This window comes from Phyllobates terribilis, unplaced genomic scaffold (assembly GCF_046119375.1).
Source record: "Phyllobates terribilis strain yellow unplaced genomic scaffold, ASM4611937v1 Scaffold_3__8_contigs__length_932513732, whole genome shotgun sequence".
Classification (NCBI taxonomy): Eukaryota; Metazoa; Chordata; class Amphibia; order Anura; family Dendrobatidae; genus Phyllobates; species Phyllobates terribilis.
Genome location: NW_027362763.1, coordinates 28,628,372 through 28,767,950, shown reverse-complemented (window position 1 = coordinate 28,767,950; position 139,579 = coordinate 28,628,372). Strand labels below are relative to the sequence as shown.

At 48.2% G+C, this 139,579-nt stretch overlaps 2 protein-coding genes across 2 annotated transcripts; one reads left to right on the top strand and one right to left on the bottom strand.

Annotated features, from left to right (window-relative positions):
* Window positions 1–45,069: 45,069 nt before the first annotated feature.
* On the top strand, window positions 45,070–93,072 carry LOC141258738 (fucolectin-like). The gene is made up of 5 exons (XM_073673793.1): window positions 45,070–45,085; window positions 61,994–62,052; window positions 76,277–76,345; window positions 91,318–91,618; window positions 92,826–93,072. Exons 2-5 carry the CDS (start codon window positions 61,995–61,997, stop codon window positions 92,971–92,973), a joined length of 576 nt encoding a protein of 191 aa, XP_073529894.1. The 5' UTR covers window positions 45,070–45,085; window position 61,994; the 3' UTR covers window positions 92,974–93,072.
* A 26,957-nt stretch (window positions 93,073–120,029) lies between these two features.
* LOC141258736 (fucolectin-like) lies at window positions 120,030–137,847 on the bottom strand. The gene is made up of 4 exons (XM_073673791.1): window positions 137,699–137,847; window positions 135,464–135,536; window positions 121,062–121,347; window positions 120,030–120,456 (listed from the first exon to the last, which is right to left on the bottom strand). Exons 2-4 carry the CDS (start codon window positions 135,519–135,521, stop codon window positions 120,291–120,293), a joined length of 510 nt encoding a protein of 169 aa, XP_073529892.1. The 5' UTR covers window positions 135,522–135,536; window positions 137,699–137,847; the 3' UTR covers window positions 120,030–120,290.
* Between the last annotated feature and the right edge of the window lie 1,732 nt (window positions 137,848–139,579).

The window sequence follows — 139,579 nt, the reverse complement described above, 5'->3', positions numbered from 1 at the left end:
TCTGGTCATGGTGTGACAGTATTTTTCCCATGTGCGTGTTATTATTTGTTACTATATTGTGGCAATATGTGATCTGGTTACAGTATGGCGGTATTTGTCCCTTGTATGTGGTATTATTCGGTCACTATGCGGTGCTGATATGTGGTCGGGCCATGGTGTGACAGTATTTGTTCCCTGTACTGTATGTGGTATTATTTGGTCACTATGTGGTGGTATTATGTGATCTAGCCATGGTGTGGAGGTGTTTATCCCTTGTATGGGGTATTATTTGGTCACTATGTGGTGGTAATATGTGGTCCAGTCATGATGTGGCGGTATTTGTCCCTTGTATGCGGTATTATTTGGTCACTATGTGGTGGTAATATGTGGTCTGGTCATGGTGTGGTGGTATTTATCCCTTGTATGTGGTATTATTTGGTCAATATATGATGGTAATATGTGGTCTGGTCATGGTGTGATGATATTTGTTCCATATACAGTACAGACCAAAAGTTGGGACACATCTTCTCATTTAAAGATTTTTCTGTATTTTGATGACTATGAAAATTGTACATTCACACTGAAGGCATCAAAACTATGAATTATCACATGTGGAATTATATACTTAACAAAAAAGTGTGAAACAACTGAAAATATGTCTGATATTCTAGGTTCTTCAAAGTAGCCTCCTTTTGCTTTGATGACTGCTTTGCACACTCTTGGCATTCTCTTGATGAGATTCAAGAGGTAGTCACCGGAAATGGTCTTCCAACAATCTTGAAGGAGTTCCCAGAGATGCTTAGCACTTGTTGGCCCTTTTGCCTTCACTCTGCGGCCCAGCTCACCCCAAACCATCTCGATTGGGTTCAGGTCTGGTGACTGTGGAGTCCAGGTCATCTGGCGTAGCCCCCCATCACTCTCCTTCTTGGTCAAATAGCCCTTACACAGCCTGGAGGTGTGTTTGGGGTCAATGTCCTGTTGAAAAATAAATGATGGTCCAACTAAACGCAAACCGGATGGAATAGCATGCCGCTGCAAGATGCTGTGGTAGCCATGCTGGTTCAGTATGCCTTCAATTTTGAATAAATCCCCAACAGTGTCACCAGTAAAGCCCCCCACACCATCACACCTCCTCCTCCATGCTTCACGGTGGGAACCAGGCATGTAGAGTCCATCCATTCACCGTTTCTGCGTCGCACAAAGACACGGTGGTTGGAACCAAAGATCTCAAATTTGGACTCATCAGACCAAAGCACAGATTTCCACTGGTCTCAAGTCCATTCCTTGTGTTCTTTAGCCCAAACAAGTCTCTTCTGCTTGTTGCCTGTCCTTAGCGGTGGTTTCCTAGCAGCTATTTTACCATGAAGGCCTGCTGCACAAAGCCTCCTCTTAACAGTTGTTGTAGAGATGTGTCTGCTGCTAGAACTCTGTGTGGCATTGACCTGGTCTCTAATATGAGCTGCTGTTAACCTGCGATTTCTGAGGCTGGTGACTCGGATAAACTTATCCTCAGAAGCAGAGGTGACTCTTGGTCTTCCTTTCCTGGGGCGGTCCTCATGTGAGCCAGTTTCTTTGTAGTGCTTGATGGTTTTTGCAACTGCACTTGGGGACACTTTCAAAGTTTTCCCAATTTTTCACACTGACTGACCTTCATTTCTTAAAGTAATGATGGCCACTCGTTTTTCTTTACTTAGCTGCTTTTTTCTTGCCATAATACAAATTCTAACAGTCTATTCAGTAGGACTATCAGTTGTGTATCCACCAGACTTCTGCACAACACAACTGATGGTCCCAACCCCATTTATAAGGCAAGAAATCCCACTAATTAAACCTGACAAGGCACACCTGTGAAGTGAAAACCATTTCCGGTGACTACCTCTTGAAGCTCATCAAGAGAATGCCAAGAGTGTGCAAAGCAGTCATCAAAGCAAAAGGTGGCTACTTTGAAGAACCTAGAATATAAGACATATTTTCAGTTGTTTCACACTTTTTTGTTAAGTATATAATTCCACATGTGTTAGTTCATAGTTTTGATGCCTTCAGTGTGAATGTACAATTTTCATAGTCATGAAAATACAAAAAAAATCTTTAAATGAGAATGTGTGTGTCCAAACTTTTGGTCTGTTCTGTATGTGGTATTATTCGGTCGCTATGTGATGGTAGTATGTGGTCTGGTCATAGCGTGATGGTATTTTTCCCCTGTACTGTATGTGGTAATATTCGGTCACTATGTGGTGATAATATGTAGTCTGGTCATGATGTGGTGGTATTTATTACTTATACATAGTATTATTCGGTCACTCTGTGGTGGTAATATTTGGTCTTTCCAGGATGTGACGGTATTTATCCCTTGTATGTGGTATTATTGGTCATTTTAAACTATGTATGTGCACATTCCCTTAAAGAAAAATAAATAAAAACATACCTAAAAAGAGTATTGGGTAATATAAGAAATAAGAAATGTTTAATAGGTTAGAGTAGGGTAGAGCCCGGCCAGAAGAGTCTACCTTGTCCTGGTGGCGGCTTAAAAAATCTTTTGGCCAAAACAAAAGCTGCAGCTATGTATGTGATATAGGAACTATTAATGTGTGATTGGTGAGGACGGGGTGCAGAAGTGGAGACTGACAATCATGACTGCAGAGGATGATGTTTCTAATAAATGGACTATTGTGCTCTCAATATGACTCCTCAGCTCACTATCGCCCTCTTCTGCCTGCTGAGTGGAATTACTGCTCAGACCCGTGAGTAAATGACTTATTTGTTTTTCAAAATTAAAAAAAAAAAATCTTATGATCTCTTTTCACAAACAGCACCACTCTGATTTATAGGCTGTGTCTGGTATTGCAGTTCTGCCCCAATTATCCGAATAACGGACACAATCCATTTATTCCTCTAATCCTGGACAACCCCTTTAACGTCTGATCAATCCTTATTGAGAAGCGGCGGGTAGAATATTTTTGAGCTGCTGCTCAGCAATGTAAGACATGACCAGCAGGTGGCGGCACGACATTCTCCGCAGATGAATCCGGCACATGTTGGCTGCTGCTTCCCTGTAAGTACGGGGGGGCTACCACAGGGTTGTGGGGTCTCCTTCTGATGTTTTTAATATATTACAATCCGGGAATAGTTTCCAGCCAGGAGTGTTTTCTACACATTGACAGCAAGCAGAGATCTTGAGAATGGTGAAGAATCGAAAAACCAAGTAAAACCGAGACCTGCAGATACATCTTACAATTGTGATATTTTCTTGTTTTGGAGCATTGTATAGCCCACGGCCGGGTGCCATCACAGGCAGGACTGGCCTTACGTTGGGCAGTGCCCTTTGCAGGATCTTCGGCTGGCATTGTCCCATACCGTGTATGACCATACAGCGCACATATGGCCATATGGTGTCTAATTACAGCATGGTGCCCAAATAATAGTGCCATAAGGTGACACAATAGCAAGCCGCGGGTCCTAGGTGCCCAATCACCTGAGTAGTGGCAGCGCTGATCGCAAGCATCCTAAAGAAAGTCAAATTATAGGGAGGGAAGAAGCGATAAGAGCCCAGGAGGCCTCCACCCGCCCATCACTTTGTAGACCCTCCAGGAGCAGGTAATAGAAGAGAGGACTTCTTTCTCTTGTGACCTTGGGAGCAAATCTCTCCACACTGCTAACCAGAGGGAGTCCAACCATCATGGTCATTTCCATCAGAAGAGAGATAAGGGGTGGCCTGACGCATGGGATTAGTTGGTGATGTATAACTGGGATTGGTCAGTGATGTACAGTTGGGATTGGTCAGTGATGCACAGTTGGGATTGGTCAGTGATGCACAGTTGGGATTGGTCAGTGGTGATCAGATGGGATTGGTCGGTGGTGTACAGTTGGGATTACTCAGTGGTGAACAGATGGGATAGGTCGGTGGTGTACAGTTGGGATTGGTCAGTGGTGTACAGATGGGATTGGTCAGTGGTGAACAGATGGGATTGGTCGGTGGTGCACAGTTGGGATTGGTCAGTGATGTACAGTTGGGATTACTCAGTGGTGAACAGATGGGATTGGTCAGTGGTGTACAGTTGGGATTGGTCAGTGGTGTACAGTTGGGATTGGTCGGTGGTGTACAATTGGGATTGGTCGGTGGTGCACAGTTGGGATTGGTCAGTGATGTACAGTTGGGATTACTCAGTGGTGAACAAATGGGATTGGTCAGTGATGTACAGTTGAGATTATTCAATGATGAACAGATGGGATTGTTGAGTCGTGTGTAGTTGGGATTAGTCAGTGGTGCACAGTTGGGATTGGTCAGTGGTGAACAGATGAGATTGGTCAGTGGTGTACAGTTGGGATTGGTCAGTGGTGAACAGTTGGGATTATTCAGTGATGAACAGATGTGATTGGTCAGTCGTGTGTAGTTATGATTGGTCAATGGTGCACAGTTGGGATTGGTTGGTGGTGCACAATTGGGATTGATCAGTGGTGCACAGTTGAGATTGGTCAGTGGTGCACAGTTGAGATTGGTCAGTGGTGCATAGTTGAGATTGGTCAGTGGTGCATAGTTGGGATTGGATTGTGATGCACAGCTGGGATTAGTTAGCAATGCACAGTTAAGATTGGTTGGTGGTGCACAATTGGGATTGGTCAGTGGTGCACAGTTGGGATAGGTCAGTAGTGCACAGTTGGGATTGGTCAGCGGTGCATAATTGGGATTGGTTAGTGATATACAGTTGGGATTACTCAGTGGTGAACAGATGGGATTGGTCGGTGGTGCACAGTTGGAATTACACAGTGGTGAACAGATGTGATTGGTCGGTGGTGCACAGTTGGGATTGGTCAGTGATGTACAGTTGGGATTATTCAGTGATGAACAGATGGGATTGGTCAGTCGTGTGTAGTTAGGATTGGTCGGTGGTGCACAGTTGGGATTGGTCAGTGGTGCACAGTTGGGATTACTCAGTGGTGAACAGATGGGATTGGTCAGTGGTGTACCGTTGGGATTGGTCAGTGATGTACAGTTGGGATTATTCAGTGATGAACAGATGGGATTGGTCAGTCGTGTGTAGTTAGGATTGGTCAGTGGTGCACAGTTGGGATTGGTTGGTGGTGCATAGTTGGGATTGGTTAGCGATGCACAGTTAAGATTGGTTGGTGGTGCACAATTGGGATTGGTTAGTGGTGCACAGTTGGGATAGGTCAGTAGTGCACAGTTGGGATTGGTCAGCGGTGCAAAATTGGGATTGGTTAGTGATATACAGTTGGGATTACTCAGTGGTGAACAGATGGGATTGGTCGGTGGTGCACAGTTGGAATTACACAGTGGTGAACAGATGTGATTGGTCGGTGGTGCACAGTTGGGATTGGTCAGTGATGTACAGTTGGGATTATTCAGTGATGAACAGATGGGATTGGTCAGTCGTGTGTAGTTAGGATTGGTCGGTGGTGCACAGTTGGGATTGGTCAGTGGTGCACAGTTGGGATTACTCAGTGGTGAACAGATGGGATTGGTCAGTGGTGTACCGTTGGGATTGGTCAGTGATGTACAGTTGGGATTATTCAGTGATGAACAGATGGGATTGGTCAGTCGTGTGTAGTTAGGATTGGTCAGTGGTGCACAGTTGGGATTGGTTGGTGGTGCATAGTTGGGATTGGTTAGCGATGCACAGTTAAGATTGGTTGGTGGTGCACAATTGGGATTGGTTAGTGGTGCACAGTTGGGATAGGTCAGTAGTGCACAGTTGGGATTGGTCAGCGGTGCATAATTGGGATTGGTTAGTGATATACAGTTGGGATTCCTCAGTGGTGAACAGAAGGAATTTGTCGGTGATGCACAGTTGGGATCAGTTATCGGTGTCCAGTTAGGATGGATTGGTCAGTGATGTACAGTTGAGATTGGTCAGTGATGTACAGTTGAGATTGGTCAGTGGTGTACAGTTGAGATTAGTCAGTGGTGTACAGTTGGGATTGGTCAATGGTGAACAGATGGGATTTGTCTGAGGTGTATAGTTGGGATCAGTTATCAGTGTCCAGTTAGGATTGGTCAGGGATGTACAGTTGGGATTAATCAGTGGTGCACATTTGGGATTGGTCAGGGATGTAGAGTTGGGATTACTCAGTGGTGCACAGTTGGGATTGGTCAGGGATGTAGAGTTGGGATTGGTCTGTGGTGCACAGTTGAGATTGGTCAGTGATGTACAGTTGAGATTGGTCAGTGGTGTACAGTTGAGATTCGTCAATGGTGTACAGTTGGGATTGGTCAATGGTGAACAGATGGAATTTGTCGGTGGTGTATAGTTGGGATCAGTTATCGGTGTCCAGTTAGGATTGGTCAGGGATGTACAGTTGGGATTACTCAGTAGTGCACAGTTGGGATTGGTCAGGGATGTACAGTTTGGATTACTAAGTGGTGCACAGTTCGGATTGGTCAGGGATTGTACAGTTGAGATTGGTCAGTGATGTACAGTTGAGATTGGTCAGTGGTGTACAGTTGAGATTGGTCAGTGGTGTACAGTTGGGATTCGTCAGGGATGTACAGTTGGGATTACTCAGTGGTGCACAGTTGGGATTGGTCAGGGATGTACAGTTGGGATTACTCAGTGGTGCACAGTTGGGATTGGTCAGGGATGTACAGTTGGGATTACTCAGTGGTGCACAGTTGGGATTGGTCAGGGATGTAGAGTTGGGATTGGTCTGTGGTGCACAGTTGGGATTTGTAATGATCTGGGCCTGGATTGGAGTCTTATTATTGCAACCACTAGGGAATCACAGGCAAGTAGCGGAGTCAGTGGAGAGCGAGAAGTTGGTAAACTGGAATAGCCTTATGGTATGGAGGAGAAACAGGTGAGAGAGCTAGACTAAAGGCTGAGAGCTCAATAATCTCGCAAGGAAGGAAGTGCAAGACCGTATTTAAATAGGGTGTCAAATCAGGACACACAGGGTGGAGCTAATCAGGAACGACTCATGTACTAGTAGTTGAATTAGAAAGGAGGTGTCCAGAGAGCTGAATAGCTCAAAAGGAAGAGACGCTGCCAGGTGCACAGGTGTCACGCAATGTGAGGGAAAGAGTAAGTGCCCAATGACGAATGGGGGAGGAAGCCCAAACACTAGGGAAAGGGGAGTGGAGACCCCTAAGCATAACTGACAACACCCTGACTCCCCCTAACGTCCCTAAATAGGTTCCGCACCTATCGCCGAGCTGGAAACCTAATCCCTGACTGCCCCTAACGATAGGCCCTAGGTAGGGAGAGGACGGGGTGAGCACTAGTCAGCCCCCACTGCAACTAAAGACAAACAGGTAAACAAACAAGGGAAACACTTAGCTTGAGAAGACACCAGAGAGAACACGCCAACTATCCTCCAAGGGAACTCCAAGAGGACACTAGCCGACTACTAGTACTTCAAGCCTGGACAGAGGAACATAGAGCTATCACTGGTGACTCTCTGGAGAGATTGAAGGTATTTATACATCCAGCATGGGTGTGTCAATTAGCAGCAGAAGATGGAAGTCACTGCTAGATCCTAGAGGGAGAAGGATACCACTACACTACAGAGATGAAAAGATCAAGAAGGTGCCAGCAGAGCCAAGCGCAATGACCTTCTACAAATGGATCCAGAACGACTGTCTGTCACACCTAACAGGTATCCCTAGGTTCCTGACAGTATTGGTCATTGGTGCACAGTTGGGATTAGTCGTTGAGTGATGTACATTTTGGATTATTTAGTGGTGTACAGTTAGGGTTGGTGGCAAACAATTGGGAATGATTGGTGATGTACAGTTATGATTGGTCAGTGGTGTAATTGGCCAATTTATGCAGTAAGTACCTTCATTTTTTCTGGAGTAATTATTTCTATACCAATACTGCAGTTCCATTTTTCAATTTTTCATGTTTACATCATATAGCATTCACTTATTTTCTATGGCAGTAATGCAGTTCAAATTTTCTAAATTCATTATTTTGATCATTTCAGAGTGCAGCTATTTTTTCTTAGATTTATTGACCTGGTGATCCAAGCTTGCACCTGTTCAAACTAGTTTGGATGTGGCAGTCAGTATTTTCTGTTAGTGGTGCACAGTTTGGATTGGTCGGTGAAGCACAGTTGGGATTGGTTGGTGGTGCACAGTTTGGATTGGTCGATGGTGCACAGTTGGGATTGGTTGGTGGTGCACAGTTTGGATTGGTCGGTGGTGCACAGTTGGGATTGGTTGGTGGTGCACAGTTTGGATTGGTCGGTGGTGCACAGTTGGGATTGGTCGGAGGTGCGCAGTTTGGATTGGTCGGTGGTGCACGGTTAGGATTGGTGAGGAGTGCACAGTTGGAACTGGTCGCTGGTGAAGGGTTGGGATTAGTCGTTGGCGCGCAGTTTGGATTACTCAATGGTTTACAATTGGGATTGGTCAGTGTTGCAAGGTTGTGGTTGGTTTGTGCATAATTTGGAATGGTCAGTGGTTCACAGATCTGATCACTTTCTGTACATTTGGGATTGATATTTTGATGGTCACTATAAGAGCAATATGGGGTAACATTGAGTAACAAAATAGCAATTCTAGTCTAAAAATAAATGAGTTATCAGGTGAACTTTTATCTGAATGTCTGATTTTCTCTGTTTTTGTGGTCAACAGTTAAATATGTTGCCCTTCGAGGCCGAGCCACACAGTCATCCCTCTACTACAGCATTGATTATGGCTACCTCTTCAACGCTGTTAATGTCATTGATGGAAACTTAAACTCGTTCTATAAGTATGGATCTTGTTCTAGCACTAACCTTGAGGATTCTCCCTGGTGGAGAGTGGACTTACTGGATCCTCATAAGATCTCTTATATCGCAATCACTAGCAGAGGAGACTGCTGTGGAGATCGGCTCAATGGTGGTCTTATTCTTGTTGGAAACTCAGAAGACAACAATGGAAATAATAACCCAAGGTGAATGTTTTTAGGTTTAGAGAACTGCAAGTAAAAATGTGGTTTTCACTTTTCTCAGAACTGATGTCATTGAGGAGTGGAGCAATTCTAGTCCTAGGGTGGAGAAGTTCCACATGTAGAATGCAATGGTTTCCTTCCTCAGTTTGCTAGAGAAACGTGAAAATTAACATGACATATTTCAAGAGTTTGGCCTTGAAAATCCATATTGTTTTGGTGTGTACATTTTGGACCTGACAACCAATGTGCTATTTAGAGAGATTGTTTCGATTCATAAACCTCTTATTTCTGTACCAGTGACCGATCTTTGGCTTAAAACTAAAGGAACTTGTCCAGCAAGAGGGTGAAAAGAAGACCCAAGTGTTACTTAATCCTAATAAAATCGTAGTTCAAGGGTAAGTTGTAAAAAGTTGTAAAGTTCTTAATCTTATCATCCCTGGGTAAGTTATTTTTTTGTTTTGGACACCGTCCCAGCTATTCTCAACATTTACAACAACTAAGAGAGGTTTTATATTGACTCTGTGACCCGAAATCTGTCCAAGAATGGATCTTAGGGCATGCAATGGTGGAAAGGTGGATGAGAATGTCTTGGACATCTCACTTTGTAGGACAGAGCTCTTAGACAGGACACCCAAGAAATACTCTCCACAACTAATTTCCACCATCAAAAATTTGGTGCACGCACAATATGTTTATTATCTACACCAAAGTCCTTGAGATCATTGTTACCACCAGTAATAATTTGGAGTGCACTAAAGGTGAGCCCTTGCAAACCTCAGCCGGGACACTTCTGATAACCCTTGTACAACTGGTACATGAAGGGTCATGGTTGTAGGATTGGAACTTGTTGTTTTTGGAGTTTTTGAGGTCTTTGGTTTTATTCCTATTTTAGTTGCGTTGAGATTAATGCCATATCCAACGGTGCCACCCAAACCTTCCAATGCTACGTGAACATCATTTTACCAGGAAAACATCAGTATCTTCAACTCTGTGAAGTCCAGGGCTTTGGAGTTCCATTACAAGAGATGGGCAAATCGCTTTAATTCAAATTGAATTCACCTCAAATTTTACAAAAAATTTAATTTGTCAGAATCCAAATTTATTGTGATTTGAGTAACTTGAATCCAGTATAACGGTGACTGTCAGTTTGCAGAATTCAGAAGGGTTGGGACGGGTTTGAAAACGATGACAATAATAATACACCTACTGCCCTCACCTGTTTTCCTAGTCTGGTCATCTTCTTTGGACTGGTCATTGGTGTGATCTCCCTCTTCAGTGAGCTATCTCTGGCATCTTCCAGCATCTCTGCTAATTCCTTAGAATACTAGAACACAAAGTCATGACATAGTAGCCTAGTCAGTGCAGGTAACAGAGAAGATGGTAGCCTCCAGAAGATATCAAAGATGGCCAAGTGAAGAGTCTACCAGTGACAAGACCTAAGCACATGACTAGAACTAACATTACAAATTGATGTACCATGTACTGATGGTGCATCTAATTCTGAATCATGTACTGATGGTGGTCCTAGTGATGTATTCCTGTACTGATGGTGGTTTTTGTGATGTATTCCTGTACTGATGAGGGTTTTGATGCTGTGTTTCTGTACTGATGGGGGTTATATAAATGTATTTCTGTACTTCTTGTGGTTATAATGGCGAATTTCTGTGCTGCTGGTGGTTCTGATGATGAATTTCTGTACTGTTCGTGATTCTGGTGATGTATTTCTGTACCGATAAGGGTTGTTATGCTAATTTCTGGACTGATAGGGGTTCTAGTGATGTACTCTGTACTGCTGGTGGTATTGGTGATGGATTCTTATTCTGATATTAGTTCTGATCCTGTATATGTATAACAATTCATAACTTGCAAGATTACTTGATACATGGTGTGGCAAGACGACTCGCTCGGCTGCTTCTGGAAGTAGACTCAGGAACCCGGCTTTTCTCTGCAGGCTTTATTAAATGGCATAAAGCTCTGCACTCCAGCAAAATAAGCACTGCCTTACTGGCAAAACGACAAAACAAAAGAGTAAATGATAGCAGAGTCCATATAAGTATGGAATTCGCCCACACAGCTTGTAGTTCCAGCCTTCAGCCCTGTCCTGAGATGAAGCTCTCCCAGCCTGGAGACTTTGCCTCTCCAAAACCACAAGACAGAAAAAAAACAGGACTGAACATTTAAACCTTGCTCTGCCACACCCTGAGGTGGAAGTATGGGGAATGACTTCCCTCCCATCTCTATGTCATTCCCATAAAACCACACACTTTAAAAGAGTTATCCCCCAGCATATAACATGCTGGCAGAAAGTTTATTGGTTTCAGTTCCCAAAGGCTAGCAACCTGTGTGACACATACCTCCCCTCATATATCATACCAGTGACTCTGTCACATATTCTCCCCCTCTGTCCAAAGCCGGGGGTTTGGGCACCTTCCGATACCAGACAGGGAATTCTAGAAAGGGCATCAGCGTTACCGTGGAACTTCCCGGGCCTATGCTCTAAGTGAAGCTTGAAGTCCTGAAGAGCTAGGAACCATCTATCCCTTTTATCCCTCAACCATCTCAATGGGGCATGGTCTGACACCAACTTCAACTTCCAGCCTAGTAGATAGTATCTTAGTTTATCTATGGCCCACTTTGTGGCTAAACACTCCTTTTCTACTATTGCAGATTTTTCTCACAGGACGAAAGCTTCCAGCTCAGATAGAGAATGGGATGTTTTTCCCCATTTATCTCTTGAGAGAGTACGGCTCCTAGACCAAGCTCTGAAGCGTCTGTGTGGACCGGACCACACACTTTTTCTTAAAGTCTGGTGCATCCAGGACCTGCTGTTTACACAGTGCTGATTTCAACAGTTGAAATATGGTCTCTGTTTCCTCTATCCACTTCACCATGTTTGACCTGGTGCCTTTTAGGAGATCAGCCAGTGACGCGGCCATCATGGCAAAATTTGGGATAAACCGCCGGTAATATCCTACCATTCTAAGGAACTCTCTTACTTGCTTCTTGGAGAGCAGTTGCGGCCAGGTCTGGATTGCCTCCACTTTATTGACTTGCGGCTTTATTTCACCTCTCCCGACAACATAGTCCAAGTACTTGGCCTCCTCTTTTCCAACGGCACATGTCAGGGAGATATTGTCAGGCAGATATTAAGAAAATATTAACCATTTCTCCTACCCGAAGCCCCCCTCACTCCTCCCTTGTCCATCTTATGTCACAAGACCAGAACTGACACTCCACACAGCTGTCTGTATGCAAATAACAGTGAAAGAAGCTCAATAGCCTACTCTACTTAATATATGAATGCATTTCCTCTTAACACAGACCTGGGATAGATTGACACCTTCCAGCATAGGGGCGGAGATGGAAGGAAAGAGGAAATGGCTCGTTTAGTCTTACAGAGAGTTTAACAAAAATGTCCAGACACTTCGGAGCTGAAAACAAAATATGGAATAACTAAAGTTCCATACATCCGAAAATGATAGGACCTATATTTTTAGTGGCAGGGACAGCCAAGGAGCGATATGCTTATTTTTCCATAGCTGTAAACCCCTCCGTGGAGATGTAGCGCAAGAGCACCAGAATAAAGGGTCACAAATATGCAATACGTGGTCTCTAAATGAAAGTAAAATCACAACGGAAAAAATGGCGTCGTTTGCAAGCTTCTGGGATCAACGAGCAATAAGCTATATGAGAAGTTAGCGTTTTTAATAAAAACATGAAGGGCGGAGCCGAGCCCACATGGTGTCATCACAGGGGTGTGTGGGCAGATCTCCCCTTTCGGCATAAAATATCCAACGTAAGATTGATCTATACTTATTTGCCGGGGGGGTATAGATACTATAAGCAACGGGTCACGTTCGATAACGTTCAAATCAAATCGGGGAGCCTCTCCTCCACCTATGCTGATTCGTCCCTGTGAACCGTATAGAGTAAGTTTCTTCTTTAATCCTGATTATTTTGTGCAACTGCTTAGGTATTGTATGTCTCCTTTGTAAAATCTTGTATATTTTTCTTAAACACTGCCTCCCTTTTGGTTTAATTTAAAATGTAATAGTTCTGTTTCTTTTGTTCTGTAATCGCTCCCTCCCCCAAAGCCATATACGCTAATAAGATGCAGGCATCTGGCTAGACCTGTATTATATTTCAAACTTGGCCGTGGTGGCAGCAAATAATATTAATAATTGGGCTATCGTGAAGCTGACAGTGACCGTACGGAGGGCGTAAACACATATTCCATGCATTGGAATCCAGAGGTGTGACACCATACGCTCACTGGTCGCTTGCCGATACCTACGTAGAGAGTAGTGGGGACCGTGTGCTTGTGAATCCCTGATGAAATCGTGACAGAGTGGCGGCAACGGCGAGATATTGCGTGATCTCCCGGTGTTGTCACTGTGGAATATCTGACAGCGCATTTTTTTGGATTTATTGTAAATCCCGCCTTCCTTGGAGCATCCAGAACGGCGTGTAGTTTAGGTAGATGACTAGCCAAGTCTGGGCTAAACACTACAATGTCGTCAAGGTAGGCTGCGGCATACTTCTTATGTGGGGCTAGGATACGATCTATAGCCTTCTGGAAGGTGGCTGGAACCCTCTGTGGTCCGAACGGCATCCGAGTGTATTGAAAGCACCCATAAGGTGTCGAGATAGCCATCTTCTCCTTGGCCGTCTGGGACATGGGGATCTGCCAGTAGCCCTTCGTCAGGTGAAGAGTGGTGATGTACCTTGCCGGTCCAAGCTTCTCGATGAGTTCTTTAATGCAGGGCATCGGGTAAGCGTCACACTTGGACACCTCATGCAGCCGGTGGTAGTCATTATAAAACTTCCACTCTCCATTGGGTTTTGGCACAAGGACAATTGGGCTCGACCACCCACTCTTTGACTCCTCTATCACCCCGAGGTCTAGCATCCTCTTCACCTCGTCAAAGATCACCTTCTGGCGTGCCTCCGGAATCCAGTACGGCTTCAAATTCACTCTTACATGTGGCTCTGTTAGCCCCGGCAACTCTGAGAACAGCTCCAGATTCCGCTGTAGTAGTTCTCGACACTGTTGCTTCTGGGCCGGCGATAGAGTTTCCACTATAGTGACCTCCTTCACCTTGCCTTCGGGAGCGACTCTCAAGCAAGGAGTTTCCACAGGTTCCCGGTCCTGCCACGGCTTGAGCAAGTTCACATGGTATATTTGGTGGGGCTTTCTTTGGCCAGGCTGGTGGACTTTACAATTAACCTTGCTGACTTTCTCTACCACCTTGTACGGACCTTGCTATTTTTCCAGGAACTTGCTCTCAACTGTAGGGATTAGCACCAAAACACGATCGGTTATAGACCCTTGGCTGAGCTTCCTGCACCTGGAGGAGATGCGTTTTCACGATCAGCATCACTTTCGCTATTCTTTCCTGCATCTGGGCGACATATTCAATGATGCTCCGGTGTGGCGTAACCTCCGCTTCCCAGGTCTCCTTAGCGATGTCCAGGAGCCCTCGTGGATTTCGTCCATACAGGGGCTCAAATGGAGAAAAACTGGTAGAGGCTTGTGGAACCTCCCTTACCGAGAAGTGCAGGAAGGGCAGCAGTTAGTCCCAGTCCCGTCCATCCTTCTCTACGATTTTCTTGATCATCACTTTCCGGGTCTTCGGATGGTAAACGGAGGTTTGTAGCGGGATAATCTGGAGGACCTTGCAGAGCTCCTTCATTACCTTGCTCGTGAACTTGGTCCAGAAGGACTTCCTTCGGCACACCGGTCCTGGAAATATATGGACAAGTTCCCTGGCTATGCATTTACTCGATACGCTTCTTAGCGGAACCGTTTCTGGATATCGGGTTGCATAGTCCATAATCACCAAAATGTATTGGTGGCCTCGGGCTGATTTGACTAAGGGCCCTACTAGGTCCATAGCAATCCTCTTAAAGGGGATCTCTATCACCGGTAGTGGAACTAAGGGACTATGGAAATGGGAAGAGGGAGCGGTTATTTGGCAGGTGGGGCAGGACCTACAATAGTTCAGAATTTCTCGGTAGCACCCTGGCCAATAAAACCTTCTTAATATCCTCTCCTGCATTTTCTCGACCCCTAGATGTCCCCCTAGAACATGTGAGTGGGCCATATCTAGTACCCTGCGTCTGTATGGCCACGGTACTAACAGCTGTTTCACTATCTTACCGCCACTTAGTTTGGCCACCCAATATAATAACTCCCCCTGCACTGCAAAGTGGGGGAACCTGGTGTCGGCTCCCGGTTCTTGGGAAACCCCATTACACACAGTAACCTGGTCAAACACCCCCCTTTAAGGTCAGGTCCCGAACTTGAGCAGTCCCAAAGTTCTCTCTGGACACATCTAACTAAGGAAGGTCGGCCTCCTCGGTCACCATCTCGTCCTCATCACCGGTTAGAACGCACAGTGGTAACTCATCCACTTGAGACTTCATTGGGGGTTCTTCTCCAGGGACCTGGCTCTTGCCCCCGCTACTTAGTCTGGTTCCCTTCCCCCACAAGTCCCAAAAAAAGAAAAATCACGGCCCAGTATGACAGGATATATCAGGTCCTTAACCACCCTGACCTCATGGGACTGAGCACCACAGTCTGTTCCCACTGTCACTGTGGCCACGGTGTAGTCTTTGGAGTCCACATGGATGCACCGGACACCCACAGTTTTGGAAGGGAGCAACTGATGGAGAAGGGTAGCTCTGATTAAGGTCACCAGACTCCCAGAGTCCAACAGTCCAAGCACCTTTACTCCATTGATGGACACGGCAAACGCCTGCGGCCCCTCGCCAGTCAACACTGCAGGCTGGATACGTATAATAGGAACACTGTCTCCCAAGGCTTCAGTCCATGGGCTCAGGGGAAATATGACACCGGGCGGCTACGTGTCCAGGGTTGTGACCCCGCCAACAGACTATATCCTTAACAACAGTCCTTGCGGTGGAAGTGGAATGCCCTCTAGTGGTGTCTCTAAACCCCTTCTGTGGTGAACCCGCCCCCCTTTTGGGTATCCCAGTACGGAGCGGTGACTATATCCGGTTTCCCAAGGGAATTCTCAACCACCTGGTGCCTCTATATCAGGCGAATGAAGTAATTTGCGTTCTGGGGATCGCACTGGGCAACCCAAGTTTGTACCGATTTTGGAAGGGAGTGCATAACCTATCAATCACCACCCGCTCGACCATCTGAGCTGGAGTAGAGGACTCTGGCTGCAACCACTGCTGAACAAGATGCAGCAGGTCAAACATCTGCAAGTGAGGGGATTTTTTCCCCAGCATGTGCCCAGTGGTGGACTCGTTGGGCTCTCACTGCCATATTTACTCCTAGGTGTGCCAAGATCCCTGTCTTTAGTTTGGCATAATCCTTGGCATCCTGCAGTGCCAAGTCGTAATATGCCTTTTGGGGTTCTGGTGGAAGTCTCCCCCGATCCGCCACCCTCTCAAAGACTGTCAGAAATGCTTGTACATCATCCCAGGGGTCATCTTCTGCATGGCCCATCTTCCGGACGTGGGAGTCATCAGTCGACCCTGGGGGTGGGGAGGAGTGGCCTCTCTGCTGCGAACCTCCCCCGCTAGAAGTTCCATCTGCCTTTGTTGCTGCTGAATCTGCTGCAACTAGAGTTTATTAGTCTCTTGCTTCATCTGTTGTTGCTCCCGGTGCTGTTGTTGCAGGCTCTGCTGGGTCTGTAATTGCTGCTGGTGCTGCTGTTGTTGGCTCTGCAGCAGGTGTTTAATGAGCTCCTCCATACTGCCGGACTTCTCTGGCTGGCTGCTGGACTTCTCTGGCTGGCTGGCTTCCTTCACCCAGGACATCCACAGGTCTCTGTGGCAGGTACACGTGTTCCTGGAGCCCTGCACGCACTCTCACACCAACTGTGGCAAGACGACTCGCTCGGCCGCTTCCGGAAGTAGACCCAGGAACCCGGGTTTTCTCTGCAGGCTTTATTAAATGGCATAAAGCTCTGCAAAATAAACACGGCCTTACTGGCAAAATGACAAAATAAAAGAATAAACAATAGCAGAGTCCATATGAGTACGGGATTCACTCACACGGCTTGTAGTCCCAACCTTCACCTTCCAAAACCACAAAACAGAAAAAAAAAACAGGACTGAACATTTAAACCTCGCTCAGCCACACCCTGAGGTGTAGGTATGGGGAATGACTTCCCTCCCATCTCTATGTCATTCCCATAAAACCACACCCTTTAAAAGAGTTAACCCCAAGCATATAACATGATAGCGGAAAGTTTATTGGTTTCAGTTCACACAGGCTAGCACCCTGCGTGACACATACCTACCCTCATATATCATACCAGTGACTCTGTCTCAATGGCTATGTTAATAAAGTGTTGTGCCATCTGACAAGTTAAGGGTTACTATGTTTTTATTTATGTTAGGAGCATTGAAAGGGTGGTAGAAGTTTATGATCAGTCTGCAGTCATTCTATGTGACTGCAGATTTCTGAAATCTCACAGCACACTCTGCACACTGTCAGGATTCTCTGGTGCCAGTTTTGAGAGTAGGAAGTCACAAAACCACAAGCATGCGATTTGCAAACATCGGTCACGTGCCGACTAGACATGCGTGGCCCCGCTCAACACGTGGTCGACAGGTCTGGATGTGGCTAGAAGCATACAAATTGCATTCTTGTGCTGACATGACCGTCCGTCCACTCTTGCCAGCGGAAGGGAAAATCCTAAAAGTGTGCAGTGCAGAATTCAGAAGACTGCGGTCACATACTGAAACCGCTTGGAGGAGAGAGGGGGGTCGCCAAACTGAATTCCTGCCACGGGTGCTGGAAAACCTAGATACACCTGTGCTCAGGCAATATCCGTGAAGAAAGTGTATAAATCTGACGGACAATGTGCTCTGGTGTTTGCTGCTCGTTGGGTAGCAGAACGATGCTGAAAGCTGAAGGAATGAAATGTTACACAACAAAGCTGAAAGTTTTGATGCTTTATATGGAGAAAGTTTGTTTTGATTGTCAGACAAATGATCTGAATCAGGAAATGGACACATTAAAGGTTTTTGATCACAAAGCTGCTGCAATGCTTGTGAGCAAACAGCTAATTGTGACAGAGAATAAAGAGCTGAAAATGGAGAATTCGCAGCTCAGAGGAAGGCAGAGACTGCTATATAAGTGTCACCTAGGATGATTACTTAATATCAAACAAACCAGACAGACAGCTCAGTGCTGGGTGAAGAAAATGGTCCCAGCTTTATTAATCATTATTATGTAAACAACCAACGATTTTAACCCGTATTCCTTATGAGCCGATAGACCCCCACATGCCTGTCACTGAAAATACAGTGAGCATCTATACTCAAGGGTCAACATTATCCGCCACGGGAGAAGGCCAAAAATCCTCTTCGGCCCTCCGACCACCTCCGCCCAACAAAACCAAAGCCTTTTCAACTCCTTTTTCTATGACTGCTAGCAATATATTGTTACCGATCTAGTTCAAGTAGACCCCAATAAATCCTTATTGTCACCTTCTAGCATGCGGTGCCTGAATCGCCACCCCTCCGTTTGAGGGTATAAAACGAGACACCCTCATATTAAGCAGTCTCCACGCCCTCTCCAATGCCACCTAGTCCCGAGTCCCTTGCCAGACCTGCTGCGCTACCACCTCCGACCACACTAAAATACACCTCTGCCGAAACAAACTCTTAAGCCTAGAACAATCTGCCTTTATTAAGTCTATCAGTTCCGCCAGTTTTACCTTACCCAAATCATTGCCGCCCGCATGCATGAACTAGATCATTGGGTTCTTGCCAACCTTAGCTATTGATTCAAGCTGACCTAAAATATGAAACCAGCGCAGACCTCTATGGCCTTCACAATGAACAAGACCGTCCGATAGACCTAAATTCAGTCCTGCGGGACGCACACTCTCGCCCGCCTCCCGGCCCAGTATAGAAACGAATGTCCAATGATCGACACCTGAGGCGTTGCCATTTCTGAAACGAAAAATCACACAACACATGACTAAGCAACCAGCTTATTATTCACAACAATTCTGGTCTTACGTATGTATGGAAACAGGCGGATATCCACCTACCCAGCCTCTTAATATCTTCCTCAGCCATACCCAACGCATTAGCTTCCATAGCTGCCCCTATCCAAAAGGAGTGTGTCCCGAACTGCTTCTTATCTGCACCCACGTGTCTCAAACATGCCTTACTTATAGCCTTGAACTGGTATTATATCAAATACGCACCAGATTAGTGAACTAGAAACTGTCTGCACTCTGGCCTCCTAGACATGTATTTGCTGACAACTTGAATTGGGCAGAATGGACCACTTAAGGCGTTAATTGTAAGCCAGGACCCTCTACTTTTTTTTATCTGTTTTTGACCTACGGACGCATACCTGCAGGCACCCATTCTGTATAAAAACAATGCTTGACCCCAAGCTGCCAGAAGCCCGTGTGCTTGCAGCCACTAGTTCGCCGACGCGTAATGCTGCAAAAAAGGCCAATGAAAAGGCTGCTGTAAAAAGGCATGACTCGAATGAACTATGCGTAACAACCTCTAAAGTGCTGAGAGTCCACGTTAACAAGACAAACGACACTGGACGCCTCGCATCCCGTGACTTCCTCTCCTTTTTACAACCTTTGACGATCTGTCGCACCATAAACTCTTTTGTTATATCCTTAAAACCCCAAAGTTTCAACATGAAGGCCACGTCCTTTAATCTCTTCTGAACACTAGCACCAGACAAGTCCTTAGCTGTCCAAATAATCAACACTGATATCATCACTTCTAAATGAACCTGATCATTCGCAGAAAAGCTGACCCCGGCCGCCTTCGACCACTCGCTCCATGCTGCCATATTACTTTGCCATGTCAATTCTGCCACTGAAGCTTGAACTAATCTCACCAACCAGATTCTACGATGGTCCATAAGTTGTCGGGGCATCTCAGTCCTGCTCGCTCTGCCATTAGATGAAGCTCTCTGAAAAGATCGATCTGTGAACGAGACAAAGCAACCGCCACTTTATCCTACTAATATTATAAATGCGAAAGTTTGTGAGTATGTATGTTTGTTACTCTTTCACGAAAAAACTACTGGACGGATTTGCATGAAACTTTACAGTAATATAGATTATACATCGGAATAACATATAGGCTACAATTTGTAATGATTTTATGTAATTTTGGTCGTAATATAACGATACATGTCAATTAAGTCGGAAAAAAATCTGGCCTCTGAGAGCTCTCTTATATACGCACATACACAGGTGATATTTAAATGGCTGATTTACAGCAGTCAGAAGAGATTGATAATACAATCATTTGCCCATAGTGGATCATTGTATAGTGAGGTCACAGTTGCCGCCTGTCCACAGTCAGAATACAGGGGTGATCATATACCGTGGCCAGGTACAAGTGTGGCACAGGGGGTTCACACACGACCCCCAGGGACTGACATTTCCTAGAAACGTTGGCAGCTGTCAGTCATGAGCTCACCCTGATACATTACACTCTGGAAACAGCTGAAGGGAGAAGGATCATTTATGACATTTTCTCAGACTTAAAAAAAAAAAAAAAAAAAAAAAAGCCCAGAAAACAGCCCATATGTCAGGAACAGGTTACTAGGGAACTACACGTCCCAGCACGGCCTGCCCGCGCCCACAGCCCGGGGGCAGTGTGAGGCTTCCCCCTGCAGGTTGCCCGGGCGCACCGGGCCGTCATTGTCCTCACACAGGGGGTCCGCGCCGCCATTGTCCATCCACATAACACCGTATAATAAAACATGCGCTCACCTGCGCCAGATGCTGCAGCCGGGAAAGTTCCGAGCGCCTCACCTGGGCGGAGAGGAAGTGACTCACACACGGGGAGGGGCAGTAACCTGAGCGCGGCTCCATGGAGGATGCACACACTGCAGCCTGACAGCACCGGCAGCAGCGCTACACAAATGGCGTCCTCCCCTCCTGTGTGCAGCACAGGCAGCCTGACAGCACCGGCAGCAGCGCTACACAAATGGCGTCCTCCCCTCCTGTGTGCAGCACAGGCAGCCTGACAGCACCGGCAGCAGCGCTACACAAATGGCGTCCTCCCCTCCTGTGTGCAGCACAGGCAGCCTGACAGCACCGGCAGCAGCGCTACACAAATGGCATCCTCCCCTCCTGAGTGCAGCACAGGCAGCCTGACAGCACCGGCAGCAGCGCTACACAAATGGCGGCCTCCCCTCCTGTGTGCAGCACAGGCAGCCTGACAGCACCGGCAGCAGCGCTACACAAATGGCGTCCTCCCCTCCTGTGTGCAGCACAGGCAGCCTGACAGCACCGGCAGCAGCGCTACACAAATGGCGTCCTCCCCTCCTGTGTGCAGCACAGGCAGCCTGACAGCACCGGCAGCAGCGCTACACAAATGGCGTCCTCCCCTCCTGTGTGCAGCACAGGCAGCCTGACAGCACCGGCAGCAGCGCTACACAAATGGCGTCCTCCCCTCCTGAGTGCAGCACAGGCAGCCTGACAGCACCGGCAGCAGCGCTACACAAATGGCGTCCTCCCCTCCTGTGTGCAGCACAGGCAGCCTGACAGCACCAGCAGCAGCGCTACACAAATGGCGTCCTCCCCTCCTGTGTGCAGCACAGGCAGCCTGACAGAAACGGCAGCAGCGCTACACAAATGGCGTCCTCCCCTCCTGAGTGCAGCACAGGCAGCCTGACAGCACCGGCAGCAGCGCTACACAAATGGCGTCCTCCCCTCCTGAGTGCAGCACAGGCAGCCTGACAGCATCGGCAGCAGCGCTACACAAATGGCGTCCTCCCCTCCTGTGTGCAGCACAGGCAGCCTGACAGCACCGGCAGCAGCGCTACACAAATGGCATCCTCCCCTCCTGTGTGCAGCACAGGCAGCCTGACAGCACCGGCAGCAGCGCTACACAAATGGCATCCTCCCCTCCTGAGTGCAGCACAGGCAGCCTGACAGCACCGGCAGCAGCGCTACACAAATGGCATCCTCCCCTCCTGAGTGCAGCACAGGCAGCCTGACAGCACCGGCAGCAGCGCTACACAAATGGCGGCCTCCCCTCCTGTGTGCAGCACAGGCAGCCTGACAGCACCGGCAGCAGCGCTACACAAACGGCGTCCTCCCCTCCTGTGTGCAGCACAGGCAGCCTGACAGCACCGGCAGCAGCGCTACACAAATGGCGTCCTCCCCTCCTGTGTGCAGCACAGGCAGCCTGACAGCACCGGCAGCAGCGCTACACAAATGGCGTCCTCCCCTCCTGTGTGCAGCACAGGCAGCCTGACAGCACCGGCAGCAGCGCTACACAAATGGCGTCCTCCCCTCCTGAGTGCAGCACAGGCAGCCTGACAGCACCGGCAGCAGCGCTACACAAATGGCGTCCTCCCCTCCTGTGTGCAGCACAGGCAGCCTGACAGCACCGGCAGCAGCGCTACACAAATGGCATCCTCCCCTCCTGTGTGCAGCACAGGCAGCCTGACAGCACCGGCAGCAGCGCTACACAAATGGCATCCTCCCCTCCTGAGTGCAGCACAGGCAGCCTGACAGCACCGGCAGCAGCGCTACACAAATGGCGGCCTCCCCTCCTGTGTGCAGCACAGGCAGCCTGACAGCACCGGCAGCAGCGCTACACAAACGGCGTCCTCCCCTCCTGTGTGCAGCACAGGCAGCCTGACAGCACCGGCAGCAGCGCTACACAAATGGCGTCCTCCCCTCCTGTGTGCAGCACAGGCAGCCTGACAGCACCGGCAGCAGCGCTACACAAATGGCGTCCTCCCCTCCTGTGTGCAGCACAGGCAGCCTGACAGCACCGGCAGCAGCGCTACACAAATGGCGTCCTCCCCTCCTGTGTGCAGCACAGGCAGCCTGACAGCACCGGCAGCAGCGCTACACAAATGGCGTCCTCCCCTCCTGTGTGCAGCACAGGCAGCCTGACAGCACCGGCAGCAGCGCTACACAAATGGCATCCTCCCCTCCTGAGTGCAGCACAGGCAGCCTGACAGCACCGGCAGCAGCGCTACACAAATGGCGGCCTCCCCTCCTGTGTGCAGCACAGGCAGCCTGACAGCACCGGCAGCAGCGCTACACAAATGGCGTCCTCCCCTCCTGTGTGCAGCACAGGCAGCCTGACAGCACCGGCAGCAGCGCTACACAAATGGCGACCTCCCCTCCTGTGTGCAGCACAGGCAGCCTGACAGCACCGGCAGCAGCGCTACACAAATGGCGGCCTCCCTTCCTGTGTGCAGCACAGGCAGCCTGACAGCACCGGCAGCAGCGCTACACAAATGGCGTCCTCCCTTCCTGTGTGCAGCACAGGCAGCCTGACAGCACCGGCAGCAGCGCTACACAAATGGCGTCCTCCCCTCCTGTGTGCAGCACAGGCATCCTGACAGCACCGGCAGCAGCGCTACACAAATGGCATCCTCCCCTCCTGAGTGCAGCACAGGCAGCCTGACAGCACCGGCAGCAGCGCTACACAAATGGCGGCCTCCCCTCCTGTGTGCAGCACAGGCAGCCTGACAGCACCGGCAGCAGCGCTACACAAATGGCGTCCTCCCCTCCTGTGTGCAGCACAGGCAGCCTGACAGCACCGGCAGCAGCGCTACACAAATGGCGACCTCCCCTCCTGTGTGCAGCACAGGCAGCCTGACAGCACCGGCAGCAGCGCTACACAAATGGCGGCCTCCCTTCCTGTGTGCAGCACAGGCAGCCTGACAGCACCGGCAGCAGCGCTACACAAATGGCGTCCTCCCTTCCTGTGTGCAGCACAGGCAGCCTGACAGCACCGGCAGCAGCGCTACACAAATGGCGTCCTCCCCTCCTGTGTGCAGCACAGGCATCCTGACAGCACCGGCAGCAGCGCTACACAAATGGCGTCCTCCCCTCCTGTGTGCAGCACAGGCAGCCTGACAGCACCGGCAGCAGCGCTACACAAATGGCGTCCTCCCCTCCTGTGTGCAGCACAGGCAGCCTGACAGCATCGGCAGCAGCGCTACACAAATGGCGTCCTCCCCTCCTGAGTGCAGCACAGGCAGCCTGACAGCACCGGCAGCAGCGCTAAACAAATGGCGTCCTCCCCTCCTGTGTGCAGCACAGGCAGCCTGACAGCACCGGCAGCAGCGCTACACAAATGGCGTCCTCCCCTCCTGTGTGCAGCACAGGCAGCCTGACAGCACCGGCAGCAGCGCTACACAAATGGCGTCCTCCCCTCCTGAGTGCAGCACAGGCAGCCTGACAGCACCGGCAGCAGCGCTACACAAATGGCGTCCTCCCCTCCTGAGTGCAGCACAGGCAGCCTGACAGCACCGGCAGCAGCGCTACACAAATGGCGTCCTCCCCTCCTGTGTGCAGCACAGGCAGCCTGACAGCACCGGCAGCAGCGCTACACAAATGGCATCCTCCCCTCCTGTGTGCAGCACAGGCAGCCTGACAGCACCGGCAGCAGCGCTACACAAATGGCATCCTCCCCTCCTGAGTGCAGCACAGGCAGCCTGACAGCACCGGCAGCAGCGCTACACAAATGGCATCCTCCCCTCCTGAGTGCAGCACAGGCAGCCTGACAGCACCGGCAGCAGCGCTACACAAATGGCGGCCTCCCCTCCTGTGTGCAGCACAGGCAGCCTGACAGCACCGGCAGCAGCGCTACACAAATGGCGTCCTCCCATCCTGTGTGCAGCACAGGCAGCCTGACAGCACCGGCAGCAGCGCTACACAAATGGCGTCCTCCCCTCCTGTGTGCAGCACAGGCAGCCTGACAGCACCGGCAGCAGCGCTACACAAATGGCATCCTCCCCTCCTGAGTGCAGCACAGGCAGCCTGACAGCACCGGCAGCAGCGCTACACAAATGGCGGCCTCCCCTCCTGTGTGCAGCACAGGCAGCCTGACAGCACCGGCAGCAGCGCTACACAAATGGCGGCCTCCCCTCCTGTGTGCAGCACAGGCAGCCTGACAGCACCGGCAGCAGCGCTACACAAATGGCGTCCTCCCCTCCTGTGTGCAGCACAAGCAGCCTGACAGCACCGGCAGCAGCGCTACACAAATGGCGTCCTCCCCTCCTGTGTGCAGCACAGGCAGCCTGATAGCACCGGCAGCAGCGCTACACAAATGGCGTCCTCCCCTCCTGTGTGCAGCACAGGCAGCCTGACAGCACCGGCAGCAGCGCTACACAAATGGCATTCTCCCCTCCTGTGTGCAGCACAGGCAGCCTGACAGCACCGGCAGCAGCGCTACACAAATGGCGTCCTCCCCTCCTGTGTGCAGCACAGGCAGCCTGACAGCACCGGCAGCAGCGCTACACAAATGGCATTCTCCCCTCCTGTGTGCAGCACAGGCAGCCTGACAGCACCGGCAGCAGCGCTACACAAATGGCGTCCTCCCCTCCTGTGTGCAGCACAGGCAGCCTGACAGCACCGGCAGCAGCGCTACACAAATGGCGTCCTCCCCTCCTGTGTGCAGCACAGGCAGCCTGACAGCACCGGCAGCAGCGCTACACAAATGGCATTCTCCCCTCCTGTGTGCAGCACAGGCAGCCTGACAGCACCGGCAGCAGCGCTACACAAATGGCGTCCTCCCCTCCTGTGTGCAGCACAGGCAGCCTGACAGCACCGGCAGCAGCGCTACACAAATGGCGTCCTCCCCTCCTGTGTGCAGCACAGGCAGCCTGACAGCACCGGCAGCAGCGCTACACAAATGGCATTCTCCCCTCCTGTGTGCAGCACAGGCAGCCTGACAGCACCGGCAGCAGCGCTACACAAATGGCGTCCTCCCCTCCTGTGTGCAGCACAGGCAGCCTGACAGCACCGGCAGCAGCGCTACACAAATGGCGTCCTCCCCTCCTGTGTGCAGCACAGGCAGTCTGACAGCACCGGCAGCAGCGCTACACAAATGGCGTCCTCCCCTCCTGTGTGCAGCACAGGCAGCCTGACAGCACCGGCAGCAGCGCTACACAAATGGCGTCCTCCCCTCCTGTGTGCAGCACAGGCAGCCTGACAGCACCAGCAGCAGCGCTACACAAATGGCGGCCTCCCTTCCTGTGTGCAGCACAGGCAGCCTGACAGCACCGGCATCAGCGCTACACAAATGGCGTCCTCCCTTCCTGTGTGCAGCACAGGCAGCCTGACAGCACCGGCAGCAGCGCTACACAAATGGCGTCCTCCCCTCCTGTGTGCAGCACAGGCAGCCTGACAGCACCGGCAGCAGCGCTACACAAATGGCGTCCTCCCCTCCTGTGTGCAGCACAGGCAGCCTGACAGCACCGGCAGCAGCGCTACACAAATGGCGTCCTCCCCTCCTGTGTGCAGCACAGGCAGCCTGACAGCACCGGCAGCAGCGCTACACAAATGGTGTCCTCCCCTCCTGAGTGCAGCACAGGCAGCCTGACAGCACCGGCAGCAGCGCTACACAAATGGCGTCCTCCCCTCCTGTGTGCAGCACAGGCAGCCTGACAGCACCGGCAGCAGCGCTACACAAATGGCGTCCTCCCCTCCTGTGTGCAGCACAGGCAGCCTGACAGCACCGGCAGCAGCGCTACACAAATGGCGTCCTCCCCTCCTGAGTGCAGCACAGGCAGCCTGACAGCACCGGCAGCAGCGCTACACAAATGGCGTCCTCCCCTCCTGAGTGCAGCACAGGCAGCCTGACAGCACCGGCAGCAGCGCTACACAAATGGCGTCCTCCCCTCCTGTGTGCAGCACAGGCAGCCTGACAGCACCGGCAGCAGCGCTACACAAATGGCGGCCTCCCCTCCTGTGTGCAGCACAGGCAGCCTGACAGCACCGGCAGCAGCGCTACACAAATGGCGTCCTCCCATCCTGTGTGCAGCACAGGCAGCCTGACAGCACCGGCAGCAGCGCTACACAAATGGCGTCCTCCCCTCCTGTGTGCAGCACAGGCAGCCTGACAGCACCGGCAGCAGCGCTACACAAATGGCATTCTCCCCTCCTGTGTGCAGCACAGGCAGCCTGACAGCACCGGCAGCAGCGCTACACAAATGGCGTCCTCCCCTCCTGTGTGCAGCACAGGTAGCCTGACAGCACCGGCAGCAGCGCTACACAAATGGCGTCCTCCCCTCCTGTGTGCAGCACAGGCAGTCTGACAGCACCGGCAGCAGCGCTACACAAACGGCGTCCTCCCCTCCTGTGTGCAGCACAGGCAGCCTGACAGCACCGGCAGCAGCGCTACACAAATGGCGTCCTCCCCTCCTGTGTGCAGCACAGGCAGCCTGACAGCACCAGCAGCAGCGCTACACAAATGGCGGCCTCCCTTCCTGTGTGCAGCACAGGCAGCCTGACAGCACCGGCAGCAGCGCTACACAAATGGCGTCCTCCCTTCCTGTGTGCAGCACAGGCAGCCTGACAGCACTGGCAGCAGCGCTACACAAATGGCGTCCTCCCCTCCTGTGTGCAGCACAGGCAGCCTGACAGCACCGGCAGCAGCGCTACACAAATGGCGTCCTCCCCTCCTGTGTGCAGCACAGGCAGCCTGACAGCACCGGCAGCAGCGCTACACAAATGGCGTCCTCCCCTCCTGTGTGCAGCACAGGCAGCCTGACAGCACCGGCAGCAGCGCTACACAAATGGCGTCCTCCCCTCCTGAGTGCAGCACAGGCAGCCTGACAGCACCGGCAGCAGCGCTACACAAATGGCGTCCTCCCCTCCTGTGTGCAGCACAGGCAGCCTGACAGCACCGGCAGCAGCGCTACACAAATGGCGTCCTCCCCTCCTGTGTGCAGCACAGGCAGCCTGACAGCATCGGCAGCAGCGCTACACAAATGGCGTCCTCCCCTCCTGAGTGCAGCACAGGCAGCCTGACAGCACCGGCAGCAGCGCTACACAAATGGCGTCCTCCCCTCCTGAGTGCAGCACAGGCAGCCTGACAGCACCGGCAGCAGCGCTACACAAATGGCGTCCTCCCCTCCTGTGTGCAGCACAGGCAGCCTGACAGCACCGGCAGCAGCGCTACACAAATGGCATCCTCCCCTCCTGTGTGCAGCACAGGCAGCCTGACAGCACCGGCAGCAGCGCTACACAAATGGCATCCTCCCCTCCTGAGTGCAGCACAGGCAGCCTGACAGCACCGGCAGCAGCGCTACACAAATGGCATCCTCCCCTCCTGAGTGCAGCACAGGCAGCCTGACAGCACCGGCAGCAGCGCTACACAAATGGCGGCCTCCCCTTCTGTGTGCAGCACAGGCAGCCTGACAGCACCGGCAGCAGCGCTACACAAATGGCGTCCTCCCATCCTGTGTGCAGCACAGGCAGCCTGACAGCACCGGCAGCAGCGCTACACAAATGGCGTCCTCCCCTCCTGTGTGCAGCACAGGCAGCCTGACAGCACCGGCAGCAGCGCTACACAAATGGCATCCTCCCCTCCTGAGTGCAGCACAGGCAGCCTGACAGCACCGGCAGCAGCGCTACGCAAATGGCGGCCTCCCCTCCTGTGTGCAGCACAGGCAGCCTGACAGCACCGGCAGCAGCGCTACACAAATGGCGGCCTCCCCTCCTGTGTGCAGCACAGGCAGCCTGACAGCACCGGCAGCAGCGCTACACAAATGGCGTCCTCCCCTCCTGTGTGCAGCACAGGCAGCCTGACAGCACCGGCAGCAGCGCTACACAAATGGCATCCTCCCCTCCTGAGTGCAGCACAGGCAGCCTGACAGCACCGGCAGCAGCGCTACGCAAATGGCGGCCTCCCCTCCTGTGTGCAGCACAGGCAGCCTGACAGCACCGGCAGCAGCGCTACACAAATGGCGGCCTCCCCTCCTGTGTGCAGCACAGGCAGCCTGACAGCACCGGCAGCAGCGCTACACAAATGGCGTCCTCCCCTCCTGTGTGCAGCACAGGCAGCCTGACAGCACCGGCAGCAGCGCTACACAAATGGCGTCCTCCCCTCCTGTGTGCAGCACAGGCAGCCTGACAGCACCGGCAGCAGCGCTACACAAATGGCGTCCTCCCCTCCTGTGTGCAGCACAGGCAGCCTGACAGCACCGGCAGCAGCGCTACACAAATGGCGTCCTCCCCTCCTGTGTGCAGCACAGGCAGCCTGACAGCACCGGCAGCAGCGCTACACAAATGGCATCCTCCCCTCCTGAGTGCAGCACAGGCAGCCTGACAGCACCGGCAGCAGCGCTACACAAATGGCGGCCTCCCCTCCTGTGTGCAGCACAGGCAGCCTGACAGCACCGGCAGCAGCGCTACACAAATGGCATCCTCCCCTCCTGAGTGCAGCACAGGCAGCCTGACAGCACCGGCAGCAGCGCTACACAAATGGCGTCCTCCCCTCCTGTGTGCAGCGCAGCATGTCACCCACAGCACCAGCAGGCTGCTCTCAGCTCCCACAGAGCACTGGGAATGGTTGCTATGGGCAGGGTCGGACTGGGGTGTCTGGGGCCCACAGGGAGAACAGACTCTAGGGGCCCACCTCCAGCAAGATGCAAATATCTGTTATCCGCTCTCCCTGTTATAGTGGAGCATTGACTGGCGGCTCCTGCACATCTACTGGGCGACACTAACTGGGATGTACAATTACGGTAGTTTGCATTAAAGGGCTTCTTTGGTTAAAACAAGTTATCACCGATCCATGGGATCCACAGGATCGGTGATCACTTATTGATTGTTTGGGTCCGAACATTGGAAAACGCACCTATCGGAAGAATGGGGAAGTTTCATCCCTGACAGAACACTTATCCCCATTTTAAAATGCCGCGGCAGGTGGGACGTCTGACCGCAGCTCCATTCATTCTCTTGGGGGCTTCCAAAAAAGAGCAGCGCTCACAGCCCCTGAGGGAATGACTGGATGAGTGGTCGCATCTCACATGGCGCTCCAGTCTAATGGGGAGAAAAGCTCCACACTCTGCCGGTGTGTGCAAGCAGTCAGACCCCCACCAATCAATATCATCACTGATCCTGTGGAGAGGTGATTACTTGTTTTCACCAGAGAACCCCTGTAAGTGCATCTCTGCCGCTCTGGTCCAAGTATTTAATCTCTAAGGTCACGGCCCTACTATCAGTATTTGGTCAGTATTCGGTCAGTATTGTTTCTCAGCAGCGAGAGCCAAAACCAGGTGAGGAACAATCAGAGAAAAGGTCTAATAGAAACAAGTCACCAATTCTGCATTTATCACCCACTCCTGGTTTTGGCAGCGACTCCTGAGAAAAAATACTGACCAAATACTAATGGTGAGGCTGTGGCCTAATGGAAAAAAATATTTTCCTAGTTAATATCAGCAAGAACAAAATGACCGCCATACACAACACAGTTCACTATATCAACACCAATAATACCACATACAAAAGGGACAAATATCGCCACACCATGACTAGATCACATATTACCACCACATAGTGACCGAATAATACCACATACAAGGAACAAATACGGCCACACCATGACCAGACCACATATTACCACCCCAAAGTGACCAAATACTACAATACTGATCATGAATACAAACCACAATACTAACAACACTGTTATTACCACCAGCGACATTATACACAGGAGCTCTGTATATAGTGTCAGTGTACAGGTAATACAGGGATCACCAGTGACATTATACACAGGAGCTCTGTATATAGTGTCAGTGTACAGGTAATACAGTGATCACCAGTGACATTATACACAGGAGCTCTGTACATAGTGTATAGTGTACAGGTAATACAGTGATCACCAGTGACATTATACACAGGAGCTCTGTATATAGTGCACAGGTAATACAGTGATCACCAGTGACATTATACACAGGAGCTCTGTATATAGTGTACTGTTAATACAGTGGTCACCAGTGACATTATACACAGGAGCTCTGTATATAGTGTACAGATAATACAGTGGTCACCAGTGACATTATACACAGGAGCTCTGTATATAGTGTACAGGTAATACAGTGGTCACCAGTGACATTGTACACAGGAGCTCTGTATATAGTGTATAGTGTACAGGTAATACAGGGATCACCAGTGACATTATACACAGGAGCTCTGTATATAGTGTCAGTGTACAGGTAATACAGTGATCACCAGTGACATTATACACTGGAGCTCTGTATATAGTGTACAGGTAATACAGTGGTCACCAGTGACATACACAGAAGCTCTGTATATAGTGTATACATAATACAGTGATCACCAGTGACATACACAGGAGTTCTATATATACTATATACACACGTGGTCAGAATTGTTGGTACCCCTCGTTTAATGAAAGAAAAACCCACAATGGTCACAGAAATAACTTGAATCTGACAAAAGTAATAATAAATTAAAAATCTATGAAAATGAACAAATGAACGTCAGACATTGCTTTTCTGCTTCCACTGAATTTAAAAAAAAATTAAACTCATTACATAGGCCTGGACAGAAATGATGGTACCCCTGAAAATAATGTGACAAAAGGGACATGTTAAATCAAGTTGTGTCCACTAATTAGCATCACAGGTGTCTACAATCTTGTAATCAGTCAGTGGGCTTGTATATAGGGCTACAGATACTCACTGTGTTGTTTGGTGACATGGTGTGTACCACACTCAACATGGACCAGAGGAAGCAAAGGAAAGAGTTGTTTCAGGAGATTAGAAAGAAAATTATAGAAAAGTATGTTAAAAGGTAAAGGTTATAGGACCATCTCCAAGCAGCTTGATGTTCCTGTGACTACAGGTGCACATATTATTCAGAAATGTAAGATCCATGGGACTGTAGCCAACCTCCCTGGATGTGGCCGCAGGAGAAAAATTGATGACAAATCAAAGAGACGGATAATATGAATGGTAACAAAAGAGTCCAGGAAAACTTCTAAAGAGATTAAAGATGAACTTCAAGTTCAAGGAACATCAGTGTCAGATCGTACTATCCACCGTTGTTTAATCCAAAGTGAACTTCATGTAAGACGACCAAGGAGAACACCATTGTTGAAAAAAAAAATAATAAAAAAGCCAGACTGGAATTTGCCAAACTACATGTTGACAAGCCACAAAGCTTCTGGGAGAATGTACTATGGACAGATGAGACAAAAATGGAAGTTTTTGGCAAGGCACATCAGCTCTATGTTCACAGATGGAAAAATGAAGCATATCAAGAAAAGAACACTGTCCCTACTGTGAAACATGGTGGAGGCTCTGTTATGTTCTGGGGCTGGTCTGCTGCATCTGGTACAGGGTGTCTTGAATCTGTGCAGAGTACAATGAAATCTCAAGACTATCAAGGGATTCTAGAGAGAAATGTGCTGCCCAGTGTCAGAAAGCTTGGTCACAGTCGCAGGTCATGGGTCTTGCAACAGGATAATGACCCAAAACACACAGCTAAAAACACCCAAGAATGGCTAAGAGGAAAACATTAAATTGTATTGAGCATCTCTGGAAAGAGCTGAAACATGCCTTCTGTAAAAGGCAACCTCCAAACACGAGACAATTGGAGCAGTTTGCTCATGAGGAGTCGGCCAAAATACCTGTGGAGAGGTGCAGAAGTCTCATTGACAGTTACAGGAATCGTGTGATTGCAGTGATTGCCTCAAAAGGTTCAACAAAATATTAAGTTAAGAAGAACCATCATTTCTGTCCAGGCCGATTTCATGAGGTTAATTTTTTTTAAATTCTGTGGAAGCAGAAAAGCAATGTCTGACTTTCATTTGTTCATTTTCAAAAATTTGTAATTTATCAGATTCAAGTTATTTCTGTGACCATTGTGGGTTTTTCTTTCATTAAACGAGGGGCACCAACAATTTTGACCACGTGTGTAGTGTAAGTGTACATGTAATACACTGACTCACCAGTGATGTCTCTAGGTGAAGTCCTTCATCTTCGCTTTTCTTCTTCATCTGGCACAGACGGCCATCACTTCTTCCAGCCAGGAATCGTCTCTGCAGAAAATAACACACAGTTATCAATAACTGATCTCTTCTAGAGAATATTCCCACCCCCACCCCCCGACTTCTACACTACACCAGTTGAAGAAAAAAAGCAACATAGTGCCGTCCTGCACAGTAACAGGACCTCTCTTTTGTCCCATCCCATGGAAAACAATTTCCTAAAAAGTAAATTATATTACAGAAGTAATAATGTAATAATAATAATTGGAATCTAAAGTAATAATGTTCCCCACTGGTCACCATAAACTAATAAAGTATGTTCCTCAATCTGGCTCCCAAACAGTAATTAAGTCCCTTGTCTAGCCAGGCACCCCCATATGTCCCTTCTGGCCACCATTTGTCTAGTGTGACCCCTCCATATATTTATCCTAGCACACGTGTATCGAGCCTGCCCCCTCCCATATACCCATCCTAGCCCCCTCATGTGGCTTGTCTGCCCCCCCCACATATCCATCCTTGCCTCCATGTTTCCAGCCTGCACCCCCATATATCCCACCCATATATCCTCCATGTGTCCAGCCTGCCCTCTACATATCCATCCTGGCCTCCATGTGTCCAGCCTCCCCCCTCATATATCCATACTGCCCTTACCCCCTGCATATATCCATCCTGATATCTCCCATATATCCAGCGTGCCCCTCCATATATTTATGCTAGCCCATGTGTATCGAGCCCGCCCCCCCCACATATTCATCCTAGCCCCCCATGTGTCCAGCTTGTCCCCCCCCATATATCCATCCTGGCCTCCATGTGTTCAGCCTGCCTCCCCATATATCCATCCTGGCCTCCATGCGTCCAGCCTGCCCCCCCCCATATATCCTTCCTGGCCTCCATGAGTCCAGCCTGCCCCCCCATATATCCATCCTGCCCCCAATATATCCATCCTGGCCTCCATGTGTCCAGCCTGCCCACTCCCCTTTGCCTGGGTCCAGCCATGGTCCCCCCTTGTGTGTCCAGCCAGGGCTCCCCCTTGTGTTTCCAGCCAGGGCTCCTCCTTGTGTGTCCAGCCAGGGCTCCCCCCCATTGTGTGTCCAGCCAGGGCTCCCCCCCTTGTGTGTCCATCCAGGGCCCCTCCCCCTTGTGTGTCCATCCGGGCCCCCCCTTGCGTGTCCAGCAAGGGTTCCCCCTTGCGTGTCCAGCCAGGGTTCCCCCCTTGTGTATCCAGCCAGGGTTACCCCCTTGTGTGTCCCACCAGGGTTCCCCCCATGTGTGTCCCACCAGGGTTCCCCCTTGTGTGTCCAGCCAGGGTTCCCCCTTGTGTGTCCAGCCAGGGTTCCCCCCTTGTGTGTCCAGCCAGGCTACCCCCTTGTGTGTCCAGCCAGGCTACCCCCTTGTGTGTCCAGCCAGGCTACCCTCTTGTGTGTCTGTCCAGCTGGGCCCCCCCTTGTGTGTCCAGCTGGGCTCCCCTTGTGTGTCCAGCCAGGGTTGCCCCTTGTGTGTCCAGCCAGGGTTCCCCCCGTGTGTCCAGCCAGGCTACCCCCTTGTGTGTCTAGCCAGGGTTCCCCCCTTGTGTGTCCAGCCAGGGTTCCCCCCTTGTGTGTCCAGCTAGGGTTCCCCCCTTGTGTGTCCAGCCAGGGTTCCCCCCTTGTGTGTCCAGCCAGGGTTCCCCCCTTGTGTGTCCAGTCAGCTACCCCCTTGTGTGTCCATCCAGGCTACCCCCTTGTGTGTCCAGCCAGGCTACCCCCTTGTGTGTCCAGCCAGGCTACCCCCTTGTGTGTCCAGCCAGGCTACCCCCTTGTGTGTCTGTCCAGCTGGGCCCCCCCTTGTGTGTCCAGCTGGGCTCCCCTTGTGTGTCCAGCCAGGGTTGCCCCTTGTGTGTCCAGCCAGGGTTCCCCCCGTGTGTCCAGCCAGGCTACCCCCTTGTGTGTCTAGCCAGGGTTCCCCCCTTGTGTGTCCAGCCAGGGTTCCCCCCTTGTGTGTCCAGCTAGGGTTCCCCCCTTGTGTGTCCAGCCAGGGTTCCCCCCTTGTGTGTCCAGTCAGCTACCCCCTTGTGTGTCCATCCAGGCTACCCCCTTGTGTGTCCAGCCAGGCTACCCCCTTGTGTGTCCAGCCAGGCTACCCCCTTGTGTGTCTGTCCAGCCAGGCTACCCCCTTGTGTGTCTGTCCAGCCAGGCTACCCCCTTGTGTGTCTGTCCAGCTGGGCCCCCCCTTGTGTGTCCAGCTGGGCCCCCCCTTGTGTGTCCAGCTGGGCCCCCCCTTGTGTGTCCAGTTGGGCCCCCCCTTGTGTGTCCAGCTGGGCCCCCCCTTGTGTGTCCAGCCAGTGTTCCCCCTTGTGTGTACAGCCAGGGCCCCACCTTGTGTGTCCAGTCGGCTCCCCCCTTGTGTGTCCAGCTGGGCCTCCCCTTGTGTGTCCAGCCAGGGTTCCCCCCTTGTGTGTCCATCCAGGACCACCGCTTTTGTGTCCAGTTGGCTCCCCACTTGTGTGTCCAACCAGCCTACCCCCTTGTGTGTCCAGCTGGGCTCCCCTTGTGTGTCCAGCCAGGGTTGCCCCTTGTGTGTCCAGCCAGGGTTCCCCCCCTGTGTGTCTAGCCAGGCTACCCCCTTGTGTGTCTGTCCAGCTGGGCCCCCCCTTGTGTGTCCAGCTGGGTCCCCCCTTGTGTGTCCAGCTGGGCCCCCCCTTGTGTGTCCAGCTGGGCCCCCCCTTGTGTGTCCAGCTGGGCCCCCCCTTGTGCGTCCAGCTGGGCCCCCCCTTGTGTGTCCAGCTGGGCCCCCCCTTGTGTGTCCAGCTGGGCCCCTCCTTGTGTGTCCAGCTGGGCCCCCCCTTGTGTGTCCAGCTGGGCCCCCCCTTGTGTGTCCAGCTGGCCCCCGCCTTGTGTGTCCAGCCAGTGGGTCCAGACCATTACACACACACACACACACACACACCTCTTACCTTCCTGCGCTCCCGTGCGGTGTCCTCCTTCTCCTGAGTTGCGCGCCTCCTTCACAGCAGGCGCATGACGATGACGTCATACACCAGCCGGCGAAGGGAGACACGCAGCTTCAGCTGATTCACTGGGACGTGCGCCGCGGTGGTTCAGGTAATGAACGCTGCGTGCGCGCGTCCCTGCATACACTGTGCCTGCGCTTTTAAAGGGCCTGTGCCCCTTAAAACCGCAGGATTTTTTTTTGTTCTCTTCTCCCCCCTCTACTCTGCAGCAGGGGGCGGGGCCCACCGGGAAATTTCCCGGTATCCCGCCAGCCCAGACCGACCCTGGCTATGGGTAACCGCGCCACAGCTGCTCCTCATAGACCAGTCATATACAACTGATATCGTCTGTACAGCGATCGTAATATAACTAATTAGATTGTTTTAGTATTTTGTTTGAACTTTACTAAGTACCTATTTTGTAATTAGTACTTATAAAAATGCCGCGAAAGCGTAAGTCTAACATTTCGCAAAGCTCTAATAAAGACCAAGCTATGAAAATAATTAGACGTGATGAGACGTCTCAACAAGCCGAGCAACGAAGGCTTGAGCAGGCCGTGCGTTGTGCGGCACATAGAGCTGCAGAGACTCCAGAACAATCCCAAGCTCGACGTGAACGGAATGCGGAGTTTTTGGCGTCTCAACGGGCTGCTGAAACTCAAGAACAGTCCCAAGCCCGACGTGAACAGCATGCGGAGTATCTGGCGTCTCAATGGGCTGCTGAAACTCAAGAACAGTCCCAAGCCCGACGTGAACAGCATGCGGAGTATCTGGCGTCTCAACGGGCTGCTGTAACTCCAGAACAGTCCCAAGCCCGACGTGAACAGCATGCGGAGTATCTGGCGTCTCAACGGGCTGCTGTAACTCCAGAACAGTCCCAAGCCCGACGTGAACAGCATGCGGAGTATCTGGCGTCTCAACGGGCTGCTGAAACTCAAGAACAGTCCCAAGCCCGACATGAACAGCATGCGGAGTATCTGGCGTCTCAACGGGCTGCTGAAACTCAAGAACAGTCCCAAGCCCGACGTGAACAGCATGCGGAGTATCTGGTGTCTCAACGGGCTGCTGTAACTCCAGAACAGTCCCAAGCTCGACGTGAACAGCATGCGGAGTATCTGGCGTCTCAACGGGCTGCTGAAACTCAAGAACAGTCCCAAGCCCGACGTGAACAGCATGCGGAGTATCTGGCGTCTCAACGGGCTGCTGAAACTCAAGAACAGTCCCAAGCCCGACGTGAACAGCATGCGGAGTATCTGGTGTCTCAACGGGCTGCTGAAACTCAAGAACAGTCCCAAGCTCGATGTGAACAGCATGCGGAGTATCTGGCGTCTCAACGGGCTGCTGAAACTCCAGAACAGTCCCAAGCTCGACGTGAACAGCATGCGGAGTATCTGACGTCTCAACGGGCTGCTGAAACTCAAGAACAGTCCCAAGCTCGACGTCAGCAGCAAGCGACTTACATGGCGTCCCAAAGAGCCACTGAAACTTATGAAATGGCCGAATCTCGCAGACGCACTGTTGCTGAAAGGGCAGCACAGCGACGTCAAACATTTACAAGAAATACATGGATATTGTTTAATAAAGCTGCATTTGAGTATGACGAGACTCTTGATTATGAAACTCACAAGCTTATAAAAATAGAAGCAATGACCATAGATTGCAAATATTGCGGAGCTCTTAAGTGGAAAGAGGAAGCAGCAGGTATGTGTTGTTTGGGCGGGAAAGTAGCTCTTCCTTATATAGACGAGCCAGTTCAACCTTTAAAAGAGCTTTTCTCTAATGAAACGGATGAATCTCGCCTTTTTCTAAATAATATAAGAAAATACAACATGTGCTTTCATGTGACGTCTTTTGGAGCAGATCAAATTGTCTCAATGCCAGGGTTTTGCCCGACCTTTACAATACAAGGACAAGTATACCACCGTATCGGTTCTTTAATTCCTACGTCCATTTCGCAACCACAATTTTTACAAGTTTATTTCATAGGTGACGAAGAAGAACAAATCAACAGGCGTACTGAGTGCATGCAAAGCGTAGATAGAAACATAGCTAAAAAATTACAACGAGTACTTCATGACCACAACATTTTGGTGCATGAATTTAAAACGGCTAGAGACAGAATGATCAATGACGATCATTTCAAAGTAGTGATTCACCCAGACCGTGTACCACGTGGTCAACATGAGAGACGATTCAATGCCCCTACTACAAATGAAATAGCTGCTGTAATAGTTAGTAGTGAGCAAACTATGTCTCGGAACATCGTTGTGCAGCCGCGCGATGGCATGCTCACTAGGGTTCTCGATACACATAGATTCTATGAAGCTCTCGAGTACCCAATAATTTTTTGGAAAGGACAAGAGGGGTACAGCATTGATATTCCTCAGATAAATCCAATTACCAAACAAGCAATGCCAAGCAAAAAGGTGTCCTGCAAAGACTTTTATGCCTTTCACTTGATGGTCCGTCGCAGCGATTTTAATTTGATGCTTAAGTGTTAGGCTCCTACTTCATCAGTTTCTGGTCGACATGTATGTAAAGATGGAAAGTGAGCGCTTAAGGTTCATTTCTTTAAATCAAAAAAAAACTGCGCGCAGAAAATTATATTCACTTGCAAGATGCAATAAGAAATGATGCGGATTTGGATCCAAATAACTTAGGTCAGATGGTGATTCTCCCGTCATCATTTGTAAATTGCCCGAGATACCTACACGAATACACACAAGATGCGTTCACATACGTACGTAATTATGGGAGGCCTGATTTATTTATTACAATGACTTGAAACCCCGCTTGGCCAGAAATCACCAAAGAGCTTATGGCTGGTCAAAATTCAACGGACAGACATGACTTAACAGCCCGAGTATTTAGAATAAAAGTACACAAGTTGGTAGCTCTACTTACAAAAGGTAACATATTTGGTGATATGCAATGCTTCATGTACTCGATCGAGTGGCAAAAGCGAGGTTTGCCTCATGTGCACTTACTGCTGTGGTTAAAGGAAAAATTGCATCCGAACCAAATTGACGAAATCATATGTGCTGAGATACCAAACCCAGAAACCGATCAAAAGCTCTATGATACAGTGACAAAGAATATGATTCACGGGCCATGTGGTACATTCAATTCTTCATCGCCATGCATGAAGGAAGGAAAATGTACCAAAAATTATCCGAGGAAGCTTTTAAAAGATACTCAAACCAATGACAAAGGTTATCCTTTGTACAGGCGCAGAGCACCAGAGAATGGTGGACGCACGACGATTATAAAAACCCGTAGAGGAACACAGGAAATATTGGTGGACAATAGCTGGGTGGTCCCATATTCTCCACTCTTATCAAAAAATTTTAATTCTCATTTAAATGTAGAGTTCTGTAATACGGTACAGGCGATAAAATATATTTGTAAATATATTAATAAGGGTAGCGACCAGGCTATGTTTAACATCCGCCAGCAAGGGAATGTTAACATTGACCCAAGAGATGAGGTGCAGACCTTTAGAACCGGCCGATATGTTAGTAGTAACGAAGCAGCGTGGCGGATCTTAGGTCTGCCTCTGCACGAGAGACCCCCAACCGTCACTCATCTCGCGATTCATTTACCCAATGGCGAGAGGGTTTACTTTACGGAAAATAATTTTAGAGAGAGATTAGAAGCAACAGGCAATGGTACTCACCAGCCAAGGTTTCAAGAAAAAATGCACACCAGGACACGGCCGGCCCCCTTTTGTTAGGAGGAGGTAACACAGGTGCAGAATGCTAATGAACAATCGCCCTCACTCACTCTCACTGGAGGGGCGACTACCCAGCATTAAAACTGCACACAGATGAAACTTGCAGTAGGGTGCAATTCACACACTCGCGGCACTGTGCCTAGCCAGCATCCTATTACACGCCCCTACTATTCGACTAGGCGGGATGCCCGGCACCCTATCCGTGCATCGCAGAGTTGTGAAGCCCCCACTCACAAGGTCACCATTACTGGGCCTGGCCGTGCCCTGGCAGATAAAAAAAGTGCAAAAAATATCATATGAGGTATTAGTTGATATTTTGGCCAAAATACGTAAGCTCGCAACCCATCGTCAAGGGTCCTCACGGTTTTGCGAGTCCCTACTCTAATATTAAAAACAGACAGCAAAACCGTGAGGACCCTTGACGATGGGTTGCGAGCTTACGTATTTTGGCCAAAATATCAACTAATACCTCATATGATATTTTTTGCACTTTTTTTATCTGCCAGGGCACGGCCAGGCCCAGTAATGGTGACCTTGTGAGTGGGGGCTTCACAACTCTGCGATGCACGGATAGGGTGCCGGGCATCCCGCCTAGTCGAATAGTAGGGGCGTGTAATAGGATGCTGGCTAGGCACAGTGCCGCGAGTGTGTGAATTGCACCCTACTGCAAGTTTCATCTGTGTGCAGTTTTAATGCTGGGTAGTCGCCCCTCCAGTGAGAGTGAGTGAGGGCGATTGTTCATTAGCATTCTGCACCTGTGTTACCTCCTCCTAACAAAAGGGGGCCGGCCGTGTCCTGGTGTGCATTTTTTCTTGAAACCTTGGCTGGTGAGTACCATTGCCTGTTGCTATTTTCTAAAAATTCTGTCTATTGTTCTGGCTATGCTGTCTGTTTTTAGAGATTAGAAGCACCACCTAAAACTACACTAACTGCATTTTTCCTGTTGTGCCAAAGTGATACGTTTGCAAAAACATTACTTTACATTGACGTGCCTCACTACTATACTTGGAATGTGGCACGGAAGCAATGGAAACGTCGTTTACAAGGAACACCTGTTGATGGCTGGCCAGGTGTGAAGGCAGGAGACGCTCTAGGTCGCATTTACACGGTGCACGTTAGCAATTTTGAATGTTATTGCTTGCGTATGCTGCTGAATGTAATAAGGGGTCCAACCAACTTCTTGGAGTTAAAAACATTTGAAGGTCAAGAACTTGCAACTTTTCGGCAGGTGTGTGAGAAGATGGGGTTGTTGGAAGATGATAACCACTGGGATACCACCTTAGAAGAGGCTGTGCTATGTCACTCCCCGGCGCAAATAAGAGAGCTGTTTGCCATATTGATATGCACTTGCGGTTTATCTAATCCTCTACAACTCTGGCACAAGTATAAAACTGCGTTATCAGAGGATATCATGCTCAGATTTGAAAGAATGGATCACGTTAACGATGATCTCTGTTTCAATGAGGCGTTGGGGCTTATCGAGGACAAAATATTAATAATTTCTGGAAAGAAATTGTCCGATTTTGGTCTACCCTCACCGCGGCGTAGAGGAGAGCTGTCGAACGAGTTGATAAAAGAGCTAAGCTATGATACCAACCAGTTAGACGCTCACGTTTGCAAAACTGAGCCACGTTTGCTACTTGATCAAAGAGAGATTTATCACAAAATAGTAGGACGAGTTGAGAATGGTGAAGGCGGACTTTTTTTCCTTGATGCCCCGGGTGGTACAGGAAAAACTTTCTTGCTTAATTTGCTTTTAGCAAAAATTCGTAGCGGTCATAACGTTGCATTAGCTGTGGCTTCCTCTGGAATTGCTGCAACATTGCTAAGCGGTGGACGGACGGCACATTCAGTCTTTAAATTAATCTGGTGAACGAAGAAACCCCATCGTGTAATATCAGCAAGAGCAGCGCCCGTGGCCTCCTGTTGCAACAGTGCAAACTAATCGTGTGGGACGAGTGCACAATGTCACACAAACGCGCCATCGAAGCTCTTGATCGTTGTCTACAAGACTTACACAGTAAACAAACAATAATGGGTGGTGTGGTTGTTTTATTGGCTGGGGACTTTAGGCAAACTTTGCCTGTCATTGAGCGAGGCACTGCAGCAGACGAAATTAACGCATGTCTGAAATCCTCATATTTATGGACCAATGTTGAAAAGCTGCACCTCACCACCAACATGCGTGTCCAGTTATTCAGTGATCTAGAGTCGGGCGCGTACGCTGAGAAACTGCTCGAGATCGGTGAAGGTCGAATCGAAACTGACGAAGAAGGTATGGTTCTATTCACTAACCAATTTTGTCATGTTGTGGATTCGGAAGACGCACTTATTGCTCAAGTTTTTCCAAATTTGCAACAAAACATCCACGATGAAACTTGGCTATGTGAAAGAACTATACTAGCACCAAGAAATGAAACAGTTGCGAAAATCAATAAAATTATCTTGGACCAAGTAACCAGCGATGCAACAACCTACAACTCCATCGACACAGTCATGTCATCTGAAGACTGTACGAGCTACCCCGTGGAGTTTCTTAACTCTTTGGAGCTATCCGGGGTCCCATCTCATAAGCTCGAATTAAAGGTCGGTATACCCGTTTTGTTAATGCGCAACTTGGACGCCCCGAGATTATGTAATGGCACTAGATTGCGAGTCACTGAACTAAGCAGGCACATTGTAAAGGCCACAATTTTAACTGGAGAAGCTAAGGGTGAAAATATTCTTATACCGCGCATCCCAATAATACCCAATAACTTACCCTTTCATTTCAAACGTTTGCAGTTCCCACTTAAAGTTGCATTTTCAATGACCATCAATAAATCGCAAGGGCAAACTTTGAAGGTAGCGGGGATACATTTAGGCGCGCCCTGTTTTTCCCACGGTCAGCTATACGTAGCTTGCTCACGTGTTTCTAAATCGCAAAATCTACATATTTTCGCTGAACGAAAGAAATCAAATAACATAGTTTACAGGAGAATATTGCAGTAAAAACACATAGATAAATTACCTGCAGATGTCCATTATTCCAATTACATACTAATTCTTTACTAACACGAACAATACTAAACGCAAGTAACTTCAGTCCGTCCTGTTTATTAATCAGTGTTTAGTAATCCGTTTGTGATGAAATTTGATATGGATAATTTCAAGCCTGGGGAAGGACATAGGGCTACTTTTTATAAACACAACATACAGGCGAAGATTATATAAAACTGTAAACCTGATTGACTGGCACACCTAGCGGTCAACGCACAGCCGAAACCACTGAACTTAGCATCTTGAAATTTGCAGATAGGTTCTATTATAGCTTAAATGAGCACTAAGAAAGGAATTTTGATAATTCCACCCTCAAGAGTTTCCCTCTTCATATTATAGGGCTTCAAAGATTGTATGGAATCCGTCAGTTTTGAAGTTAGACATCTGAAATTTTGGATGTACGAGTAACTAAATAAGATTATTTTTTTTTACTATTAAGATTATTTTTTTTTACTATTAAAATGATCTGTCACGAAACTTAATGTGGCAGACCAAATTCCACGCGAGCGAAGCCGCGGGTAAAAGCTAGTTGTCTATACTTGTTACGTGTCTAGCTCTGAACCACACATTACGCTGGAGGCACTGAAGCACAAAATGTCTGAGGACTGCTTGCACTGGGAGCGAATAAGATGATAGAGAATTGACCATGTTGACGACTGCTAGGTTGTCTGATCAAAATCGGATTCGTCTGTTCGTCAGAGATTCTCCACAAATTTCAAACACAACCACAATGGGAAACAACTCTAACAGGATCGAATCCATCAGAACTTTAGAAGTGTACCAAGCGGGTGGCCATTTGGCCCTGCACCACTGCAAACCAAATATCACGCCGAAACCCCGCTGATCGGACGCATCAGTGAACAAGCGCAACTCAGCATTTGACACTTCGGCTTCTTGACAAATTAACCTGCCATCAAAAGAGTGCAGGAACTCCTGCCGAGCTAACAAGTCCTCCCTAATTGCTCTGGAAATTCTCACGAAATGCTCGGACCTCGCAACGCCGCGAGTTGCCAATAACAGGCGTCTAGAAAAACTTGCCCCACCGGAATTATCCTAGAAGCAAAGACTAGCAGACCCAAGAGGGACTGTACCTGTTTTAGCGTGACTTTCCTCGCCCCTATGAATTGATCAATAAGTGACGCTAACTTTGCTAACTTTTCTTTTGGGAAACGAAAAACCGTGTCTAATTCGATACCCGATAAAAGGAAAGTTGTGTAGCCGGACCTTTGTTTTTTTCATCCGCAATCGACACTCCTATCTGCAACATCAAGCGGCGGAACACATGCAGCATGTAAGCGCACGTGTCGTCGTTCTCCGGGCCAATAAAGAGAAAATCGTCTAAGCAGTGTACAACCGATGGGATGCCCGACTCGAACAGTACCATCTGTGATGGTGTGATATGGTATGTGGGTATCATTTTGTCTCTATTTATATTTTACTGATTTTCATAGTGTTCTCTTGTTGCTCTGCGTCCCTCTAATGTTGACTTCTCTTGTAAGTTGAGTTGATATTTGATAATTGATGAATAGCTGTTATTTATCATCTGATATCAGCTCCCACAGCTTATTGTACTGTTATCTTGCACAGGGTCAGTGAATAATGCTAATATGCTAATGACATATTGAACCAGCTTGTTGATTTTGTAAAGCAATGGAAGGACCAACAATGGGACCTCCCATATCACAGCCAGGAGAGACACTGGTCAGATGCTGTGTGGGACAATGACGTGAGGACAGCATGTCAGAGAGAATGGGAGAAACCTGGATGACTTTGGAAATACTTCTGGAAGGAATATATATGGAGAAGTAATGGACTATTTTATCCTCTGTCTTCTGGATTGTTGGACTCTCATTTCCCAGGACATTTATCCCGTTACTGGACTGCATTCATGTTTCTGGACTATTTTATCCTCTGTCTGCTGGATTGTTGGACTTTCATCTCTTGGGACATTTATCCCGTTACTGGACTGCATTCATGTTTCTGGACTATTTTATCCTCTGTGTGGTGGATTGTATATGGACCTTTCAGTATTGCCTATAATAAAGGTCTTGGGATTGTTCACTTTTCTCTTGCTCTGTTGATTGTGTGATGCTGGAGAAGGACCCCGTGACACCATCCATTCCAAAAAGGACGAAAAGACCTCAAAATAGTAGCAAGAAATTGAGCATCCCATGGGAAGACACATATCTACGAAGTACCTATTGTCCGAACTACAACCCAAAAGGTGATGATAACACGACGAATGAACGGGCAACAAGCGAAAGACCGATTCTATGTCAGATTTTGCTAACTGTGCCCCTTTACCGTAACGCCTTACTACTGCACCGCCACGTCAAGGGAGGTTGTAGTGCGGCGGTGTTCACACAGTGCAGTAATGAGGCAGTGACCCAAGGAAAGTCCAACGTCTTTATTCAGCAAAACTCACACTTCAAAGCAAAAGCTGTCCTCCGGATCGCAGCCGGGATATCCACACAGTTTGTATAACCCTGTTGCCGTGGGAGACAGCCACGCCGTGTCACTCAGGGGGCATCAGATGCGATGCCTTCACAGGCCTGTGTTCAGCCTCACACAAACTTGCAGAGCTTTCCTGATATGCTGCCAGCTATCCAAACACTGACACACCCAAACCTTCACTGCAGGCTTTTAAAGGGAATCTGGTTGACGGCATTGCCGTGGAGTACCACTGGTCCCAAGAGTTCTTCTAGTGACTGACGGCAGGTATGTGGTAGGTAGCGCCTTCTCCATTCTTCATTTAAAAGGCTCTCTTGGGCTCCTGTGTCCCACAGTGCTTTAACCAGGAGTCCATCTTGCTGGCACTGTATAAAGCACCCTTCACCGATTAGGCTGATGATCTTTATTGACTGAGGAGTCCTCCTCCCAGGAGAACATTGTTTGACCTCCGCCCTGGGCATTAAGTAACTGATGCCCCTGTCTCACTTGCAGCTGTTATACACGGGAACACGCTTGGGGATAGTACTGACGCAGCCGTTTTACCTCACGCGCCTTTATGGGGTTTGGTGAGTTTTGGATTTGCTTCTGGGGCCTCCTCCGTGTCGCAGTTACCAGTCGCCCCGCACTGGCATCCTCCTGTCTTTTAACCCAAACGACCGTGATCCTTTGCATTCCTTGGCATAATGTCCTTCCTCACCACATCTTAGACAGTGGACACACACTGTACTCTGATTTGATGAACTGCACGCTTCACAAGACGAGTATCTTCTGTTTTGGAGCCCACTCCTGGGTCTGAGGGATACTGGTTCTGGCCTGGAACGAATCAACTCACCTCAATCAACTCGGCTCGTGGTTCTCCTATTACTTCATCCCAGTCAGCGCTGGCGGTCCTCTCTTTTGTTGGTGATTTAAGGTTCTCTCTCAGAGGTGGCACTGGAGGGTCTCCATGATGATCTTCAGACTGGCCACCGGGGGTCTCCAACTTCATCTGACTCATTTTGGTGATTTTAGAAGCAGAGCCTTTCTTTAACTTCTGTTCGCTCTCTGACTCCAAACTAGTGGCCTCATTCATTTTTTTCAATTACGACTTCGTCCAGAATGCCAGGGTCTTCTAGTTACTGCTTCAACTGCAACTTGATGTCTTTGCTGATTAATCCCGTGCCCAATGATCTCAAGAACTTCTTCTGGACAAGTCCAGCATCAAACTTCTCTTCCGCTTCTACATCTCTGGATGCAAACAACAGTCTATCCTTCAGTTCAGTTGCTCTGAACAAGAAACTTTGGGGTGATTCATTATTTTTCTGTGAGAGGTTAATGAGTCGGTGGAACAATTCTGAAGTACTCTCTTCTTTATAGTGCCCTTTTAAAATCATCTTCAGCTGTTGCAAGGTCAATTGACTTTTCATTTCTAGCATACTACGGAGGTTCAGTCCTGGGCTGATCGCTTTCACCACCCCCTCAATGATCTCATCTGACTGGTAGCCTTTCTGTAAGCCTGCACCGATCTGATGCAACAAGTTCCTATAAGACAGTGTCTCTTTCTGTTCACACTATCCAATCTGTCCCAGGATCTTGTATTGTTTCCTTATGGTGATTTGTGGAGTTAGAGAGGACTTTCTCCTTGATTTATCTAACCCGAGCAGGTTAAAGGTTCTGTCTGAGTCTATCACCCATTCAGAGGTTTTGGTCGATTCCTGCAGGGCCGTTGTTAGGGCTTTGAATTGTTCTTTCAATTCCTGTAGTTCAGTCTGTGGACGGAGATTCCCACTTTTGGTAATTGGTGCCGCCCCTCCATCTTCCAACTTCAACATTGTTAGAGGAATGTCCCCATGACGTCTTCAGCTTCTTTCTCCCCCAGCTCATCCATTTTTGCATTAATGGCAGCTAACAGTTGCCTGCGGTTGTGTGCTTTGGAAATCTTTTCTACTGACATCTTTATATGTTCTGCTACTGTTCTCAATTCTTCACAGGTTAACTAAAGAAGCAGCTCACTAATTCTGTCCATTTGTATTTCCACATCCATTGCTGCTAGTGAGTTTTTCTTTAGGGCTGGTCCCCTTTAACTGGTGTAGCAGAGTTGAGTTGAGGTGCTGTGCTGCTGTGTTTTTCCAGACACTTTTCCTCTTCTCCGACTGCACGCTAATTCCTGCTCAGGATTCCCCGTACGGGCCACGAATGCTACATGCACGCCGCTAGGTTCAGATAGGGGCGAGACAGGTTACATGAATTCTTTGGAATCCTGGGGGAACCGTTACTCAGGGTGACCATAGACCTTGTGCTGCAGCTACTCTCAGGCACACAGGGGTATTGTCCATCAGGCAGAGATACGTACTTTGTTTCACTTGCTGACCAGACACACTTGACAAGAGTCCTCATAAACAGTAGAACAGTAGCATTTAATAAGGAGCTGCACAGCCAGTGCAGGTTAAGTCTTATGAGCAACAGGCTCCAGTGACAAACAGTACAGTTTCCTTAGCAGCACAGCAGTTCACAGTCTTCCCAGTAGTACAGAACAGCACAGTTCTACTGCAAAGGCACATTAATGAACACAGCATTCTTTACAGCACAGTGAGATGGAGGAGGGGGGAGGGTTTGCTGAGGGAGATGATCCCTGTGACACCATTTCTTCCAGTCCTTATCTTTCTGCCTGACAATACTCTGCTAGTTCAGGAACTCTACCTGACCTGTGCTCAGCTTCACTCCTGACTTGAATCCTTTTCACTTGCAGGGGCGCTTCTGTGAGATACAGAACACACACACCACCTTTCTCTTCGGCTCAAGCCAGACAGTAAACAACTTCCCCACAATCCCACTGGGGCTCTGCTAAAACACTCCTCTTCTCCTGTGACTGTGTTAACCCCTCTAGTTGCTGGATGCTTCTGGAACCCAACACTTCCTGTCTCATGTGCTTGTGTTACTTCTAATAGTTGCTGAATGCTTTTAAAGCAACAGCACTACTTTTGCATGTCACACAAAGGCAGCAGAACGGCACTGGGGAGTGAACTGCTTACCTCGTCACTAATCTGGTGGATCATTCTAAATCAGATGCAAATCTACAGAACCTTTTATAAAGTGCAGACCAGTCACATGTGAATGTCTTAGTCATATTGAAAAGTGTTGTGGATGTTCTGATGCATCATTTCCGGAAGTACACACCTACTGGAGGTGGAAAATCAGATGTAGTAGTCTGCACCTGGATTTCTGCCTCCAGTTGGGGCACACAGCTGCAAACGATGCACATCAGAGCGCATGTTTGCTCTGTCGGCAGCATTATAGTCTATGGCCCCATTGGCGTAGTAGACTGCGTCTTCCAAAAATGATGCACAACAGAGTAAATGTTCGATCTACGGCACCATTACAGTCTATGGCCCCGTCGGCACCCTTATAGTTTATGGCCCCATCGCACATAAGTCACGACCCACGAATGTAGAGAAAGGCGCAATGTGCAAGCGCCCTTACACGTGTAATAAACCAGGACACATTTCTAGGTATTGTTTTACTTCAAAAAGTGAAAAAAGTGAAGTATGGGACTTAAATCAACAGCAAAATGATGGTCCCAAAATGGCAAGAAGAGAGAAAGAAAATTCTTTCTCAAGGTGGGGATTTAGACATTGGCAAAGTAGCCATAGGAGCTGGGCCGGCATCAGTGCTGGGGCCCTGAGCAAGCAAAGGGGGCCCGTCGGGTACACCAGCACGCAATGGGGCCCTGAGTCTCAGGGAAGCCCGATGCCAGCACCTACAAGGGGCCCTCCCGCTTCCTCAGGGCCTCAGCACTTGCAATGCTTACATCTCCCTTCCTGCGCAGCTCCGGCGTCTTCCGCGTCCTGTGATGTTTCAGGACAGAGGGCGCGATGACGTCACTACAGAGAGTCCTCTGTTCTGAGAAGTGCACAGAGCCAGAAGCAGCTTGTAGCATCGGCGTCTCTGCCCCCTGACAGGCAGAGACGCCGTCCCCCTTACCGCCGCGCTCCTGGCCCAGCGTCTTGCGGCTCTCTTGCTGCCAGCACGCGCAGCTTCCCGGGCACTGCGCTTAGGGCGCGCGCGTGCTCCCTCCCTCTTAAAGGGGCCGCGCGCGCCGTCCTAAGGAGTCCCCGGCCAATGGCCGGAGGACTTCCCATATAAAAGGCACCTCCTCCAAAATGGAGGTGCCCGTGCAAGGTTGTAGCTCTGTGTTCTAACTCTGCTTCAGCCCTCAGGTCCCGCTGCTAGTCTGACTACCAGTCCAGCCCGCTCCTGACTACCAGTCCAGTCCGCCAGCCTGACTACCAGTTCAGTCCGCCAGCCTGACTACCAATCCAGTCCGCCAGCCTGACTACCAGTCCAGTCCGCCAGCCTGACTACCAGTCCAGTCCGCCAGCCTGACTACCAGTCCTGCCCGACAGTCTGCTTATGGTCCAAACCTGCCAGTTTGTCTATGGGCCAGGCTTGCCTGCCCAGAGAACGTACCAGTTACCTGCCGTGCCTACCAGCCAGCCTACCTGGAGGCTCCTGCCAGTTACCCGTGGTGTCTGCCAGTCCGTCTACCCGGATCACCCGTCAGCCTGCCAACCGTGCTCATCTGCTGTAACGGTCAGTCCCTGCCTTCTGACCCGTGGGAGTCACCTGCTCTCATACAAGGACTGGTCCAAAGTAGCACCTGGTCCTTCTGCTTGGTCCTTCCCTGGTTCACGGAGTCAATTGAGCCGCCGTGCGACCTTGGTCAGTCCGAGTTGATACCTAGTTACGCCCCTCTGGTCCCTCCTTGCACCGCAGCACAGAGGTTCCACCACCCGGATCCATAACAAAGCTGAAGAGACAAGACCTGTAGGCTGCCAGCAAGAAGAGGTGAATATTTGATTTTTTTTAAGTATGGAGCAATATATGGGGCCCGTACTGTATGGAGCATTATATGTGGGCCATTCTGCATGGAGAATTATATGGGCCCCATTATTCTGTATGGAGCTACATACTGTATAAGGTCCATACTGCATGGAGCAATATATGAGACCCATAATGTATGAAGCATTATATGGGGTCCATTCTGTATGGAGCATTATATCGGGCCCATTATAGTGTATGGAGCAATATATGGGACCCATTATTCTGTATGGAGGACTATGTGGGGCTCATTATACTGTATGGAGGACTATGTGGGGTCCATTATACTGTATGGCGGACTATGTGGGGTCTATTATTCTGTATGGAGGACTATGTGGGACCATTATTCTGTATGGAGGGCTATGTGGGGCCCATTATTCTGTATGGAGCATTGTATGGGTCCATTATTCTGTATGGAGCATTATATGGGGCCCATTATTCTGTATAGAGCATTATATAGGTTCCACTATTCTGTATTGAGCATTATATGGTTCCACTATTCTGTATGGAGCATTATATGGGGCCAATTATTCTGTATGGAGCATTATATGGGGCCCATTATTCTGTATGGAGCATTATATGGGGTTCATTATACTGTATGGAGTAATATATGGGATCTATGTGGGGCCCATTATACTGTATGGAGGACTATGTGGGACCATTATACTGTATGGAGGACTATGTGGGGCCATTATTCTGTATGGAGGACTATGTGGGGCCCATTATACTGTATGGAGGACTATGTGGGGTCCATTATACTGTATGGAGGACTATATGGGGCGATTATACTGTATGGAGGACTATGTGGTGCCCATTATTCTGTATGGAGGTCTATGTGGGGCACATTATTCTGTATGGAGGACTATGTGGGACCATTATACTGTATGGAGGATTATGTGCGACCCATTATACTGTATGAGGCACTATGTGGGGCCCATTATACTGTATGGAGGACTATGTGGGGCCATTAAAGTGTATAGAGGACTTTTTATGGCCCATTATACTGTATGGAGGACTATGAGGGGCCATTATAGTGTATGGAGGACTATGTGTGGCCCATTATACTGTATGGAGGACTATGTGGGGCCATTATACTGTATGGAGGACTATGTGGGGCCCATTATTCTGTATGGAGGACTATGTGGGGCCATTATTCTGTATGGATGACTATGTGGGGCCCATTATACTGTATGGAGGACTATGTGGGGCCCATTATACTGTATGGAGGACTATGTGGGGCCATTATACTGTATGGAGGACTATTTATCGCCCATTATTCTGTATGGAGGACTATGTGGGACCCATTATTCTGTATGGATGACTATGTGGGGCCCATTATACTGTATGGAGGACTATGTGGGGCCCATTATACTGTATGGAGGACTATGTGGGGCCATTATACTGTATGGAGGACTATTTATCGCCCATTATTCTGTATGGAGCACTATGTGGGGCCCATTATACTGTATGGAGGACTATGTGGTGCCCATTATACTGTATGGGGGACTATGTGGGGCCCATTATTCTGTATGGAGGACTATGTGGGGTCCATTATACTGTATGGAGGACTATGTGGGGCCCATTATACTGTATGGAGGACTATGTGGGGCCATTATACTGTATGGAGGACTATTTATCGCCCATTATTCTGTATGGAGGATTATGTGGGGCACATTATACTGTATGGAGGACTATGTGGTGCCCATTATTCTGTATGGAGGACTTTGTAGGCCCCATTATACTGTATGGAGGACTATGTGGTGCCCATTATACTGTATGTAGGACTATGTGGGGCCATTATACTGTATGGAGGACTATTTATGGCCCATTATACTGTATGGAGGACTATGTGGAGCCCATTATTCTGTATGGAGGACTATGTGGGGCCATTATACTCTATGGAGGATTATGTGGGGCCAATTATACTGTATGGGGGACTATGTGGGGCCATAATACTGTATGGATGACTATATGGGGCTCATTATACTGTATAGAGGACTATGTGGGGCCCATTATACTATATGAAGGACTATGTGGGGCCAATTATACTGTATGTAGGACTATGTGGGACCATTATACTGTATGGAGGACTTTTTATGGCCCACTATACTGTATGGAGGACTATGTGAGGCCAATTATACTGTATGGAGGACTATGTGGGGCCACTATACTATATGGAGGACTATGTGGGGCTATTTTTCTGTATGGAGGACTATGTGGGGCCCATTATACTGTATGGAGGACTAGGTGGGGCCCATTATACTGTATGGAGGACTATGTGGGGCCATTATACTGTATGGAGGACTATTTATCGCCCATTATTCTGTATGGAGCACTTTGTGGGGCCCATTATTCTGTATGGAGGACTATGTGGGGCCCATTATACTGTATGGAGGACTATGTGGGGCCATTATACTGTATGGAGGACTTTTTATGGCCCACTATACTGTATGGAGGACTATGTGAGGCCAATTATACTGTATGGAGGACTATGTGGGGCCACTATACTATATGGAGGACTATGTGGGCCCATTTTTCTGTATGGAGGACTATGTGGGGCCCATTATACTGTATGGAGGACTAGGTGGGGCCCATTATACTGTATGGAGGACTATGTGGGGCCATTATACTGTATGGAGCACTATTTATCGCCCATTATTCTGTATGGAGCACTATGTGGGGCCCATTATTCTGAATGGAGGACTATGTGGGGCCCATTATACTGTATGGAGGACTATGTGGTGCCCATTATACTGTATGGGGGACTATGTGGGGCCCATTATTCTGTATGGAGGACTATGTGGGGCCCATTATACTGTATGGAGGACTATGTGGGGCCCATTATACTGTATGGAGGACTATGTGGGGCCATTATACTGTATGGAGGACTATTTATCGCCCATTATTCTGTATGGAGCACTATGTGGGGCCATTTTTCTGTATGGAGGACTATGTGGGGCCCATTATACTGTATGGAGGACTATGTGGTGCCCATTATACTGTATGGGGGACTATGTGGGGCCCATTATTCTGTATGGAGGACTTTGTGGAGCCAATTATACTGTATAGAGGACTATATGGGGCCCATTATACTGCATGGATGACTATGTGAGGCCATTATTCTGTATGGAGGACTATGTGGGGACATTATTCTGTATGGAGGACTATGCGGGGCCCATTATTCTGTATGGAGGACTATGTGGGGACATTATTCTGTATGGAGGACTATCTGGGGCCCATAATACTGTACGGAGGACTATGTGGGGACATTATACTGTATGTAGGACTTCATGGGGCTCATAATACTGTATGGAGGACTATACTGTCCGGTCTGCACTGTGCACTGCGAGGATTCGCCGGTTTCTGAGGTATTTTAGGATTTACAATAGATATCACTCATGTAATGGAAGAACTAAGTGAAATCTTTGCATTGTACTATATATATATTTCTCTGCAGTATCTCTGCATCATGAATCGTGGTATGTGTTAAAGGGGCCACTGAGACTCTTTCTCCCGGGGGCCAACACAAAGCCATAGGAGACATTACTTCTATTTCAGGAGCTTAAAGCTCAAAAGGAAAGAGAAGAGAAATCTCCCCATGAACCTCTTATTAGAACGTCTTTTATTGGTTTATTAATTAATGTTGTCCAGGTTTTGCCTTCCAGAAAAGAAATGGAGACTCATGGAGAACACTGACTGTGCGGGTTAACTTTATTTTTCTTTGCAGGATATAATTTAGATATTAGAGGACCTTCCAATAAATAAGTATTTTAAGGAGAAGCCTCTAAATTTAGTTATGTACAGTCAGGTGGACTAAATTCTAAACTGATTTTGTTTTGTCTGTGTTGCTTGATGCCTGTGTCTCACATTCTGAAAAGTCTACAAAATCTCCTCCCGAAATGGCTGAATGACGGCTGGGGGCTGATGTTAATATTCTGGGAACGAGTCAATAGCATTAAAGGTTCCCAGGCTATTAATATCAGCTCACAGCTGTTTGCTTAGCCTTTACTGGTTATTATAGGAGAGACCCCCCCAAAAATGACGTGGGGTCCCCCTATATTTACTAACCAGCTAAGGCTAAACAGACAGCTGTGGGCTGATATTAATAGCCTAGGAAGGGGCCATGGTTATTGGCCCCCTACCAGACTAAAAACATCAGCTCTCAGCCCTCCCAGAAGTGGTGCCAATTCTCTCACTTAGCCTCTCTCTTCCAACTTGCCATGTGGCGGTGGAAAGTGGGATAATATTTGTGGGCTTGATGTCAGCTTTGTATTGGCAGCTGACATCAATCCCTGGGGTTAGTAATGGAGAGGTGTCTATAAGACGCCCCCCTTACTAACCCCATAGATTTAAAAAAATAAAAACACCCAGAATAAAGTCTGTTAATTGAAATAAATGACACGGACATCTATATTGAAATAGAAATAAAAAAGCATTACACTCACCTTTACACGTAATCCACTGAAGCCCATGTCCCCTGTAAAAAAATTAAAAATAAAAAACCACCATAATACTTTCCTGTCCGCCGTGAAGATAATCCATACTGTCCCACGATGATCCGCATGACTTGAAGAGCAATCACATCAGCAGTCACTTATGTGACTGCTCTCCCCGACAGACGGCTAACACTGACACAGGACCGTAAATCGCTTCTGCAGTGTGTAGCGGTGCCGTGAGAAAGGTCACCAGAGTTCATAGCTGATGAACCCGGTCACCTCACTTAAGGCACCAGTGAGGGAGCAAAGCCAGGGATTCCCAGGACAGGTGAGTAGCAGAAGTAATACAAATACAGCACCAGAACCAAGCACATATCTTAAATACAGCACCATGACAATGATCAGAACATAAATATAGTACCAGAACTCAGATCACTAATGCAAAGAAACATTCCAACAGCATCATCATAAAGGACACCCAATATGTTCTGCTGCAGCAGTCCAACCACCCATGATCCCCTACAGACGTCATGTCACCTATTTAGGAATTAAAAGTGGATAACATGAGTGTATTATTGTAGAAACACAGGCTTATTAGGTGTAATGTAAGTTATAGGAAATTCTAATACAGATATTTCCTTCTGTATAATCCATTCTATACGTTTTGTATTTTGCAGGATGAACTTGTCAGCCTGTAAAGTAACGTCTGGATTTTTGAAGGCCATTTATGTCAAAATATCAGTTATGTCTCATTCTCCTGTGCGGTCAACACCGTAACTTATTTCATCTCCTTATTGCACAAAGGTCTTCATAAGTATTTTTGAAATAATTGTGAAAGGAACTTCCCTGTTTTTATCTGCCCAGTGTGTATATAAGGCTCCTGTAATATCACGTCACCTGGTAAGTGATCCCACCATAAGTCTAGGTAGACGATACATAATAACCTGTTGTGTCTCCTTCCGTTTGGCTTCACATCGGCTCTTCCATTGGTTCAGGTGAGAAGCACTTTTTCCCCTTTTCTCATTGATGTTTGTTAAGGGCAGTTAATATTTGTTACTTGCTTATTCCTCTGCACCGCACCAATGTCTCAAGTAGAGACTGTCAGGGGACATCGGCAGCAGAACTGTGCAGAGGAACAGCGGGGTCCAGTAGGTGAATGTTTTTTTTTAAATTTAAACCAACATTGTCTAATTGATCATAGACAATTTAGTATTGGACAACCCCTTTACTTGGAACTGGTAATATTAAACAGTGGCCGCTCTCTCTCCTGTAGAGTGTAAGCTCTTATGATCAGTGGGGTCCTCTCTCTCCTGTAGAGTGTAAGCTCTTATGATCAGTGGGGTCCTCTCTATCTCCTGTAGAGTGTAAGGTCTTATGGTTAGTGGGGTCCTCTCTCTCCTGTAGAGTGTAAGCTCTTATGATCAGTGGGGTCCTCTCTATCTCCTGTAGAGTGTAAGCTCTTATGGTCAGTGGGGTCCTCTCTCTCCTGTAGAGTGTAAGCTCTTATGGTCAGCGGGTTCCTCTCTCTCCTGTAGAGTGTAAGCTCTTATGATCAGTGGGGTCCTCTCTATCTCCTGTAGAGTGTAAGGTCTTATGGTTAGTGGGGTCCTCTCTCTCCTGTAGAGTGTAAGCTCTTATGGTCAGCAGGGTCCTATCTCTCCTGTAGAGTGTAAGCTCTTATGGTCAGCGGGTTCCTCTCTCTCCTGTAGAGTGTAAGCTCTTATGATCAGTGGGGTCCTCTCTATCTCCTGTAGAGTGTAAGGTCTTATGATCAGTGGGTTCCTTTCTCCCCTGTAGAGTGTAAGCTCTTATGGTCAGCGGGGTCCTCTCTCTCTCCTGTACAGTGTAAGCTCTTATGATCAGTGGGGTCCTCTCTATCTCCTGTAGAGTGTAAGGTCTTATGGTTAGTGGGGTCCTCTCTCTCCTGTAGAGTGTAAGCTCTTATAGTCAGCAGGGTCCTATCTCTCCTGTAGAGTGTAAGCTCTTATGGTCAGCGGGTTCCTCTCTCTCCTGTAGAGTGTAAGCTCTTATGATCAGTGGGGTCCTCTCTATCTCCTGTAGAGTGTAAGGTCTTATGGTTAGTGGGGTCCTCTCTCTCCTGTAGAGTGTAAGCTCTTATGGTCAGCAGGGTCCTATCTCTCCTGTAGAGTGTTAGCTCTTATGGTCAGCGGGTTCCTCTCTCTCCTGTAGAGTGTAAGCTCTTATGATCAGTGGGGTCCTCTCTATCTCCTGTAGAGTGTAAGCTCTTATGGTCAGCGGGTTCCTCTCTCCCCTGTAGAGTGTAAGCTCTTATGGTCAGCGGGGTCCTCTCTCTCTCCTGTAAAGTGTAAGCTCTTATGGTCAGTGGGGTCCTCTCTCTCTCCTGTAGAGTGTAAACTCTTATGGTCAGTGGGGTCCTCTCTCTCTCCTGTAGAGTGTAAGCTCTTATGGTCAGCCGGTTCCTCTCTCCCCTGTAGAGTGTAAGCTCTTATGGTCAGTGGGGTCCTCTCCCCTGTAGAGTGTAAGCTCTTATGGTCAGTGGGGTCCTCTCTCCTGTAGAGTGTAATCTCTTATGGTCAGTGGGGTCCTCTCTCTCTCCTGTAGAGTGTAATCTCTTATGGTCAGTGGGGTCCTCTCTCCCCTGTAGAGTGTAAGCTCTTATGGTCAGCGGGGTCCTCTCTCTCTCCTGTAAAGTGTAAGCTCTTATGGTCAGCGAGGTCCTCTCTCTCTCCTGTAGAGTGTAAACTCTTATGGTCAGTGGGGTCCTCTCTCTCTCCTGTAGAGTGTAAGCTCTTATGGTCAGCCGGTTCCTCTCTCCCCCGTAGAGTGTAAGCTCTTATGGTCAGTGGGGTCCTCTCCCCTGTAGAGTGTAAGCTCTTATGGTCAGTGGGGTCCTCTCTCCTGTAGAGTGTAATCTCTTATGGTCAGTGGGGTCCTCTCTCTCTCCTGTAGAGTGTAATCTCTTATGGTCAGTGGGGTCCTCTCTCCCCTGTAGAGTGTAAGCTCTTATGGTCAGCGGGGTCCTCTCTCTCTCCTGTAGAGTGTAAGCTCTTATGGTCAGTGGGGTCCTCTCTCTCTCCTGTAGAGTGTAATCTCTTATGGTCAGTGGGGTCCTCTCTCTCCTGTAGAGTGTAAGCTCTTATGGTCAGCGGGGTCCTCTCTCTCTCCTGTAGAGTGTAAGCTCTTATGGTCAGTGGGGTCCTCTCTCTCTCCTGTAGAGTGTAATCTCTTATGGTCAGTGGGGTCCTCTCTCTCCTGTAGAGTGTAAGCTCTTATGGTCAGCGGGGTCCTCTCTCTCTCCTCTAGAGTGTAAGCTCTTATGGTCAGCTGGGTCCTCTCTCTCTCTCTCCTCTCCTTGAGATTTGAATGAATTCATTCACCGTAAATCGAATTTTGGGTAAAAATTCAATTGGCAAATTTGAATCTGCAATGATCCGCTCATCTCTACTGGAGAGCCGTATTAACCAGAGAGGCGTTTTGGATCTTCAGTCAGATCCACTTTCATTTGGATGAAATCTATTTAGGGATATGATACATTATTATTGTTGCGGCTAAAGGTTTTTAAGTTGAGATGTTTTTTTTATGTGACTTGATTTTATCAACCTCAGTTGATTTGCTGTGTTTGACTTATCTACCAATTAACCATGTATTTTAAACCACTCCTTCACCTTTCTTATATCACTCACAAAACTTTTCAGCAGTTCGAGCCAAGCTGTGATCACTATTTAATTGTGTGCCAGATGATGGAAATTCCAACAGCAACAATAGATATGAGGATTAGTGATGAGCGAGCACTAAAATGCTCGGGTGCTCGTTGCTCGGGGCGAGCACATTGGAATACTCGGGCTCTCGACCCGAGCAACGAGCCCAATGTAAGTCTATGGGAAACTCGAGCATTTTTCAGGCTGCCCCCCCAGTGGTCTGCAGAGAGCCTAAAAATTACCCAAATCGATGGGAACAGTGCTCAAATGACATGGGAACAGCATGGGGAAGACCCCTGGGAGCATCTCTGACTCCCAGGTCACTGCTGTTAACAACGTTGTCAGAGTATTACGCCACTTTTACGGACTCACAATAAAACATACAAAAACAAAACCAAAATGGATTTTCCTGGGAAATATGTTAAGGAACATCCTTTCCATGACATGTACAATGTATATAAAGCAAAATAAATAACCAAAAACAAAAGTACTCCTCCACACCTTGGGCTATGTTCACACGTAGCATTTTTGATGTGTTTTTGCACTTTTGCATTGCTTTCAACAAAGACAAATGCATTCACCAGGAAATGTCATTTTAACATTTTACAACCTTATCTGACCATGTGCTGTGTGAGATATCATCAGACACATTCATACAGTGCTGAAAAGACATGGGAACAGCATGGGGAAGACCCCTGGAAGCATCTCTGACACCCAGCTCACTGCCTAAAAGTGTGCCCATCATAAGTGATCCTTGGCGCATGTGAAGATGCCTCCCGCCATGCACCTGTCGTTGCAGACTTGCAACACTCACTGTCCACGTCCTTGTCCCAGTGCAGCGTTCAGTTGTCCCTACCCCATTCCTTGGAATGTAAGCGCAAGTATGCAGGCAGCCACCGACCCACCCACAGGCTGCAATACTATACTGCCAAATTTTTGACAGCTGCTTGCACTTGAAATGTGGCCTTTTAGGCTCGTGGAGGCGGAAGCTTTCCATAACCTCATGCCGGCGGCGGCCGGGTGTCCATACTCGGTCCCCAGCCGCCACTGTTTCTCCCTGTGACGCCTCCGCCTTCCACAAGCACAGGTCCCACAACCTTACCCGTGCCCTCCCCAGTGCACTTACTGGGAAGGACCGCCTAACCACAAACACATGGACAGGTGAATGTGACCAGGGACGGTACGGAGCCAGTCCACAGCTTTTTTTGCTGAGAGTTGTATTTAGCTCGGTGAAAGGACTGGCATAGAGGGAAACTGTATCTACTCCGGCTGTCATTTCTCTGTCTCCAGGTTCCGCCCATTGTCACACACGACCATGCCTGGTTGTATGTTCAGCGGTGAGAGCCACAGATCAGGCTGCTGTGTTACAGCTTTCAACAACTCTGCAGCGCTGGGCGATTTGTCAATTAAGCATTAAGCATGCTATCTTCAGCACAGCCTGTTGCCGCTTGGCCAAGGTAATGCTGCAGTGCTGTCAGCTTTTGACTGATGTGGTCATTTCGGAGATGGAGGAGGAGGTGCATGAGCTGAACAATGTGATTACATTGAAGTTAAATTGGTGACGCTGCTTTTTATACTAAAAAAAGATCCTATTGTTTTGTTTTTTTTACGTTATTTTTTAAGACAAATGCATTCACCGGGAAATGTCATTTTAACATTTTACAACCTTGTCTGGCCATGCGGTGTGTGACACATCATCAGACACATCCTGTTTTATTTATGATGGAGGGACTCTGAAACTCATAAAGCCTATTTTTCTAGGGACATCAGATGGCCCTTACTATTCTTAAAAGGCCAGCATTAGGCCCTAGCTATTGTTAGAGAGCCATCAGCCGGCTATGCTTTGTTGTTCCCGTTATTAACAAGTGGGTCTCCTATATTGGTAATGCCCATGCTGTGACTGCAAGGGCTGCCAAAATTTTGGAAAAACCCCACTAAGAATTTAAAGACACACAGAGCAGGGCCACAGTAACGACAAATTCCCATTAGAAAGGAGAGAGTGTCCCATTGTGTTTGCCTATGCAGTGAATGCAAGGGCTGCCAAAAATTTGGAGGCACTTCAATGACCCTTGGAAGAGACGTGGAGGAGGGCCTCATAAAAAAATGTTCCCATTAGAAAGGAGCGGGCCTCCTATACTTGTAATGCCCATGCAGTATGGGCTGACAAACATTTACCCCTGGGGGGTATACATGAACATACTGTATAAAAATTTTTTTTTACGGGCATCATAAAAACCCTTTAAAAAAATTATGTGGGTGTTGCATCACGGACCACGGTCACCCTGGTGATATGGTGGTGGAGAATGAGGATGAGGAGAAGGAGGAGGACAAGAGCAAATAGCTAAAATAAGGAAGGGTATACCCATGTGTGGGTGTGAATAGGTGCATGGGAATACACCTCCCAAGAAAAGACACTGGATTTGAGTTTATGTTACGCTGCTATCATTCGGTGGTGTTGAGAAGTCTGGCCCAATCCAGTCCTTGTTCATTTTTAAGAGTCAGCCTGTCAGCATTTTCAGTTGACAGGCAGATGCGCTTATCAGTTATAATTCCACCAGCGGCACTAAAAACCCGCTCTGATAAAACGCTGGCGGCAGGGCAGGCCAGGACCTCCAAGGCATAAGAGCCAGTTCATTCCACGAATCCAGCTTGGATACCCAATAAATATAAGGCACAGTGGAATCATGGAGGACGTTGGTACGGTCGGCAAGGTACTCCCTCAGCATCTTCCCAAACTTTGCACTCCTTGTGAGAGTACCCCGCGCCTCAGGGCCTGTGCGATGGGAGGGTCTGAGAAAACTCTCCCAGAACATTGACAGTGTTTTTCTGCCTCTGCTGGATTGGAGTTGTGTCTCTCTCGCCTGTACGCCTTGGTTGGGCAACGAACTGTGACCTCTGCCACCAGCGTGTTCAGATGGGAATTTTTTTAATAGTTCCGCAACAAGGGTCTTCTGGTACAGCCACATTTTTGTAGACCTGTCCACCTCAGGAATAAGAGATAGAAAGTTCTCCTTGTAGCGCGGGTCTAGAAGTGTACACGACACATTTAGTGGGCACCGCTCAATGATTGGCTATAAAAAAATTGTTTGTTTTTAACAAAGGGGTGCTACAGTAAACCCACGCTGAGAATCAATTGGTATACAGAAGAGAAAAGGGAATAGGGCAAACAAAGATCATGCACTCCCAAATGTAATGCAAAATATCAAAAAGTTTTTATTAATAATACATCAACAATACAAAAAACAGCCAAGTTTTTTTTTTAAAAAAAACACTTAAAACAGAACCTGTGTAGAAAATTTTCAGATACAAGAGGTATGGGAAAATAACCCAGCAATGCAGAAAACCCCTAAACTTTGTAGGTACTGTGAAAAGTCAAGTATTTATTGAGTCCAGATAGAAAACAATACCTTAGGTCACTGACCACTGGATCAATATATTAATAAACAATCAATATTTGCGGTAAAAAACGTGACCTTGGCAGATGAAAGCATTATATGTAGGATCAATGCATATAGTTACCTACAAAGTGAGTGGACCCAACGCGTGTCGCTGCTCACCGGGTGCATGATATATAAGCTACATGGTTGCAATGTCCACGTATCTCACTCATCCTCTGGCGCTCCATAGACTTCCATAACTGCTGTTGGTCCCCACCTCGACCCCTTGTTCTAAACCTGAATTGACTGTAGGTCCTTCCTACAGGAAATATTTGGCCGTTGGTCCTTGTCCTTTGTCCATTGTGCTTTTGTGATTCCTGGTTCTCACCTTGACTCTTTTGGTTGTTTCGCCTATATACATAGTCCTCAGGGACTGCCGTAGTCAGGGAACCATTAGTAAGGGGATATATTTTATCAGTATAAGTATGTGCATATGAATTTCTAGGCGTTGATTGAGAGTTTAGAAATCATTTTGTAGAAGTTTATGCTAAAAGGCAGGAAGTTCATTGGGGGAGGTCGATGGACTTGGAGTTCTTCACCACACCCCCAACGCACTTTCAGACTCATTAGCCTTTACTTTCAGAACTTGATTTTTCAGCACTGGAGCAACACGTTTGGGTCATGCAGGTATCGATTAACTTGTATTTCAGAGACATACACGGACCTGTGTAGTAACTTGATGACAGATTCCCTTTCACAGGCTTTAATGTGCTTCATATATAAATGTGAGAGGCCTATTTACCAGAATTATTTGATGATTTTCAGGATGAAGCTTCTTTTCCTCATTGTCCTCGCCTGGATGGTGTCTGACGGAGCTTCTACAGGTTCAGTACACTTCTTTCTTTACACTTTATAACAATGGATGATGTGATTACATACTGGCAACTCCATGAATAAGGGAAGAGTTTTCTAACTTCCGGAGACGCAGGCAAATCTCACAGCGCACGCACTGCACACTTTTAGGATTCTCCCTTGCACAAGTATGAGATTTGTATACTTCTGGCCACATTCCGACTAGACGTGTCCTGCCTCGCTCAATTAATTTTCATAGAGTGAGACCATGTTAGTCTAGTCGGCAAGTGACCATATGTATGCACATCACCGGCACGAGAGAATCCTGACAGCGTCCGCACCCTGTGAGAATTCAGAAGTCTGCAGTCACATAGAATGACTGCAGACTCATCAGTGCTCCGATAATGCTCCTAACGGAAATAAAAACAAGAAAATTAGTATCACAAAAAAAAAATTTACATCCAGGTACCTGATAGAAGACGTTGTCTCTGGACTCGTTCTCTTTCTTTTCTTCTTCATCTTGTCCAGACGCCATGATGACTTTTCTCATCCGCAGCTCGACTCTGCAGACTTCCATCTTCTCCGGTCTTCTGCAGCACATCCCGACAAGATGCCCTGAAAGATAGCAGTGTCATTATAATGCTCCTGAATATAAATATCTTCCCTATGCTGAGCCCCTGAATAAATAATTGCCCCTCACTATATTCCCTGCACAAAATATCACCCCCATACAGTCCCCCTTATAGTACATGCCCTCCACATTGCCCTCTCCTTTCCATATTGGGCCCCTCTTCACACTGTCCTCTCACACTGGATCCCCCCAATAGGGCCCAGTCTCTGTACTGTGCCCCCTCATCACACTCCTCCTCTTTGGTACACTGTCCCCCCATGCTATCCCCCACACTACCCAGTCTCTATTCTGTGCCCACTCACACTTTTCTTCCCACATACTATCTCCTCATACTATTCCCCTCAATAGTCTCCTCACATATTTACCCTCTCGCTTTCTATACTGCCTCCTCACACATCACCCGACTCCCCATACTGTGTCTGCACACATCCCATCACCCTCACTCCCCATACTATATCACCATACATTTTCCCCTTGCTCCTAATACTATGCCCACACCCATACCCCTACTCACCATACTATGTCTGCACCAATCCCCCCATACAAGTCTCCCATCTCACCCATTGCTCCTCATATTGTGTCTTCAAATTTCTCCCGCTCCCCATATTGTGTCTGCACCTGTCCCTTCTTTGCTCCCCAAACTTGTATCCTCAAATCATCCCCCGTTACACTAAATCTCCCCCACCACAGTAAATACACCCCCACAAACGCAGTACATACCGACCCCAAGCAGCAAATACCCCTCCACACATGCAGTAAATACACCCCCAAAGCAGTGAATACCCCCCCTGCAGTAAATACACCCCAGGCAGTAAATACACCCCTGCAGTTCTTATATCCCCCCTGCTTGAAATACACCCCCTGCAGAGAATACACACCCCCTGCAGAGAATACACCCCCTGCATTAAATACACCCCCCTGAAGTGAATACCCCCCTGCATTAAATACACCCTCCCTGCGGTGAATACACCCTCTGCATTAAATACACCCCCTTGCAGTAAATAAACCCCCCTGCAGTAATTATACCCCCATCTTCGATGTCTTCAGTTCTTTAGCAAACAACACTTACCACTATTCGCACCATGACAGCCAGCTCAGAGAACTGACGACTTTCAGTCCGGGGGCGGCAGAATGCATCTGTGGAGCCCAGGGCATGGGGACTACTCGGCGCCCGGGCCTTGATGCCTGGTCTTGGGGGATGTCGCGGTGGTCAGCTCCCGGGCCTGTACCCTGGGGTCTCTCTTAAAAAAGGGGTGGAAATAGATATGTCAAAGTTCGTGACGCCACCTGTGGTGTTTGTTGAGGATCACCAGCACTGCAGCAGTCCACTGAGGCCGGTGTTGTGGCAGCTTAGATGGTATCGCTCCCCACAGGTGGAGCAGGGTCTCAGGGCAGCGTAGGAGGGGAGATGCAGGACAAAGGGGACCCAGCCGGGTCAGAGCAAGAAGAGGAAGCACACACGAAAGTCACTTCTGTACCTTTACTGGTGTTAGTTCAGGCACATCCCGGAGCACTGTAGGGTGAGGGGTGCACGTCCGGATTCTCCCCAGTGAGCAGGTATAAGGCCTCCTGTTTCTTGCCTCTCTGTAGTAAGTTTCTGACGTGCCTGGAGCTAGGCCTAACTTGGTTTCTGTCCTGCACCAGCTGATCTTGTGGTACGGCCTTCTCTTGGAGAGCACTCTCCCTGCTTGCGGGGCCTGCGTGACTCCACTCCTGGCTCTGTTACGTATCAGTTCTTGGGTGATCCTGGGGACCTGAAGTCTTCCAGGAGCTCCGGTTGTCTCTACAGGGGATATAGGGCCCTGTAGACTCGGACCCAGCGTCCGGTAGATGCTTTCTGAGGTGAGCTGGTAAAGCTCCTCTGCCCCCAATGCTACTCACTCCTCTAGCCTTCAGCCTACTCGGGGCCCTCGCTAGGCTATACACACTGGCAGTTAGCTGGCTGCCTCTTCTGACGCTTTCTGAGCGTCGGCCACGCTCCTAGCTCACTAACCTGAGCTCTGTAGACTCACTGTGAACTGTCCTGGAGCAGACTGAGCTCCACTGCAGACTGACCTGTTTCTGTGTCTCACTCTTCAGGAACTGAACTAGACTGTTCTCTGTTCTGTCTCAACTCACTTCCTGAGGAGAACTGAACTGAGTTCTGTTCTGCTCTGTTCTCTAGCAGACTAACAGACTGACTGCCTAACTCCACCCTCCATATTTATATCCCTATCCGAGCTCCCTCTGGTGGTCTGAGGTAGGGTGGAGGTGTGTGTATGCTCTGAGGGCCTCTTGTGAAGAAATCCTTTAATGTACCACTCTAGGATCTGTGGCACCATTGCGCAGGGCGCCACACATCCGCCGGGGAAGACAGGGATGAGGAGGAGATGTAGGGCGGTGCAGTGCTGTGGAAAGGACGGGTAGGTGGTAGACAGAGATGAGGAGGAGATATAGGGGGGTGCAGCACTGTGGAGAGGATGGGTAATGTGGTAGACAGTGATGAGGAGGAGATATAGGGCGGTGCAGCACTGTGGAGAGGATGAATAGGGAGGTAGACAGAGATGAGGAGGAGATGTAGAGTGGTGCAGCACTGTGGAGAGGATAGGTAGGGTGGTAGACAGATATGAGGAGGAGATGTAGGTGGTGCAGCACTGTGGAGAGGACTGGTAGGTGGTAGACAGAGATGAGGAGTTGATGTAGGGAGGTGCAGCACTGTGGAGAGGACGGGTAGGGTGGTAGACAGAGATGAGGAGGAGATGTAGGGCGGTGCAGCACTGTGGAGAGGACGGGTAGGGTGGTAGACAGAGATGAGGTGGAGATGTAGGTGGTGCAGCACTATGGAGAGGACGGGAAGGGTGGTAAACAGAGATGAGGAGTTGATGTAGGGCGGTTCAGCACTGTGGAAAGTACGGGTAGGGTCGTAGACAGAGATGAGGAGGAGATGTAGGGGGATGCAGCAATGTGGAGAGGATGGGTAATGTGGTAGACAGTGATGAGGAGGAGATGTAGGGGGGTGCAGCACTGTGGAGAGGATGGGTAGGATGGTAGACAGAGATAAGGAGGAGATGTAGGGTGGTGCAGCACTGTGTAGAGGACAGGTAGGGTGGTAGACAGAGATGAGGGAGGAGATGTATTGAAGTGCAGCATTGTGGAGAGGATGGGTAGGGTGGTAAACAGAGATGAGAAGTAGATGTAGGGAGGTGCAGCTCTGTGGAGAGGACAAGTAGGGTGGTAGACAGAGATGAGGAGGAGATGTAGGTGGTCCATCATTGTGGAGAGGACGGGTAGGGAGGTAGACAGAGATGAGGAGGAGATGTAGGGTGGTGCAGCACTGTGGAGAGGACGTGTAGGGTGGTAGACAGAGATGAGGAGTTGATGTAGGGAGGTGCAGCACTGTGGAGAGGACAGGTAGGGTGGTAGACAGAGATGAGGGAGGAGATGTAGGGGGATGCAGCACTGTGGACAGGATGGGTAACGTGGTAGACAGTGATGAGAAGGAGATGTAGGGGGGTGCAGCACTGTGGAGAGGATGGGTAGGATAGTAGACAGAGATAAGGAGGAGATGTAGGGGGGTGCAGCACTGTGGAGAGGACAGGTAGGGTGGTAGACAGAGATGAGGGAGGAGATGTATTGAAGTGCAGCATTGTGGAGAGGATGGGTAGGGTGGTAGACAGAGATGAGGAGGAGATGTAGGTGGTGCAGCACTGTGGAGAGGACGGGTAGGGTGGTAGACAGAGATGAGGAGGAGATGTAGGGCGGTGCAGCACTGTGAAGAGGACGGGTAGGGTGGTAGACAGAGATGAGGAGGAGATGTAGGTGGTGCAGCACTGTGGAGAGGACGGGTAGGGTGGTAGACAGAGATGAGGAGGAGATGTAGGGCGGTGCAGCACTGTGAAGAGGACGGATAGGGTGGTCGACAGAGATGAGGAGGAGATGTAGGGCAGTGCAGCACTGTGTAGAGGACAGGTAGGATGGTAGACAGAGATGAGGGAGGAGATGTAGTGAAGTGCAGCATTGTGGAGAGGATGGGTAGGGTGGTCGACAGAGATGAGGAGTAGATGTAGGGAGGTGCAGCACTGTGGAGAGGACAAGTAGGGTGGTAGAGAGAGATGAGAAGGAGATGTAGGTGGTGCATCAATGTGGAGAGGACGGGTAAGGTGGTAGACAGAGATGAGGAGGAGATGTAGGGCGGTGCAGCACTGTGGAGAGGACTGGTAGGGTAGTAGACAGAGATGAGGAGGAGATGTAGGGCGGTGCAGCACTGTGGAGAGGACGGGTAGGGTGGTAGACAGAGATGAGGAGGAGATGTAGGTGGTGCAGCACTGTGTAGAGGACAGGTAGAGTGGTAGACAGAGATGAGGGAGGAGATGTAGTGAAGTGCAGCATTGTGGAGATGATGGGTAGGGTGGTAGACAGAGATGAGGAGTAGATGTAGGGGGGTGCAGCACTGTGGAGAGGATGGGTAACGTGGTAGACAGTGATGAGGAGGAGATGTAGGGTGGTGCAGCACTGTGGAGAGGATGGGTAGGGTGGTAGACAGAGATAAGGAGGAGATGTAAGGCGGTGCAGCACTGTGTAGAGGGCAGGTAGGATGGTAGACAGAGATGAGAGAGGAGATGTAGTGAAGTGCAGCATTGTGGAGAGGATGGGTAGGGTGGTTGACAGAGATGAGGAGTAGATGTAGGTGGTGCAGCACTGTGGAGAGGACGGGTAGGTGGTAGACAGAGATGAGGGAGGAGATGTAGGGGGGTGCAGCACTGTGGAGAGGGTAGATAGGGTGGAAGAAAGCAGCGGCTTAGAACATTATTCCCCTTCTCTAGTCCTCAAGAGCAAACAACAGATCATGATATCAGGATTTCCTTAAGGTACCATCACACTTAGCGACGCCACAGCGATCCCGACAACGATACGACCTGACAGGGATCGTTGCTGCGTCGCTATGTGGTCGCTGGTGAGATGTCAAACAGTCAGATCTTCCCAACGACGCAGCAACGATGTGGCAACCCGTAGCGACCTGTATAACGATGCACGCCTATGTGTTTCTGTGTCTGAGTCGTCAACGAGGTCGTTGGTAAGGTGTCAAACACACTGATGCATGCTACCCAGCGGGACCTCAACGATCAAAGAAATGTCCAGACCATTCCGACATGACCAGCGATCTCACAGCGGGGCCTGGTCGCTGCTACGTGTCAAACGTAACGAGATCGCTAGTGAGGTTGCTGTTGCGTCACAAAACTTGTAACTCAGCAGTGATCTCGCTACGTGTGACGGGGGCTTTACTATTGCATAGATGATAATTCCATTGCCTGTGCAATACTAATGAAATCCTGTAAACACGATCTGTTCGTGTCTCTTGAGGACTGGAGTTGGGGAACACTGAGCTAAAACATAGATGAAGTGAATAAATATTGGAAACGCAACTTACAGCAAAAGTGAACTAGAAACATGAATAAAAAATAAATCACTAAGTTCCGTCCAAAGAAGAATAAAAAAAAAAAGACATGAGTCTCAGGAAGTGGTGACACCAAAGTATTTTTTTTCTAAACCCTAAAGATAAAAAAATAATGTATATACAGTACAGACCAAAAGTTTGGACACACCTTCTCATTTAAAGATTTTTCTGTATTTTCATGACTGTGAACATTGTACATTCACACTGAAGGCATCAAAACTATGAATTAACACATGTGGAATTATATACTTAACAAAAAAGTGTGAAACAACTGAAAATATGTCTTATATTCTAGGTTCTTCACAGTAGCCACCTTTTGCTTTGATGACTGCTTTGCACACTCTTGGCATTCTCTTGATGAACTTCAAGAGGTAGTCACCGGAAATGGTCTTCCAACAATCTTGAAGGAGTTCCCAGAGATGCTTAGCACTTGTTGGCCCTTTTGCCTTCAGTCTGTGGTCCAGCTCACCCCAAACCATCTCTATTGGGTTCAGGTCTGGTGACTGTGGAGGCCAGGTCATCTGGCGTAGCCCCCCATCACTCTCCTGCTTGGTCAAATAGCCCTTACACAGCCTGGAGGTGTGTTTGGGGTTATTGTCCTGTTGAAAAATAAATGATGGTCCAACTAAACGCAAACCGGATGGAATAGCATGCCGCTGCAAGATGCTGTGGTAGCCATGCTGGTTCAGTATGCCATCAATTCTGAATAAATCCCCAACAGTGTCACCAGCAAAGCCCCCCCACACCATCACACCTCCTCCTCCATGCTTCACGGTGGGAACCAGGCATGTAGAGTCCATCCGTTCACCTTTTCAGCATCGCACAAAGACACGGTGGTTGGAATCAAAGATCTCAAATTTGGACTCATCAGACCAAAGCACAGATTTCCACTGGTCTAATGTCCATTCCTTGTGTTTTTAGCCCAAACAAGTCTCTTCTGCTTGTTGCCTGTCCTTAGCAGTGGTTTCCTAGCAGCTATTTTACCATGAAGGCCGGCTGCACAAAGTCTCCTCTTAACAGTTGTTGTAGAGATGTGTCTGCTGCTAGAACTCTGTGTGGCATTGACCTGGTCTCTAATCTGAGCTGCTGTTAACCTGCGATTTCTGAGGCTGGTGACTCGGATAAACTTATCCTCAGAAGCGGAGGTGACTCTTGGTCTTCCTTTCCTGGGGCGGTCCTCATGTGAGCCAGTTTCTTTGAAGCACTTGATGGTTTTTGCAACTGCACTTGGGGACACTTTCAAAGTTTGCCCAATTTTTCGGACTGACTGACCTTCATTTCTTAAAGTAATGATGGCCACTCGTTTTTCTTTACTTAGCTGCTTTTTTCTTGCCATAATACAAATTCTAACAGTCTATTCAGTAGGACTATCAGCTGTGTATCCACCAGACTTCTGTACAACACAACTGATGGTCTCAACCCCATTTATAAGGCAAGAAATCCCACTTATTGAACCTGACAGGGCACACCTGTGAAGTGAAAACCATTTCCGGTGACTACCTCTTGAAGCTCATCAAGAGAATGCCAAGAGTGTGCAAAGCAGTCATCAAAGCAAAAGGTGGCTACTTTGAAGAACCTAGAATATAAGACATATTTTCAGTTGTTTCACACTTTTTTGTTAAGTATATAATTCCACATGTGGTAATTCATAGTTTTGATGCCTTCAGTGTGAATGTACAATTTTCAAAGTCAAGAAAATACAGAAAAATCTTTAAATGAGAAGGTGTGTCCAAACTCTGTACTGTATGTATATATATACAGTGGTGGCCAAAAGTATTGGCACCCCTGCAATTCTGTCAGATAATACTCAGTTTCTTCCTGAAAATGATTGCAATCACAAATTCTTTGGTCTTATTATCTTCACTTAATTTGCTTGCAAGGAAAAAACACAAAAGAGAATGAAGCAAAAATCAAATCATTGATAATTTCACACAAAACTCCAAAAATGGGCCAGACAAAAGTATTGGCACCCTCAGCCTCATATTTGGTTGCACAACCTTTAGCCAAAATAACTGCGAAGAACCATCAATGAGTTTCTTACAATGCTCTGCTGGAATTGTAGACCATTCTTCTTTGGCAAACTGCTCCAGGTCCCTGATATCTGAAGGGTGCCTTCTCCAAACTGCCATTTTGAGATCTCTCCACAGGTGTTCTATGGGATTCAGGTCTGGACTCATTGCTGGCCACCTTAGAAGTCTCCAGTGCTTACTCTCAAACCATTTTATAGTGCTTTTGGAAGTGTGTTTTGGGTCATTGTCCTGCTGGAAGACCCATGACCTCTGAGGGATACCCAGCTTTCTCACACTGGGCCCTACATTATGCTGCAAAATTTGTTGCTAGTCTTCAGACTTCATAATGCCATGCACACGGTCAAGCAGTCCAGTGCCAGAGGCAGCAAAGCAACCCCAAAACATCAGGGAACCTCCGCCATGTTTGACTGTAGGGACCGTGTTCTTTTCTTTGAATGCCTCTTTTTTTTTTCTGTACACTCTATGTTGATGCTTTTTCCCAAAAAGCTCTACTTTTGTCTCATCTGACAGAGAACATTCTTCCAAAATGTGGCTTTGCGGCTTCCCAGATGGGGGTCTCTAGCCGTCGTTCCCTCAAAGGCCACTGACATCCACACAGGATCCAGGCTCTGCCTTTCAGGACTCTTCCTCAAACCTCTGCCTTCCAAGGCCACTAGCATCCACACAGGATCCAGTCTCGACCTTTCAGGCACCAGGCTTCACTCGGCCTCACTAGGCCTCACACGGTGTCCCACACACACGGGAACAGGCCTTACGCCTCTCTCACAGAACACACCTGTCTCCCATCAAGCAGGGTTTATATATGCATCCGGTGCACACACACACATACTGACAGGACCTTGCTGATGTCACAGTCATGTGATCAGACAGATATTCTGTGCGCGCAGGACCTGTGCTATGTCACAGTCATGTGACCAGTCACCTGAGGGGGAAGGTACATGGTCAGGTAAAACACATGCTGGACCATTACCGTAATGCCAGCAAGTCGCTGCATTACATATCCCCCCCTCTGTTCAAGCTTGTGGGGTTGAACACATAATATACACAATCACTATAACCCCCAGCTCACATAGAGACCATGTACTTTACAATTCTGCTACTCAGCCCCTGGAACATTAGTCAACGACATTAGCCCATTCCTTAGGGACCTACCATTTGTCACTGCCACTGACTTCGTCGGGTCACCTTTCCAGGTCGTAAGCTTGTCAGAGCTCCCCCGCTCCCAGCGGTCAGTTGTAACCTTGTCAGGTCTCCCCCGCTCCCAGCGGTCAGTCATACAGTGGTGTGACTCACATGCCCTGGTATCTAAGGTCTGGTTCGACTCCGTACTGTCCCATCCTCTATTGGGTCGTTTGTATGGGCTGCTCAAACCTGAGTTACTGGAGGTCTCACTACCTCTAAACCCACGCCCACTACTCTCAGGACATCTTGAAAGGTCCCTAACTCCAGCTATAGCTGTTCTGTTATTTAAGGGGCCCTTTCTCTGTCTGGTCTCATAATTTCTAGACAGCTGCCATCTTCTGCTACTCAGATGATGCTGTCTATCCACTCGCAGTCTAGCGAGATTCAACTGTTCTACCTCTCGCAGGTAGGTCACTCGGTACTCCAACAGCATGCGCATATATCCCAGGCTTTCTTCTGTTCCTACAACGGAGAATGATACCATGCCGTCTTCGTCTGGTATCCAGTCCTGACGATCACGTGGACTGCTTACATTCACCACACCAGACTTCTTGACCATCATCTGCATGGCTCGACCATTTCTCCCAAAGAGCTTCCTCACCAGAACATGAGGCACCCGGATGACCTCTTCACGCATATTGTGAGCTTTCCTCCTCAACTCCAGTTGTCTAACGGCTTGTTCCGTCTTCAACCGGAGAAACTGCTTTGTGCGAATACATCGCCAGTGCATGTCACTTAGGATAGCCACCCTCTTCACTGTGACTTCGGTCGTGGACAGGACCACCAGCTGTTTAGCTTCTAAGGTCAAGTACACCTTACAGGCTCCCACGGCCTTCTTAAACTCCTCATGGACGGACTCACTGGTGCATTCTTCCCTCAAATCCTCGGGCACATCTATGAGGCACTTGTACCAAGACGTTTCGGACTCACCAGTGGTTCCCATACGATCAACCAGCTCAGGGTTCAGGGACAACTGACCTCCAGCTTCTTCACCCCGTATGCTTCCCCTGAGCTGACTCACAGCTACAAATTCACCAATTTTCATCTTGACCACTTCCATCTCATATTTATCTGTGGTTAACACTCTCTTAGCTCTCCTCAGGCCCACCCTCTCTTGGTATAAGGGAGTGAGTGCAACGTGTTCGCCCTTTTCCTTCTCCAAGATGGCCTCGTTCACTGAGTGATACTTTGTCAGGTGACTTTTGAGCCTGGAAACTTCTTCCTCTAGCTCCGCCACTCGCCTCTCAGCGGCCCTTCTCTGAAGCTCCTCTTGCTTCCAATGGCTTTGTAGCGACTCCTTGATCTCGGCACCTACATCCACTGAATCATCCGAGCTCACATCACTCGAGGAGGTATCTGCTTCATACCTCCCATCACCAGCAGCCCACTCCTGGCCCTGGTCTGTGGCTTCTCCGATAGACTCCTCCATCTGCTTCTGCTCAGCCTCCATCTGGCTGAGCCTTTCCTTAAGGCACGTCTCTGCCCTCTGGAGATTATCACAGAACGTCTGCATCTCCTTCACCTGAGCTTCCAGACCTAAGGTCTTTCTGCGGAGATCACCATTTTCATTACGGGTGTCCTGCAGAGTGGTCTCAACCACTTGGCGTATGTGCTCTGCATCCACCTTATCATCCTCTAGTTTTCCTTTAACCCTGAGGAGATCCTCATAGTCTCTCTTGATTTGTTGCAGTTCCCTATTGAGCTTTTCACCATATTCCTTCTTGGAGTCACACAGCTCCCGGTTGAACTGTTCGCGCAGTCGTTTTAGGTTTTGGTCACGTCCGGAAACTTCAACCTGCAGCGCCTCTTTTAAGGCAGACAGCTCTCTTCAAACTCCGCTTTGTCAAGTCCCAACTGAAAAACCTCCTCTTTATTTCTCTGGAACTTTTCCTTCCAATTGTTGACTTCCTTTCTGTTTTCCTCCAGTTCTCGCTGTAAGTTCCTCACAACCTGGTTTATTTTCTGCCGTTCAGACTCCAGGCCCAGCTGGTCTGAGGACACGTTCTCCAGGTTTCCACATAGTTGCTGCACGTCACTCTGACACTGCTGCCTGATAGGCTCCAGCTCTTGGTCATGACTGGCCGCCTCCTCTTTCAGGGCTGTCAGATTCTTCTGACTCGGTACCGTACCGGAGGTTGCTACTGGCAACGTCACCTCCTCTTCTGCCTCGGAAGGAGGATCCACCCTTGAAACAAAGGCACACCGTACTACATTTTCCTCATTTTCACTTTCAGCCAAGTCTACAGGAGCAACCTTTTTGTGGCCCTTGCGCCGTCTACGAGATGGGGACTTTCTCACCTCGTCTAGCCCCTCCTGACTGACCTCTCCTTCTACTTTCGTAGTGTCACCGTCAGCTACGGGATCTGTGTCACTCCCCATAGTGTTGTGGACTAGCAGGTCACCTCCCACTTTGACGTCACCCCCTTCTACTGGAGCTACCCCGTTATCAACGGTCACATTGTCATTTTTAGGAGGTACCAACCCACCACCAGTAATTTTTTTTGATTTTCTATCCTCCACGCTGTTTTGAACAACCGCCCCTTTTTTAGACTCCGCCCCCTTTTTAACAACCACACCGGCAGGGGAATTTTTACAAGAAAAATCAACAGTAGTCTTAGGACTCAGTTCACAACAGCTGTTACCACCTCCCCGGGCACTCTGGGACAACAATGGCGCCCCCGGAGAGTTCACAGAATGGTCCGCTGCCGCCATTCTATATGGTGCCCACAGCTCCTGCGGTTCCTGCACCATGTCCTGTAAAAGTTTCTCAAATACCTGCTGTGAGTCCTGTCGCTGTTTCTCAAATGCCTGCTGTGAGTCCTGTAGCTGTTTCTCAAATACCTGCTGTGAGTCCTGTCGCTGTTTCTCAAATGCCTGCTGCTGCGACTCCACCAGGCATTTCAAATGCTCAACAGCTTCAGACTCATTTGCGGCTCCTTTCACAGCCATCTTTATCAGCTCCTGCAATTCTTCAGGACACTCCATTATGCCGAAGAGCGATTGCACACAGTCATCTAACTCCTTCTCAATTCCGTCTGGAGATACTGCACCATTCATGGCCATCACGGTACACACTAGACACTTTACACCGCTCTCCCCGAAAATTTTCGTGGCCCCGCCGAGCCACAGCAAATCCGGATTTGAGTGCGACGACAACCTTCGCAACCCCGCCGAGTTGCAGCCAGATGCTTTAAACTTCGTGAGCCCCGCCGAGCCACAGCAAACCAGGTTTGAGTGCGATGATAACCTTCGCAACCCCGCCGAGTTGCAGCCAGATGCTTTAATCCACACTCATCGTCCTGTGCCGTTGCCCCTAGCAACCGGGCTGCAGTTGCCTCCAGCAACCAGACTGCAGTTGCCCCTAGCAACCGGGTTGTCGTTGCCGCTAGCAACCGGGCTGCAGTTGCCCGCATTCTCGAACCATATGTAAGGCAGCACTAGTCATCATAATGGGGGATACTCGCTTCGCTGCGACAATCAATGCACACGTGCAATGTCTTTCCATTTTTAAACAATGCTCAGCAGTTTATTACTTCATAAACCGCATATGACTGGGTCCAACTCAGTGGCACGCCGACACACATATATATAATATTCATGAGCCAAGTGACACACAGGCCCACTTGCTCCAGGTACAACCTTCAGCAAGGTAATCATATAGCAATGTCCATAGCAATGTCCATATAACGTAGTGTATTACCTTTGCCGGGTTAGCTGTCTCAGTCCATTACTCCGCGACCACTATGGCTTTGCGGCTTCCCAGGTAGGGGTCTCCAGCCGTCGTTCCCTCAAAGGCCACTGACATCCACACAGGATCCAGGCTCTGCCTTTCAGGACTCTTCACCAATAATCCGCCACCACTGTGACTTTGCGGCTTCCCAGGTGGGGGTCTCTAGCCGTCGTTTCCTCAAAGGCCACTGACATCCACACAGGATCCAGGCTCTGCCTTTCAGGACTCTTCCTCAAACCTCTGCCTTCCAAGGCCACTAGCATCTACACAGGATCCAGGCTCTGCCTTTCAGGCACCAGGCTTCACTCGGCCTCACTAGGCCTCACACGGTCGGTGTCCCACACACACGGGAACAGGCCTTACGCCCAACACACCGAACACACCTGTCTCCCATCAAGCAGGGTTTATATATCCATCCCGTGCACACACACACACATACTGACAGGACCTTGCTGATGTCACAGTCATGTGATCAGACAGACATTCTGTGCGCGCAGGACCTGTGCTATGTCACAGTCATGTGACCAGTCACCTGAGGGGGAAGGTACATGGTCAGGTAAAACACATCCTGGACCATTACCGTAATGCCAACAAGTCGCTGCATTACAATTTATATATATATATATATATGTACATATAATTTTTGTATTACCATAATCACATGGCCTGCTGAATCAGGAGGTCAATTGTTTGAACTTAGCAGCTAAAGCCATAAATATGAAATCCAATAAAAACAATGGCACAATTGCGTTTCTTTCCCTGTTTCATTGCACATGGATTCTTTTTGCCATTTACACTACATTAAACAGTAAAATTAATGGTGTGATTAAAATCTACAATTGGTCTCACAAATGACAAGTCGTCATACGACTATATGGACGGAAAAATAAAAAAGTTATTTCTCTTAGAATAAGAGGAGAATAAAACGAAAATACGTAAAAGAAAAATCGGTTCCGATGGTGACAAATAAAATAATATTAAGTAATGGACTATCCCTTTAATATATCATGTCTCACAATTTCCTTTATGTCACTGCTGTAAGGTACATAGGTATGGTGGTTTACATGGACTCTCTGCCTGAAATATTGAAAGATGCAGAACTTTTGACATTCTCACACCAGTAAAAGTTAATAAGAAACAAGTGATTCCCTATCCCACTGACGCGCGTCTTCTCCCAATGTCTGAGACTGGACACACGTTGTGCCTCTATGGACAGGACTTTTACTTGTTTTTTTCTGTTCAGTTACAGAAAGCATGGAATATGAGGAATTTACTTCAATGATGGTAGACCAAGAATCGGAACCCTACCCGCTCGAATGTAAGTGACAACTTTAAAAGAATATTTCCAACAAGAACGAGAATATCTAGTTAGCCAGAGTCATCTCCAGTAATGATTAAAGAAGAAGTATGTTCTAATCTTAAAGTAGATGAAATACCTCCCATTCCCCTGTAAAGGATTGTTCACATGGGGCAGATATGCTGTAGATTTTCTTTACTAATTTGTAGGTGGAAAATCTACAGGGTGTTATGTAGCTTTTATAGAAAATGTGCAGCCTGTAAAACGTGCTAATTTGGAATAAAATGCAAAGATGCATTGAACCTGTTTTTGATGCATTAATAATAATTCCATCGCCTGTGCAATACTAAGAACGTGGCGGTGGGGGGCCGTGAGAACTGGAGTTTGGGAAACACTGGTCTAGCAGAAGAGTCTGTAACTTAGCTGGCCAGCAAGTAGGGGTAAGTAGTACTTGCTCTTAGAGGAAGCTGATAGCTAAAAAAAAGCAAGAAAACACAGTATTTGCCTGCCGTGGTAGTTTGCAGGTAAAAACTCTTTTAAACATGTTCAGCAGTGTAAATGTAAAAGTGGGTGCAGGGGGGAAATTAGTTTAAAAGAGTATGAATACCGGAATCTCCAATAACTTCAGCAATGATTTGCAATAGCAACAGAGAGTAGTGCAAACTATGTGTAAACCATTTATTTATAACCATAGAGAGAAGAGAATTGAAATAAAATCATGGATTTTTTTTTATGACCGGAGAGTGCTGCAATTCTCTTCTTCTCTGTATGGTTTGGAAAACTCTCTCTGCAGCCGCAAGTGATCAGTCAGAGCTCGGTACACAGCGAGCAAACTGGGAACGCTCACCCTTCACCTCGACTGACAGTCTGCTCAGCACACGGCGATGAGCAGGGGAAGGGATTACATGGCCATACGGAAGATTAGAAGCCAGCTTCCTGTTCCACTGCCAAACATGGTATTTACCTGCAGATTACCACCATTGCTGCAGATAAATTCAGTTTTTTAAGGTGCGCTACCCTAGGACTTAATGAGCTCCAGCCTGAACTGCGTTGGGTGTAGATTGTTTAAAGTGAAGGAGACGAGCCCCTCTACATCAGAAATCCCCCCAACAGTGTGTTTTGCCAAGTATTTAAAGGGCTCGGATACGGCTGTAAAGAAGGTGATTAGTTTGTTATTCTAATTAAATGACTACAGAAAATAGGAAATAGTGTGATACTGCGTACACTTCTGCATTATATAAGTCACAAAGGTAAAGTACTTACACTGCACACTACACAGGAAGAAATAACTTCACCAGGAACCAGACACATCATCTGTCCGGGAAGATCAGCTGCGAGAAGCAAATAGTGAAGACGGAGAGATTCCTGGGATATCCACACTGTGGACCCTCATGGGCGTCCCCTCCAGTCCACAGGTTAACTGAAATCTTCACTAGCTTATATCTCATTTGAAAACAAATTCCTGCGTAACCAAATGTTACACAGATTCTGAAAGGTTCCATTTGTTCAATGTAGTATCTTCCTTCTGAGTGGCCGGCTCTTCAGAGGTCAATTAACACCGAACAAGTATATCACCGGAGATGAAGCATGCCAACGGCTCCTGGTACCAGATGGTCCACCATACTATAAACATATCATTTCTCACCAAACATTCATACCGAAACGATGCAGTAATTGGATGATAATATAAACATTGCTACTTTCCCACTAAACATTGCTACTTTCTCACTAAACATTGCTACTTTCTCACTAAACATTGCTACATTCCCACTAAACATTGCTACTTTCTCACTAAACATTGCTACTTTCCCACTAAACATTGCTACTTTCCCACTAAACATTGCTACTTTCTCACTAAACATTGCCACTTTCCCACTAAACATTGCTACTTTCCCACTAAACATTGCTACTTTCTCACTAAACATTGCCACTTTCCCACTAAACATTGCTACTTTCCCACTAAACATTGCTACTTTCCCACTAAACATTGCTACTTTCCCACTAAACATTGCTACTTTCCCACTAAACATTGCTACTTTCCCACTAAACATTGCTACTTTCCCACTAAACATTGCTACTTTCCCACTAAACATTGCTACTTTCACAACTAAACATTGCTACTTTCTCACTAAACATTGCTACTTTCCCACTAAACATTGCTACTTTCCCACTAAACATTGCTACTTTCCCACTAAACATTGCTACTTTCCCACTAAACATTGCTACTTTCACCACTAAACATTGCTACTTTCACCACTAAACATTGCTACTTTCACCACTAAACATTGCTACTTTCTCACTAAACATTGCTACTTTCCCACTAAACATTGCTACTTTCCCACTAAACATTGCCACTTTCCCACTAAACATTGCCACTTTCCCACTAAACATTGCTACTTTCACCACTAAACATTGCTACTTTCTCACTAAACATTGCTACTTTCCCACTAAACATTGCTACTTTCCCACTAAACATTGCTACTTTCTCACTAAACATTGCCACTTTCCCACTAAACATTGCTACTTTCTCACTAAACATTGCTACTTTCCAACTAAACATTGCTACTTTCCCACTAAACATTGCTACTTTCCCCACTAAACATTGCCACTTTCCCACGAAACATTGCCACTTTCCCACTAAACATTGCTACTTTCTCACTAAACATTGCTACTTTCCAACTAAACATTGCTACTTTCCCACTAAACATTGCTACTTTCACCACTAAACATTGCCACTTTCCCACTAAACATTGCCACTTTCCCACTAAACATTGCTACTTTCTCACTAAACATTGCTACTTTCTCACTAAACATTGCCACTTTCCCACTAAACATTGCTACTTTCACCACTAAACATTGCTACTTTCTCACTAAACATTGCTACTTTCCCACTAAACATTGCTACTTTCTCACTAAACATTGCTACTTTCCCACTAAACATTGCCACTTTCCCACTAAACATTGCTACTTTCTCACTAAACATTGCTACTTTCCCACTAAACATTGCTACTTTCCCACTAAACATTGCTACTTTCTCACTAAACATTGCTACTTTCTCACTAAACATTGCCACTTTCCCACTAAACATTGCTACTTTCCCACTAAACATTGCTACTTTCTCACTAAACATTGCTACTTTCCCACTAAACATTGCTACTTTCTCACTAAACATTGCTACTTTCCCACTAAACATTGCTACTTTCTCACTAAACATTGCTACTTTCTCACTAAACATTGCTACTTTCCCACTAAACATTGCTACTTTCCCACTAAACATTGCTACTTTCTCACTAAACATTGCTACTTTCCCACTAAACATTGCTACTTTCTCACTAAACATTGCTACTTTCCCACTAAACATTGCTACTTTCCCACTAAACATTGCTACTTTCTCACTAAACATTGCCACTTTCCCACTAAACATTGCTACTTTCCCACTAAACATTGCTACTTTCCCACTAAACATTGCTACTTTCCCACTAAACATTGCTACTTTCCCACTAAACATTGCTACTTTCACAACTAAACATTGCTACTTTCTCACTAAACATTGCTACTTTCCCACTAAACATTGCTACTTTCCCACTAAACATTGCTACTTTCCCACTAAACATTGCTACTTTCCCACTAAACATTGCTACTTTCACCACTAAACATTGCTACTTTCACCACTAAACATTGCTACTTTCTCACTAAACATTGCTACTTTCCCACTAAACATTGCTACTTTCCCACTAAACATTGCCACTTTCCCACTAAACATTGCCACTTTCCCACTAAACATTGCTACTTTCACCACTAAACATTGCTACTTTCTCACTAAACATTGCTACTTTCCCACTAAACATTGCTACTTTCTCACTAAACATTGCCACTTTCCCACTAAACATTGCTACTTTCTCACTAAACATTGCTACTTTCACCACTAAACATTGCCACTTTCCCACTAAACATTGCCACTTTCCCACTAAACATTGCCACTTTCCCACTAAACATTGCTACTTTCACCACTAAACATTGCTACTTTCACCACTAAACATTGCCACTTTCCCACTAAACATTGCCACTTTCCCACTAAACATTGCCACTTTCACCACTAAACATTGCTACTTTCCCACTAAACATTGCTACTTTCCAACTAAACATTGCTACTTTCCCACTAAACATTGCTACTTTCACCACTAAACATTGCCACTTTCCCACTAAACATTGCTACTTTCCAACTAAACATTGCTACTTTCACCACTAAACATTGCTACTTTCCCACTAAACATTGCTACTTTCCAACTAAACATTGCTACTTTCCCACTAAACATTGCTACTTTCACCACTAAACATTGCCACTTTCCCACTAAACATTGCCACTTTCCCACTAAACATTGCCACTTTCCCACTAAACATTGCTACTTTCCCACTAAACATTGCCACTTTCTCACTAAACATTGCCACTTTCCCACTAAACATTGCTACTTTCTCACTAAACATTGCTACTTTCCAACTAAACATTGCTACTTTCCCACTAAACATTGCTACTTTCACCACTAAACATTGCTACTTTCCCACTAAACATTGCTACTTTCACCACTAAACATTGCTACTTTCACCACTAAACATTGCTACTTTCCCACTAAACATTGCTACTTTCCAACTAAACATTGCTACTTTCACCACTAAACATTGCCACTTTCCCACTAAACATTGCCACTTTCCCACTAAACATTGCCACTTTCCCACTAAACATTGCTACTTTCCCACTAAACATTGCCACTTTCTCACTAAACATTGCCACTTTCCCACTAAACATTGCTACTTTCTCACTAAACATTGCTACTTTCCAACTAAACATTGCTACTTTCCCACTAAACATTGCTACTTTCACCACTAAACATTGCCACTTTCCCACGAAACATTGCCACTTTCCCACTAAACATTGCTACTTTCTCACTAAACATTGCTACTTTCCAACTAAACATTGCTACTTTCCCACTAAACATTGCTACTTTCACCACTAAACATTGCCACTTTCCCACGAAACATTGCCACTTTCCCACTAAACATTGCTACTTTCTCACTAAACATTGCCACTTTCCCACTAAACATTGCTACTTTCTCACTAAACATTGCTACTTTCTCACTAAACATTGCTACTTTCCCACTAAACATTGCTACTTTCTCACTAAACATTGCTACTTTCCCACTAAACATTGCCACTTTCCCACTAAACATTGCTACTTTCTCACTAAACATTGCTACTTTCTCACTAAACATTGCCACTTTCCCACTAAACATTGCTACTTTCCCACTAAACATTGCTACTTTCTCACTAAACATTGCTACTTTCCCACTAAACATTGCTACTTTCTCACTAAACATTGCTACTTTCCCACTAAACATTGCTACTTTCTCACTAAACATTGCCACTTTCCCACTAAACATTGCCACTTTCCCACTAAACATTGCTACTTTCCCACTAAACATTGCTACTTTCCCACTAAACATTGCTACTTTCCCACTAAACATTGCCACTTTCCCACTAAACATTGCTACTTTCACCACTAAACATTGCTACTTTCCCACTAAACATTGCTACTTTCCCACTAAACATTGCCACTTTCTCACTAAACATTGCCACTTTCCCACGAAACATTGCTACTTTCCCACTAAACATTGCCACTTTCCCACTAAACATTGCTACTTTCTCACTAAACATTGCTACTTTCTCACTAAACATTGCCACTTTCCCACTAAACATTGCTACTTTCCCACTAAACATTGCTACTTTCTCAATAAATGTTGATCCAGGTGCTGGGGAAGCTACAGAAAATGCAAAGGTAGTATAAACTAAGCTATTACTGTCTACTATAACTGTTACTGTGAATTATCTTAAAGGGTTCTTTAAAGACAGGCTGCCAATATGGATTCCTGATGGCCATTAACATCTTAGCACTACACAGTGTGCAACCATCAGTAGACAACTGTTATCAGCTCATCTTCAGGGTCAACGACACGGCCTCACCAAAGGAGTCTGTAAGATGATGCCTGAGTGTGAAGGAGATGGCCTCACCAAAGGAGTCTGTAAGATGATGCCTGAGTGTGAAGGAGATGGCCTCACCAAAGGAGTCTGTAAGGTGATGCCTGAGTGTGAAGGAGACGGCCTCACCAAAGGAGTCTGTATGGTGATGCCTGAGTGTGAAGGAGATGGCCTCACCAAAGGAGTCTGTAAGGTGATGCCTGAGTGTGAAGGAGATGGCCTCACCAAAGGAGTCTGTATGGTGATGCCTGAGTGTGAAGGAGACGGCCTCACCAAAGGAGTCTGTAAGGTGATGCCTGAGTGTGAAGGACATGGCATCACCAAAGGAGTCTGTAAGATGATGCCTGAGTGTGAAGGAGATGGCCTCACCAAAGGAGTCTGCATGGTGATGCCTGAGTGTAAAGGAGACGGCCTCACCAAAGGAGTCTGTAAGGAGATGCCTGAGTGTAAAGGAGACGGCCTCACCAAAGGAGTCTGTAAGGTGATGCCTGAGTGTGAAGGAGACAGCCTCACCAAAGGAGTCTGTATGGTGATGCCTGTGTGTGAAGGAGATGGCCTCACCAAAGGAGTCTGTATGGTGATGCCTGAGTGTGAAGGAGATGGCATCACCAAAGGAGTCTGTAAGGTGATGCCTGAGTGTGGAGGAGATGGCCTCACCAAAGGAGTCTGTAAGGTGATGCCTGAGTGTGGAGGAGATGGCCTCACCAAAGGAGTCTGTAAGGTGATGCCTGAGTGTGAAGGAGACGGCCTCACCAAAGGAGTCTGTAAGGTGATGCCTGAGTGTGAAGGAGATGGCATCACCAAAGGAGTCTGTAAGGTGATGCCTGAGTGTGGAGGAGATGGCCTCACCAAAGGAGTCTGTAAGGTGATGCCTGAGTGTGGAGGAGATGGCCTCACCAAAGGAGTCTGTAAGGTGATGCCTGAGTGTGGAGGGGACTAACACACCAAAGACAACTAGATATAAGAAGTTTAACCTGCTAAAATAGAGGTGTAAAGCCGGCCATACACATAGGATGGCTATCGGCCGAACAATGCTTCTGTCAATCACTCGGCCCACAACTATCTCAGCTGACTTTCCCAAAAATGTGAGTGCTCATTCTGTCTAGCATTCCTGTATTCTCTGAGAAATCCGCCGACCGGCACGTCTGGCGGCAACTTATCTCTGGGAGAACAATTTGATCGGCAGTCCGAAATCACACATGCGCAATCGACATATCCCCAAGCATCAGTCGGCCGGTGCCCCATACACATTAGACTAAGGCTGAACCTGTCGATATTGATGGGTTCAGCTGACATTAGTCTATTGCGTATGGAGGCCCTAAGATTGTGCAAAAGTGGCAGACAAGAGGTGCTGCTGGAGATTGCCACCAAGTGAGGTGCCCACGAGAAGGGCAGTGACCAGCACTGTGAGCGGAGTGAAAAAAAGTGACACATAGACTGTTCCAGAGTAAGGAGATGCTGTAGACATCATGAAATGTCATAGTTGTCTACAAAGTGTTTTCCTCATTTAAGACGGTGACCATCAAGCTTCTCCCATTGAGAAAAATTGTTGACATATCTCCTGTGCACAGCTACTTCCTTCTACTGTCTTTGCGTGGGGACCTAAGGGCCACTACATCCTATGCAATATTTAGAGGGGGCACATAACCACCCAACCACCCTCTACCTGCACATGACCAGGGACGTTCTGCATAGACCCTGAAGACGTGCAGAATGCTGAGAGGTTTTTGCTCAGATGCAACTAAAAATTCCCCATGTAGAAAGAAGCTACGACGTAAAGGGATTTTTAAGTTTTGGAAAACCCCTGTCCCCAGCTGCAGTTTGTTTAAAAGAAAAAAACTGTGCTTTACTACCCATAACCAGGTCCAATGCTGACTCTCTGCTGCTGCAATCAGTATTTGTTATTGCCTGCAGCGTTGAAGCAATTTCGACAGCACTGCAGATGATCAGTTAGCGCAGTAGCTCAGCCCGAGTTGACAACCTGAATCGCAGAGCTCACTGATTGTCTGCAGTGCTGTCAACACAACTTCAATGCTGCAGACAGTAGCAGACAAAGATTAAGCGCTGGACTCAGGGAGTTTTGTTTTTTAAACCTTCACCCCCCCAGCCTGTTTGCACCTTCACGACCAGGTCAATTTTTTTCAATTCTGACCAGTGTCACTTTATGAGATTGGTAAATTTGGGACAAAATTTTTTGCATTTATTTGTGAAAATATCGGAAATTTTTGAAAATTTTACAATTTTCAAAATTTTTATGCCTTTAAACCAGAGATATATGTCAAACAAAATAGTTAATAAATAACATTTCCCACATGTCTACTTTACATCAGCGCAATTTTTGAAACATTTTTTTTGCTAGAAGAGTTAAAAGTTGACCAGCAATTTCTAATTTTTCCAACAAAATTAAATTTTTTTTAGGGACCACATCATACTTGAAGTGACTTTGAGGGGCCCATGTGACAGAAAATACACATAAGTGACACCATTTTAAAAACTTCACCCCTCAAAACCACATGAAAGAAGTTTTTTAACCCTTCAGGTGCTTTACAGGAATTAAAGCAATGTAGAAGGAAAAAATGAAAATTGTACTTTTTGCCACAAAAATGTTAACTTAGCCCCAAATTTTTCATTTTTACAAGGGTAATAGGAGAAAATGGACCATACAATTTGTTGTACAATTTCTCCTGAGTACGCGATACCCCTTATGTGGTGGAAAACTACTGTTTGGGCGCACAGCAAGGCTCGGAAAGGAAGGAGCACCGTTTGACTTTTGAAGCTCAAAATTGACTGGAATCGATGGCGAATGCCATGTTGCGTTTGGAGACCCCCTGATGTGCCTAAACTGTGAAAACCTCCCACAAATGACCCCATTTTGGAAACTAGACACCTCAAAGAATTTAGCTAGATGTGTGATGAACACCTTGAACTCCCAGGTGCTTGACAGAACTTTAGAACGTTGAACCGCAAAAATAAAAAATCTAATTTTTCCCACAAAAATGTTATTTTAGCCCCAATTTTTTTATTTTCACAAGGGTAACAAGAGAAAATAGACCCCAAAATTTGTTGTACAATTTCTCCTGAGTATGCTGATACTTGATATGTGATAGAAAACTACTGTTTGGGCTCAGAAGGGAAGGAGCGTCATTTGACTAGTACAACGCAAAATTGGCTAGAATCAATAGCGGATGCAATATTTCATATTTGGAGAAACTAGACCCCTCAAGGAATTTATGTAGATGTGTGGTGAGTACATTGAACCCACATGTGCTTCCCAGAAGTTTATAATGTAGAGCCGTGAAAATAGAAAGTCAAATTTTTCCCATACAAATTTTGTCTTAGACCCAATTTTTTTATTTTCACAAGGGTACCAGGAGAAAATGGACCCTAAAATGTGTTGTGCAATTTCTCCTGAGTACGCCGATACCCCATGTGTGGAGGAAAACTACTGTTTGGGTGCATGGCAGGGCTCAGAAGGGAAGAAGTGCCATTTGACTTTTGGAAAGCGAAATTGCCTGGAATGGAGAGCAGACACAATGTCGCATTTGCAAAGTCCCTGATGTGCCTAAACAGTGGACATCCCTACTAGTGACCCCATTTGGGAAACTACACCCCTTTGCCAAATCCATCTGCTGGTTTGATGACCATCTTGATACCACAGGTACATCACAGAATTTTAAAATATTGAGATGTGAAAATGAAATATTATGTTTTTTTTCACGAAAAAGTTGAAAGAGCCTCAATTTTGTCATTTTCACAAGGGTAAAATGATAAAATGGACCCCGCCGTGCAATTTCTCCGAGTATGCCGATACCCCATATGTGGTTGGAAACTGCATTTCAGCCACAGTGCAAAGCTCAGAAGAGAAGGAGCGCCATATTGGAGAGCAGATTTTGCTTGAATAGTTTGTGGGTGACATCTCATATTGTCAGAGCCCCTGGAGGTGCCAGAACAGCAGAACCCCCATAAGTGACCCCATTTTACAACCTACTCCACTGAATGAATTCATCTAGTGGTGCAGTGATTATACTGATACCACAGCTGTTTCATAGAATTTCATAGAAAAAATAATTACATTTTTACCATTAAAATATTGTTTTAACCCCAGAATTTATATTTTTACATGGGAAAATAGATAAAAGTGGCCTTTTAATTTGTCTCACAATTTTTGCAATACTCCTTATGTGTCTGCACAGCATTGTTTGGCAACACAGCAGGGCTGAGGAAGGAAGGAGCGCTGACTATTGGAGTACAGATTTATCCTAGAATAGCTTGTGGACTCCGCTAAGTGCCAGAACAGCAGAATCCCCCCTGAAGAGACCCCATTTTGGAAATGACACCCCTCTGGGATTCATCTATGGGTATAGTGACGATTTTCACTCCATGGATGATTTCCAGAAACAAGCAGCAGTGGATGATTTAGAGCAAAAATTGCAAATCTGCCATTGTAGTGCCCAACTATATATTGTGCCCAGCTTGTGTCTCCGGAGACATCCACCACGGAAATTGTTAAGTGGGCTCTACTCGAATGGGTCATTCGCTAAACGAAGCCATATTGAATGGCAAATTGGAATGAATTAATGCAGATTGAAAGCGTGGTTCCTTGTGGAAGATTTTAAAGCAGTCAATGAGGCCTAAGGCTGGTAATAATGGGCAATAATGAAGGTTATCATTACTCTCTTGGTACATACACCACATCTTTTCTGGGGGTTCTTTCTCGTTTCTGTTGCTGGAATTAGTCCAATAAAATGTCGCTCAGTGAGTGTTTTGACATCTTCACATTCTGATGGATGAGCGGAGCCCACATTTATAAAAACAAGATTTTCAATGACCTTTTCCTTTTATACCAGGTATATGATTTTCTTGATACCTGGTATGGCTGTAGAACCTGGTCTGCAAGGTCCACACATCCATGTATATGTTGTAATCAATGACTGACTTTATAGTAGTGGATCCTAGTTCTACAGTGGCCCTTGTGGCATCGAGCTGAGGATAAAAATATCCTTCTTATCCTTATACTTGAGGGTAAGCAGCTCTCCATTGCGTACAGCCCCCTGATGGAACTTATCGTTGACCAATGATTGTGGAAACTCCTGACGGTTTTTACGAATGGTCCCACAAGCCCCGATGTTGAGTTCATCCAATAGGCGTATGCTGCTGTAGTCATTTTCTACATACAGGTTTTTGTAAAAATTGACTTATATCAGCTCCCAAATGATTTTTCCAGATGTCCCCAGATAAGTAGGGCATCCTGGTGGGCTTAGTTGGCTATCCTTCTCCTAATAAATGTGAAAACCTGATATGTATCCTGTTGAACTATCTCAGATTTTATAGAGCTTTATTCCGAGCCTTGCCCTCTTAGATGGGATAAATTGCTTGAGGTGCAGTCTTCCTTTGAATTTTACAAGGGACTCATCGATGGAAATGTCTTGAGTCGGGGCATAGAGCCTTAAGAACTTTTCTGTCAACTCTTCGAGTCTGATTTTATATAGTCTGTCATGTCCGGGGACATTTCTGGGCAGACATTGGCCATTGTTGTTAAAATATCAAAATCTCATGACGGTAGCGGGATCTAGGAAGAACGACAGGGGTGGCTTGAACAGGGCGGTTGGGTCAGTAAGAGCGCATGCTCATTTTTTTTAACAAACCCCATGGATAATGTACAAATTTTATAATTTACGTAAGATCAGTCGGCATCCATGAATTTGACCGAGCGTAATAGGATTGTGGATTCTGACTGATAAATTGGGAAGCATATAAATTTATTTGGATATTTATTTGGAGAACAATATACTCTAGCAAGCGATCTGTCATAAACAAATTTAAAAAAAGTAAACTGGTCCTAAATCTTCCACCTCCACATTTATGGCATCAAAATCAGGGATGAATGGAGCAGCCGAATCCGAAGCCCCCCATCTGGGAAATGCTACATCAAGTGGTAAAGCCCCTTGTACATTGTCCTGCTCCAGTTCACTAGTACCAGGGACGTCACTTGTCCTGGGCAGTGTTCCCGGATTTTGAGACGTTTCTCCGGTAGCTGTTTGTCCCTCTTGTACTGGTCCTTGTTGTGTTTGTGGATGGACCAGAATCACTGAGCTATCACTCTCGCCTCAACTAAAGCCCTCGAAATCCACATCTCCATCTGACATTAGACATTCTACACTGTCAGAGCCTCCACTGCGGTATAAGATGGAGGGGCCATTTTATTACTTTTTATATTGTTTTTATACAGTAAATGTACACTGTACAGTATCTATAATATACCTACCTTGTAATGTCTTCACATCCCGTTCCGTCCAGATGGGTCCGGATATCAGAATTCCAAGCGGCGGAAGTTCGCCAACCGCCGTATTGGGACACCCAAGTGATGGGAGTCTCAATATGGAAACCGCTGGTGGTACCAGCCTCTTGCGCGGTACCACCAGCGGAACACCGTCGCGAACACGCCGTACACGCCACCACCGGGATCAGCCAAATGATTCACTGACCGCCACCATCTTTGTACAGGAGGAGCGTATACGCAGTTTTAATGTGACCGCCGCTATCTGCCTGCACAAAGATGGCGGCGGTCTGATTTACTGCGCGGGGAGACAGCTCAAGCGAGAGAACACATAAGGGAAGAAGACAGCACAGGGGTGGAAAGAGAGTAGACAAGGGGGAGGGAACATGGGGTAGACAGGTCAAAGAAGAGATCACATGAGAGAAGACAGCAGATGGGGGAGAGAGACAGAGCACAGGGGGGAGACAGCTCTAACGAGACAGCACATGAGGGGAGAACACAGCACAGGAAGGAGAGAGAGAGCAGACAAGGGGGAGAGAACATGGGGTAGACAGGTCAAAGAAGAGATCACATGAGAGGAGAAGACAGCAGATGGGGGAGAGAGAGAGCACACAGGGGGGAGAGAGAGAGCGCACAGGGGGGAGAGAGACAGAGCACAGGGGGGAGACAGCACATGAGGGGAGAACACAGCACAGGAAGGAGAGAGACAGCAGATAAGAGGGAGAGCACATGGGGTAGACAGGTCAAAGAAGAGATCACATGAGAGGAGAAGACAGCAGATGGGGAGAGAGAGAGCGCACAGGGGGGAGAGAGAGAGCGCACAGGGGGGAGAGAGACAGAGCACAGGAGGAGAGAGAGAGCACAGGGGGGAGACAGCTCAAACGAGAGAACACATGAGGGGAGAACACAGCACAGGAAGGAGAGAGACAGCAGAGAAGGGGGAGAGCACATGAGGTAGACAGGTCAAAGAAGAGATCACATGAGAGGAGAAGACAGCAGATGGGGAGAGAGAGAGCGCACAGGGGGGAGAGAGACAGAGCACAGGGGGGAGAGAGACAGAGCACAGGGGGGAGACAGCTCTAACGAGACAGCACATGAGGGGAGAACACAGCACAGGAAGGAGAGAGACAGCAGATAAGAGGGATAGCACATGGGGTAGACAGGTCAAAGAAGAGATCACATGAGAGGAGAAGACAGCAGATGGGGAGAGAGAGAGCGCACAGGGGGGAGAGAGAGAGCGCACAGGGGGGAGAGAGACAGAGCACAGGAGGAGAGAGAGAGCACAGGGGGGAGACAGCTCAAACGAGAGAACACATGAGGGGAGAACACAGCACAGGAAGGAGAGAGACAGCAGAGAAGGGGGAGAGCACATGAGGTAGACAGGTCAAAGAAGAGATCACATGAGAGGAGAAGACAGCAGATGGGGGAGAGAGAGAGTGGATAGGAGGGTGAGCACATGGGGGGGGAGAGATTCTCAGAACTGCAAAGCCTGCCCCCATCGTGACATTACTGCTCTCCCGATGCCATAGCATCGGGACTCCATCTAGTTAGTTATATTTTAGTAGAAAATACGTTCCTCTCAAATTATCTGTATAGTATATATAGTATTGTATATAGTATTTGTATGTTTATATTAGTACAAAAATGAACAAATTGATTAACGCAGCTAAATGATTAATGTAATTGATTAACGTAACTAATTGATTAACGTAACTAATTTATTAATCAAATAATTGATGGAATTAGTAATAACTGATCGGTAAAACAATTGCAATCAATCCTAAATCTAACCCTAAATCTAACCCTAACCCTAAACCTAACACTAACCCTAAATCTAACCCTAACCCTAAACCTAACACTAAATCTAACCCTAACTCTAACCCTAAATCTAACCCTAACCCTAAACCTAACCCTAACCCTAAACCTAACCCTAAATCTAACCCTAACCCTAAATCTACCCCTAACTCTAACCCTAAATCTAACCCTAACCCTAACTCTAACCCTAAACCTAAATCTAACCCTAACCCTAAATCTAACCCTAACCCTAAACCTAACCCTAAATCTAACCCTAACCCTAAATCTAACCCTAACCCTAATCCTAAATCTAACCCTAACCCTAATCCTAAATCTAACCCTAAATCTAACCCTAACCCTAAATCTAACCCTAACCCTAATCCTAAATCTAACCCTAATGATTTATTTTAACTTTAAGAATATTAATATATTAATCAATTATGAATAATCTAATTTATTTAGCATTTGTCACACTTTCTTTTCTGATCGCTCACTGACCGAAGATCAGAGGAGAAACAGTGTTTTATATGACGCAAATCACCCAGGAAAGTTTATTACTACAACAAACTTTTCCAGCGATTGCTGTCAGTGGCTGGCATGACTGTGACGTCATCAAGACCTGAACCAATCAGGTCTCGATGAGATCAGGTGTCACAGCTAGCATTCTGCACCAGTATCCTGGTGCTTGCAGGTATGTGGGGGTCCTGACCTCTGCAAGACCGCCGACCGTAGACAAATGTCGGCACTGCACAAAACCCAGCAAGCGCCCACGTTTACCGTCGGCAGTCGTGAAGGGGTTAAGATGCAATTGGCTGTTCATTACGTTGTTGTCTGTGTGCAGATTACTGGTATAACCCGCTCAATCTTCCATGTTTCACCTTCTCTTGATAGATAGGAACCTCGCACTTCATGGTCGAGCCACTCAGTCTTCAATTGCAAAGGATCCGAACTATGGCTTCATGTCAATGGCAATAAACGCAATAGATGGAAACCAGGACTCAGATTTTTATCATGGATCCTGTTCCCACACACACAATGACTTGTCTCCATGGTGGAGGGTCGACTTGCTGAGGTCTTACAAAATTAACCACATAACCATCACTACCCGGAACGACTGCTGTGAAGAACGGCTAAACGGTGCAGAAATCCTTGTTGGAGACTCATTGGCCAACAACGGGAACAATAATCCAAGGTGAGAATGAGCCGCTACATATTCTGATCTACCAATATGTGTTATATATCTCATATCACTTTCCATACAAGATAAATATGCGGCGCTCACCACATTACGTTAAAATCCATGAAGATACTTATTGAATTTAAACATATAACAGTCAGGACATATACAGCAAAAAAATGGCCAACAGGTTGCCAATGGACATTTCATACAAATTAGATTTTCTGAAGGCATGACTTTCCAAGACCCTTCTGTTTTCTCTAGGCACCTCTGTTCTTTGTAGACCCCTCTATCTCCTACACAACCCTCTGTCCTCTCCAGACTCCCTCCAAACTCCTAATGGTTTTTTCCATACACTTCTGTCCTCTGTAGACCCCTCTATTCCCTCAGTTATCTCCAGATTCCTCTTTCCTCTTCTGATCTCTGTGTCTACCACACTGCTCTATTTCAGACTCCTGTATTCTCCACAGAGTCTTTCCTTTTTTCTTCCAGACTCATCTGTCCTCTGCAGACTACTGTGTCCTCCAGATTCACTCCAAATTACTCGTTCATCTCCAGACTTATCTGTCCTCTCCAGACCTTTCTGTTCTCCAGACACCTCAGTTGTCTCCACACTCCTGTTTTCTCCTCCATACTCTTTTGTCCTCACCAAACCCCTATGTTCTCAATAGACTCCTCTGTCTCCTCCAGACTCCTCTTTTCCCTCCACACCCCTGTCTTTTCTCATCTCTTCTGGTCCCTTCACACTCCTCTGTCTCCTCCTGACTCTTCTTTTCCCTCCACACCCCTGTCTTTTCTCATCTCTTCTGGTCCCTTCACACTCCTCTGTCTCCTCCAGACTCTTCTTTTCCCTCCACACCCCTCTCTTTTCTCATCTCTTCTGGTCCCTTCACACTCCTCTGTCTCCTCCAGGCTCTTCTTTTCCCTCCACACCCCTGTCTTTTCTCTTCTGGTCCCTTCACACTCCTCTTCATTCGTGTTTTCACTCCATACTCCTCTGTTCTGTCGGTTTATCCTTCAAAGAAGTCAAGGGTTTGAATTCAAATTATGTTTGGTTCCATGTGCCGTTGAGTATCACTGACTTCAGGGGAAGGTCCATCACTGGTCGAGGTTTCCTCTGTGAAGCTACCAAAAGGTCCATAACAGTCAGGCCCAGTGGCCTCTTCTACATGCCGATATGAATTTATGGAAGGACTCTAACCTATCATGGCTTATGTTACAGGTGTGCAGTGGTGACAACAATTCCACGTGGAGCGACTGAAACCTTCCAATGCAACAATATGGTCGGGAGATATGTCAACGTCATTTTGCGTGGAAAAACAGAATATCTTCACTTGTGCGAAGTTCAGGTTTTTGGAGCAGATTACTGAAGTAGAACTCGTACCAATAACCGGAAGTAAAATATTACTAACAATATAGTAATAATCTACGATAAATACATATATACAAGTGCATAATATCATAAAATAAAAGCATTTACATTTATAATGCATGATGTCCAGTTCTTTCCTTCCTGGAGTTCATAGGATGAGTTTCCATGCTCAGGATGCTTAGTTCATGTCTAGGGGTTTGTTATGAAGGAAAGTTTGGACAATGACTGTGACAACTATAGCCAAGGCTGGTGGAGGCATAGGACATCACTTTTTTATATTATAGTCGTTTGTTGCTAAATTATACTGCTGAACAGTGCATCCTTACAGTAACTAAAAAATATTCACATTATCAGAGCACAAAGCTTTCAAATTGTATCTTCAACAACCAATGGGCTTCCATATGATGATCAAAATTAAAAACGACTTGTGCACTGTGCCTTGTGGCTGTGTCATACAATAGATCTGGAGTTGCATGTTTGCAAAACAAGGTGTGAAGACCCGGTGTCTTCCGTGGGCGTAACGTTACTCAGACAACACAGGGTGAGGGTAAAACAGCGTGGCAATACTTTATTGAATCACAAAGCGGACAATAAACACATAGGACAGTCCCAGCAAATACCCAAGATGGTACAACATTATACAGTGTCACCCTTCCGCTCCGTCCGCCTGGGATAGAACAGCTGCGACTTTGGAGACTTCCAGGGCCAACTACCTCAACTAGTCGTCCCCTGATTCTGGCAGGCCCCCATAGAGAGGAGGTAGCAGCAAGCTTAGGAAGCTAGCAGTCCATCGAGGTACAAGGCCAGGAGACCCTAGGGTCCCAATCTGGCCTCTCCGAGAGTTTCCATGAGTTCCATGAGCTTCAAAAAAGCCACTGATTTCATATCGTCGTAGTAAAAATTTAGGAGATATTATCATTCAAAATAGATATGTTGAAAATAATAATAAAAAAACTTGGCTTGAAAAAAGTGCCCCCAAAGGTAACTTTAAATGTGCGCACTGCTCCTTCTGTAATTTCCACAATGTCGATAAAATTCTAAGAATCGGTGCCATTACCCATATAGTGAATGATTTCATTTCATGCAGATTTAATTATGTGGTGTATGTAATCACATGCCACTGTTAATTTTTTTATATTGGTAAAACTATCAGACCCCTCTTTATACGATTTAGAGAACATTATAACTCAATTACAACAAGAAAAGGGTCACCAAAATTAATACAACACATTATAGATTGTCATAATGCAGATCCAAAAGTATTACAGTTCGCAGGATTAGAACAAGTAAAAAATTCCCCAAAGGGCGGTGATCGCAATAAATTATTGTTACAACCCGAAGCCAGATGGATCCTTAACTCTGAAGCTAAGGGACCACTGGGCTTAAATGATAAGATAGATCTTTCCATTTTTTTATAATGATGGATTTATGTGTTGTCTTCTATATCTTTCACTTATTTGTCCATTTCATTACTATGGCAGGTCAGTTAGTGACAGCATGAATTGTTTTTAACGTACTAATCATACTGCACGTGTATGTATTGATGTGTATAACAAGCTGACTGCTTAACCCCTTAAGCCCCGCGGGTGGTTTGCACGTTAATGACCGGGCCAATTTTTACAATTCTGACCACTGTCACTTTATGAGGTAATTACTCTGGAACGCTTCAACGGATCCCCCCTGATTCTGAGATTGCTTTTTCGTGACATATTGTACTTCATGATTGTGGAAAAATTTCTTCGATATCACTTGCGTTTATTTGTGAAAAAAACTGAAATTTGGCGAAAATTTTGCAATTTTCAAAATTTGAATTTTTAAGCCCTGAAATCAGAGCGATATGTCACACAAAAGAGTTAATAAATAACATTTCCCACATGTCTACTTTACATCAGCACAATTTTGGAACCAAAATTTTTTTTCGTTAGGGAGCTATAAGGGTTAAAAGTTGACGAGCGATTTCTCATTTTTCCAACAAAATTTACAAAACCATTTTTTTAGGGACCACATCACATTTGAAGTCACTTGGAGAGGTCTTTTTGACAGAAAATACCCAAAAGTGACACCATTCTAAAAACTGCACCCCTCAAGGTGCTCAAAACCACATTCAAGAACTTTATTAACCCTTCAGGTGCTTCACAGGAATTTTTTGAATGTGGAAGAAAAAAATGAACATTTAACTTTTTTCACAAAAATGTTACTTTAGACCCAATTTTTTTTATTTTCACAGGGGTAACAAGAAAAAATGGACCCCAAAATTTGTTGTGCAATTTCCCCTGGGCACGCAGATACCCAATATTTGGGGAAAAAACACTGTTTGGGCGCACGGCAGGGCTCGGAAGGGAAAGAGTGCCATTTGACTTTTTGATTGTAATATTTGCTTGAATAATTAGCGGACGCCATGTTGAAAAAGTGAAAAAAAAAAACACTTTTTCATTGTTACGAATCAATTTGTGAAGCACCTAGGGGTTCCAAGTGCTCACTATGCATCTAGATAGGTGCCTTGGGGGGTCTAGTTTCCAAAATGGGGTCACTTGTGGGGGAGCTCCAATGTTTGGGCACACAGGGGCTCTCCAAACGCAACATGGCGTCCGCTAACAATTTGAGCCGATTTTCCATTCAATTTGTTAGCGGACACCATGTCGCGTTTGGAGAGCCCGTGATGTGTCTAAACAGTGGAGCTCCCCCACAAGTGTCCCCATTTTGGAAACTATACCCCTCAAGGATTTTATTAAGGTGTATAGTGAACATTTTGAACCCAGAGGTACGGCACAGAATTTGTTTACATTAGGTCATCATATTGAATAAGTTGTCATTATTCTTGAGCGCAAGTGCTCGCTACTTGAGTTTGCATCGGGTACTCAGGTATGCACCATGTACAGCGTGTGCTCGAGTGACATGCTCGAGTCCCTGCTCCGCATGTTTCACGGTTATTAGACACCCAAAAAAAACATGCGGGGATCGCTCATGCATGGCAGGCAATCCCCGTAAAGTTTTTTGGCCGCGAAGCATATGGGGCAGAGACTCGAGCATGTCACTCAAATACCCACGATACTCAATGCATACCAGAGCACCCGATGCAAACTCAAGTAGCGAGCACTTGCTCTCAACACTAGTCGCCATATCGTCATCTTTTTTTCTTACTTTTGAAAAAAATCCCAACCCCAGCCCTAACCCTAGCACAACCCTAGCCCTAGCACAACCCTAGCCCCAGCACAACCCTAGCCCCAGCACAACCCTAGCCCCAGCACAACCCTAGCCCCAGCACAACCCTAGCCCCAGCACAACCCTAGCCCCAAACCCAGCCCTAACCCTAGCCCAATCCTAACCCAAGAGTTTATTTTTTACGCCGTTTCTCGTGCGGTATAAGTGATTAGACGACTTTATTCTTCGGGTCGGTGTGATTACTGCAGTACCAGAATCATATGGGGTTTTTATGACTGACAGCTGTCACACACTAAAAGACGCATTTTTTGTAAAATCTAGTTTTTGCATCGCCATATTTTGAGAGCTATAATTTTTCCAGATTTTGGCAGACAGTCATGTGACGGCTCGTTTTTTGCGGGATGACTTGACGTTGTTATTGGTGCCATTTTCAGGCACGTGACATTTTTTGATCGCTTTCTATTCCGATTTTTGGAGGCAGAATAAACAAAAACCAACAATTCAGGAATTGTTTTTTTTTTTGTTTTTTTTTTATTCTGTTCCGCGTGTGGTAAAATTGATGAGGTAGCTTTATTCTTCGGGTCAGTACGTTTACAGCGGTACCACATTTGTATAATTTTTCGATGTTTTGGCGCTTATACACAATAAAAGCTATTTTATAGAAAAAATTTTATTTTAGCATAGCTTTATTCTGAGAGCTATAACTTTTTTATTTTTCAGCTGATGGAGCTGTATGGTAGCTTGTTTTTTGCGGGACGAGATGACGTTTTCAGCGGTATCATTTTTATTTATATGCGTCTTTTTGATCGCGTGTTATTCCACTTTTTGTTTGGCGGTATGGTGATAAAGCATTGATTTTTGCTTCTTTTTTTTTTTTTTTACCGTGTTCACTGAAGGGGTTAACTAGTGGGACAGTTTTATAGGTCAGGTTGTTCCGGACGCGGCGATACCAAATATGTGTACTTTTATTGTTTTTTTTTTTTTTTTTTATAATAATATTTATTGATGGGTACATTATATTTTTATTTTTGGTGTATTATTTTTTTTATTTTTTTATAATATTTTTGCACTTTTTTTTTTTTTTTTTTTTCCACTTTCACACAGTTTATACACTTTATTACTTTGTCCCACTCTGGGACTTTCACTTTTTTTTTCTGATCGCCTGCATGGCACAGGAATGAAGCACCATCCCTATGCCATGAAGGCTGTCAGAAGTGCACAGTGTGAAGATTGCTTGGAGATGCACTGCGCATGCCCAAGCAATCTTCCTGCTCTCTGGTGACCCTGATGTTGTCATGACGACATCGGGTCGTCATGGCAACACCCGGGAAGCCTTTGCAGACTGCGCTGGAAGCCGGAAGAGGAGGTGAGTATCGCCGATCACCTCCCCTTGCCCCCGCAATGCTGCGATCGACTTCGATCGCAGCATCGCAGGGGTTAATGTGCTGGGAGCGGTGCAGGACCGCTCCCTGCACATAGTACCGGGTGTCAGCTGTGACAATCAGCTGACACCCGGCGGCGATCGCGCCCGCACAGCCTGTGTGCGCGCGCGATCGCCATGACGTACTAATACGGGTCTGGCTCTTAAGTCCCAGGGCACAGACGCGTATTAGTACGTCAAATGTTATTAAGGGGTTAAAAAGCAGTGATTAGGTGTTCACTTCACCTGGGACCCGTTGAAGCTCCGGAAGGGAGCGAAACGGCCGTCGTCCTCTCTCTCACTCCCCCGCACACCCTCAGGAACCTCCGTCCGATGCCGCTAGCTAATATGTACTGTGAGTACAAATAAAGGACATCTTTGGAACTATCGGTGAGTGCTACCTTTATTTTGGCTTTTGCACGATTTCACTATTTACTTGGACATGCACCACCGTATATCCAGGAGTTTCACCATATCAAAGGGAAAGTGTATTTAAAGCAGAGGTGGTGCCAGATATCTTCTCTACCATTACGTACTTGATAACCAAAAGTGACACCATTCTAAAAACTGCACCCCTCAAGGTGCTCAAAACCACATTCACAAAGTTTATTAACTAGTGATGAGCGAACGTGCTCGCCACTACTCGGTACTCGCCCGAGCATCACCCTGCTCGATAAGCTCAGCTCTCGGCGAGGATTTCCAGGTTGTTCGGGCGGGAGCTCGGGTCCCTGCCCTGCATGTTTGGTGCTCTTTAGAGAGCCAATGAACATGCAGGGATTGCCTGCCACGCACTGCAATGCTGTAGCCATGTTGGTTGTGGCATTACAGTGATTGGCTGGCCGCACAGCGTCATCAGGTGTATATAAGACCTGGCACTGCTGTGCTCATCACAGTCACTCCGGAAACAGGCAGAGTAGGGAGAGGTGCTGCTGAGCTAGGGAGAGATTTGCTTGTTTATAGTTAGTATTGGTATGCCACAACACATATATATATATATATATATCCATCTGAACTAACAGTCCTTCTGAAGATTAATCCAGCTGCATATATTCAGTGGTGATAGCAGGAGTTAGGCAGGCAGGGTATGTGACAGACTGCAGTGCATGATACAGCACAAAAGGGTCCATTGCACGTTCTAACTGCTGCTATTAAACATATTTGTAGACATAGCCCCAGGTATCAGGCGCCAGGACTATTTTTTTTTTATCTTAATCCTGATTGCAATCCAGAGTACACCATTTTTCTACTCCATTTGCTTGTTAGCAATGCAGAATACAGCCAGATCTTTTCCATATCACAGCGTTAAAAATCCAGAAATTTGAACTGAACGAGGAAAATTTTGGCCTCCATTTCCATTTTGTTGCAGTGTGTCGGTGAAGCTACTCACACGAGGTGGCTGTGAAGAATAGTATTAGCAAACTACAGGCCTGCTATTTAACCCCTTTCCGACCCAAGGCATACTAATACGTATCTGTGCCCTGGGACTTATGGACCAGATACGTATTAGTACGCCCTATCTTTAAAGCGGCACCGCGACCGAAGTCGCGGTGATAAAATTAAAATTCCGGTGCCATCTTACCTCAGGGTAGATGGCACCGGCATCTCGGGGGGTGGCGCCGCCCCCCCGCACCCACGATCGCTGTGATTGGCTGTTCAATTCTGAACAGCCAATCACAGCATTTCTCACTGTTTCCGGCAATCAGATTGCCGGAAACAGTGCTGTGCAGCCTAGGATCGGTTCTCCTAAGAGCACCGATCCTAGGCTGTTGCCTAGTAACCCCAGCCCACTCCCCAAACTGCTAGGAACGGTGCGATCGCCGATCAAATCGATCGCACCGATCACAGCGGGACCGCGCGGTAACAGGGCGGTCACGGGGCGGTGACCGGCTTGTGACCTGCCTGTCACCTCCTTGGACCCCCTGTGAAGTCATACAAGCCCCCAGCCAGCTCTGATCGATCGCTCCAATCAGAGTACATGAACACAGGTGACACGGCGGTCACAGGGCGGTGACCGGCTTGTGACCTGCCTGTCACCTCCCTGTAACCCCCTGTGGTGCGTGCCCAGGCCCCAGCCATCTCTGATTGGTGCGATCGATGTCATCATCAATCACACCAATCAGAGTACCTGACCGGGTGGTGACCGGCCTGTGACCTGCCTGTCACCACCCTGTCACCCCCCTGTGACCGCCCTGCAGATCCTCACACTTGGTGGGGATTTCTACAGAGCGGTCACGTCTGATCACTCTCTGCTGGGCCTTGTAGTTCCACAACCTTTTGTGACACTACAAGACCTCTCTCCTACCTGCTCCAGTCGCTGCTTCTGCTCCGGCATCCCTCTGCGCTCTGTAGGGTCCTGGATCTCTTGCTCCGGCATCCTGCTGAGCTCTTCAGGCTGCTGGCTGAGCTTCGGTGTCTGGCTGCTGTCCAGGGTCCTGGATCTCCTGCTCCTGTCTCCTGGGTCATCGGTCTCCAGCTCCTTATCCTGCGGATCCTGCTCCTGAGCCTGCTGAATGAAGAACAGAGAAGACTTTGGTAAGTGCATCTCTGTTCTCCCCTCATCCACCCCTCTCCCCCCCACCTCCTCTCCCCCCCCCTCCTTTTTACCAATTTTTTTTTTCGTGCGTCCTGCAGCGGCCGAGCGCTGAGCAGTGTCTATGTCACTGATCAACGTCCGTGCTCGCTGCTTTTCACAACTTTTCTTTTTTTCTTTTCACGACTTTTCTTTTTTTCTTTTCCGTGTTCGCTGTTTTCACGACTTTTCTTTTTTTCTTTTCCGTGTTCGCTGTTTTCACGACTTTTCTTTTTTTCTTTTCTGTGTTCGCTGTTTTCATGACTTTTCTCTTTTTCTTTTCCGTGTTCGCTGTTTTCACGACTTTTCTTTTTTTCTTTTTTTTTTCTTTCTCTTCTTTCTCTTCTTTTTCTTGTCCCTGTCAATCCCCCCCCCCCACCTTTGCACCACATCCGCGCACACACCCAGCAGCTGCCGAGAGTTGATTGGTGACATAGTTCACCGATCCGCACTCGTGATCGCTGTTTGAACCACCCACGGTAGTTCTTTTTTTTCTCTTTTTTTTTCAGGAAAAAAAAGTTCACACCAAGCACACTGACACACACACACCACATACACGGAAAAAAAAAATGGCCGGCTCATCCCAAACTCGCTATTCAGCGGAGGAGGCATACTCTTTTGTTGCCTCCGACACTGAGACCGACAGCAAGGGTGAGGATCCAACATTTCTTTGCTTTTCTGATGCCTCATCGTCCTCCTCTTCCTACTCTTCTTCCTGCTCTTCTTCCTCAGGTTCTCCTGGACCGCCCCGCAGTCGTCGCAGGAGAGAAGATGTTCCAGCGCCCCCCAATACTGACCCCATATGGACCTCGCCCCCCGAAAATTTTGAGCCATTGATTCCTGATTTCGTGGTGGAATCAGGAATCAAGTTTGACACCACCGGCCTCACAGAAATAGACTTTTTCAAAGTCTTTTTCTCTGAGGATTTTATAAACCTCCTGGTGGGCCAAACTAATGTGTACGCTCATCAATTTTTGGAACAAAACCCCTCTTCATCATTTTCTGACTGGTCTCCTGTAGACGCAGAAGAAATGATGAAGTTTTGGGGCCTGGTCCTTCATATGGGGTTCCTGAAAAACTTGAGATTCGGCAATACTGGAGTGTTGACGTTTTGTATAACACTCCAGTGTTCCGAATGGTGATGATCCGGAAACGTTTTGAGGCCATCCACAAGTTCTTGCATTACAACGATAATGCAAGGTGTCCTGCACGCGATGACCCGAAATTTGATCGTCTTTTCAAAATTCGGCCGGTCATCGAGCACTTCAACAACAAGTTTGGTGAAGTGTACGTGCCCCAAAGGGACATCTGCGTGGATGAGTCCTTAATTGCTTTCAAGGGGCGGCTTGGATTCCGGCAGTACCTGCCCAGTAAAAGGTCCAGGTACGGGATCAAGCTGTATAAACTTTGTGAGAGTACCTCAGGGTACACTCACAAGTTTAGAGTTTATGAAGGGAAGGACTCCCGGATTGAACCCCCTGAATGCCCCCCTGTTCTGGGAGTGAGTGGGAAAATTGTGTGGGACTTGGTGCACCCACTGCTGGATAAAGGTTATCACCTGTACGTGGATAACTTTTATACAAGTATCCCACTCTACAAGTCCCTCTCTGCGCGACATCAGCTTGCGGTACTGTCCGCAAAAACAAGAAAGGCCTCACAAAAACGCTAATTGGGCAGCTGCTCAGAAGGGGTGAGAGCAGAGCCCAATGTAGCGACCACCTGTTGGTGGTCAAGTACAAGGACAAGAGGGATGTCCTTCTCTTGACCACCATACATGGTGATGGCAGCACCCTCAGCACTGTAAGAGGTTCCACTACACAGGTCGCCAAACCAGACTGTGTAGTGGGGTACAACAAGTACATGGGGGGAGTTGATCTCTCCGATCAAGTCCTCCAGCCGTACAGTGCTTTGAGAAAGGCCAAGGTATGGTATAAGAAGCTGGCCGTGCACATTGTTCAGATGGCAATGCACAATGCTTTCCTTCTGTCTCAATGTGCAGGCCAGACTTCTGCGTCGTATCTTCACTTTCAGGAGACAGTTATCAAGGCCCTGATATTTGGCAGTGGTGGCGGAGTGGGTCCCACTACTTCTGGAACTGAAGGACCTTGAATTGTACCGGGCCAGCATTTCCCGGGGCAGATCCCTCACAGCGGAAAAAAGGGTAAGTCACAAAAGAAGTGCCGAGTGTGCTACCGAAGAGGAATACGCAAGGACACCATTTACTAATGTGACACCTGCCCTGACAAACCTGGCCTCTGTATGAAAGACTGCTTCAGAAGATACCATAACTCCATGGATTATTGAATTAGTTTCTGACATATGAGAACCCGACGAACACTACACAGCTGACGTAGTGTTCGTCAGTTTGTCATACTTCAGTTGTGTAGTGTTTGTCAGGTTGTAATACACAACTGGCACATAACACTACATAATAAAATTGACAAATCAGGAATCCGTTCCAAAAAGGGGGCACTTGTGGGGGAGCTCCAATGTTTAGGCACACAGGGGCTCTCCAAACGCGACATGGTTCCAATTTGTTAGCGGACACCATGTCGCGTTTGGAGAACCCCTGTGTGCCTAAACATTGGGGCTCCCCCACAATTGACCCCATTTTGGAAACTAGACCCCCCAAGGCACCTATCTTGATGCATAGTGAGCACTTGGAACCCCCAGGTGCTTCACAAATTAATCCGTAAAAATGAAAAAGTGTGTTTTTTTCCACTTTTTCATTTTTACGAATCAATTTGTGAAGCACTTTGGGGTTCCAAGTGCTCACTATGCATCTAGATAGGTACCTTGGGGGGTCTAGTTTCCAAAATGGGGTCACTTGTGGGGGAGCTCCAATGTTTGGGCACACAGGGACTCTCCAAATGCAACATGGCGTCCGCTAATTATTCAAGCAAATTTTACAATCAAAAAGTCAAATGGCGCTCCTTCCCTTCCGAGCCCTGCCGTGCGCCCAAACTGTGTTTTTTCCCCACATTATGGAGTATCTGCGTGCCCAGGGGAAATTGCACAACAAATTTTGGGGTCCATTTTTTCTTGTTACCCCTGTGAAAATAAAAAAAATTGGGTCTAAAGTAACATTTTTGTGAAAAAAGTTAAATGTTCATTTTTTTCTTCCACATTCCAAAAATTCCTGTGAAGCACCTGAGGGGTTAATAAAGTTCTTGAATGTGGTTTTGAGCACCTTGATGGGGTGCAGTTTTTAGAATGGTGTCACTTTTGTGTATTTTCTGTCATAAAGACCTCTCAAAGTGACTTCAAATGTGATGTGGTCCCTAAAAAAATGTTTTTGTAAATTTTGTTGGAAAAATGAGAAATCGCTGGTCAACTTTTAACCCTTTTAGCTCCCTAACAAAAAAAAATTTTGGTTCCAAAATTGTGCTGATGTAAAGTAGACATGTGGGAAATGTTATTTATTAACTATTTTTTGTAATATATCTCTCTGATTTAAGGGCATGAAAATTCAAATTTTGAAAATTGCAAAATTTTCAAAATTTCGCCAAATTTCCATTTTTTCACAAATAAACGCAAGTGATATCGAAGAAATTTTACCACTGTCATTAAGTACAATATGTCATGAAAAAACAGTCTCAGAATCAGGGGGATCCGTTGAAGCGTTCCAGAGTAATTTCCTCATAAAGTGACAGTGGTCAGAATTGTAAAAATTGGCCTGGTCATTAACGTTCAAACCACCCTCGGGGGTAAAGGGGTTAAAATGGAGAGCTTTTTGTACTCTGACAGATGGTTGATAAGGGAGGGGGGGAAGAGGGGCTTGGGGAGAGAGATTCTTAATATTTTCTATACAAAGAGAGAAAGTCCGCACCTGTGCAACTGGTGAACAAATACCCTGGACCGCAATCCAAATGAGAGACAAAGAGAGTCCACAACTTCCGACAAGACCAGGTGCTTACCAATAGTAGAGTAAATGTCCAAAGCAATGAAAAAAAGAAAAAAAGGTAGCACTCACCCGTCTTCTTGTTAAAAAGCCATAAGTTTATTATTCCATTAAAAATGGTACAGGGGGAGAATGGAAGGAAACCTCCGGACGGTCCTACCTTAGGACCCATTGAAGCGCAAGAAGGCGTGAAATGGCCGTCGTCCGGAGGTTTCCTTCCATTCTCCCCCTGTACCATTTTTAATGGAATAATAAACTTCTTAATATCTTCTATGACACACATCCAGCTAAAAATGCTGCAGTTGTCAGCAGTTCCCTTTCCTCCACAGACCTGGCTGCAGCCTCTTATTCTGTAACCGCGATCGTTTCTCCTTCATATGTCGCTATACTTACCGGTTGTCTTCTGACCCACGTGACCGTTTTTCAGCTCATGCAATGTTTGCTGTGTGGGTTGTGCTGCTTTCTGAAACCGATGTGATTTTGCTTCTCTGATTTGCAGTCACAAGGTTCTGAAGAGCCATTGATCTCCTTCACTTTGCATAATTTTATGTTCTCCTTCTTCCTGGGTGGCTCTGGCCTCCATATATGCTTTTATTGATGGTTCATCCACCTTTTCCCTGTACAGGTGAAGAACAGAGAAGACCCAGAGCAGAGGAAAATTCATGTAAGGCTATGTTCATGTAGCGCCCCGAGGGTTCGGTCGCTACAGAGGTATTGCATCTCACCCAGAGTGTAGCATCGGCGTCTCTGCCCCTTGCTAGGCAGAGACGCCGTCCCTCTCACCTCCCTGCTCCTGGAGCGGCGTCCTCCAGCGCTTCTCTCCCCGCTGCTTCCGGCACGCTCTCCTTCCCCGGCAGTGTGCTTAGGGCGCGCGCTCGCTCCCCCTCTCTTAAAGGGACCGCGCGCACCGTCCTAAGGAGTCCCCGGCCAATTGCCGGAGGACCTCGCATATATAAGGCACCTCCTTCAAATTGGAGGTACCCGAGCAAAGTTGTTTGCACTGTGTCTGATCTTTGCTTCAGCCCTCAGATCCCGCTGCTAGCCTGACTCCTCATCCTGCCTGCCAGCCTGTTATCTGCCCGTTACCTGCCAAGCCTGCCAGCCTGCTCACCTGGAGCGCTCACCTGTTACCCGCCTGTTACCTGCTTTGGCTATCAGTCCGCTCACCTGGGAGCACCCGCCTGTTACCTGCTGTGTCCGTCAGCCCGCTCACTTGGGAGCGCCCACCAGTTACCTGCCAGTTACCTGCCTCGTCTGTCTGCCTGCTCATCTGGGAGCACCCGCCTGTTTCCTGCCAGCCTGCCTGGAGACCCTGCCGTCACTTGCTGTGACCACCTTCCTGGTAAACCTAAAGACTGCTACTTGTCCTGCTATCATGAACTGTGACCACCTTCCTGGTAAACCTAAAGACTGCTACTGGCCCTGCTATCACGAACTGTGACCACCTGTCAGCTACCAGAGACTTCCGCCTGCTTGCCGTGTCCATCCGTCATACCGGTCAGTTCCAGCCACCTGACCCGTGGGAGCCACCTGCTCTCTTACAAGGTCGTCCCCAGAGTAGCACCTGGTCCCTCTGCCCAGATCCTCCCTGGTCACGGAGTCGTTAGCCGCCGTCTGACCAGGGTCGGTTCGGGTTGATACTTAGTCACGCCCCTCTGGGTTCCTCCTTGCACCTCGGCACAGAAGTTCCACCACCCGGACCCATAACAGTTTGCTCGGGCCATGGAACCTGGTGGCACCCAAGCTCCCTCGCTCTCTGACCTATACCATGAAGTCTCCCGTCAGAGATCCCAGCAGGAGTCCATCCTGAACCACCTGCGGAATGTCAACTCCCACCTGGACACACTGACTGCTCCACCAGCAACCACCGCTAGTTGCACGACTCGCACCCCGGCAGCGCCGCTGCCCACCAATACCATGGCATCCTGCCCCGGACCCTGGCTTTCTGCACCTCCTTGTCTCGGAGGCGACCCCGCTGAAGCTCGGGGCTTCATAAACCAGTGCACCCTGCACTTTGAACTCTTGGCTCACCAGTTTATCTCTGACCGGGCCAAAGTGGCATTCATCATGTCCCATCTCACTGGGAAGGCACTGGCATTGCTTAACCCCCTGTGGGAGAGAGGGGACCCCATGGTGTCCGACCTGTCGTCTTTCTTCACTACTTTCCAGAGAGGCTTCGATGAACCGGGACGAAAGACCTCATCTGCCTCCTCTCTGCTACGTCTCCGCCAAGGGAGTCTCACCGTGGGCCAATATGCCATACGGTTCCGCACCCTCGCTTCTGAGCTTGCCTGGGATAGCGAGGCCCTGGTGTCCATCTTCTGGGAGGGTCTTTCCGGTTGGATTAAAGATGAGCTCGCCGGTCGGGACATTCCTACCACCCTGGATGACCTGGTGTCGCTGGCTACCCAGATTGACATCCGGTTTCAAGAACGCACCAAAGAGACCACCCGTGAGAGAAGGTTTCCCCACCTAGCTCCTACTTTCCAGAGACCTGTCTCCTCTTCTGTCACTCCCCGGGCGCACTCACCCGAGCCCATGCAGATCGACCAGACCAAGATGATCAAATCTCGCCAAGAGTCACGCCGAGCCGAGGGGAGCTGTTTCTATTGTGGCAGTAAGGAGCACCTGATCCGTTCCTGCCTGGAGAGGCCGGGAAACTCCAGTGTCTAGGACCGCTCGGAGAGGTTGCCCTAGACAAAAGTAAGTCCTCTCCAACCCTGACTTTGTCTGTATCTATCTCCTGGGGAGAGAACCGTCACTTTGAACTCGCCCACCTGGATTCTGGATCCGCTGGAAACCTCATCTCCCAGTCCCTGGTTGAGAAATACCGTATTCCCACCAAGTCTCTGGCTGAACCTTTGTCAGTCGCCTCCAGGGATGGAAGACTCCTTCCGGTGACCATCCTGCTCGTCACGGAACCCATAACCCTGCAGGTGGGAATGCTGCACTCTGAGGTAATCTCCTTCCATGTGTTGCCCGGACTCTCCCACTCCCTATTGCTAGGTCTACCTTCGCTCCAGACACATGAACCCGTGTTGAACTGGCATTCCGGTGAAGTACTCCGGTGGGGGCCGGTCTGCCATAAGACCTACCTGGTTCCGGTTCGTCCGGTTCGTCCTCCACCTATCCCAGGTAATTTACCCGGTCTTCCGGCTCCTTTCTGGCCCTATGCTGACGTCTTCGGTAAAAAGGAAGCAGAGACATTGCCACCTCATAGGCCATATGATTGCCCGATCGACCTGGTACCTGGCGCCACTCCACCCCGTGGGCGTATTTATCCGTTGTCTGCGGCTGAAACCCGGGCCATGTCTGAGTACATAGAGGAGAATCTGGCCAGGGGATTCATCCAGAAGTCTACTTCCCCGGCTGGAGCCGGATTCTTCTTTGTCAAAAAAAGGATGGCTCGCTACGCCCCTGTATTGACTATAGAGGACGGACAGTATGAGTACCGTGTGATGCCCTTCGGCCTCTGCAATTCTCCCGCCGTCTTCCAAGAACTGGTCAACGACATCTTCCGTGACCTGTGTGGTGGTATACCTGGACGACATCTTGGTCTTCTCTCCGGATCTTCCCACACACCGGAGGGATGTTCGTCAGGTCCTGTTTAGGCTCAGGCAGAACCACCTCTATGCTAAATACGAGAAGTGCCTTTTTGAGCAGACCTCTCTTCCATTCCTGGGCTATGTTATCTCCCAGACAGGCTTGCGAATGGATCCCGAGAAGCTCTCTGCTGTCCTAAAGTGGCCCCTTCCGGAGGGGTTGGAGGCGATACAGCGATTCCTGGGCTTCGCTAATTACTATCGTCTCTTCATTCCTCACTTCTCGTTTCGGACTGCTCCCATATCTGCGCTCACCCGTAAGGGAGCAAATCCCAAGGTATGGCCACCCGAAGCTGAGGAGGCCTTCCTTTCCCTGAAGCAAGCCTTCTCCTCTGCCCCTGTGCTGCACCGTCCGGACTGCAACAAACAGTTCTTCCTGGAGGTTGATGCCTCCTCCTCTGGAGCCGGAGCGGTGCTCACCCAAAAGTCTTCATCCGGGAGAATGGTAACCTGTGGCTTTTTCTCCAAAATCTTCTCCTCCTCTGAGCGCAATTACTCCATAGGAGACCGAGAACTGCTGGCCGTCAAATTGGCGCTGGAAGAGTGGCGCTATCTGCTTGAAGGGGCTCTATACCCGGTGATCATCTACACCAGGGGTCCTCAAACCTTTTAAACAGGGGGCCAGTTCACGGTCCCTCAGACCATGGGAGTGCCGGAATATAGTTTTTAAAAAAAAACTATGAACAAATTCCTATGCACACTGCACATATCTTATTTTGTAGTAAAAAAAACAATACAGGAACAAATACAATATTTAAAATGAAGAACAAGTAAAGTTAAATCAACCGGTATTTCAATAGGTAGGTAACTGTACCCAATAGGCAGCATAGGTCCTCAATAGGCAGGTAAATGTACCCAATAGGCAGGTAAATGTCCCCAATAGGCAGGTAAATATCCCCAATAGGCAGCATAGGTCCCCAATAGGCAGGTAAATGTCCCCAATAGGCAGGTAAATGTCCCCAATAGGCAGGTAAATGTTCCCAATAGGCAGGCTGTTCCACCCCATATAATGCCCCATGCAGGCTGTTCCCCCCTTATAATGCCCCATGCTTGATGCCACCCCCCATATAATGCCCCATGCAGCATGTCACCCCCCCATATAATGCCCCATGCAGCATGTCACACTCCCCATATTATGCCACATGCAGCATGTCACCCCCCCCCATATAATGCCACATGCAGCATGTCACCCCCCCCATATAATGCCCCATGCAGGATGTCACCCCCCCATATAATGACCTATGCCTCCATACATTAAAAAAAAAAAAAAAATCCAATACTCACCTCACTTCTTACTTGCTGCAGCTGCTCTACTCTGGTCTGGACTCCAGCGTCGCGGCGGCGTCGTCCCGCTCTGCGCTGCCTGTGACGGCACTCGGGAGGGCGCGGTGTAAAGACGTCACCGCACCCTCTGACCTGAGACGTCACAGGAAGCGCAGAGCAGGAAGACAGCGGATCTGCAGAGGCACGGGGAGAGGTAAGTATCCGCCTGCTGGGGCCCTGAGCAAGCGGGGGAGAAGGGCGGGCAATGGCACCGCTCCCCTCTCCTCCGCTCATAGCCCGGCGGGCCGGATAAAAATCCTCCGCGGGCCGCATGTGGCCCGCGGGCCGTAGTTTGAGGACCCCTGATCTACATGGATCACAAAAACCTGGCATATCTCCAAAATGCCCAGAGACTTAATCCACGTCAGGCCCGGTGGTCTTTGTTTTTTCACCGCTTCAATTTCATCCTTCATTTCTGCCCTGCGGACAAGAATGTCAAAGCTGATGCCTTGTCCCGATCCTTCCTGTCCTCCGACCAAGAGGAGGAGCCTATGCACATTATCGACCCCTCTAAGGTGATGAATGTGGCCCCCTTCGATTTGACTCGTCTTCCACCCTGCAAGACGTTCGTGGTGGCTCCTGACCATGAGAAGGTTCTTCGCTGGGGTCATTCTTCGAAACTAGCTGGCCATGCCGGCCAAAAGAAGACCTTCCTACTCATTTCCTGGCATTACTGGTGGTCTACTCTGCGTAAGGATGTGGTAGACTTCGTCTCTGCCTGTTCATCTTGTGGCCGCAACAAAGTTCCCAGACACTTACCAGCTGGTCATCTCCTGCCGCTTCCCATACCTGTTGCCCCGTGGCAACACATCGCTATGGACTTCATTACCGATCTCCCTGTTTCTGCCGGGTGTACTGTCATTTGGGTGGTCGCGGAAAGCTTTTCTAAAATGGCCCACTTCATTCCCCTGCCTGGTCTCCCGTCTGCACCTGAGCTGGCTAAGGACTTTATCCACCATATCTTCCGTCTCCATGGCCTACCCCTCCACATCGTGTCGGATCGGGGAGTTCAGTTCACCTCACGCTTCTGGAGAGCCACATGTAAACTGCTGGATGTCACCCTGGATTTCTCCTCTGCTTACCACCCTCAGTCCAATGGTCAAGTGGAGCGGATCAATCAGATACTTACCAGCTATCTCCGGCAGTTTGTTAATGCCCACCATTCTGATTGGGTGGACCTCCTTCCTTGGGCCGAATTCTCTTATAATAACCACGAGAGCGAATCCTCTTCCAAGTCCCCGCTCTTTATTGTCTCCGCCTCTGTGGACAATCCTGCTGCGCAGTCTCTTGTCAGCGAGTTTTCTACCATTTGGGAGAGTACTAGGTCCGCACTTCTTCAGTCCTCTGAGCGGATGAAGAGATATTCTGATAAGAGACTTCTGGATCTGCCTCAATTCCGTCCGGGAGACATGGTTTGGCTCTCCTCCAAATGGCCCTTTCGAAATCCTCAGGCAAATTAATCCAGTGGCCTACAAATTAAAACTCCCGGCCACCTTACGGATTCCCAACTCCTTTCACGTATCTCTCCTCAAACCCGTTGTCTTTAACTCTTTTTCCAACAATCCAGGTACTCCCCCTGCTCCAGTTTCCGCTGAAGACGTCTTTGAGGTAGAGAGTATTCTGGCCACCAAGAGGGTAAGAGGAAAGACCTTCTTTCTGGTAGATTGGAAGGGGTTTGGTCCTGAGGAGAGAACTTAGGAACCCAGGGAGAACATCAACGCCCCGCTTCTCCTTGAAAAATTTCTTTCTGGCCTAAAAAAGGGGGGGCCTAAAGGGGGGGGTACTGTAGCATCGGCGTCTCTGCCCCTTGCTAGGCAGAGACGCCGTCCCTCTCACCTCCCCGCCCTTGGCGCGGCGTCCTCCAGCGCTTCTCTCCCCGCTGCTTCCGGCACGCGCTCCTTCCCCGGCAGTGTGCTTAGGGCGCGCGCTCCCCCTCTCTTAAAGGGACCGCGCGCGCCGTCCTAAGGCGTCCCCGGCCAATTGCCGGGGGACCTCGCATATATAAGGCACCTCCTTCAAATTGGAGGTGCCTGAGCAAAGTTGTTTGCACTGTGTCTGATCTTTGCTTCAGCCCTCAGATCCCGCTGCTAGCCTGACTCCTCGTCCTGCCTGCCAGCCTGTTATCTGCCCATTACCTGCCGAGCCTGCCAGCCTGCTCACCTGGAGCGCTCACCTGTTACCCGCCTGTTACCTGCTTTGGCTATCAGTCCGCTCACCTGGGAGCACCCGCCTGTTACCTGCTGTGTCCATCAGCCCGCTCACCTGGGAGCGCCCACCAGTTACCTGCCAGTTACCTGCCTCGTCTGTCTGCCCGCTCATCTGGGAGCACCCGCCTGTTTCCTGCCAGCCTGCCTGGAGACCCTGCCGTCACTTGCTGTGACCACCTTCCTGGAAAACCTAAAGACTGCTACTTGTCCTGCTATCACAAACTGTGACCACCTTCCTGGTAAACCTAAAGACTGCTACTGGCCCTGCTATCACGAACTGTGACCACGTGTCAGCTACCAGAGACTTCCGCCTGCTTGCCGTGTCCATCCGTCATACCGGTCAGTTCCAGCCACCTGACCCGTGGGAGCCACCTGCTCTCTTACAAGGTCGTCCCCAGAGTAGCACCTGGTCCCTCTGCCCAGATCCTCCCTGGTCACGGAGTCGTTAGCCGCCGTCTGACCAGGGTCGGTTCGGGTTGATACTTAGTCACGCCCCTCTGGGTTCCTCCTTGCACCTCGGCACAGAAGTTCCACCACCCGGACCCGTAACAGTTTGCTCGGGCCATGGAACCTGGTGGCACCCAAGCTCCCTCGCTCTCTGACCTATACCATGAAGTCTCCCGTCAGAGATCCCAGCAGGAGTCCATCCTGAACCACCTGCGGAATGTCAACTCCCACCTGGACACACTGACTGCTCCACCAGCAACCACCGCTAGTTGCACGACTCGCACCCCGGCAGCGCCGCTGCCCACCAATACCATGGCATCCTGCCCCGGACCCTGGCTTTCTGCACCTCCTCGTCTCGGAGGCGACCCCGCTGAAGCTCGGGGCTTCATAAACCAGTGCACCCTGCACTTTGAACTCTTGGCTCACCAGTTTATCTCTGACCGGGCCAAAGTGGCATTCATCATGTCCCATCTCACTGGGAAGGCACTGGCATTGCTTAACCCCCTGTGGGAGAGAGGGGACCCCATGGTGTCCGACCTGTCGTCTTTCTTCACTACTTTCCAGAGAGGCTTCGATGAACCGGGACGAAAGACCTCATCTGCCTCCTCTCTGCTACGTCTCCGCCAAGGGAGTCTCACCGTGGGCCAATATGCCATACGGTTCCGCACCCTCGCTTCTGAGCTTGCCTTGGATAACGAGGCCTTGGTGTCCATCTTCTGCGAGGGTCTTTCCGGTTGGATTAAAGATGAGCTCGCCGGTCGGGACATTCCTACCACCCTGGATGACCTGGTGTCGCTGGCTACCCAGATTGACATCCGGTTTCAAGAACGCACCAAAGAGACCACCCGTGAGAGAAGGTTTCCCCACCTAGCTCCTACTTTCCAGAGACCTGTCTCCTCTTCTGTCACTCCCCGGGCGCACTCACCCGAGCCCATGCAGATCGACCAGACCAAGATGATCAAATCTCGCCAAGAGTCACGCCGAGCCGAGGGGAGCTGTTTCTATTGTGGCAGTAAGGAGCACCTGATCCGTTCCTGCCTGGAGAGGCCGGGAAACTCCAGTGTCTAGGACCGCTCGGAGAGGTTGCCCTAGACAAAAGTAAGTCCTCTCCAACCCTGACTTTGTCTGTATCTATCTCCTGGGGAGAGAACCGTCATTTTGAACTCGCCCACCTGGATTCTGGATCCGCTGGAAACCTCATCTCCCAGTCCCTGGTTGAGAAATACCGTATTCCCACCAAGTCTCTGGCTGAACCTTTGTCAGTCGCCTCCAGGGATGGAAGACTCCTTCCGGTGACCATCCTGCTCGTCACGGAACCCATAACCCTGCAGGTGGGAATGCTGCACACTGAGGTAATCTCCTTCCATGTGTTGCTCGGACTCTCCCACTCCCTATTGCTAGGTCTACCTTCGCTCCAGACACATGAACCCGTGTTGAACTGGCATTCCGGTGAAGTACTCCGGTGGGGGCCGGTCTGCCATAAGACCTACCTGGTTCCGGTTCGTCCGGTTCGTCCTCCACCTACCCCAGGTAATTTACCCGGTCTTCCGGCTCCTTACTGGCCCTATGCTGATGTCTTCGGTAAAAAGGAAGCAGAGACATTGCCACCTCATAGGCCATATGATTGCCCGATCGACCTGGTACCTGGCGCCACTCCACCCCATGGGCGTATTTATCCGTTGTCTGCGGCTGAAACCCGGGCCATGTCTGAGTACATAGAGGAGAATCTGGCCAGGGGATTCATCCAGAAGTCTACTTCCCCGGCTGGAGCCGGATTCTTCTTTGTCATAAAAAGGATGGCTCGCTACGCCCCTGTATTGACTATAGAGGACTCAATCAGATCACGGTTAAAAATAAATACCCCCTTCCGCTCATCTCTGAGTTATTTGATCGCCTTAAAGGCGCCAGGATCTTTTCCAAGCTGGATCTATGTGGAGCGTATAACCTGGTCCGTATCCGTCAAGGAGACGAGTGGAAAACGGCATTTAATACTCGGGACGGACACTATGAGTAACGTGTGATGCCCTTCGGCCTCTGCAATGCTCCCGCCGTCTTCCAAGAACTGGTCAACGACATCTTCCGTGACCTGCGTCGTGGTATACCTGGACGACATCTTGGTCTTCTCTCCGGATCTTCCCACACACCGGAGGGATGTTCGTCAGGTCCTGTTTAGGCTCAGGCAGAACCACCTCTATGCTAAATACGAGAAGTGCCTTTTTGAGCAGACCTCTCTTCCATTCCTGGGCTATGTTATCTCCCAGACAGGCTTGCGAATGGATCCCGAGAAGCTCTCTGCTGTCCTAAAGTGGCCCCTTCCGGAGGGGTTGGAGGCGATACAGCGATTCCTGGGCTTCGCTAATTACTATCGTCTCTTCATTCCTCACTTCTCGTCTCGGACTGCTCCCATATCTGCGCTCACCCGTAAGGGAGCAAATCCCAAGGTATGGCCACCCGAAGCTGAGGAGGCCTTCCTTTCCCTGAAGCAAGCCTTCTCCTCTGCCCCTGTGCTGCACCGTCCGGACTGCAACAAACAGTTCTTCCTGGAGGTTGATGCCTCCTCCTCTGGAGCCGGAGCGGTGCTCACCCAAAAGTCTTCATCCGGGAGAATGGTAACCTGTGGCTTTTTCTCCAAAATCTTCTCCTCCTCTGAGCGCAATTAGTCCATAGGAGACCGAGAACTGCTGGCCGTCAAATTGGCGCTGGAAGAGTGGCGCTATCTGCTTAAAGGGGCTCTATACCCGGTGATCATCTACACCAGGGGTCCTCAAACATTTTAAACAAGGGGCCAGTTCACGGTCCCTCAGACCATGGGAGTGCCGGAATATAGTTTTTAAAAAAAACTATGAACAAATTCCTATGCACACTGCACGTATCTTATTTTGTAGTTAAAAAAACAATACGGAACAAATACAATATTTAAAATGAAGAACAAGTAAAGTTAAATCAACCGGTATTTCAATAGGTAGGTAACTGTACCCAATAGGCAGCATAGGTCCTCAATAGGCAGGTAAATGTACCCAATAGGCAGGTAAATGTCCCCAATAGGCAGGTAAATATCCCCAATAGGCAGCATAGGTCCCCAATAGGCAGGTAAATGTCCCCAATAGGCAGGTAAATGTCCCCAATAGGCAGGTAAATGTCCCCAATAGGCAGGTAAATGTTCCCAATAGGCAGGCTGTTCCACCCCATATAATGCCCCATGCAGGTTGTTCCCCCCTTATAATGCCCCATGCTTGATGCCACCCCCCATATAATGCCCCATGCAGCATGTCACCCCCCCATATAATGCCCCATGCAGCATGTCACACTCCCCATATTATGCCACATGCAGCATGTCACCCCCCCATATAATGCCACATGCAGCATGTCACCCCCCCCATATAATGCCCCATGCAGGATGTCACCCCCCCATATAATGACCTATGCCTCCATACATTAAAAAAAAAAAAAAAATCCAATACTCACCTCACTTCTTACTTGCTGCCGCTGCCGCTGCTCTACTCTGGTCTGGACTCCAGTGTCGCGGCGTCGTCGTCCCGCTCTGCGCTGCCTGTGACGGCACTCGGGAGGGCGCGGTGTAAAGACGTCACCGCACCCTCTGACCTGAGACGTCACAGGAAGCGCAAAGCAGGAAGACAGCGGATCTGCGGAGGCACGGGGAGAGGTAAGTATCCGCCTGCCGGGGCCCTGAGCATGCGGGGGAGAAGGGCTGGCAATGGCACCGCTCCCCTCTCCTCCGCTCATAGCCCGGCGGGCCGGATAAAAGTCCTCCGCGGGCAGCATGTGGCCCACGGGCCATAGATTGAGGACCCCTGATCTACACGGATCACAAAAACCTGGCATATCTCCAAAATGCCCAGAGACTTAATCCACGTCAGGCCCGGTGGTCTTTGATTTTTCACCGCTTCGATTTCATCCTTCATTTCCGCCCTGCGGACAAGAATGTCAAAGCTGATGCCTTGTCCCGATCCTTCCTGTCCTCCGACCAAGAGGAGGAGCCTATGCACATTATCGACCCCTCTAAGGTGATGAATGTGGCCCCCTTGGATTTGACTCGTCTTCCACCCGGCAAGACGTTCGTGGCGGCTCCTGACCGTGAGAAGGTTCTTCGCTGGGGTCATTCTTCGAAACTAGCTGGCCATGCCGGCCAAAAGAAGACCTTCCTACTCATTTCCCGGCATTACTGGTGGTCTACCCTGCGTAAGGATGTGGTAGACTTCGTCTCTGCCTGTTCATCTTGTGGCTGCAACAAAGTTCCCAGACACTTACCAGCTGGTCATCTCCTGCCGCTTCCCATACCTGTTGCCCCGTGGCAACACATCGCTATGGACTTCATTACCAATCTCCCTGTTTCTGCCGGGTGTACTGTCATTTGGGTGGTCGCGGAAAGCTTTTCTAAAATGGCCCACTTCATTCCCCTGCCTGGTCTCCCGTCTTCACCTGAGCTGGCTAAGGACTTTATCCACCATATCTTCCGTCTCCATGGCCTACCCCTCCACATCGTGTCGGATCAGGGGGTTCAGTTCACCTCACGCTTCTGGAGAGCCACATGTAAACTGCTGGACATCACCCTGGATTTCTCCTCCGCTTACCACCCTCAGTCCAATGGTCAAGTGGAGCGGATCAATCAGATCCTTACCAGCTATCTCCGGCACTTTGTTAATGCCCACCATTCTGATTGGGTGGACCTCCTTCCTTGGCCCGAATTCTCTTATAATAACCACGAGAGCGAATCCTCTTCCAAGTCCCCGTTCTTTATTGTCTATGGCCAGCACCCCCGGATTCCGTTTTCCGTCTCCGCCTCTGTGGACAATCCTGCCGCGCAGTCTCTGGTCAGCGAGTTTTCTACCATTTGGGAGAGTACTAGGTCCGCACTTCTTCAGTCCTCCGAGCGGATGAAGAGATATTCTGATAAGAGACTTCTGGATCCGCCTCAATTCCGTCCGGGAGACAAGGTTTGGCTCTCCTCCAAACGGCCCTTTCGAAATCCTCAGGCAAATTAATCCAGTGGCGTACAAATTAAAACTCCCGGCCACCTTACGGATTCCCAACTCCTTCCACGTATCTCTCCTCAAACCCGTTGTCTTTAACTCTTTTTCCAACAATCCAGGTACTCCCCCTGCTCCAGTTTCCGCTGAAGACGTCTTTGAGGTAGAGAGTATTCTGGCCACCAAGAGGGTAAGAGGAAAGACCTTCTTTCTGGTAGATTGAAAGGGGTTTGGTCCTGAGGAGAGAACTTGGGAACCCAGGGAGAACATCAACGCCCCGCTTTGCCTTGAAAAATTTCTTTCTGGCCTAAAAAAGAGGGGGCCTAAGGGGGGGGGGGTTCTGTTCTGTAGAATCGGCATCTCTGCCCCTTGCTAGGCAGAGACGCCGTCCCTCTCACCTCCCCGCCCTTGGCGCGGCGTCCTCCAGCGCTTCTCTCCCCGCTGCTTCCGGCACGCGCTCCTTCCCCGGCAGTGTGCTTAGGGCGCGCGCTCCCCCTCTCTTAAAGGGACTGCGCGCGCCGTCGTAAGGAGTCCCCGGCCAATTGCCGGAGGACCTCCCATATATAAGGCACCTCCTTCAAATTGGAGGTGCCCGAGCAAAGTTGTTTGCACTGTGTCTGATCTTTGCTTCAGCCCTCAGATCCCGCTGCTAGCCTGACTCCTCGTCCTGCCTGCCAGCCTGTTATCTGCCCGTTACCTGCCGAGCCTGCCAGCCTGCTCACCTGGAGCGCTCACCTGTTACCCGCCTGTTACCTGCTTTGGCTATCAGTCCGCTCACCTGTCAGCACTCGCCTGTTACCTGCTGTGTCCATCAGCCCGCTCACCTGGGAGCGCCCACCAGTTACCTGCCAGTTACCTGCCTCGTCTGTCTGCCCGCTCATCTGGGAGCACCCGCCTGTTTCCTGCCAGCCTGCCTGGAGACCCTGCCGTCACTTGCTGTGACCACCTTCCTGGTAAACCTAAAGACTGCTACTGGCACTGCTATCACGAACTGAGACCACCTGTTAGCTACCAGAGACTTCCGCCTGCTTGCCGTGTCCATCCGTCATACCGGTCAGTTCCAGCCACCTGACCCGTGGGAGCCACCTGCTCTCTTACAAGGTCGTCCCCAGAGTAGCACCTGGTCCCTCTGCGCAGATCCTCCCTGGTCACGGAGTCGTTAGCCGCCGTCTGACCAGGGTCGGTTCGGGTTGATACTTAGTCACGCCCCTCTGGGTCCCTCCTTGCACCTCGGCACAGAGGTTCCACCACCCGGACCCGTAACACAGAGGTGTGATATCTCACTTCCAGGTAAGGATGGAGTGTGGCTCAGGACCCTAACACCCACATGCACTACACCACATTTCCAGGGGACAGGGCGACAATGCTCCCAAGAGTGAGCACAACTGCCCCTGTCCCTGGCTGGAGTGGGGGGAGGGAACACCTAGAAAGGGGGAACCCGGTAGTGTGTGGGTGGGGAGAGTAGATCTAGGGTGTACTGGAAGGGGAGTATATAAGGTGGGCACCATCTTGGAGTCAGGGAGAAAGAAGAGGGAGAAGAGAGAGAAGAAGCCTGGGAGCAGGGGCTCTGTACGGGCTCTGCTCCGCAGGGAGGCCAAGTCTCAAGGCCTGGGCCTGGAGGAGAAGAAAGGAGAGGAGAGGAACGGAGGAGGCTCCAGGAGTGGAGTGAAGGGACCCCAGGGGTGCGGAGCGGCCAGTCGCCACCGTACGCCCGCCGCTACCAGAGTAGGGGGGTCAGGCCAAGAAAGGGAACCGGATCCCTCATCTAGTGGAGGAGAGCAACTACCCTCAGCTAGTAACCGGAGGCCGTGGCATTGTACGTGCACGGCCCCTCACTACACCCGTTAGGAAGGCACCATATAGGACCCAGGGAAACGGAACATACGTTTGCCCGCCAAGGCCCGAGGCAGCTGGACAGAAAAGTGGTCAATTGTGGGGTACGACAGGCCAGAGAAAGGACACACGAAGGGGGTCCTGAAAAGCATTCCAAAGGTACCTGGGAGTTGGCCGAGCCCCTCACCTGGTGAGCACAGCACGACGTGGGCAGCCATCATCTGCAGAAGTGGCTTGGAGTGTAAAACTGTGAGTAAAGACCCTGGACTGCATCACTGGACTCTGAGTCATTACTGCTGCTCCCGCGCACCATCACCCCCACCATCTGCACTCACTGCCCTGAGGCTATACTCCTCCCGTGGGGAGTTATACTACCCTCTGCTACGCACACAACATCAGCCTCAGCGGTCTGCCCCGCAGCGGCGGTTCTCAGTGACCGCAATCCACGGGTGGCGTAGTCGGACACTTAAACACTAAAAACCAAAGAAACAGATCCGCCACTGGTTTGACCACCCTGAGCCACGGGACCGGGTTGCCGCCACGGAGACTACAACCCCTGACATTACACAGAGACCTGGCTCCGGGTATTCCCCCACACACAGCCTAGGCGGCGCGTCATTCACACATTGTGTTTTTGCTGCGTTTTTTTCCACAGGAAAAACCTGCTCTCTTGGCAGTAAAGAAGCAGCTTCAGCTGAATTTTTATTGTCTCTTGTGCATGTTCATAAAGTTTAGTGAAAAAAATATATATATGAAATTTCCTTAGGGTTTTCGCACAAAAAATGCAGCAAAACCCGATACCTGCTTTATTTTTCACTTACCCGTTGCTTTATATGGGTGAAAAAATGCTGAAAGAAGTGCATGCTGCAGATTACAAAAACTCAGCAGTTTTCCAAATCAGTCAGGAAAAAAAAAAATTGTGTGCAGGAGATTTCTGAAATCTCATAGCTTTTGTTGGTACTGTAAAATACAGCTTCAAATTTGCATAAAAAACCCACCACACACAGCAATAAGTGGCTGGAAGTTCATTAAAAAGCTCTTAAAGAGAACATGTCTGTAGGATTTTGCAAAGTAAACTACAGGCAGTGTCATGTTGGGGCTGTTACACTGATTAAAATGATACCTAAGGTGAAGAAATCTGTTTTGTGGTTCTTGTGTAATCAGTGTTTGAAGTTTTCAGTTAATGATATGCTCGTGCTCCTGGGCAGGACTATGGGCGGGTCTTCCTGATCTGGCCTAGAGCACCAAGAAAAGACTCCGCCTACATTCCCGCCCCGGACCAGGAGCATATCATTAACTGAAAACTTCAAACACTGATTACACAAGAACCACAAAACAGATTTCTTCACCTCAGGTATCATTTTAATCAGTGTAACAGCCCCAACATGAAACTGCCTGTAGTTTACTTAGCAAAATCCTGCTGATAGGTTCTCTTTAAGAGCACCACACATGGCCAAAGCAAGTCCCAAGCTGTGTCTGTGGATCTGACTCCATCAAGTGCTGATGTAGTGAAGAACCTATCCAATAATATGTACTTTTCTGTGTATAAAGGATTAAAGTCTCTCGATTCTGTGACATGAGTATACATTTAGAAAAGAAAAACTCCGCACTCCGATGGATAAAGCCGATGTGATCATTTTAATTTTTAAGAAACCTAAATCAATTGGGTCTCACATTACAGACCTTCATCAGATAAACTGTGATGCAAAAAATATCAAAAGCAAAAGAATTGTCTTAAAAATCCTGTGTATGATATTAAGAGCAAACCAATATATCAGAAAGGAGAACTTATTAAGATATTTTTCGATCAGGTCATTCAGGGCATCAATGTTACACTGGACAGACAGGTCTTGTTCTTTTTCATTATGTATAACAGCGACAATTAACAGGAGATCCAAAAACCTCAACCTCACAGAAGCTTAGATATCCCGTAATTCCGGGTCTGATGATGTTCACGTATCGCCCCTTCATGCCGTCACATTGGAAAGTCTGAGTACCGGCCAGCGGGATTGTTGTAATTTTAACACATCTATGGAGAAACATAGATTATTACACAGAGGTCCATGTCGATTTCCTGTTTCAAATCATTTCAATTAATTGCTTTTGCAAAAATGCTATTTTCTGCTTGAAAAAAATCGCTCTAAAGTCTCCTTTCTGTCTACCTTGCTATTCCCTGCCTGTTGTAAAGTCCAATCTGTCTGATCAGTGGCATCAAGACAGATCCTTCCTGGTCCTTAAAAGAGGAGGTGATTCAGATCAGACCAATATACCACTGGACAATGTGGAGCATTGCATGCTGGAAAGACAGGCTAAGGAAGTACCAGGTCCAACTGTGCCGGAAGAATACTCTAGCAGAAAAGCCAGCATCTTAAATCAATGTAGTTTATGGCCAAAGAAGACTATCTGTAGTAATTTTATGATTTTGTGTTTTGTTTAAAGGGTTTAAGGATAATCGTCTACATATAGTCAATAAGTATCTATGTCCTGGCACATATAAGATAATTGACCAGGTAAATGGTCCTTACCATCCGTAACATTCCTCACCTTCACTGTGTAACTGGAGGATGAGATTACGTCAAAGTTTTTAGGCTAAGTTATATCTTTATATCCTGAAGTCCTCTGCAGAGAGTTTACCTTGGGTTGTTATTCCCGTTATTGGCCAGCGAGTCTCCAATAAGAATTTCGGCTCCATTTATCAAGTCCGCGCAGCAATCTCCTCGGATTGTCATTGATACATGTGATATTCTGTATGTTTCCAATAGATCCACTCTCCACCAGGGTGACGGCTCAGATTTAGATGAAAAGCAAGATCCATGTTGGTAGAGAGGATCCACATTTCCATCGATGGCATTAATGGCGGCACTAAGTGTTTCAAAATTTGTAGACTGTGTTGCCCGTCCCCGAAAGGCCACATTTTGCACTATAATTCAATACAAAAAAAAAAGAAGCTGAAAAATTGATAAAGATTAGTCATGAGCGAGCACTAAAATGCTCGGGTGCTCGTTGCTCGGGTCGAGCACATTGGAATACTCATGTGCTTGATCCGAGCAACGAGCCCAATGTAAGTCTATGGGAAACTCAAGCATTTTTCAGGCGGCTCCCCCCGGCGGTCTGCAGACAGCCTAAAATTTGCCCAAATCGATGGGAACAGTGCTCAAATGACATGGGAACAGTATGTGGAAGACCCCTGGAAGCATTTCCGACTCTCAGATCACTGCTGTTAACAATGTTGTCAGAGTATTACGCCACTTTTATGGACTCACAATAAAACATACAAAAACAAAACCAAAATGGATTTTCCTGGGAAATATGTTAAGGAACATCCTTTCCAGGGTAATGACTTGTATATAAGGCAAAATAAATAACCAAAACAAAAAATACTCCTCCATACCTTGTGCTATGTTCGCACGTAGCGTTTTTGATGCGTTTTTGCACTTTTGCATTGCTTTCAACCAAGACAAATGCATTCACCAGGAAATGTCATTTTAACATTTCACAACCTTATCTGGCCATGTGCTGTGTGACACATCATCAGACACATGCATACAGTGCTGAAAAGACATGGGAACAGCATGGGGAACACCTCTGGAAGCATCTCTGACTCCCAGGTTACTGCTTAAAAGTGTGCCCATCATAAGTGATCCTTGTCGCATGCGAAGATTCCTCCCGCCATGCACCTGTCGTTGCAGACTTGCAACAATCACCGTCCACGTCCTTGTCCCACTGCAGCGTTCCCTATTGTCCCAATGCAAGCGCAAGTATGCAGCCAGCCACCCACCCACCGGCTGCAATACCATACTGCCAAATTTTTGACAGCTGCTTGCACTTGAAATGTGGCCTTTTAAGCTCATGGAGGCAGAAGCTTTTCATAACTTTATGCCGGCGGCTGCCCGGGTGTCCATACTCAGTCCCCAGCCGCTACTATTTCTCCCGGTATCGTCTCTGCCTTCCACAATTATGGGTCCCACAACATTACACGTGCCCTCCCCAGTGCACTTACTGGGAAGGACCACCTAACCACAAACACGTGGACAGGTGAATGTGGCCAGGGATGGTACGGAGCCAGTCCACAGCTTTTTTTGCTGAGAGTTGTATTTAGCTCGGTGAAAGGACTGGCACAGAGGGAAACCGTATCTACCCTGCGTGTCATTTCTCCCAGGAAGTCCTGTAATTGAGCTTGTTGCAGAAGCAATGGCAGCCCGTCTAACATCAACTCGCCCTTGTCGGTGGTGCTTTGACACACACACATCTTTCTTTGCACATTTAATTTCTTGAATACAGAGTTGGACAATGGTCTGATCTGTAATGCGGCCGATCCACATTAAAAATGCAGCCATAGAGTGTCCGGGAACCTTCCCCCACACTTTTCTTAGCCAGGGCTGCTTTTCGGCAGGGTTGGACGGGCCCACCAGAAAACCGGAGACTCCTCCAGCGGGCCCTGGCTTCTCCTTCAGGAGAGTTCATAGTGCCGAGGTGAGGCCATGATGATGATAGAGGCCACCATCTGCTTAGTTTTCTGTTACTTTGAATGCTAGTGCAAGTATGCAGCCAGCCACCCACCCACCCACCCACAGGCCGCAACACTAAATTGCCAGATTTCTGTGCAGCTCTTTGCACTTGAAATATGGCCATGGTATTAGCACTGCCCCCAGCACCAGTAGCGAAGCCATCCCCAATTTCCTTCTCAGGAATTTTATTTGGTACACTGAGTGGCTACCCAAATACATTTTCTCACAAAGGAGCTGAAGATAGAGAGGCAGTAGGTGCAAGTTTCTCCAGCCTGTTAGATATTAAAGGGTGAACGGCAGCACATTTGACGCGCCCAGGGAATGGGGACGACTCGGCGCCCGGGACTTGTTGTTGGTTTTGGGGATGTCGCGGTGGCTGGCTCCCGGGCCCGTACCCTGGAGTCACTCTTAAAAAGGGAAGGAGGAATGGGGGAAAAGGTGTATGGGAAAGGGGAAATTGTTTGTGAAGCCACCCATGGTTTCTGGTGAGGATCACCAGCGCTGCTACAGTCCTCTGAGGCCGATGGTCAGCTTGGTTGGTGCGGCTCCCTACAGGTGGAGCGTGGCCTCAGGGCAGCGTAGGAGAAGGGATGCAGGATAGAGTGTTGGCGGGTGCAGTGCCGCAGAGAAAAGAACAGACAGAGGCAGTATTTGAAGTCATCCAAGTCTTTACTCACGGTGGTGCTTTTTCAGCTCAGAGATTCTCTCTGCTGTCACACGGCGAGCTGCGGCCGCCAGGGTGGGGTTCAGCACACCCCAGGTAGCTCAGGTGCACTAGCCAGGACCCCCGCTCTAAAGCGTTCCTCTCCTGGTGAACTTCTCCCGCCTTGTGTCCCCCACTGTGTCTCGTACGGGTACTGCGATGTCCTTGATGGGTAGCGTGTAGCTCCCGGACCAACTGGTTGCCCTTCTTGGTTACTAGTGGTGAGAACTTGGTGTAAGGCCGGGTCCCTCTGGATGAACTCAGATTAGGGAATACAGGTGGCGACTCTGCTCCGTCCGCACCCCCTGAGATCCTTTCGCCTGTGGAGCCTAACTCCTCTGCTCCTCTCCTGGGCCTTCTTGGTTGGACTCTGACCGGGGACAGAGCCGGTTATTACTCTGCCCCAATCCCCCGTCTCGAGGCCTGAGACCGGGAACCGTGGACCCTGAGGCGGCTGCAGCCTTGTGCTGACCTGCCGTCCCGAAGACCCACGACTAAAGACCCGGTTATTAAAATGGCTTCTAGTTAAATATGATTCTATTAAGTGCTAAAGTAAAGTGCTCCCTCACCCTCACTCACTACTTGGTTCCCCCTACTTTTGGTTCCCCCCAACTCCTCCATTCAGGCCCGGGGCAGCACTATGGTGCTATAGGCCCCCTTCCGAACTGGAGTGGTGTAGTGTTGAGTGTGTGGTTGGGGTCCTGTGAGATGCTCCATCCTTACCTGGGAGAGGAGATACCACACCTCATTCTGAGGTGCAGTACCCCTGTGGCGACTGAACCCTCAGTGGCGCCACACATTGGAATAGTGGTTAGCACTGAAGCCTTGCAGCGCTGGGATCCTGGGTTCAAATCCCAGCAAGGACAACATCTGCGAGGACTTTGTATGTTCTCCCCGTGGTTGCGTGTGTTTCCTCCTCAGTAAAAAAGCAGCCATAGAGTGTCCGGGAACCTTTCCACACACTTTTCTTAGCCTGGACTGCTTCTCAGCAGGGTTGGACGGTCCCACCAGAGAATCCTCTGGTGTGCGTTGGCTTCTACTTCAGGAAAGTTCATGATAGCGCTAACTTTGCAGCTGCTATGGGGCTCTTGAGCGGGGGAGAAAGGTTAGCCCTCAGAATCAAATCCTCTGGTGGGCACAATGTTTTTCAATCTGAAACAACTTCTCAGTGGGAGTTGTATTTCACCACAGTCATATTCTTTAGCTCGGTGAAAGGACTGGCATAGAGGGAAACTGTATATACCCCAGCTGTCATTTCTCCGTCACCAGGTTCCGCCTGTTGTCACACACGACCATGCCTGGCTGTATGTTCAGCGATGAGAGCCACAGATCAGGCTGCTGTGTTACAGCTTTCAACAACTTTGCAGCGCTGGGCGGTTTGTCAATTAAGCATTAAGAATGTTATCTTCAGCACAGCCTGTTGCCGCTTGGCCAAGGCAGTGCTGCAGTGCTGTTAGCTTGTGATTGATGTGGTCATTTCGGAGATGGAGGAGGAGGTGACGAGTCCCCCTGGACCATGGGGTACTCGGTAGCCGGACCGGTCGTTGCTAGGGGAGATGTCACAGTGGCGGTGACCCGGTCCGTGACCCAGGGCGGTCAATAAAAGGAGTTTTAAAGAAAAGGATTATAGTTTTTATGAAATGTTCGTGACACCACCTGTGGTATGCGGCTAAAGGGAGCCGCCGCTGCGGAGCAGGTCCTCTGGAGCAGATGTTAGTGCAGCAGGGTTGGTTTAGCTCTCCACAGGTAGAGCTTAGCTCCAGGGCGTTGCAGGGATGTTATAGATGAAGTAGGTGTGTAGGGTTGTGCAGGGGATGATGGCGCAGTAATAATTCATAGAGACAGTGGGGTGCAGTCTTCAGGGTTTTACTCACGATTTTTAGACTCCAAGTTACCAGGGCCAGGGTAACTTCCCACGCTGTCCTGTGTTTACTCAGGGAGGGGTTCAGCAAACTCCCAGGTACCTCCGAAGTACATAACGGGACCCCCTTCTGTGTGTTCCTTCTGGCCGTCTCCCTGCACCTCACACCCAGTGTCCCAAGTCAGTGACCGCGGACCTTGTCGGGCGACGTTTTCTCTGTTCCCTGGGTCCTCTATGGCCACCTTTTTGGCGAGTTAGATGTGGCTGTTGGCTGCAGCACCTGAAATGCCGCATCCTCCGATTATCTAGTTGAGACTTGAAGAACTCTGCTAGTTTAGGGGCCGGTCCCCTCTCTGCCGCCTGATCCTTCCACTCCTGGTGGGTACGGGCGCATGGGTGGCATCTGCCCTGCCCGTGCCCCTGGGATCCTTTCTGTTCTTACTGGAGCCTTTCTTCCTGCTCCTCTCCTCTCTTCAGTCTGTCCTGGGCCTCTCTCAATAGGCCCTCCTCCTGAGCAGAGCTCCTGCTCCTTTCACTCTCCTCCTTTGACTGAAGTGAACTCCCAAGATCGCTTCCCCTTTTTATATCCTCCTTCTGAAGTGCTCCCCTGATCCTTTTCCTCCACCCACACCCACTACATGGTTCCCCCTCTCTTGGTTCCCCCCACTCCAGCCAGGGACAGGGCTCAGCAGAGGAGCAGCTCAACTTGCCCCTCCTGCTGGTCTGTAATAGTGTAGTGTTGGATGCAGGTGTTAGGGTCCCGGGCAGTACTCCATCCTTACCTGAGACTGAGATACCACACCTCTGGGTGAGATGCAGTACCTCTGTGGCGACTGAACCCCCAGGGGCGCCACAGAGGTGCAGGAGCTGAACAATATGATTACATTGAGGTTAAATTGGTGACGCTGTTTTTGATACTAAAGAAAGATTCAATTGTTTTGTTTTTTTTTACTTTTTTTTTTTTAAGACAAATGCATTCACCAGGAAATGTCATTTTAACATTTTATAACCTTATCTGGCAATGTGGTGTGTGACACATCATCAGACACATCCTGTTTTATTTATGATGGAGGGACTCTGAAAGTCATAAAGCCTATTTTTCTAGGGACATCAGACGGCCCTTACTATTCTTAAAAGTCCAGCAGTCGGCCCTCGCTATTGTTAGAGAGCCATCAGCCGGCTATGCTTTGTTGTTCCCATTATTAATAAGTGGGTCTCCTATGCTGTTATTGCGTATCCAGTGACTGCAAGGGCTGCCAAAAATTTGAACGCTACCCAATACCCCTTTTAAGAGACATAGAGGAGGGTCTCAGTAAAAAAATGTTCCCATTATAAAGGAGCGGGTCTCTTTTAGTGGTAATGCCCATGCTGTGACTGCAAGGGCTGCCAAAATTTGGGAAAAACCCCACAAAGAATTAAAAGACACACAGAACAGGGCCACAGTAACAAGGTACGACATGTTCCCATTAGAAAGGAGAGAGTCTGCTATACAGTTATTGGGTATGCAGTGAGTCCAACGGCTGACCAATTTTAGGAAAAACCCCACTAAGAATTTAAAGACACATTGAGCAGGGCTACAGTAATGACAAATTTCCATTAGAAAGGAGCGAGTCTCCCATAGTGTTGGCCTATGCAGTGAATGCAAGGGCTGCCAAAAATTTGGAGGCACTCCAATGCCACTTGGAAGAGACGTGGAGGAGAGTCTCATAAAAAAATGTTCCCATTAGAAAGGAGCGGGCCTCCTATCATGGGCGTACCCACCGTGGGGCAGCTGCCCCCCTCTAGAAACAGGCACACAAGCCACACACCAGGGTCGGCGTCAGCACCCGGCGCACCCGGACAAATGCCGGGGCCCTGAGCAGGCGGGGGGGCCCCTCACCGTCAGCGCCCGCTCCCACCCGCTTGCTCAGGGCCCCGGCATCCGGAACAATACTTACCTCTCCCCGTGCCTCCGCAGTAGCTCTTGCATCCTCCACGGCTGCTCCACTGTGACGCCTCAGGTCAGAGGGCACGGTGACGTCTTCACACCGCGCTCTCCCCTGAGCAGTCACAGCGCAGAGCGGGATGACACTGGCGACGCTGGAGTCCGGAGCAGCGGCAGCAGGTGAAATGTGAGGTGAGTATTTGATTTTTTTTTATTGTATGGAGGCCTGTGGCAGTATAAGGGAGGTGGGTGAGGTGGGGGTGTGTGACATCCTGTATGGGGCATTATAAGGGGGGGGGGGTGACATCCTGCATGGGGCATTATAAGGGGGGGGTGACATCCTGCATGGGGCATTATAAGGGGGGGATGTGACATCCTGCATGGGGCATTATAAGGGGGGGAGTGTGACATCCTGCATGGGGCATTATAAAGGGGGGTGACATACTGCATGGGGCATTATAAGGGAGAGGTGGGTGTGACATCCTACATGGGGCATTATAAGGGAGGGGGGATGTGTGACATCCTGCATGGGGCATTATAAGGGAGGGGGTGTGTGTGACATCCTGCATGGGGCATTATAAGGGAGGGGTGTGTGTGACATCCTGCATGGGACATTATAAGAGAGGGGGGTGTGTGACATCCTGCATGGGGCATTATAAGGAAGGGGTGTGTGTGTCATCCTGCATGGGGAATTATAAGGTGGGGTAACATCCTACATGGGGCATTATATGGGGGGGAACAGCCTGCATGGGGCATTATGTGGGGGGAACAGCCTGCGTGGGGCATTATGTGGGGGGGAACAGCCTGCGTGGGGCATTATGTGGGGGGGGACAGCCTGCATGAGGCATTATGTGTGGGGAACAGCCTTCATGGAGCATTATATGGGGGCCAGTATTCTGTATGGAGCGTGATATGGGGGCCAGTATCCTGCATGGAGCGTTATCTGTGGGCGAATATCCTGCATGGAGCGTTATATGGGCACCAGTATCCTGTATGGATTGTTATATGGGGGCTAGTATTCCGTATGGAGCATTATATGGGGGCCAGTATTCTGTATGGAGCATTTTATGGGGGCCAGTATTCTGTATGGAGCATTATATGGGGGCCAGTATCCTGTATGGAGCGTTATATGGGGGCCAGTATTCTGTATGGAGCGTTATATGGGGGCCAGTATTCTGTATGGAGCATTATATGGGGGCCAGTATCCTGCATGGAGCGTTATATGGGAGCCAGTATTCTGTATGGAGTGTTATATGGGGGCCAGTATTCTGTATGGAGCGTTATATGGGGGCCAGTATCCTGCATGGAGCGTTATATGGGGGCCAGTATCCTGCATGGAGCGTTATATGGGGGCCAGTATTCTGTATGGAGCGTTACATGGGGACTAGTAACCTGTATGGAGCGTTATATGGGGGCCAGTATTCTGTATGGAGCGTTATATGGGGACCAGTATCCTGTATAGGGCATTTTATGGCGGCCAGTATACTGTGTGGAGCGATTCGCCGGTTTCTGAGCTATTGTGGAATTTACAATAGATATCACTCATGTAATGTAAGAAGTGAAATATTTGCATTGTACTATATATATATTTCTCTTCGGTATCTGTGACCATGGCTTGCCCCCCCCTAGTTTTGATCCTGGTTACGCCCATGCCTCCTATACTTGTAATGCCCATGCACTAAGTGTATGGGCTGACAAACATTTACCCCTGGGGGGTATACATGAACATACTGTATAATTCCACCAGCGGCACTAAAAACCCGATCTGATAAAACGCTGGCGGCAGGGCAGGCCAGGACCTCCAAGGCGTAGGGAGCCAGTTCATTCCATGTATCCAGCTTGGATACCCAATAATAATAAGGCACAGCGGAATCATGGAGGACGTTGGTACGGTCAGCAAGGTACTCCCTCAGCATCTTCTCAAACTTTGCACTCCTTGTGAGAGTACCCCGCGCCTCAGGGCCTGTGTGATGGGAGGGTCTGAGAAAACTCTCCCAGAACTTTGACAGTGTTCCCCTGCCTCTGCTGGATTGGAGTTGTGTCTCTCTCGCCTGTACTCCTTGGTTGTCCAATGAACTGTGACCTCTGCCACCAGCGTTTTCAGATGGGAATTTTTTTAATAGTTCTGCAACAAAGGCCTTCTAATACTGCCCCATTTTTGTACACCTGTCCGCCTCAGGAATAAGAGATATAAAGTTCTCCTTGTAGCGTGGGTCTAGAAGTGTCACCAACCAGTAATGACTGTCACCCAAAATTTTGAGAGCGCAAGGGTCATGGTAAAGGCAGCGTAACATAAACTCAGCCATGCGTGCCAGACTACTAAGAGGCAAGACTTCCGTGTCCTCACCAAGAGGATGACTGACCATGCTCTCCTCCTCCTCCTCTCTGTCCTCTGGCCATCCATGCTGAACAGACGGTATGACAGCTGTGCAGGTAGTACCGTCTATATTGCAAGGAATTAGCTCCTGTCCTTCCTCCTCCTCTTCCTCATTGTCACCCAATCCACCTTGGGAAGAGATGAGGCTTGGTTGTGTGTAATCACCCTGTATGGTTCCTTGCTCCATCTCATCGTGCTCCGCCTGCAATGCATCCTCTTTGATTATGAGCAGAGAGCGTTTCAGAAGACAGAGAAGCGGTATGATAACGCTAATTATGGCGTCATTGCCACTCACCATCTTGGTGGAGACCTCAAAGTTTTGGAGGATGGTACATATGTCTGACATCCATGTCCACTCCTGAGGTCTTATGTGTGGGGTCTGAACTGAATACCGACAGCCTTGTTGATGCTGGTACTCAACAACTGCCCTCTTCTGCTCACAAATCCTTCCTAACATCTGCAGTGTAGAGTTTCAACGCATGGGAACATCACACACCAGTCTGTGAGCCAGAAGCTGCAAATGCTGCTGAAACACGGCAAGGGTGGCGGAAGCTGTAGGTGACTTTCTAAAATGGGCACACAGGCGGCGTACTTTAACAAGCAGATTCTGCAGCTCTGGGTAGGATTTGAGAAACCGCTGAACCTCGAGGCTAAGCACATACATAGGCCAGACACGGGATTGCATGCACAACAGCGGAAGAAGCAATGGTGCCACCTGCAGACACTGTCCCTGGACCCTGGGGTTCGGCCCACAAAGTCGAGTGCTTTGCTGCCATGTGCCTGATCATGCTGGTGGTGGTCAAGCTGGTAGTTTTGCCACCCCTGCTGATGCTGGCCTGGCAGGTGGTGCAAATGGCCTTTTTGGGGTTATCGGCAGAGTCTTTAAAAAACAACCAGACTCGGGAAGACCTAACAGTTGTACTGGCAACTTCCTTCGTGTTGGTGTTACGGGGAATGGTTGCCCACCTTCTTTCTGCGGCTATCACACTGCTTCTTCCTGCCTGTTGGGGTGCTCTGCCTCCCTCCCCCTTTGTGCTGCTGTCCTCGCTCTGCATGTCCTCCTACCAGGTTGGGTCAGTTACTATATCATCCACCACCTTGTCTTCCACTTCCGCACTCTTGTCCTCCTCCTCACTTCCTGGCAATTGTGTCTCATCATCGTCCACCTCTTGTGACACTTTCCCACCGTCGCCTTCATGTGACTGTGGCTGCTCAAATATTTGGGCATCGCTACATGCGATCTCCTCTTGCCCCGCTTCAAGTGGACCAGGCGAGAGGCCCGAATCTATAAATGAGAAAGTGAACAGCTCTTCAGAGTGTCCAAGTGTGGGATCAGTTGTCTCTGGGTACTCAGCATGGCGGGAGGAAGGAGGATCAGGGTGAGGAATATGCGGTCCAGACTCACGGCTACTGAGACTTGACCGTGTGGAAGACAGGGTGGTGGTGGTGGCTAAGTGACTGGAAGCATTATCCGCTATCCAACCAACAACCTTTTGACACTGCTCAGGGTTCAATAGTGGTGTGCTGCGGTCCCCTAGGAATTGGAACAGGAAGGTCAGGTGAGAAGATGTGGGTGTTTGTTGTGGCACAATTTCGGCTTGCCCACGGCCTTGTCCTTGGCCTCTGCATGCACCATCACCATCACGTCCAGCTCCCCGTCCTTTGCCACGTACCTTGCCCATTTTAAATGGAGGACAGTATCTTCCACGCTCACTACAAATGACTGAGTTTGGAGCGAACTTAAATGTGATCCGTGTGACGGAGAAAACAGAGTTTTAAATACCTGGCCTGTAGGTAAGTAGTGTGAACAGCAAACTGCTGTGAATTGCTTCACTGACACACTGAAAGAAATTTTTAATGGAGGCCAGAAATGGCAGTATTTTCTGACAACGTATATGTGATCCCTGTGATGGAGAAACCACAGTTTTAAATAGCCGGATTTCTAGCGCTGTAATATGGAAAGGACCTGACTGTATTCTGCAGTGCCAACAAGCAAATGGCACAGAAAAACGGTGTTCTCTGGATTGCTATTTAAGCAAATAATGAGGATTAAGATCCAAAAAAAAGTATTCCTGGCCCCTGAGACCTGGGCCTTTGTATAGAAATATCTAACAGCAGCAGAAGGCAGAACTGGAATGGAGCCTCTTGTGCTATATACACTGCAGTCTGCTATATACACAGCAGTCTGCTATATACCCTGCCTGCCTGCCTATATACACTGCCTGCCTGAAATCTCTGCAGATGGATTAGTCCTCAGAAGGACTGTTTATTAAGCTGGATATGTGTAATGTACGGTTTTTCTCCCTACACTACCTAATACACAAGCAAATCTCTCCTTGACGCAGCAGCAGCTCTCCCTACACTGTCTGATTCCGGAGTGACTGTGACGAGCATGGCGGCGCCAGATCTGATATAAACCTGATGACGCTGTGCGGCCAGCCAATCACTGTAATGCCACAACCAACATGGCTACGGCATTACAGAGAGTGGCAGGCAATCCCTGCATGTTCATTGGCTCTCTAAAGAGCGCCAAACATGCAGGGAGGAGACCCGAGTTCCCACCGAGCAACCCGGAAATACTCGGCGAGTGTTGAGCACCTCGAGCAGTGAGATGCTCGGGCGAGCACCGAGCAGTAGCGAGCTTCTCGCTCATCACTAATAAAGATGTAGTATCTGGGTGAGAATGACATTAAAACAGGTTTCATGGAAGCACCCAATTGTTGGAGTGAGGATGGAAGGATGAGTCACCACTCCATACAGATATTAGGTGGTCATGTAACCCTTGCTTTCCCCATTATTGGAGTTGTAAAATGGTAACTTGATAACTTGCTGATTGTTGGTGGTCCCACCTATGGAATCCCCACTAATTCATTGCCACATGTGAATGGAGCAATAGTCTAGCGTGGGACTGCTGGTGACAGACGAGGACAGCACCTGGTTATCTCCCACAGGCAATGCCTAGAGTGGTCGTGCCAGTACTCAATCTCTTCTCCACTTAAAAAAAGGACATCGTAGAGACCTGTTTTCAGGATCTGTGCGGTCCCAGCGCTCTAATCCTCAGTGATCAGTCAGTTCCCACCTATCCTGTGGAAATCTATCCAAAACCTGATATCTCTGTGCTCAGAGGAACCCTGGAAGCTGAGGTTTGGGGAGATGTTGGTGGGACTTTTATACTGTAGAGTTTCTTTACTTGTCACTTAACAATCTCTTACCCCCTTTCCTTGAAATCTTACGCATAGAGGTCTAGGAAGCTGAGATATGAGGAGCTGTTTGATGGGGTTCTCACAATGTCAAGCTGTCACCTGGATGCCTCAGAGGATATTTTTGAGCTTCATCTTACCAAACAAAAATACCCAAGAAGAAAGGTCAACAACTAAGAGGGATACTCCCAGCAAATACAAGAAGCCCATGAACAATGGAAGCAAAACACTATGATAATCTTTATTGATATAATGAGACCAATAGAATATAAACTGGATAAAAGCTAGGAGTGTGGAATAAAGGACCTCACTCCCCTCAGGGACCAACTGCATGAAACTGGTATAGGTAAGAGAAGTCCAAGAATGTGAAATCTATACAGAAAGTTCCATCGTAGAGTTACGTAACTCCAACTTTATATATGTATGCCAAAATGTGGCAGAAATATTGTGGAATAATGCTACAGAGACCGGCAGAAAATATGACGCGACCCTGGGCCTGCTGTGTCGTGCGGCATCGCGCGCACGGGGGCTCACCCGGAGCCGGATCAGATAGGGGTAGTAGTCTCGTGGCGGTGACCCGGTCCGTGCCCAGGGAGTCAAACTGAGTGGTAGTCTTAGCAGTAGATGTTAGAATCCTGCCGACTACGCCAAAGTTGACGCGCCCCTGGGCCTACTTGGTGTAGCGTTGCGCACGCGGGGACTACCCGGAGCTGGGCCTGTTGGGGGGTAGTAGTCTCGTGGCGGTGACCCGGTCCGTGCCCAGGGAGTCAAACTGTGTGGCTGAGTATTAGCAGTAGATGTTGGACGACTACGCCACCCGTTGAATGCAGCTATGGAGCTGCCGCTGCAGGGCAGACCGCTGAGGCCGGTGGTACGATTGTGCAGCGTAGATGGTATAACCCCCAACGGGAGGGGTATGGCCTCAGGGCAGCCGACGTGGATGATGGGGGTAGCAGGAACCACTCAGAGACGATGCGGTGTAGTTCAGGGTCTTTACTGGTAATCAAGATAGACCCTCCCGGAGTACTGGCTAGCGATCGGGGCCTGGTCAGTCTTTGAGCAGATGGGATTTTCCCCTGGCCAGGCGGAGTTGTAGGCCTCCCCAACTAATTGTACTCTTCTGGCTACCTTGCTAGAGGCGGGTAAAAGTAGCCCACGTCCCTGAGTGTACCGTGTGGTGCTCACCCGTATGGCCGGTGACTCGGGGCCTTCTGGTAGCCTCCGCTCCACGACGGCGGTGCTGGTCCCACGCATGTGACCGTGCCTTCGGGTTTCTTGGCCAGAGGACCTGAAATCCCCTGCCGGTCGGTTTCTGCTGCTGGGTAAGGATTCGTCCCCACAGCCTCGGACTCCGGGTCCGGTGATAATTCTTCAATCAGGGCGAGCTCTACAGCTGCCAGCCCCTGATTCCTTGTAGCACTGCTCCCACTGAGCTCCTGATCTTTCTTTCCTATAGCTGCTCCACTACAGACCAGACTGTGTCTCTGTCTGTGTTCTCTGCTCTTTCTCAACTCTCTAACCCTGCCTCAGCCCCAGTTTTATATAGGGGAAGTTCTTCCCCTCCCAGGACTGGGCAGGAGGTGTGGCATGCATAGGATTCCTGACCAAGAGACCTCCCACCTGCTCTCAGACGTAATATTGCTATTACTGTGGAAACCAGACCCCTGGGGTGCCACAAATACACACCTTAAAAAGGTATCCCAAAATGATGGGCAAACAGCCAAACAATGGAAAGTGCAAGTGCAAACAAATATTCCAAGGAAGGTTGGAGCAGCCTGGAGTGAAGTACAGACCCCAACGCGCGTTTTGCATGAGCTTCTTCCTGGGGCAGTGTTTTTTTTTTATTCCACATCATTAATTATCATAGTGATTTGTGTGCTCTGCTTCCATTGTTTATCGGTTCCTTATCTTACCAATCAGCTGCACAAAATACTTATTCGTTGGGGCGTCTGACGTCTTCCTTTAGCAATGACTGTAAAATACAGTTTCTATCGGATTTAACAATCATTGGTAAATAGACTTGTACACAAAGCGTCTATGTTGGTAGGCTGTGGTCACCAGAACAGATCCTATAGATTCCTTCCACCTGCCGACATCCCTGGATCCTTTTAGTAGGTCTCACGCAAAGTTGTGCATGCTTTGTGCCACAATGATGACCTTGATGGGGATGCCGGCAGGTAGGAGGTTCGTAGAGCTCTGATCTGATGGCCACGGACTACAAAAACAACCATTTTTTGCCAGCTATGAAAGAGAAATTCAGGAACTTTGTAGGTGCAGTCGGTTCTTGCTATAAGATTATTTTGATGAATGGACTGATTACTGGATTGTGAAGTTAAGGACCAAACTCAAGAGTCCTGGATTTTGACTACAAGAAGACAGAAGATGGTAGAAATGATATCTGCCAGAATTCATCCTTTCTTCCCCCCCGTCCCATTATCATGTTATAGGTATTACAGAACTCACATTGAGCTGTGCCGCCGGACACGGAAATCCACAAGACGATGAAGGTGAGTAAGAACATGATTATTCCGCCAGACTGGAAAACAAGCAAAATAATTACATTAGGATCAATAGAAGATGAATGTGAATCGAATAGATTGCGGGAGCCTTACTACCACCCGGAGCCGGCACACTCCTCTCCAACTTATAAATCATACAAGGAAAACTAGAAGTCTTCAAATTGCTAAATTGTTCTGCCAATAAAGCGGATCTACACTTTCACAAGAAATCAAAGATAGTGTAGTTCTCTGCAGTGTTATCATTTTCCCTAAATAACTCTATTAGTGATTTTTGCTTATAACCCGCCTCATGGGCCTCCCAAAGTTTGTGCTTCCAACTACACTATGTAATACTGGCCTTCCTGCCTGATTCCTCTTGCTCCTCCCGGCAGGGACATCGACATGCTTACCACCTCGGCTGCCCAGCTGCTTCCTCTGCTCCAGCCGTGGTTTTCATGTCCCAGGGCCTGCAGGTCTCCTACCAGCGCGATTAGGGAGAGCATGCGCACTCCTGATGTGTCCCCAGCCAATAGCTTGGAGACACTAAGTATTTAAGGTACCTTCCCCTGTTGGGAGGTGCCTGAGCCACATCAGTATTTAGTTAGTCTGCAAGCTGCTAAGACCATTGTCAGGTCCCTATTCCCGTACCCATCCTGTCTCTCTGAACCTAAACCAGTTCTGCCTTCCTGAGCTTGTCTAGTCTGGACCAGCTCCTGAACCTGTTACCCATCCTGTCAAAACCAGTGCCTGAATATGCACTTAACTAGCACAAGTGTCCATCCTGTCTAGTGATCCACAATTCATACTGTCTGAACCAGCACCAGAATTCAGGCCTGTCCGACACTCCGAGTCTGCACCTGCGTCCTTGTACTAGAGTCTGTCCTGGGATTCCGATCCCGTCCTGCCTGGGACTTCGAGTGTCTCTACCTGCATCTATGACCCTTTAGGTCAGCTGCAGTACTGGAAATCGCCCTGGAGTGGTACCTGGTGGGTACCTGCAGCTGAAGCCTATCCTCACCATCAAAGGCTCTAGTGAATACCTGGTAGCACTTACAATGTACCCCCGGTCCGTGGCGTAGTGGGTCCACACCCACTAACGTGACACACTGAAACATGTATCGTCCTCTTCCTGCTGCTGAGCTACCATCTTCAGTGTGTCGTAAGATTTTACAGCCCGTGTTTCTGCACTGAAGATGGCAGCTAAGAACGATGAGCGGGACGCTGACTAGTTTTGAGTAGCCAGTAGCCCAGACGTTGGGAGGTTATCGGTAAAAAAAAATCCCTAATAGAATGATTTAGGGAATTGATTATATTACAGAGTTCTGCACTGCAATCATTTTCTTGTGAATGTGCAGCCACCCTTTAACGGTCTTGTAAGTCTTTGCAGTTAAACTGCACGGCCATAACAATCAGTTTGCTGCCTGGTGATTGCTAAGTAAATCCAACTCCTGGTCCCAAACTATCACTGGGCAATGCAAAGAGTGATATCTGCAGAAAATCCACAGCCTTTCCTCAACAAAATCTCTAACAAATCCACACTATTTATTATAGATTTTGCCATGGAATTTCTATGGCAAAGAGTCCACATTGGTTCAGGTGCATGGGGACCTACACTTATCAGTACTGCAGTCTGCTTTTGCCATTGTACTTATCACCTCCATTGCCCTACTCCTGCCGGCTGCAGCTCTCAATGTTGTAGTAGCCATGAATGTGTGGCTCAGTCCATTGACAGAACGACTTCTTTGCTGAACTCACCTGCCGTGGCCATCTCTACAGGGTCAGCAGCACTCGGCATAACAGGGGCGCAGAGTTTCACCAATAAAAAGTGTGAGCTAATGGCCAAGTGGTAAATTGCATGCGTATGGTAACCAGCCGTGCTGAACACTACAGCTATGAGAAAAACCAGACAGACACATGAATCTTAAGACTGCAAGCGTAAGTGCATTGGTCACAGGAAAGTGCTGCTGATTTGTTTTGTTCTATTATAGTATACAAACATCATTTAACACATTAATTGTTAATAACTGCAGATCACACTTTATGGTAATGAAAAGTTAGGAAAAGTTTCAAAAAGTTAAGAAAAGTTGGAAAAGTATATTCAAACTGCAAACTTGCACCTGCCGGGTGTCGCTCTAGTTTTCCATTGTGCTGACATACCGCAAGTGATTAAAATAAGATAAAAGTAAAAAACATTTCTTACCCGTGGACACTGAAGTGCAGGTTATTTGCTCCTGGTAGATAAATTTGAGTATAAACCTAAATCTTGTCCCAGCAGTTGCCTGAGTCGTTCCTTACTGTTCACTGCGCCAGATCACGAAGTCTGAAGAATTTATAGAAAGAACAAAAAGTCGTTGTCATAATTCATTATCTGTTCTAACCAATTATGGATCTGCTCAGTGACGACCTCCATATACGGCTCATGTAAACGGCTTATATCATCCTTTTTACTGAGGATGCGTGACATCCAGTTACAGCAGGTCTGGAGGGGCTGCCGCTTTTTATTGTCATATTGCACAATAAATGAATGTGTATCTCACAATTATTTCTTATCTATCATTTTCCGACTTTTTTTTAAAAATAGCAATCTCTTTCGCACCTACATTATGACCTCGGGGTCATTCAGCTGCCCTGATTAAAAATGTTTAAAGAATGATCTCTTTTTGGGAGTAGATCATGACTTGCTGGTGTATATACACAGATGGTGAAAACGGAAGGAGCTGTGGCTTTTTCACAAGAGGTGGTGTAAAAATAATCCCTGTTTGAGGTGAAGCAAACATTATTTTCTTTGTTAAATGAAGAAGCTATAGCTTTTTATCAAGAGGTCCAAAAATTATCCCAATTTTTGAGCTCAACAACAGGTCTGCTTTTTGGAAAGAGAGGATGCAATGGTATTTTTTTTCAAGCCATGCAAAAAATTACCCAAATTATTTTGGGATCAGCTGCAGGTTTGCAAAATGAAGAAACAGTGGCTTTTTACTAATTTACCCAAAAATTATCCATTTTTGGGAGAAGGAAAAGTGAAGCGTGATGGCTGATCAAAAATCAATGCAAATATTACTGTGTTTCTGGGAGTGATAAGTATCTCTGTGCATAGTAGCCTAGCAGCTCTTATAGGGCTTTGCACTAACTCCTCTGTCTAGCAGGACTTACTTGTACAGGGATACCTAGGTTGAGTCCTTGGATTAGTTGCTGGCTGGTTGTAAAAAGGTGGAAATTTGAATACTAATTATTAAAGGGGGAACTTTCTGCACTCTATTGGGGTCCAATATTAATTATTAATGTCAGCTTTGACTAGCAACAATTAATATAGAACTTAGTGATGCCTTAACATTATCTGTTCCTATCTGCTATATACTAACTGGGACAAAATCGTGTAACAATAAAGAATATTTATTACACACAAGTCTACAGTTTATTACATATATATATACTGTATATTTATACACAAGCTGGCGACTATAAATATATATATACATATATTGATACTATAACACTAATACAGTAATAGAAAAAAAATATCACACATTCAAACCCACAAACTAATAATATACCACCCACGTTACCCAATTGCACAAATCCAATATTGGACCACCTGCCTAACTAACTCTCCCTATGTATACAGATATATCTAAGTATCCAACAAGGGGTTAAGGCTAGGGGGTTTAATGCAGGGCCCAGCAAGTGGTTACAGGGGATCAGAAGATGCTCAGCCAGATGTGCTCGTCCTGGTGTCCATGGAGTAAGAGAGCATGTGGCTAGCTCAGGGGTTTTAAGTCCAGGAGCCAAGAGGAAGAGTGTCCAGAGAGGAAATGATGTCCGTCTATTGTATTATTCCCCACCCACTGGGTAAGGTTCATTTGTAGCTAAACATGTTTTTAACAATTGACTAGACATCCCTATTGTCTCCCCTTCTCACCCCTCCGCAACCACACTGTGGCACTATACATGAGGGGAATTATATCAGTGGAGGCATTATTCATGTGAAATACAAGTGCGGGTATTATATATATAAACTGTATATATTGCATGTTAGCTCATGTATGCCTATATATATATATATATATATACCGTATATATATAT

What these genes read in the sequence shown, in the direction of transcription:
- LOC141258738 (XM_073673793.1), top strand. Translation starts at nt 61,995, where the DNA reads ATGAAGCTTCTTTTCCTCATTGTCCTCGCCTGGATGGTGTCTGACGGA. An exon ending in GTCTGACGGAGCTTCTACAG is followed by an intron (nt 62,053 to 76,276) that starts GTTCAGTACACT and finishes GTTCAGTTACAG; the next exon opens with AAAGCATGGAATATGAGGAA. An exon ending in AACGGGAACAATAATCCAAG is followed by an intron (nt 91,619 to 92,825) that starts GTGAGAATGAGC and finishes CTTATGTTACAG; the next exon opens with GTGTGCAGTGGTGACAACAA.
- LOC141258736 (XM_073673791.1), bottom strand. Translation starts at nt 135,521, where the DNA reads ATGTTCTTACTCACCTTCATCGTCTTGTGGATTTCCGTGTCCGGCGGC. An exon ending in GTCCGGCGGCACAGCTCAAT is followed by an intron (nt 121,348 to 135,463) that starts GTGAGTTCTGTA and finishes ATTGAATTATAG; the next exon opens with TGCAAAATGTGGCCTTTCGG. An exon ending in AACGGGAATAACAACCCAAG is followed by an intron (nt 120,457 to 121,061) that starts GTAAACTCTCTG and finishes GTTTCTCCATAG; the next exon opens with ATGTGTTAAAATTACAACAA.